Below are 144,179 nucleotides of genomic sequence, written 5' to 3'. Positions count from 1 at the left end.
CAAGCCCTGCCCTCAAGGAGCTTCCAGTCTAACTCTGGAGGATGTGCAAACAATAGTGTACAGACGTGCTCTAGACAGAATCAATTGGTGATAAGGAACAGAGGGACTGCATTAGCATCAAAAGGGAAATCTTGTAGAAGGGGGAGATTTTACCTGGGACTTGAAAGAAACAAGGAAAGCCAGGAGATAGGGAGGGAGAGCATTCCAGGCTTGGGAGACGGCTGGAGAAAAAGCAGGGAGAATGGCCTGTCTTTGAGGAACAGCCAGGAGGCAAGTGTCACTACATCACACAGTATGGGGCAGCGGGGTAAAATAGAAGAAGACTGGAAAGCTAGGAGGAGGTCAGGCTATGGGGGCTCTGAATGCCAGAGCATTTCCCATTTGAAACTCAAGAGGAGAAAGTCAGGATGAGAACCAAGGAAAAAGCCAGTGAGTCTGGCAATTAAAAGATCATTAGTGACTTTGGAGAGAGCAGCTTCAGCTGAGCCAAAAGGTCAGATTACAAGGGATTGAGAAGCCAGTGGGAAGACAGGATGGAGTCGATGAAGGGAGACTGTTTTTTCAGAAGTTGGGCTATGAAAGGAAGAGGGCTGCAGAGCTGAGTGGATGATAGGATCAAGTGAGAGTGGTTTTTGTTTTTGTTTTTAAAGGATAGCCTTTGCTGTGTCCATAGGCAAGGCTAACATTTATATGGAGCCCACTCTATGGCAGGCACTTTATAAATATTATAGTATCTCATTTGAGCCTTGCAACCACCCTGGGAGGTAGATGCTGTGATTACCCCTGTTTTACAGATGTGGAAACTAAGGCAGTCAAAAGTAAGGTGACCTAGGGTCATACAGCTAGGAAGCGCTAGGCCAGATTCGAACTCAGGTCTTCCTCATTTGAGGCCTGAACCTCTATGTACTATGCCACTTAGCTACCCCTAATGAACTAATAGGTAGGGAGATACTGAAGTCTCAAGAGAAGGAGGGAATAATTGTGGGGGGAATCTGTGTGAACAGATAGCAATGTAAAAGTGAGCGATTTGCCTGGGTGAGTAGAGCTAGCATCAAGAAGCTTTGAGACAGAGAAGAAGAGAGAAGACCCCATTGAACAGCCTGTGTTTTCTCAAAGTAGGAGTTGGGGTCACCGCTGAGGGGGTGGGATGAAGAAGGGAGATATGGGAGGCTCAAAGGATCATTTGCATGAGACTCTCCTTATTGGTGGAAATAGATTGCTTAATTCCCCATGTAAGGAGCTGGCCAAGTTGGAGAGGAGAGCCTGGTCTTCTGGCTTCCAACCTGAGAGAAAAGACAGAGGTTCCAACTGCCCCTCCCTGGTATTATCCCCAACTTTAACCCTGTCCCTATTTCCAGCTTGCTACACCAGAGCCTGGGGGGGAGGGGCAGGGGGCGGGATTTCCCCTGTAGGTGAGACATGAGGCTTTCTCTTGGTTGAGCTGGGTTATCCTGCTGCCAAAGGGAGAGTGCCTTCACTCTGTGCTGTCCCGTATATACTCTCATATATATACTTCCTCTGATTTCTGTTTGCTATTTGATTGGATAAATGGATTTATTTGCTGTTTGTGGAGCTACCATTTGGTGGGAATGGAGTCAAGCCTTGGATACATAGTTTAGAGTCCTCCATGAAGGGATAGCGATCAGGAGCACAGCTTGAACCAAAAAATTATTTCCCCAGACTAATTATTTAAGGGAGCAAATAGATATAGTTCTAGCCCAGTACTCCCTCTCTTTGAGGAGAACACAGTAGCCATCCTCCGGCCCCAACCTCCTGCTTCCTCTCTTGGTAGAAATCAAAGTCTTCCTTGGAGGAGGTGGGGGAAGGAGACTTTAGAGATACCTCTTCTTGCCTCCTGGGAGAAAAATCTAGACAGACCTTTGTGGACACACATAACCCATACAACATGGGCACAAAGCCCCAAACCACACCCACATCTCGTACAGAAGAAAAGATTTGGAATAACCACTGTGGGTAGCTCCACAGTGAATCAACTAGGGAGGAGTAAAAGGAACACTTTGATGCTGTGAGCATAGAAGCTGAGGTTACATGACATGAATTTGAAGTGAACTCGGCTTGAATGGGCGCCTTCTTTTTTTATTTAATATTTTAGTTTTCAACATTGATTTCCACAAGATTTTGAATTACAAATTTTCTCTCCATTTCTACCCCCCCCATTCCAAGATGGCATATATTCTGATTGCCTGGTTCCCCAGTCAGCCCTCCCCTCTTTCACCTCACTCCCTGCCCCCATCCCCTTTCCCCTTACTTTCCTGTAGGGCAGGATAGATTTCTCTGCCCCATTCCCTATATATCTTGTTTCCCAGCTGCATGCAAAAAACAATTTTTTTTAATTTTTTTAAGCTTCTGCTTTTAAAACTTTAAGTTCCAAATTCTCTCCTCTCTTCCCTTCCCACCCACCCTCCCTAGGAAGGCAAGCAATTCAATATAGATCACACATATATCATTATGTAAAACACTTCCACAATAATCATGTTGTGAAAGACTAACTATATTTCCCTCCATCCTGTCCTGTCCTCCTTTATTCAGTTTTCTCCCTTGACCCTGTCCCTTTTCAAAGATGTTTGCTTTTGATTACCTCCTCCCCCTATCTGCCCTCCTTTCTATCATCCCCCCTTTTTTATCCCCTTCCCATTACTTTCCTGTGGAGTAAGATACCCAATTGAGTGTGTATGTTATTCCCTCCTCAAGTTGGATCCAATGAGAGTATGATTCACTCATTCCCCTTTACCTGCCCCCTCTTCCCTTCCAACAGAACTGCTTTTTCTTGCCACTTTCAGGTGAGATAATTTACCTCATTCTATCTCTCCCTTTCTTCCTCTCTCAATATGTTCCTGTCTCACCCCTTAAATTTATTTCATTTCTTTTTTAGATATCATCCCTTCATATTCAACTCATCCTGTGCCCTTTGTCTATATTGCCTTCAACTCCCCTAATACTGAGAAAGGTCTCATGCATCACACATATCATCTTTCCATGTACGAATGTAAACATAACAACTCAACTTTAGTAAGTCCCTTATGAATTCTTTCTTGTTTACGCTTTTCATGCTTCTCTTGATTCTTGTATTTGAAAGTCAAATTTTCTATTCAACTCTGGTCTTTTCACTGAGAAAGCTTGAAAGTCCTCTGTTTTATTGAAAATCCACATTTTGCCTTGGAGCATTATACTCAGTTTTGCTCGGTAGGTGATTCTTGGTTTGAATCCTAGCTCCTTTGACCTCTGGAATACCATATTCCAAGCCCTTTGATCCCTTAATGTAGAAGCTGCTAGATCTTGTATTATCCTGATTGTGTTTCCACAATACTCAAATCGTTTCTTTCTGGCTGCTTGCAGTATTTTCTCCTTGACCTGGAAACTCTGAAATTTGGTTACAATATTCCTAGGAGTTTTCTTTTTGGGATCTTTTTCAAGAGGCAATTGGTGGATTCTTTCAATTTCTATTTTGCCCTCAGGGCAGTTTTCCTTGATAATTTCTTGAAAGATGGTGTCTAGGCTCTTTTTTTGATTGTGGCTTTCAGGTAGTCCAATAATTTTTAAATTATCTGTCCTATATCTATTCTCCAGGTCAGTGGTTTTTCCAATGAGATATTTCACACTGTCTTCCATTTTTTCATTCCTTTGGTTCCGTTTTATAATATCTTGATTTCTTATAAAGTCACTAGCTTCCACTTGCTCCAATCTAATTTTTTTTTATAAATTTCTTTATTTATTTTTAGTTTACCACACACGGTTCTACATAGTTTTGAGTTCCAGTTTTTCTCCCCTCCCTCCCCCCTCCCTCCCCAAGATGACATGGAGTCTCATATAACTGTCATGTATAACTTCGCATTGAATTAATTTATGCACTAGTCAAGTCGTGGAGAAGAATTTTGACCAATGGAATGAATCATGAGAAAGAAGAAACAGAACCAAAAAAAAAAACCCCAAAAACAAAAACAAAAGAGAAGCAAAAAAGGCGAGCATGTAGTGTGCCTCAGTCTGTATTCAAACTTCGCAGTTCTTTGTCTCAATGAAGATAGCATTCTCCATCGTGAGTCCCCTGGAGTTGTCCTTGCCCCTTAGGTTGCTGAGAAAAGCGCAGTATGTCAGGGTTGGTCCTCACGGAATCCGTATATCTGTGGCTGTGCACAACATTCTCCTGGCTCTGCTCCACTCACTCAGCATTATGTCGTGTAGGTTTTTCCAGGTTGTTATGAAGTCTGCATCATCCCCATTTCTTATGGCACAATAGTATTCCATCACCTTCATATACCACAGCTTGTTCAGCCATTCCCCAATTGATGGACATCCCTTTGATTTCCAATTCTTGGCTACCACAAAGAGAGCTGCTGTAAATATTTTTGTACATATGGGTCCTTTTCCCGCTTGTGTGATTTCTTTGGGATACAACCCTAGAAGTGGTATTGCTGGGTCAAAGGGTATGAACATTTCTATAGCCCTTTGGGCATAGTTCCAAACTGCTCTCCAAAATGGCTGGATCAGCTCACAACTCCACCAGCAATGCAACAATGTTCCAATTTCCCCACATCCTTTCCAGCATTTATCATTTTCCTGTTTTGTTATTTTAGCCAATCTGACAGGAGAGATGTGGTATCTAAGAGTTGTTTTGATTTGCATTTCTCTAATCAGTAGTGATCCAGAGCATTTTTCCATATGCCTGTAGATAGCTTTAATTTCTTCCTCTGAAAACTGCCTGTTCATATCCTTTGACCATTTCTCAATTGGGGAATGGCTTGTATTCCTATATATTTGGCTCAGCTCCCTGTATATTTTAGAGATGAGGCCTTTATCAGAGATACTAGTTGCAAAGATTTTCTCCCAATTTTCTGCTTCCCTCCTAATTCTTGTTGCATTGGCTTTTTTTGTACAAAAACATTTCAATTTGACATAATCAAAATTATCCATTTTGCATTTTGTAATGCTCTCTATCTCTTGTTGGGTCATGAATTCTTTACTTTTCCATAAATCTGATAAGTAAACTATTCCTTGCTTTCCCAATAAGATCAGGGGTGAAACAAGGATGTCCATTATCACCCCTATTATTCAATTTGGTACTCGAAACATTAGCTGTAGCAATAAGAGAAGAAAAAGAAATTGAAGGAATTAGAATAGGAAAAGAAGAAACTAAATTATCACTTTTTGCAGATGACATGATGATTTACATAGAGAATCCTAGAGAATCAAGTAAAAAACTACTTGAAATAATAAACAACTTTAGCAAAGTTGCAGGATATAAAATAAACCCACATAAATCCTCAGCATTCCTATACATTACTGACAAAGCCCAATAGCAAGAGATAGAAAGAAAAATTCCATTCAAAGTTACTGAAGGCACTATAAAATATTTGGGAGTCTATTTGCCAAGACAAACCCAGGGCCTATATGAACATAACTATGAAACACTTTTCACGCGAATAAAATCAGATCTAAATAAATGGAGAAATATCAGTTGCTTATGGTTAGGCCGAGCTAATATAATAAAAATGACAATTTTACCTAAATTAATCTATCTATTCAGTGCCATACCAATCGAACTACCAAAAAAATTTTTTACTGAGCTGGACAAAATAATAACAAAATTCATTTGGAAAAACAAGAGGTCTAGAGTATCTAGGATATTAATGAAAAGACATGCTAGAGATGGTGGCTTAGCCACACCAGATATTAAACTGTACTACACAGCAGCAGTCATCAAAACTGCCTGGTACTGGTTAAGAAACAGGGGTGTGGATCAGTGGAATAGGATAGGTACACAAGTAGGTGAAATCAACAAGTTTAGCAATCTACTCTTTGATAAACCCAAAGAGGCCAGCTTCTGGGCTAATAATTCACTATTTCACAAAAACTGTTGGGAAAATTGGAAAATGGTAGGGCAGAAACTGGGCATAGACCAATATCTTACACCATATACCAAAATAAAGTCAAAATGGGTTCATGATTTAGGAGTAAAAGTTGATACTCCAATCTAATTTTTAAGGTGGTATTTTCTTCAGTGGTCTTTTGGACCTCCTTTTCCATTTGGCTAATTCTCCCTTTCATGGCATTCTTCTCCTCATTTGCTTTTTGGAGCTCCTTTGCCATTTTGGTTAGTCTCTTTTTAAGGTGTTATTTTCTTAAGTATTTTTTTAGGTCTCCTTTGGCAAGTCATTGACTTGTTTTTCATGGTTTTCTTTCATCACTTTCATTTATCTGCCCAATTTTTCCTCTACTTCTCTTACTTGCTTTTCTAAATCTTTTTTGAGCTCTTCCATGGCCTGAGCCCTATTCATATCTTTCTTGGAGGCTTTTGATGTAGGCTCTTTGACTTTGTTGACTTCTTCTGGCTGTATGTTTTGATTTTCTTTGTCACCAAAAAAAGGAATCTAGAGTCTGAGTTTGAGTCTGAGTTCGTTTTCGCTGCTTGTTCATGTTCCCAGTCAACTACTTGACCCTTGAGATTTTTGGCAGTGTATGACTGCTTGTAGAGTAGAGAGTACTTTGCCCCAAACTTTAGGGTCCAAGCACTGCTGTTTTCAGAGCTCCACTGTCACCCCAGGCTCTGTCACAGCAGTGCTCCTCCTCCCCCAAGAACTGCCTACCGGGACCGCAATCCAGATCCAAGCAGGAAACAGCAAGAGAATCAGCCTTTGTGCCCACAAAGTGCTCCTTGCACTCCTGCTGTGATCAGCTGCTAGATTCCTCCCATCGTGTGAGCCAGGGACTCAGGAAGCAGCTGACATTGGAGCTCTTGAAGCAGCCTCAGGAGCTTCCCACTGCTGCACCACCTCCTCCACCCCCAGAACTGGCAGCTGGACTGCTCTGAACTCGATCCCGCAGTTTCCCTCTAACCTGCTCTTTGGTGTTTGTGGGTTGAGAAGTCTGGTAACTACCACAGCTCACTGTTTCATGGCCCCAAGGCCTGTTCCAACTGGCTGATTCCGGGTCTGGTCTGTCCCTGCGCGGCCCATGCTGGGCTGCCCTCTGCTCTCAGCACCCTGCGATAGACCCTTCCCGGCAACCATCCAGGCTCTCCTGGGCTGGAGACCTGTTTCCCTCTGCTATTTTGTGGGTTCCGCAGCTCTAGAATTTGTTCAGAGCCATTTTTTTATAGGTGTTTGGAGAGATTTGGGGGAGAGCTTAAGCAAGTCCCTGCTTTCCAGCAGCCATCTTAGCTATGCCCCCTGGGCGCCATCTTCTAATTTCATTCAGGCCCTCATGAGTTGAGGAGAGGAGGCAAAGCATGAGATGTGACGGGATGGCAGGATGAGTGGGAGAGAGAAGATGGTGGAATGTGGAGCTGGTTGGAGTCGGGATTGGGAAGGGAAGAAAGGGGATCCTGAGCAGGGATGGTGGCAAATAGGTTTGGGAAGAGTAAGGAACAGGGAGATGTGGGATGATGGGAGGTGAGAGTTGGATCAAAGAATTTCAGAATTCTTGATAAAAGGAATGGAATGTAGGGGTGAGAGGATCATCGATTTCGAGCTAGAAAGACCTTCAGGTCTCTCCCAACCTCCAAGTTTTGCTGATAAGGACCTGAGGTTCAGAGAAGTTAGTTGACTTGGCCAAGGTCATCCAGGTAGTAAGTAACAGAGCCATCATTTGAACCCAGGTGTCTGATGCCAAATCCAGCACTCTTCCTACTGGACCACACTGCCTCTTGATCTATGAAGACTAAAGGTGTGCCTGTCCCTGTGTGTAGGGGAGGTGGAGTAAAGGAGTACATGGGAATGGACGAGACTATGGAACTGGGAGGCCCAGATTTTAGAGGTCACATTAACATGCATGTAAATACCCAGATCCTTTTCAGGTAGACATGTGTCTTAATTACACCTTCAGCATCTTGTATTTTTTAAATTGATATTCTGAACCCACTTATTCCTAATTAATTTCACCATAATAGATTTTGCCCAGTGCTCTAGAATGCTGAGGGCAGCTAGGTGGCACAGTGGATAGAGCACGGGGCCTGAAGTCAGGAACACTCATCTTTCTGAGTTCAAATCTTATTTGACAGTTATTATCAGATGCTTATTAGCTGTGTGATCCTGGAAAAGTCACTTAACCCTGTTTGCCTCAGGTCCCCATCTATAAAATGAGCTGAAGTAGGAAATGACAAACTGCTCCAGTATGTTTGCCAAGAAAACCCCAAACGGGGTCCCAAAGAGTCAGACACAACTGAACAACAACATCAGGAACACTGAGATCTTACTAGAACCTTGTGTGTCATCCAAAATGGTGTCATCTGCAGAAAGGATAAGCACATCCTCTATACCAGGCCCACAGTCAGCTTACAGTCCTCATGTGCTTGTGGCATGCCTACCTACAAAGGATGTTTTCCCCTACATTTTCTGGGCTGCCCCAAATCCTTTGGCATGCTGCAAGCAGCCTGAGGGCCGTAAGCGCCCACTGTCTGCAGGTCGTGCAGGCCTGATACGTACTTTTGTCAGACTCGTCGATAAATGTTAAATGGCCCAGAGCCAAGGACAGATGCTTCTGTATGACACCGGAGACCACCAAGTTGACATCAAACTGTTAAAGCTTTTTGGTTCTTACCCATTAGCCAGTTATGAATCCATCCAATGGAATTATCGTCTAACTCATAGCGCTATAAGAATCACATAAGAGACTGTCCTGTGCTTTCCTAAAATCTTAGGAAAATCTGCAACATTCACCTTATATTAGGCTGGGAGCCTGGCCAGAGAAGGAAAGGAGGACAGGCTGACCTGATCCATTTTTTAGGAAGTCACCCCGTTCTCTGTGAATACCTCTGTTTTCTAGGTCTTCATCACACATCTTTCAGGAATACTGAACCAAGGTCAAGTTCATTAGCCTCTTGACAGTAGATTCCACAACTCATCTGTTCTTTAAGATGGGGCCAGCATTTGCCCTTGCCAATCCCTGAGAACCTCTCCTGTTCTCCACACTTCTCCAAAGACCCTCCATCAAAGTCCATTGGAGAGGAGGAGAAGGCTTCCTATGTGCCATGGAGAGAGCCCCCTTGAGACTGAAGAACATGAATTTGGGGCGGGCCTAGTTGGCCATTTGGTTTTCAGCAGCATCTGTTTTCTCCATTCGAGTGACCTCTTAATCACCAAATCCAGTGGCCTCTTCTCAGTCCTCATCCTTCTTGACCTCTCTGCAGCCTTTGATCCTGCTGATCCCTCTCTTCTCCTTGGTAACTTTTTCCCTAGGTTTTCAGGACATTACTCTCTCCTGGTTCTCCTCCTACCTCCCCGATTGCTCCTTCTCAGCCTCCTGTGCTAGATCTTCCTCCAGAGCTCACCTTCTAACCATGAGTGTCCCTCAGGGCTCTGTCCTGGGCCCTCTTCTCCTCTCCCTCTATATTACTTCACTTGGGGATCTCATCAGCTCCCATGGATTCATTTATCATTTGTTTGTAGAGAATTCTCATATCTATTTATCCAATTCTAACTTCTCTCCTAATTTCCAGGCTCCAATTTCTAACTGTCTATTGGGTATGTCAAACTGTCTGTCTATCTTAAACTCAGCAAGTTCAAAACTGAACTCAAAACTTATCTGGTACTGGCTAAGAAATAGAAAGGTGGATCAGCGGAACAGAATAGACATACAATACACAGCAATAAATGATGATAGTAACCTTGTGTTTGACGAATGTAAAAATTTAAGCTTTTTGGATGAGAATTCACTATTTGATAAAAATTATTGGGAAAGCTGGAAAGCAGTCTGGAAGAAATTGACTATAGGCCAAAATCTTATACCATTTGCCAAAATAAGGTCAAAATGGATACATGACCAAGATATAAAAGAAGATATCATAAGAAAATTAGAAGAACATGGAATATATTACCTACCAGACTTATAGATAAGAAAAGAATTTAGAATAAACAAGAATAAAAATATAATATATAATAAAAATAATAAAATAAATAATAAATTAATGAAAATAACAAATAAAATATAATAAAAAGAATAAACATGAGATAATAATCTATAACATTATAATATAATAAAAGAGATGAAGAGAATTGTGAGATATAAAATAAATAATTTTGATTACATTAAATTAAAAAGGTTTTGTACAAATAAAACCAATGTAGTCAAGATCAGAAGGAAAGAAGAAAATTGGGGGGAAATTTTATAAACAGTTTCTTGGATAAAGATCTCATATCTCAAATATATAGAGAACTTTGTCAAATTTGTAAGTGTATGACTCATTCCCCAGTTGATAGTCAAAGGATATGAATGTGCAGTTTTTCTGTGAAGAAATCAAAACCACATATAGTCATATGAAAGTGTTCTAAATCATTATTTATTAAAGAAATGCAAATTAGAACAACTTTGAGATATCATCACATATGTATCATATTGGCTAAAATGATAGAAGAGGAAAATAACAAATGCTGGAGTAGATGTTGAAAAATTGGGACAGAACTGTGAACTGATCCAACCATTTTGAGAGTCATCTGGGATTACACTTAGAGTCATAAAATTATGTATACCCTTTGACCCAACAATACCACCTTTAGGTCTGTCTCCCAAGGTGATCAGGGGGAAAAGAAATAGGTGTTCTACAGTGTTGATGGCAACTTTCTTTGTGGTGGCAAAGAACTGGAAATTGAGGGGATGCCCATCAACTGGGGAATGGCTGAACAAGTCATGGTATATGATTGTGAGGGAACACTACTGTGCTGTAAGAAATGATGAGCTGGTTGGCTTTAGAAAAACATGGAAAGACTTGCATGAAGTAATGAAGAGTGAAGTGAGCAGAACCAAGAGAATGTTGTATATAGTAGCAGCGATGTTGTTAGAAGAATAATTGTGAACAACCAAGTTATTCTGAGTACATGAATTCTCTCAGATCAGCTACATAGGACCCATGAAGTGAGATGCCACACACCTCCAGAGAAGGGACTATAGAGGTGTGCATAGTATGGTTTTACATATGTACATGTATGTAGTACGTTATATATCTATATATCTGTGTCAAACGGTGGTCTTCTCTAGTGCGGGGTGGGGAAGAAGAGAGATGTTAGAATTGAAATGTAACAAAAATAAATTTAATTAAAAAAAACTGAACTCATGATCTTTCCCCTCAAGCCCTACCTTCTTCTGACCTCCCCCAAGTCTCCCGAGTCTCCCAGCCCTGAATTTTGCCTTTGTGATGCCTTTCCTCTAGACCCTCTTGTTTCCTCTGGCACCGCTCTGATCTGGGCCCTCTGCACCTCATGGGCTGCAGGTTGGTCTGCTTGTGTCAAGATTCTCTTTGCTTACATCTACCCTCCGCTCTGCTGATCTTCCCCGAGCACAGGTCTGACCGTGCCACCTCCCTGGCTCACTTTCTCTTCCCTCAAGGATCAAATAAAGTTCTCCGCTGGCCTTTTAAAACCTTTCATAACCTGGCAACCTGGAGGCCACACGTGGCTTTCTAGGTCCTTGGGTTCTGCCTTTTGACTGAATCCAAGTCTTACAGAACAAATCTTTTTATTAAGGGGATTTGTTCTGTGAAGTCTAGATTCAGTCAAAGGGCCTCCTCACTTGAGGACCTAGAGGGCCACAAGTGGCCTTGAGGCCTCAGGTTCCCCACCCCTTGGCTTTCCTGTGTTTCCAGTCATCTTATCCCCTACACGTACTTTTCAATCCAGTGACACCGGCCTCCAGGCTCTCCTGGCACATAATAACTCTGTCCCAGCTCTGAGCATTTCCAGTATCCATTCGCTATTCCTGGAGCTCTCTCCTTCCTCATGCCTATCTTGTGGCTTCTCTGGCATCCTTCAGTCCCAGCTAAAATCCCACTTTTCCTGGTCCTTCTTAATGTCAGTGCCTTCTCTGTCAGATTATCTCCAATTTATCCTGTATAATATGGCTTATTTGTGCATAGCTGTTTGCATGTTGTCTCTGCCATTAGAGTGTGATTTCCTCAAGAGCAGGGACTGTATTTTCTTTTGGTGTCTGGTTTTTGTTTTTGTTTTTTTCCCTATGGCCAGCACTTAGCATAGAGCCTTACACATAATAGGTGCTTAATAAATGCTTGTTGACTGACTGACTAGAGAGGGCTGGGGTGGGTAGTAGGGATGCTTCAGGGTTGAGGACATGGACCATAGAAGGCCTGGGATCAAGGAATTCAAACACAGAGAATAGCACCTTGCTGAACTGGGAACTTGTGGGGTCAAGGCAACAAAGAGAGGAAATGAGGCCAGAACAGAGTGATGGTACTAGAATGATGTGGATAGATGGAGATGTCAGGAGACACAGTGGTTAGAAGGTAGGCAAGGTTGGGAGAAGGGAGACAGAAAGGTTCAAAGAAACTAGCTTGTTGTAGGAGAGGGAAATTTTAAGGATCAGGACCTTCAGATAAGGAGGCTAAGATCCAAGGTAGATCCCCTCCTCTGGAGCTTAAGTGGAGATGGAGGTCTGGCAAGGTGTGGAGCCTGAGGGGCTGGGTCCCCAAGGTGTTTGAGGGAGAATGGGGGGGGAACACTGAAATTGAAGTAGGAGAGAATTGGTTGGCCGTAGCCAGCTCCCAGGCCCCTTGAGAAAGGCTGGAATATGATGGGAGGGGGGACCAGACATAATGACAGCCAGGAGCTGCCTGGCTCCTCTGAATGGCAGCCATGAATTGAAAGGAAGAATGGCTGCTAAGTGATGATGCAGAAGGAGGCTTCGCAGTGGGGCTTTCTGCTGATCATCGAGTCATTCTTTCTGCTGTTCTTAGGGCATGAATTTTGTGAGAAGGTTTGTTTGTCTGCTGTGTGAGAACAAACTGGGTCAATATGGACAAGAGAGTGGCAGAATGGAGGGCAGAGTGGAAGGGGGGCAAAGAAGCTGAAGACTGGAGAGGAGTAGGGCTAACCTGAGGTGGGATAACAATTTGGGGGGAGGCTCCTGCTTAATCTGTGGGAGTTCTGAATCATAGGGATTAGAGAAACAGGAGGTAGGACTTTGCCAGCCAGGGGGCAGTGGGGTCATCTGGCACTGTAGCATCTAGCCTGTAGCCTTAATGGACACTAGGTTTTAATAAAAATGTTGGTGTAAAGGAGCCTTTGGTGATGGAGCTTTTCTCATTGCTCCCCCCTCAACCAGGTCCCTGAGATGCTCCTCCTCTCCACCCTGTCCTCATCTTACTCTAATCCCAAAGACCCTCCACCTGGGTGCCATCATGAGATAACTCTGGAGACCCACTGCGTGGCTCCTTGACCTCACTGCAGCCCACTGTTAGGAGCCTTAACTACCCCCCATCTCTCCCCACCCCTGGCCCCCCGCCATGCATCCAAGATTTCCACCTCACCCTGATCCAGCTTGGCCAGCACTCCTCCCCCATCCCTGACACACCCCGGCCTGGGCCCTTGGATTCATCTCACGTTATTTGTTAGGGTCCCTTAAACTCACACTTCCCTGATCCCTGGTCTCACCCTGACTATGCCAGCTTCAGTTCTTCTGTCTGCCCCTCAAACTCCACTTGACCTTGACTCATACTGCCCCCCTTCATTCTTCTTGGCTAGTTTAGAGCCCTGGGCCCCACCTGATACTTCTCTCCAACCCTCCTCTGGAGTAGGCAAATACCTGCTCTGGTATGTCACTGGTTAAGTCACTTCACTCTTGGCTACAGCAGCATCAGCTGTACAATTTCCTGCTCTCATGCCTCATGGGACCCTGCATTCTCTGCGGCTATGTTGGTAGAGCTCAGGCAGGTTCCTCCATGCAGGAAAGGCTACAAACATGGGCCTGATGACAACTGCATCTATTTTCTTTGGTAGGGAGTAAATGGAATTTTTTATTACTATGAAAAAAATAAATTGTGAGTTCCCAATGAGTCTATTTTCTAAGAAGCAGATTCTGAAAGTAGAGAGACTGGTCACTTGGTGAGGAATCTTTGACCATGGCATCCCATGAAACCAAGGAAAATGGAAAATGGCCCTCAGTCCCATACTACCCTCTTGTATTTCTGCAGTGATGTTGGTAGAGAAGTAGAAAGGGCAGCAGAATCCTGCAGTTTTCGGACCTTATCAAAAGGAATCCAGCTGTTGGTATTCTAAATGGGAGGTCCTTGTCCTGAGCGAATCATATCAATATTGACATTCTCTATAAACAGAAGGAGAATAAAGGAAGTGTTGATTTAATGGCAGGATGGCTAGCTGGTTCTCCTTGGAAAGGCAAATAGAGGAGATGGCAGAATTGGCCTGATTGTGTGTTCAGAGATAACAAGAGATATCATTTCATGGGCCACTTGATCATGTCATGGTGCAGTGCTCACAATAAGTATTCACAAAAACAAAACAAAACAAAACAAAACAAAACACTAGGAATATGCTTGTAACTTAGGTACCAATAATCTGTTGTGGAGGAGGAGGTGAAGAAATTCCATAAGGAACTTACTGATAGCCTCCAAATTAACATATATGTTGATACTCGGTGACTTCAATGCAAAGGCAGATGTATGTGAGGATGGCACAAAATATATTGGAAAATATGGCTCAGGAGTAAGAAATGAAGAGACCAAGCATGTGGAGACCACACAAAAGCCTTCCATTTACGAACCATTAGTACCCTGGAAAAGAGGCATGGAACAGAGTGAGCCCCAAATATCAGACAGGAAAGGATGGTTACCAATGGTACCTGCCATCCTGAATGAATCCCGGCTTGTCATTCATGTAGAAGTGACTTAACCGATGACATACAATGGTAAGTTTAGAGCAGTGTATTGGTAATTAAGGTGGGACTTTTTTTTTTTTTACTGTTTTAGAATGCTAAATAGATTAAGTGTCTTTGATCGAGCCTTACCAGGTGCAAAGCCCCAAGCCCAAACCCCTAATTACTAGGTGCTAAGCCAATGTGGGTGTGAAGCCCTCAGGGTCCTAAAGGGAGTTGCTAAGACCAGAGCCAATGGTACATGCCTAAGTTCTGGTCAATCAGATGACATTCTAGTCAATGGGGTGATGTTTAATGACTGTATAAAAAGAGAGAAAAGAATTGTTTGTTTGGGGCTCTTAGCCACTGGAAGAGTGTTGTGGGACTCTGGGCAGCTGCTCTAAGAGCCTCCCAGCCCATGAATCCAGATGTTGATGGTTTCTTGGTAACTATGAATTGTGATTTGGTCTGTTTATAATGTATGTTTGTAATTTGTTTGTATTTGCTCTGAAGTTCAGGTTGCTGGCTTTTCCTCCTGAACTACATGAGTTATATTTGTATGTGTGATTAAAGTAAGATTGTTAACCCCTTAACATTACTTTCCTTAGTAAAGCAGATCAAAAGAACCCATGCTGGCAGCATCTTTGTTGTTAGTCTTATTGGGTCTTACATTCCTATGGTAGCTGCTAGCTGAATTGTTGCTACAAGCAGAAATTTGCCTACTCTAGAGGAGGGTAGGGGAGAAGTACAAGGTGAGGCCCAGGGCCCTAAACTAGCCAAGAAGATGAAGTTCGCGCTTCTAGGATGGGGTGTTTATGAGTCAAGGTCTAGTGGAATTGGAAGTGTGGATGGAAGAAATGAAGCTGGCCTGGTCAAGGTGAGACCAGGGATCAGGGAAGGGTGAGTTTAAGGGATCCTGATGACATGGAGGAGTGCAGGGGCCGGACTTGTTAGAGCAAAGTAAAAAACATCAAATTAGAAGAGTTAATTCCCAATGACCTATTAAAATAAGCCATTGAGGTTAAGAATAGGGAATGACTAAAAAGAACAGACATGTACACAGACGTACACCATTTCCTAAGGAAATTTAAGCAATGTAAATAGATTGCCTGGGCCGCTTAAAGGAAGGGAGTGAGGCACCTCAAGGCCATCTCAGTGGAACCATGAATTGGTCTAGCTCTTCCAGGAAGCAATTTGAAACCATGCCCGAAGTTTCTCCAATGTGCCTACTCTTTGACCCAGTGATGCTGCTACCTGTACCCTCAGTGTGATTGAAGAAAGAGGACAAGAACCTGTGTGTACAAAAATAGAACTGTACACTGAAGGGTTGACCATCAGTTTGGGAATGGCTGAACACATGATAGTATGTGAATGTGATGGAATCTTCATGTGTCGAAAGAAATGATGAAAGGAACACTTCCAGAGAAGGACTTGTATGGATGTTGATGCAGAACCAGAATGATATGTGTGATAACAAGATAAATGTAAAGACAAACACCTCTGATTGATGCCATGACCAACCACAATGCCAGGGAACCTAGAACAATATATCCTGTCCTCTCCTGAAAGAGAAGTGATGTATTCAGAACTGACTTGCTCAATTAGTTTTTGCTTGACCGTGCCTATTTGGTGCAAGGGTTTTGTTTTACCTTTTTTTTCTTTAATGAGACAAAAGAAGGCAGGTGGAGGAGAGAAAATAAATGCTTGCTAATTGAAAAAATAATTTAAGTTAAATAAATCCAACGCAAAAAGGAAGAGAACTGCAAAAGACCAGAAAACACTCAGCCAGTGAAGGCTTGATCTCCTCACTAAGCTAAGAGACTTGGAAAGGCAACACCAGTTCAGAATGTCAACTCATTTATAAACTCTTTGGGGTGAAGATGGTAGAAAATCCAGTGGGCTCATGGTGAGAGCTCACAGCCTGTCCTGGTCCCTCCTGTGAAGGAACTGTAACTGACCAATTCCTTGGGAGAAACCTCAGGGTTATACAAATGTCAGGACATAAGATGAGCTACACAGACAGTGTAAGGTCATTGAAGTTAGAGCTGGAAGGGACCTGAGAATTCAGGGAGTCCAGCCCTTTCTTTTACGGATGGATAAACTGAGGCCCAGAGAGAGAGGAAGCAATTTTCCCAGAGTCACACAATTGCTGTCAGAGTCAGGATTCAAACACAAAGTTCTGTGCTCACAATTCTACCAGGTCTCATAATGGAAATCCATTAAAAAGGTGCAACGTGCCCTAGAGAGTCAGTCAATCAACATTTATTAAGCACCTATGGTGTACACTGTCCTAACCACGAGGGAACTTAGAGAAGAAGTGGCTTCTACCTGGGGCCAGGAAGGAAGGCTTTTTTTTTTTAAGCTTTCAACATTCACTTTTATGAGATTTTGAGCTCCAATTTCTTTTCTCCTTCCCCACTCCTTCGTCTCTCCCCTGCCCAAGATGGCATGCAATCTGATATAGGCTATACATGTACAATCATATTAAACATATTTCCACATCAGTCATGTCATGAAAGAAGAATCATAACACAAGGGAAAAGCCACGAGAAAGAAAAAATGAACAAAAAAAGAAAATAGTCTGCTTTGATGTGCATTCGGACTGCACAGACTGGACGTGGATAGCTAAGGAAGGCTTCTTGTGAGCCGTGATGTTTGAGTGAGCCATGAGGGAATGGGACATTTCTGAAGGGCAGAGGAAGGATTCCCCCTCCACTAAAGACCACCTCCAGTGCCTCATCAAGGTGGGGAGCTGACCCTGCATTTTCCAATATGAGGGCAGTGAAACCTGGGTTCTTACAGCTGTCAAGTCAATATAACTCCTTTCAGGTCAGTCCAGCAACCATTTGTTAAGCACTTGTCAGGTGTTGTTCTAGGCTGCCTGCCCTTGAGGGCCTTTCATTCTACTGGAGGAGAGAGGGAGCCACATGAACACAGATAAATTAAAAAAATTAATACAGGGTAAACACAAAGTAGCTTTAGAAGGATGAAATAGCCTCTGGAAGGAATCAGGGAAGACCTCCTGGCAGTGGTGGCATTTGAGCTGAGCCTTGAACAGAACTATAGATTCCAGCCTGCAAACGTGAGAAAGGAAAGCATCCTAGGCAAGGCAGGGGAACTGTGCAAGGCAGGAGGTGCAATGTAGGGGCTGGGGAAATAGGCCACTTGGGCTGGAAAGAAGAGTGTGTGAAAGGGAATAACATGAAAGACCCCTGGAAAGATAAGGTGGAGCCAAACTGTGATGGGTTTTCAGTGTCAGACAAAGAAGCTCATATTTTTTCCCCAGAGGCAGCCCCTGAAGCTTCTTGACTCAGGAAACTCCACAGTCAGATCTGAGCTTTAGAAATATCAACATGGCGGTTACATGGGTTGGAGAAGGGAGAGACTGGAGGCAGGGAGACAAATTAAGAGACTTTTGCAGTGGCTTAGGTAAGAGACAGTGAGGGTCTGAACCAGGGTAGTATCTGTGTGAGTGGGGGAAGGGAATAGGCGTGAAGGAGGTCAAGGCAAAACCAATAAAACCCATGGACTGCTCCTCAGACCTGGGGGTTGGGGGGGAAGAGTCTCCGAGGACTCCTAGGTCACACATCTGGATCACTGGAGAAGGTGGTGCCTCTGGCAGAAACAGCCAGGTTAGGAGGAAGGCTGGGATTCGGGAGAAGAGAACAAGTTTGATTCTGGACACATGGAGTTTGAGAGGTCTTTGGGACATCTGGATATAATAATAATAAAACCTGTGAGCTTGTCAATCTGGGATTTCCCTCCAGTTGTGGAGATCACAGCCGGTCCACAGCTGCCCGTGTCTTCCCACAGTTCACCACAAGGGGAGCACTCTGCGTGTTGGAGACCGTCCTGTTTCTCCAAAATCTTGAGGGAATGAGTGACAAGCTCTAGGAGACCCGTCTTCCCTGCCTCTACTCAGGTGACCAGCCTATCCTCTCCCTCTGCCACTCAGTCCTTGGGTGTTCACCTTTACTCCTGTTCTTCAGCGTGTTCTAGCCCCCTTCCGTCCTCCCCCACCCCAACCCCCATGGGCCGCTCATCTTTGGTTCTTCAGAGACAGCGGGTCCTATGTCACACGGACATACGTAACACTCGTAAAATACCGAGAATGCCCATTTCCGCAGAGCTCAGAGCTTTGCAGATCACTTTGTACAAACAGTCTCAGTGGAGCTGCACAGTGATCTGGGGAGGGGATCCTATTACATCCATTTTGCAGATGAGTCACCTGAGTTACCAAGTGGTTAAGTCACTCATGTGGCATCTGCGAAGTCCCAATATCCAGGAGGCAGTTTGTGATTTGTTGGCTCGGTCCCCTTTGGTCCTACTAAGTTCATGTCAAGGTTCATCCTGACTGCTGGGTGAGTCATTCTTCTTTAGGGCTGCCTGGGGATGGGGTAGGGCAGTGGGTTCCCCTTTCTGGGATGTCTTCAAGCAGAGGTTCAACAAGCGCTTGGGGGGGGGAGTCCCGTTAAATTGGCAATTCCTTTACAAGGAAGGGTTGGACTGGATGGTGCTGAGGCTCCTTCCAATAATCAGGCTATAGGATTCTATGATGCCTTGGGGAAGCTACAAAGTAATGTTGTATTTAGAGCTTTCAGTGAATTAATCTTCTGTTTTTCTTGGAGTCGAGACAGCTCATTTAAAATGTCACACAATAAATATTGGTTACAAGGGCTGTATTTTTCTTTTTTTAATGGGAGGAAGGAGGCAGGAAGGAAAGTAAATAGATTTTTATTCATTGAAAAAATTCATTTAAAAAAATTACACCTTAACAATTCAACCCCTGTACCTTTTGAAATATCACTGTACATGCAGAATGACCAAGAGCACCTCCTAATGAGGCCAAATTCAGGACAGAGTCCTGGGTCGGGAGCAGGGAAGGAATGAATTGCAAGCAACTGTCTCTCCAAGGGGCATCCCAGGGGACCCTGGGTCAGAAGCCCATACAGGAGCAAGCAAAAGGCACTGAATTAGAAAATTAATTAATTAATTATATTCAGCTTACATTATATTTACTCATCCATCCAGGCCAGCTAGCTAACATGGTGCCTGGGGTTAGCATCGAGACAACAGTGGGTGTGGCCACATGGCTGGGCCTTTCTGAGCCAAATGGGTGATGTACACTGAATAAATCGAGAAATTAGATCTATTTTTTCAGGTCCACGGGCCAGATGTTGGATAGGGATGAGGACTGGACCTGTGATCTCCTTGGTATGGGGAACTCTAAAGGGAGTGAACTCCCTCTACCAATGCAGGTCTGGAACTTCTCTACGTGTTATAGTCAGAGAGTTGTTAAGGGCTTTGCCCAAACCACACTCTGTGTGTGTGTGTGTGTGTATGTGTGTGTTTGTGTGTTGGGAGGGTACTCACTCTGTATATACCTCACTGTAATATCAATTAAGTTGGGACTTTTTTACTGTTTTAGAATGATAAATTAATTAAGTGTCTTTGATTGAGCCTTACTAGGTGCAAAGCCCCAGGCCCAAACCCCTACCTACTAGGTGCTAAGTCTATGTGGACATGAAGTCCTCAGGGTCCTAAGGGAAGTTGCTAAGACCAGAGCCAATGGTAGGAGCCTAAGTTCTGGTCGCTCAGATGATGTTTGATGACAGCCAAAGAGTGTATAAGAAGAGAGAACAGAGCTATTTGCTTGAGGCTCTCACTCCTGGAGAGGTGTTGGTGCAGGACTCTGGACAGCTACTCTAAGATCAAAGTCAACTGCGAGTCACATCATCATCTCTGTGATGTCATGGTCCTCTTTGAAAATGAAGGAGAAACACAACAACACAACCTAATCCAATCCAATCCAGTAAACACTTATTTTTTTTATTTTTAACTTTCTTTTTAAATTTTGAGTTTCAGATTCTCTCCCACCCTCCCACCACTCCTCACTCACTGAGAAGGCAAACAATATATCAGTTATACACGTGATATCATGCAAAGCGTATTTCTCTATTTGCCATTTTGCAAAATAAGGCAAAAAAGTGAGAAAATTATGCTTCAATTTGCCCTCAGGGCTCATGAATTCCATTTTTCCTCTGGTGGGGGACAGACAGCATTTTTCCATCACGAGTCCTTTAGAATCGCCTTGGATCATTTTATTGACCAGAGCAGCCAAGTCTGTCACAGCTGCTCACCATTACAACACGGCCATTATTGTGCACGGTGATCGTCTGCTTCTGCTCGCTGCACTTTGCATCAGTTCATATAAGCTTCCCCAGGTTTTTCTGAAACCATCCCCCTCATCATTTCTTACAGCACAGTAGTATTGCATCACCATCATAAACCACAACTTGTTCAGCCATTCCCCAATGGATGGGCATCCCCTGGATTTCTAGTTCTTTGCCACCATGAAAAAGAGTTGCTATAAATGTTTTGGTACATAGAGGTTCTTTTCCTTTTTCTTTGATCTCTTTGGGCTACACCTGGTAGTGGTATTGCTGGATCAAAGGGTATGCACAGTTTTATAGCCTTTGGGGCATAGTTCCAAATTGTTCTCCAGAATGTTTGGATCAGTTCACAACTTCACCAACAATGCATTAGTACCTATTTTCTCTCATCCCTTCTAACATTTGTCATTTCTGAGGTGGTACCTCAGAGTTGTTTTAATTTGACATTCTCTTATCGATGGGGCAGGGAGGTGGCACGGTGGATAGAGGGGTGGGCCTGGAGTCAGGAAGACAGACTCAAATTCAAATCTAGCCTCAGATACTTACTAGCTGTGTGACTCTGGGCAAGTCACCTAACCCTGTTGGACTCCGTTTCCTCATCTGTCAAATGAGCTGGAGAAGGAAATGGCAAATTGCTCTGGGATCTCTGCTGAGAAAATCCCAAACGGGATCACAAAGGGTGGGGCACAAATGAAACCACTGAACAACAGTAACAAAGACCAGTAGTGACTTAGAACACTTTTTTCTTCTTCTGAAAACTACCTGCTCATATCTTTTGACCATTTATGGCTCTTATAAATTTGACCCAGTTCTTTTTATATTTGAGAAATTCGACCTTTATCAGAGAGACTAGCAGTGCAATTTTAAATATTACTTGATTGTCTGTGGTACCTTTTAGCAAAATAGAGTTTCTCTGAGTACCTAGTTCAGTTAGGTCTAGCTTTGCTCTTGCTATGTCTGAGATCACGACTGCCACCCCTGCCCTCTTCGCTTCAGCTGAAGCTTAATGGACTCTGCTCTCACCTTTCACTTCAACTCTGTGCTTGTCCTTCTGTCCCAGGTATGTCTCTTGTAAACAACACATTGTTGGACTCTGGTTTCCAATGCATTCTGCTAACTACTTTTGCTCTAAGGGTAGTCTCATCCCATTCACGTTCACAGTTACAATCACTAATGGTCCATTTCCTTCATCCCATTTCTCTCTATTTATCCTTTTCTCTCTCTTTTTATCCTGTCCCTTCTCAAAAGCCTGACTTGCTTCCCCCAATCTGCCTTCCCCTTTATTACCCCCCCCCAAATATTTTATCCCCCTCCCCTCCTATCACTCTATTGGGTAAGATAGGTTTCTATACCCAATTGATTGTGTATGTATATTCTTTCCTCTTTGAACCAATTCTGATGAGAATGAGGTTCAAGCGTTGCCTGCCACCCCCCTCCACATTTTCCCCTTTACTATAAAAGCTCTTCCTTGCAAGCCTCCTTTATATGAGATTTGCCCCATTCTACCTCCTCCTCCCTCCTCCTCCCTTCTCCCAGCACATCCCTCTTTTTCTCCCCTTCATTTTTGTAGGGAGAGCGTTCCAACACAATCGACTCACACCCATGCCCTCTGTCTTTGCAGACTCCTTCTAACTGCCTTAATAATGATAAAGTTATTAGGGGTTATTTGTATCATCTTCCTATCTGGGAAGGTAAACGGTGTAACTTTATTGCATCCCTTATGATTACTCTTTCATGTTTACCTTTATGCTTCCTTGAATCTTCTATTTGAATGTCAAATTTTCAATTCAGCTCTGGTCTTTTCATCAGGAATGCTTGGAAGTCCTTTATTTCATTAAATATTCATTTTTTTTCTCCTGAAGGATTATACTCAGTTTTGATGGGTAGATTATTCTTGGTTGTAATCCTAGTTCCTTTTCCCTCCAGAATATCATATTCCAACCCCTCCACTCCTTTACTATAGAAATTTCTAAATCTTGTGTGATCCTGACTTTATATACTGAGATGGATGAGATGAGCAAACCAACGAAAACCCCAACAATCATAAGGAAATAACTGTTTTGGGAGATGCCCAGCAGGTGGGCCATAAAGTGGACTAAGAAATCCAAGTAAAGCCTCCAAGAAAGAACTGCCCTGGACTACAGGAGTAGCTGGAAGAAATTAAATGAGATAAAGAATGGCAAAAGAAAAACCCTCCAGCCCAAGAACTGGCTGCCCTGAGAATTAGAATGGATGAGAGGGAAAGCATGACAACAAGGAATATTAAAAGAAAGCCAAAAGATTATAGAAACAGAGGAAAATCTAAGAATGTAATATCAGGTCCAAAAGAGAGAATTTAAAAATGATCCGGTTATCTAAAAAAACACAATTGAACAAAAAAGTCTGGATACTATATTTCAAGGAAGTATAAATGAAAACTGCCTGAATTCTAAAATCTAGAGGACAAAGTGAAAACAGAATCAGGAGGTGGAGCCAAGATGTCAGAGTAGCAGGAAGAAGTGGAGCTGAGTACTCACCCATACATCCTCTACACAGATTTAGAAAACACCCCAGATCAAGTTCTGATCAAGAATTCCAATGAAAATTCACAATGAGTCATTTTCCCTGGCCTAAGTCTCATTGGGAGACAGAGAGGTCTTTTGGCACTGAGGGTGGGGCCTAGCCAGGAACTTGGAGCATTCCAGTGCAGGGACTGAAAGATCACACCCCAGGACAAGGAGAGATTTAGTATAGATATAATAAAGCAGAGGGGTCTGACCTTGTGAAGGGTGAAGGAACAGGCACCAACAGTAGCTCTACTGTGAAGCAACTGGTTCTGGGTCACAGATCCAGGGTGGACTGAGGGTGAGGGTTGGGTGTAGGCTTTCTACTGAGTAGTGAGCAAGGGGCAAGTTCAGAAGCTGGCACCAGCTGTCTTGTGTATCTCTGACCCAAAGACAGGGGCAGGCTCTTAGTTCCACCCACTAGACCAGTCTGAAGCCTGCAATGGAATGTCTAGGGCAGGAACTCCAGACCACAGTTCAGGCACTCTGAGTCAGAAGAGATTTCCAGTTGTTGATAGTGGCTGTGTTAAAAAGCAGTCTATTGGAACTGCAGCTGGGGCAAGCCCACAGGCATGTTGCTCAGTGTTTTAACAACCCAGCTAGCAGCTTCGGTGGGAGTGTAAGATCCCTCCTCCACAGCTGGCACCCAGGGGGCCGCCAGGACCCAGGAGGCCGCCGGGACGCTGGGAAAGCACAGGTTCTTTTTATCTGCTTAAACAAGGAAAGCACGGTGAAGGGGTTGACCAGCTTACTTTAATCCAGCAATCAGTTTGCATACAGACAACATTCATTTAGTTCAGGGGAAAAAACACCAGCATTCAGTTAGCATTCAGTTAGTTCAGGGGAGCATACAGACAAGTATCAAGAGACAGACCAAATACAGATTCATTGACTTACTTCAGGGGAAAAAACCAGCACCCTGAGGTTCAAAACATTCATTTAGTTCGAGGGAAAACAAACCAGCACCCCAAACCTCAAAACCAAAATACAAACAAGTTATAAATATCAACAGACAGACCCAATACAATTCATAGTTACCAACATCTGGGCTCGTCCGAGAGCAAGGGCTGGCCCAGAGTCACGCTTGCTTGCCGCTGCTCCCACACCAACCGGAAAAGGAAAGAAAGAGCTTCAAGCTGTCCTCTCCCCTCTTATAGTGTTTTTGACATCATCAAGCACCGCCTGAATGACCAGGGCCTATTGGTTCTTGACTTGGCCCCTCCCCCTAGCGTAGAGGTTAACACCTCCCCTCAGCCAGCCCCATGACTCATCACACAGGAAGTTTTCTGCTTCCTGACATGCTCTCTGGGCTTCCTGCCCCGGAAGAGCAAGCCACAGCATCCAGAGGCTCAATGAGGTAAGCTGAGTCATTCAAAGAAAACAAAGGCCATTCTGGTTACACTCAGGCACAGACCCAGGTCGGGAACTTACAGAGCTTAGACAGGAGGACAGTGATCAGACTTTGCCCTGGATCAGACGATACTGGGAGCACTGAAAACTTTCAAGTCCTCATCCTGAGGTATCACTGAAATTCTGAAATAAGACAGTACTCCCAAGAAAGCAGCAGCAAGACCAAAGAGAACATAGGCTTAGCCCAAACATCTCCTCCAGAAGGGTGGTATCCAGCCCTAACATGAAGTCTGAAGTCAAAAAGAATAAGCAAGCAAAAAAAGAATCCTACCATAAAAAGTGCATTTAGGGTTAATGAAACACTCAAACAAACTACAAACTCAGGGGGAAAAAATGACTCCAAAACCATCTCCCAAAAAAAAGCCCCAAAGAAAAACACAGTTTGGCCACAAGTTCAACTAGAAGCTCTGGAAGACATGAAACAGGAAATAAAAAGAGTTAAAATGTTTTGTTTTTCAATAAATGAAATTAGAATGAGGAGAGAATTGGAAAAGAAATTAAAACTATGGGAGAAAGAATTAGAAAGAAAATGAATAGCTTGGCATAAAGGGTACTAAGCCTTTCTTAAGCAACTAACTCCCTGAAAATTAGAAGCCATGAAGGACAAGAAATATTAAAACAAAGTTTAAAAAAAAAAAGAAGATAGTGTAAAGAGTCTCATAGCAGAAACAACTAACCTGGAAAACAGGTCAGGGAGAGATAAGCATTACTGGACTGTCTGAGAGCCATGACCAAAAAAAGAAAAAAAGCCTAGACATCATGTTTCAAAAAATCTTAAAAGAAAACTTTCCAGATATCTTAGAACCAAAGGGCAAATTAAAAATAGAAAAAAATCCACTAGTTACCTCCTGAAGAAAAAGAACAACCCAGAAAATGAAAACTCCCAGGAACAGCGTGGTCAGTATCCAAAGTTTCCAGAACAAAGAAAAAATAGTGGAAGCATCCAGAAGGAATGAATTCAAATAAACAGGTTGCCACAGTAGGGCTCATACAAGATTTACTAGACCACAATGTAAATAAAAGGAGAGTTTAGAATATGACATTCTAGAAGGCAAAAGATCTAGCTTACAGCCAAGAAAGCTGCGTAAAATCCCCCAGGGGAATAAAGGGCCTTTAATGAAATAGAAGATTTTCAAGTACTGCTGATGAAAATACTAGGTCTTCATGGAAACTTTGAAGTGTAAACACAAGAGTCAAGAGAAACATAAAAAAGTTAACGAGCGAGCAATCATAAGGGACTAAAGAAGGACAAGGTGTTTATATTCTGATATGGGAAGATAATACACATGTCCTCTCTGAACCATATCATCATCAGGGATCATAGAGGAAGTCTAATTAGACCAAAGGTCTGGGAGGGATTCTTTTGTTTTAATTGTCTTGGAATGGAAAGGGAGGGAAGATGAGTAAGAGGAAGAAGGAGAGAGGAGGGATGGGGAAAATGTCTTGTATAAGTGCAAGTGGAAATCTATACAACTAAGGGGGAAAGGGTGGAGGAGAGTGGAAGACAAACCTCACTCGTCTGAACTGGTCAAAGGAGGGAATGATATACACACAGAGAGTTAAGTGCAGAAATGCATTTCACTCAACAGGGAAATGTGGAAAGGAGAGAAGGGAGGGAGGAATGAGAGTGGAAGGACAGATTAAGGAAGGGAGCGGATCTAAGCAAAACAAACTTTAACCAAGGAGGGTGGATTTTGAAGAGAGATTTAAGAAGAAGAAGAACCTGAGAGTGGGCTCTGGGTGACAGAAAGAGACGAGGGGCAGGGAAGCCGAATATTTCTGATCAAGGTAATGAGCAACCAAGATTGCAGAAGGTCATGATGAAGCTTGCTACCTCGGGGGAGCTCAGAGTGCAAACTAACACTTTTTTTTCTTGGATACGGTCAATGGGAAAATTTATTTTGCTTGACTATACGTGTTTGTGTAGTAGGAGCTTGGTGCATGCCTAGACCACTTAAAATGGAGGGGGCATGGACCTGGTGCACGGGGAGACATTCTGAGCTGCCGCCCACTTGGTTGGGAGCAGTCTCCTTCCATTGGCTGCGTAGCCAGAACTGTGTCTTTAAACCTACCTCTATGACACCAAGAATCTTTCTTTCCTGTAGTATCTAGGGGAAGTATTCATAGCAGGGTGAACGAAGGGCTCAAGGGCCCCCTTAATGTCCTGTGGCCCTGAGACATGGGCTGTTTTGTTTGTCCTTTTCAGTTGTGGGTTCAGGGAGTGGAGCCTCTGGTCTGGGACTCCAAGCCATAGGAACCTTGGACCTAGGATTCCAGCCCAGATGTTGTTACCAGCCTAGCCAGTAAGGCCCAGGGGAATAAGTGGGCTTTTCCTGAATACAGTAAATAATATTTATCAAAATCCAAGAGCAAACACTTTATGTAATGGAGAAAACTTAGAAGTCTTTCTGATAAGAACAAGAGTAAAACGAGGATGACCATCAAAAGAAACTGAGGGAATAAGCATGGGTAAGGAGGAAACAAGTATTTCATTTTGTAGCTTATATGATGGGGTACTTCAAGAACTGTAGAGGGTTAACTAAGAATTACTTAAAATAATACAACCAACAAAACCAAGCAGAAAGAGCTAAAAAAGAGAAATTCCATTCAAAATAACTACAAAAAGTTGTATAGTATTTGAACATGTATCTTCCAAGATCTACCCAAGGATTGTAATGAATCCAACTATAAAGCACTTGCAGAAATAAAGAGAAACACTCCCGCGCAGTTTGAATCAATATAATTAAAATGACAATACGAACTAAACTGCTTTGCTTATTCAGTGCTAGACTCCTCTGCAACCTTTGACCCTGTTGATCACCCTGTCCTCCTGGATACTCTCTTCTTTGTAGGTTTTTGGGATACCGCTCTGCCTCCTTCTCCCGACATGATTGCTTTCTCAGTCTCCTCGGATGTAGCTTTTTTTTGGTCGGTATTTGTTTGCTTGTTGTGTTCCTCATTACAGCGTGAGCTCCTTGAGGGCAGGAACTCTGCTTTGTAGCACAAGGCCTAGCACATAGTAGGCGCTTAACAAATGTTTATTGCCTGACTGAGAGCAGACCCCTGGGTAGGCCTCTTCCACTACCCGCAGGGAACGGACACGCCAGTCCTTCCTCTTCCCTCAATCTATCTCCTGGCCTGGCTGTGTAGGTAGAGGAGAGAAATGCTATTCCATCAGCTCCCCCCACTGGTCCCACCAGGTCATGTCCCTCCCATCCCAGTGACCTTGAACTCCAGGCCGTCATTATACAAAACCCATTCTCTATCCCCAGCTGCCCCTCCCTTATTCCTATCCCCTCCCCCACCTCCGCCCTTATTCCCATGTCACGCTCTAAAGCTGGCCACCCTTTCTGCTGTGCTTTCTATAATACATGCTCCATAGGTAACAAACTTGCTTTCATCTTAAATCTGCTTTCCGACTCCTTCCATCTTCTGGCTCTCCCTGACACTCGGCTCCCTCTTGATGGGTGACCCAGCCTCCTTGGCCTCCCTTGCCAGCACCGGCTGCACTTTCACTCGTTGCCCCGACTCGTTGATTGAGAAGGGGGAGCTGGGATGCTATTGCTCCCCATCGCCACTTCCAGGTTCTCTCCCCACTTCCGTCCCTCAGAAACTTCTCCTCCTTTGAGGTTCATGCATGCCACATCAACCACCCCATCAGAATCCTCATCACTGTGGTCCATCGCCCTCTGGGACGTGCCCTCCATCCTTCAGTGAGTTTAGTGCCTCACCCACAGTCTTTCTCTCCTCCTCAGTCCTGCCCTCATACCTCAGCAAACGCAGCGATGCTCGCTCAAATCCTGTCCTCTCAGTTCCTGAGCTTGCTTGTTTTCCATGACCTTCTCCTTCGTCCCACCACGACTGTCCTCAGAGACGGTCAGACTGGTGCAGAAGCAGCCTGTGAGGTCTTGGTGGAAAAGTCATTCCCAAACTCCCTGGTTTCCTGAAGGAGGCGGCATTCCGATCTGGCTCGAACATGTAAGAGTGGGGCCCAGGGGTTCAATCGGTCCCTACTTCTGGGAGCATTTGTCCCAGGCTTTTGGGGAAAGTATTTTGTACTGTTAAACCTGAAAATTTGGTTGAAGGAAACAACAGAGCTAGGTGATAGAAAAATCCATGTTGTTTATTATTTTCCCTTAAAGCATAGTGAAGCTAGCTTACTTGTACGTACAAGGAGTCAGAGCACAAACTCCGGCTGCCTGAACAAAGCAATGAGAAAACTTATATACGTTATTTTAGCAGACCTAGCACGCCTGTATTACCTCATTTTCTATGACCGCCGTGTATGTTTAACCATGCTACAAGAAGAGGATTTTCCTTAATGGAATAGAGTTGTAAAGGATGTTGACAAAAGTCAGTTGAAACTACAGCCCAGCGTCTCTGCGTCTCATTACATTCCATAACATAATATATACCCGTAGAATATTAAGCAAGGTAATCTCTCTTGGGGTTAGGGTAACGTCCTTAATGATCTGGCCTGTTGACAGAGGTAAGGGTATTGCCTGAGCAAACTTTTAGAGAGAGCAAAGAAGCCCAGGTCCTGGATCTTCATCCAGTTACTCATTAATTCAGGCTCTGGGTCTGGTTGAAATTAGAAAATGATATAAAATAGTATAATATTTTTCACAGTACCAACTACTTTTTTTTATCACACCTTAGTAAATACCTGTTTCTAAAAGCTGATTGCTGACTGGCTGCTTGTCATTCGATGGATAATCAATTGAGAAAGCATACCAGAGAGGGGCTTATGAGCTATAGATAGTTCTAACCAATCACCTCCTGGTCCCTCAGGGTTCTCAGCAGAACCCTGAGGGAAGGAGTATTAGCTGCCCTCTGAGGCCCCCACCTAGCTGTGGGAGTCTGGTGAGTGGGGGTTGGGTGAAAGGTTCCAGAGCCTGTGCTCCGAAAGGTTGGCTAGGATTTCCAAGAAGACGTTGATAGAGGATATTTCCAAGGGAGAAGATGTTGAAAGAGGATATTTAAGGTTCTCAAAGTGTGACGTGTGAACCCCTGGGGGAAGGTCTCCAACACCCATTTAGGGGGTCCCTGAGACCTTTTCATGGGATCTGTGAGGTCAGAGCTATTTTCATCACAACACTAAGACTCTATTAGCTGATGAAAACACTCCTCCTTTTTTCAGCCAGGTGTGTCTGTGAGACTGGATTTTCTTCATGTACTTCAGCCTAAAAGGCGGAATGTAACAGATCGAACGCTGAAGCAAACAGACCGGAGAATCCGACTGTCTTCTCTTGAGCCAGATAGTAGAGAGATTTGCATAAAAGCCTGCAAAACGAGGCCACTCTTCTCATTAGATCTTATTTTGTTTTGGAAAAGAAGGTTGTTTTTCTTAAAAATATGTTAATATGCAGTGAGCTCATTGTTGTTATTGTGACATGAACCAGTCAACAAATGTATAAAACTATTGGGTTTAATTTCAAATATGGTGAATGTTGACAAATATAACCCACATAAACAAATGCTCTTTGAGCTCCTCGGTAATTTTTAAGTGTGTAGAGAGGTCCTGGGACAGAAGAGTTGCAGAATGGCTGTTTTAGGTATAAGCAGACCGACCCTCCTTCCTCTCTTAGCTTGTATCATGATTCCCTGGAAGCGATGAGTGGTAACAGCCCAGATGGACACTTCCCTGGATGGTATTCTCTCTAAGTCAGACTCAGGAGGAGTGTTGGGGGGGTGGGGGAGGTGAGAAGGCCTGTGTTTGGAAGGCAGAAGCCAGATGGGAGAGGGCCCTGTTATCCCCACCCTTTGTCCCTATCACTACCCCAGTAGCTCATGCATAGCCCACTGTGGGTTACAGTGACTCAGACTCGTCCTTCATCTTTGGCTGCCCAAATCTCGCTAAAGGCTTTGTGAAAGCCTCACCAGACTCCAGCGCGCAGGTCCTCTTTATCTAAGGACTTTTTTTATTCCCTTCAAACAGTTTCAGTAAATTAGTCAGGTGTGAATTCAGGGGACATCCTGTAACCTTTCCCTAGGGGGTTATTTTTGCTGAAGCGTATGTGCAGCGAATCTATCCTTTATTTTATTTTATTTGTAAAATTCTAAACTTAGTATCAGCAAAAACTAACCGAATAAGGAAGGATGATATGTAAAATCCTAAATTCTAAAGTCACTGAGTCCTTTATTTGAGACTTCACAAGTTTTCTTGGGATGAGGGAAGAGAATTTCTGCCTCTCCATTCTGAATTGCAGTATTTCAGATCTGAAATTTGGAAGATTCTTTGGAGATATCTAGATCAATCCCCTCATTTTTACATATGGGGAAACTGAGGCCCAGAGAAGGGAACAATTTAGGATTACAGATTTAGAATCGGATCTCAGAGATCATCTAGCAATCTGTCAATAGATAAGCATTCACTAAGTGCCTACTACGTGCCAAGCCAAAGATGAAAATGCTCCCCTTTAAGGAGTTTACATTCTATCAGGGAAAAACCACATGAACACATAATAGTACTTTGTCTCTATGTAAAAATGTATACACAATATACGTACAAGTAAATGCAAGGTGATTTGGCAGGAGGCGTAGCATCTGTAGGAAGGGCCACTGGACTGGAGTTTTGAAGGACGCCTGAGTCTTTAGCCAGCCACACCGAGGGAGGAGCGAAGCCTGGGGTGAGCAGCTTGACAGCAGTTTATCAGCAGATCCAAGACGGTCCATTGGGATCCACTCACCTGGGGCTAAGCCTTGTTTACAAATAAACTTGTGTCGGGGTGAATGCTTTGTACTAACTTTGGATTTGAGACAACTCTCCCCAGCTGCTGAGGCGTTACAGAAGAGACTGTTAATCTGGCTGTTGTTGAGGGAAATGTTTCTACTTGTGTTATAGCTTTATCTTCTCAGTAAATCTTCCTTTTGTTTAAAAAAAAGCTAACTGATATTAATTGGTTAAATGATTATGGAATGCTAGTCACTGGTATCAATGATATTGAGGAAGTATTAAATTGATTAAATGCTGTTGAAGAGATAACTGGTGATCCATATAACTCTAGGGGTAACTACATTAGGCTCATGTGTGATGAGGAAGCTTTTAAAAGGCCCGGGTTCATAGTAACTTTGCCCTTCGAAGGGCAGTTCTGAAATGTATGAATGGCTCATGGTTATGCCCCCAGCTTGATGTTACTAAAAGAGTGTAACACTTTCTCAGCGCTCTGTGAAAGGTAGCTGTGTGCTGCAAGAACACATTAATGGGAGAATGCATTAGGAGTGGGCTGTGATGTTTGCCTTCTGTTGAGTAAATGTTATGATTATATTTCCCCTCTTCCAAACATCCCAATTTCTGTTGAAGGCACCAACATCCTTCTAGTGTCTTAAGTTTATAACCTCAACATTATACTTGTCGTCTCCCCACCCTCCCTGAATTTCACCTCTCCCAGAAATTGCCACATCGATTTTTCTACTGTCACATCCTTCTCATCCAATCCATTCTCTCCACTCACACAGATCCCCTTAGCTCAGGCCCTTATCACTTCTTGCCTAGATTATCACAACAGCCTCTAAATTAGCCTCCCTGCCTCTGGTCTGTCCACCACTCAAAGCCATCTTACATACTGCTGCCAAAATAATTTTCTTTAAGCACAGGAAACCATGTGACCACCCCAATTACATGATCTTTGGCCTTGAGGATAAAATATAAATGCCTCTGTGTTTGGTTGAAAGCTCTCCATGATGTAGGGGGTAAGCACCGGATAACTGCTCCATCAAATCTGGATCTGACCTCTTCAGCCTCATTTGACATCAGTCTCCTTCCTGCGCTTTGTAACCCGACCGTTCGGTCCTTTCTTCTTCTGTCCGCCCCCCATGAGCCCTCACGATGACTTTACCCATTGCTTCCCGCTCTTCCTTTACATTGTAGCTCAGACGCCATCTTTTGGGTGCAATCTTTCCGGTGTCCTTGCTCCCAGATGTTCTTGTACTAACCTTGTATTTATTAATACTTATGTACTTATGCTGGATGGATTTTATATGTTTTTGCTGTTTCCCCCCAATGGAACAGAAGTTCCGTGTGAGTGGAGATGATTTCATCCTTAATATGGTTTGATTAATTGATTAATGATCATTCCTGCTTTTGCCTTATCCTTTAGTAACTGTTTCAAGCGTAAGTGTCAATGGCATAATCATGACCCATTTTCTCTAAATGGAAAGCAGCGCTGATGGGGAAGCCTGAGGGGCTATAATGGGGAATAGTAGGAATGGGTCTCCTCCATACCAGGTTACCCCTTGGATGCTGGGGGAGTGAGCAGTGGCCGTGCGTTCCCAACCATGGCCAGACCTAGCAGGGTGAGACAAGGCTGGAGGTGAGTGAACTAGCCCAGAAAGAAAGAAGTAGAGGTTTGGGTGAGGGTGCCACGTCCAGGCTACCCTCCCTTTCTCCAGATGTGGGTAACGAAGTCTCAATGTAATAAATGCCCAAGGGGTAGGTCAGCTTTCTTCTGTCCCACTCACAGAATGTGCAACAGGTGCCAAGGATTCAGAGGGTAAAGAAAACCTTGGCGATGGCTCTGACATTGTAGTGACTATCTACTTCTTTAACCCCCCAGAGACTGTCTGAGGGCTCGGACTCCCTTGGAAGGGAAACCTTTCTTGTAGCTGCTGAATCCACCATCCCTCTTTGACCACTAGGCTTCCACCGTTGACATAATTCACAGGCCCACATCTTATGCTCCTCCCTTCTAGCCATGGCTTGGCCACGTAGGTAATTCTCTCCTTTGGATGAGGCCAGATCCCGCTGAGAGATGTGGGAAATCATCTAGAGGAGGCCTCTGACTTGGTAACTCTGGCCCTTGAGCTAACTCGAGGGGCGGTCGGGGCGTCTGCCTTCTCCACTAAGGAACCTCTCTGCTATGCACAAACCAAGCAAATTCAGTCCAGGGGAGAGCCCGCCCTCAAAGGGGAGGGATTAGGTTCTCTTTCTCCTGCTTAAGTTTCGGCTCATATCTAGATTTTCCCAAGGTCGGAAGTAAGAAGGTACTCAGTGTCCAATGTAAATCATCTATGGGACGCGCATTTCTCTCCTACAAACAAAAGCGCCGTTAGCATTTGAGGCAGCGACAAGGGGAGCCTGGGCTCAGGAAGACTCATCTTCCTGGGTTCAAATCCGGTCTCAGACATTTACTGGCTGTGTGACCCTGGGCAAGTCGCTTCACCATGTTTGCCTCAGTTTCCTCATCTGTCAAATGAACTGGAGAAAGAAATGGCAAAGCTCTCCAGTGTCTTGGCCGAGAAAGCCCCCAGATGGGGCCATGAAGAGTGGGACATGACTGAAATGACCGAACGACAGCTAACATTTATATAGTGCCTACTGTGTGCCAGGCACTGTGCTGAACGCATTCTCTCGTTCGATCCTCACAACAACCCTGGGAGTATATGCTGTCATTACGCTCTTTTTACATTTGAGGAGACTGAGGCAGAGGCAGAGCTACTGTGTCTGATGCTGGATTTGAACTCCAGTCTTCCTGACTTCAAGAAGGTCCAAGCGCTGGAGGAGGATGGGGAAAGGCTTCCTGTAGGAGGTGGGATTTTAACTGGAACGGGAAGGAAGTCAGGAGGCAGAGACAAGGAGGAAGAGCATCCCAAGCATGGGGCCAGCCAGGGGAAACGCCGGGAGCTAGGAAGGTGGGGGCTTGTTCGGAGAATAACAAGGTAATCGGTGTCCCGAGATCCGAGGGTTTGCGGGGAGAGGTGGGGGAGATGAGGAAGGACTTGGAACACCAAGTGGAGGACTTTCCGATTGATTCCGGAGCCACCGAAGTCCCTTGAGCAGGGGTGGAGCGGGTGGGCTGAGATGACACCTACACTTTCAGGAAAGTGACTGGAGCGGCTGAGTGGAGGCGGAAAGCCTGGAGGCAAGAGGACCCAGCAACGGGTCATCGCCATAGTCCAGGCGTCGGGAGTTGAGGCCTTGCAGCAGGGGTGGCAATGTCAGAGGAGAAAAGGGGGCGTGTCCGAGGAATGGGGTGAAGGTAAAATCAATGGGTCTTTGAAACCCGGATTGGACGGGGGAGGGGAGCCCGGTATGTGAGAGAGTGTGAGGCATCGAGGGCTTGAAGCCGGAGGGCTGGGGAGAACGCAGTACTGTCAAAGTAACTAGCAAGTTTGGAAGGCGGCGAAAGGCTCTGGGTCTGGACATGTCGGCTTTGAGATGGCGAGTAGGCAGCTGGAGATGCAAAACTAGAGGTCAGCCGAGGGGTTAGGGTTGCACGAGTAGATGGGAGAGCCATCAGCATAGAAGACGGTTATTAAATCCATGGGGGCTGATGAGACCCCTCCCCACCCTGTCAGTGAAGGAGAATGGAGGGAGAAGAGAAGAGGGCCCGGGACAGAGCACCGTGGCACACTCACAGGTAGGACGTGAGCCTTGGACGAAAGGCTGGCAAAGGAGGCTGAGACGGAGCGGTCAGGCAGGGAGGAGGGAAGCCGGGAGAGAGGGCTGTCGGGAAAACCCATTGAAAAAAGCGTGATACAGAAGAGGGTGAGCAGCAGTGTCAAAGTGTGCAGACAGGTCCAATGGTGGGCAACGGAGAAAAAGGCCATTAGATTGGGCAGCGAAGAGGTTGTTAGCAACTTTGGGTTGGATGGTGATGCTAGGGAGTGGGCGGGGAGTCGGGGAGATTGAGGGGGCGCCGCCTGGAGGCACTTACTGTACGCGGCCTCCCGGCTACGTGGGGCCACAGGGACCTGGAGTGAGGAAGACTTGATGCTAGTGACCCCACCGCTGTGCCTCAGTGTCCTCAGCTGTAAAGATGGGAATGATAATACCAGGCTTATTGTGGGGATCAAATAAGATAATGTTTATAAGGTGCTTAGCAGTGTCTGGCACGTGGCAGCTGCTTAATAAATGCTTTCCTGCTTAGGGATTTAGCCACAAAGGGCAGAAGCCATGTAGAACAACAGTTAGAGGGGAGGAAAGGATCAAGCCAGGGGTTTTTGAGGTTGGGGGAGACACCGGCATGTGTGTAGGCAGTAGGGAGAAAGCCAGTGGTCAGGGGGAGATTGAAGTGATAGAGTGAGGGTGACAGAGGGGAGCAATCTGCTGGAGGACATGGGATTGCTTGGGCAAGTGGAGGGTAGCCTTGGTAAGGAGTAAGGCCACTTCATCATCGGAGACAGAAGTGAAAGGAGGAGAGAGGGAGAAAAGGCATCAGAGTGATGGGGGAGGTGGCAGGAGGGAGCCCCCAGGACACGGATGGCCTCGAGTTCTTCCAATAAAACATGAGGCAAAGCTCACAGTAGAGGGAGTAGGGGGGAGGGGAGCCATGGAACGTTTGAGGAGGGATGGGAAGGTTTGGAGGAGCCCCTGTGGGGAGGGTTGGAGGAAGTGAGAAGCCTTTGGGGGCTTTCTACCATCAGGACACCAGGGCTTTGGGGTATTTCTACCTTGTTAGTCCATCCAGATGTCAGGAAATGATTGTGCTTTCTGTTTTCCCTCACGTCTGGTTTTGCCCCATGTTTCTGCAAGAATGCCACCATTGCTGGGGCTGCTGACATCTTTCAGGTTGGGAGAGTACTTGTGTCTCTGACCCATGCTCAGGTGGCTGTAGGTGAGCATGTGCGATTTCCCTCTGCTCTCGTTCCAAGGCAGCCATCGCCAGGTTCTAGCAGGTAGATACTGCAGAAGCAGAAGCTTCTCCCTCCCACAGAATGCAGAAAAAACATCAAACAGGCAAAAAGCTATTTGTCTCTTTGGTAGATGGGCACAATGACGAGAGGTAGCTAACCATCTTAGGAAAGGCCCCAGCCCCTGGCAAATGCTCCTCTTAACAAGGTGCCATGGGCATCTCTCCACGGGGAGAGGTGGCAACCCCCCACTCCAGCCCCCTTCCAGTGGCCACTCAGCGTCCCCACAGTATGGTCAGAAGATCTAGCATCAAGGGGGGCACCAGGAGACATTTAAATTTAACACAAAGTGAACCCATTACAGGAGACCTCGAGATTTCCCAGCCAGAGTTACACTGGGGATAGCTGACATATCTGTTAGGTGTCCTGTTAACAGGGGGCCAATGGGCACAGCTGTACGGGACAAAGAGCAGGTAGCCTCTGATCAAGCGCCCTCACAACTCGATCTGCCAACAGCCAGGCTCAGAGCACTCCAACAACTGATGAGTGTGCAGGCACCAGGAGGTAGTGCAGGGCTGCCCACCACGCTTTTGTGGCTGGGACACGAGGAGTCCCCCCCAGAGCTGGTTTGATCTGGTGACAAGCCTCTCTCCATCTGGCTCAACTGGTCCTGAGTCCGTGGAGAAGGTCAGCCCCCCCCCTCCCCCCACCCCAGGCCACACTCCTGCCTGCCTCCTTGGCCAGTGACCATAGGGAGTGAGGTGCCTTTGGGGTCAGATGCCCTGGCTGCAGTTCTGGCCCTGCCTGGGAGCTGACAGACATCTGACCTCTGCTGCAGCCTACTGTCCTAGGGAGCAGCTCTCACAGAGACAGCTTTTTCTGCCTGGTCTTGGCACCTTCTACCAGTAGCTATCAGTTTTGCCCTCTGGGGGCCAGATAGAGTGAGCTGCCCCCCTCTAGCTCCTTGAAGACCATGAACAAGTTGTTCCCTGCTTCCCCCCACCCCACTCCTACAAGCAGGGGTCTTCAGCCCATACTCAAAGCTTTGTGCCCCCCCAAACCTTCTGGAGGCCAGGTCCCCTCCCAGTCCCTAGACGCTGTGTGTGGGTATCAGCAGAGGTAGGTGTCCCAAGGGGCCCCATAAATATTTGATTTGCTTGCTTGGTTTTCTCTCCCCTCCCCCCGCCCCCTCTTTCCTTCCTGCTTGCATCTCCTTTACTTCTCTAGCTTGTGACCAGTTTGCAGAGATCACCCTCAGAGAAGTGGGGGAGGGGGGCCTCCTAGCCTGCCTCCAGACGTCCTGCAGGGAGGGGGGCAGCTGCAACGCTTGCCACAGGGGCGGACCTCACTCAGCTGCCACCCCCCCCCCCCCCCCCCCGCTTCCTGCTGGGGTGGGGGCTGCTCGGCATTGCGGCTGTGTCTGCGGCTCTTGCTGCAGTGTGTGGAGGGGGAGGCTGACGTCAGCAGAGCTGGTGCAGGCAGGCTTGGCTCCACTTCACTGCGGCTGGCCAGGCCTGGGCGGGCACCTGGTCCTGGAGGCAGGAGGGAGAAGGAGAACCTGCCTCTCCTCCTCCCCCTCCCCCATCCCTGCTCCTACCAGAACCAGCTATGTTAAACCGGTTGCTTTCCCCTCAAACTGGAGAACCACACTTTCCCTGGGTAAGCCAGGCAGTGGTCTCCAACATCTGACTCCCTCAAGACAGCATTTTCACCCCTTCCTCCCTTGGGACAGGTGGGGGTCGGGGAAGCCAGTCCTGCAGGAGATGCCCAGCAGTTCTGCTGAACAAAACCGGCCATCACCGTGACACAGTAAGACGGTGGTGAACCCCAGCCAGAGGCCTTCAAAGGAACCACAGGATCTTCCCTTCCTCCGGGCAGATTCTACTTGGGCTTCCTCATTTGCCCAGAATCATTCCCTCTGGAGCCCCACCCTGACGCTCCTTAGCTCCCCACTTTGTCTCATTTCTTTCTCAACATGCCAATATAGCCACCACATTACAGTTCCACTGAGCCTAGAAGCCCTCAGGGAAAACCTGAGCAAAATGCCTTTCGTGCCTCAGTTTCCTCATCTGGATATGTCCTTGGGTGTCTACCACTTATTTTGAGAACTCCTTTCTAGGATTCTAGAACTACCGTATTTTGGAATAGATTAAGCCTGGAGAGACCCAGGATTCGGTGGCTCAGGGACACCTGGGCACTCTCCTGAGCACCTCTCACACAACACCGGTGCCCTCCAAGTTCCCAACTTCCGGCTCACTCCAGGTCCGACCTTGCCTTGGTCAGGGATGGTCGGGGAGCAGTCGGAAGGCCCGGGAAGATGGGTGTGGTCATGAGCGGATGCTCGGGCCCTGTCTAGGTCCCAGCATGGCAGGCCGACTTATCTTCCTCCTCCACCCAGCAGCCACATTCTCTCCTCTCCCTGACATACACATGCATACACCATGACAGGCAGAATTTTAAAAACTGGTTTTTTATTCAATCCCCCAAACAAACAAACAAAAAAAGCCCCAAGTACCCTCTACCCTCCAAGAACCCTTACCTAAATAAAATGTCCCATTAGAGTTCTTTCCATCTTAAAATTTATTACACAAATATTTCCCATCCCTATAATATCCAGAGCAAAATGGCCTTGCTCTTCTCTAAAACCGGGGGTGGAGGACTTGGAAGAAATGAGGCCAGGCCCAGCTGACGGCTCTCCTTCCTCCCCTGCCCTGCCCTCAAGAACCCCAAGGTGGTAATGGAGATGCCAAAGACTGTCTTCTTATCCCCTTTAATGCTTACATTTAATTTAAATTTTTAGCACAACATCGGAGATTGACTCTAAATCAGCAACAAAAAATAGATATTTACAATATTTCTCCGGGAAACAAAAGCACAACCAAACCCTTTAAACATAGTGACTTTAGGAGTTTTATTTATGGAGCAGTTATTTTTAATCACCAAGTGATTTTATATTATATATATATATGTATATATATATAGAGAATTTTTCTTCCTTTCCTTTGTGGTTTTCACCCCCGTGCTCAGAAAGGTGGAGGCAGGAGGCCGGGAGCCTCTCCCTGCGCTCTGGAGCCTCGGACTTCTCTGGGAGGTTGTGTCTAGGAGCAGGCTGCAAGTATTGCAACGGAAGCTCCCCTTTTGCCTCCCCGGCCCCAATGAGGAACTCAAGAACTGCCACCGCCGGCACTGAAGGGAGCGACCTTGTCCCCTCTAAAAGCCACTGCTCCCCCACCGCCCCTTCTCCTCCATTAAAATGAAAGCAAACGCCAGCAGGGGGAAGCTGGGTCCGGCTGCTGTGGCTCGCGTCCTCCCATTTATGTGCACGGGAAAAATGCTTCCATTTTTCCAAGCTGAAAATGAAAACTCTCCAATTGGCTTGGAAATTTCTCTTCAGGTTAAAATGTCCCAAAGTCAGAGGCACTCTCCCGGCACAATCCCTGCTGCGAAGGGGTCTCTCCACCTCCCCTTTTACAAAAAAGGCAAAAAGCAAACAAACAGTAAGTCTTCTTTTCAGTATTTTCCACAGGAGCAACCAAAAAAGGCAGGAAGCTTCCAATTATAAGTCATTAGCAATAATAATATTAAGCATAAAGGGTTCTGCTCAATACCCAGGGCTCTTTACAGAGAAGTTTCCCTCCGGAGGCACTCTGGAATCAAGTCCCTGACATTCCCTCTGTGTTGAGCCCCAGACTGGGGGGCCGGGGCCTGGGGGGCAGGGCTGAAGGGAGCAAGCCACCTGTCAGGTGCAGCCTGGATCATTAGCACATTTGCCAGAACAGACGCATCCCACGCTGCCACCTCCTACCCACTTCCTCCCCAGATTCATTCTTCTTTTTGGAGATTTCAGTCCAGGCCAGGAGTCAAAATCGGGGTAAGTGGCCACCACGGGAGTCCCCTCTGCCCACTAGTGCTTTGGAAAGAGCAAGGGAGCAGTTGGCATCTGGCTTGGGCTGCTGGGCCGGGCTCCTCGTCCCTTCCCTGTGCAGGGCCCGGGGTCTGGAAAGGGAACTGAAGGGTAGGTGGGAAAGAAGAGGGGAGAAGGTTGTGCTATCAACATCCTTACAGATTGGGGAGCAGAGTGCAAATTTGCGTATAACATTTCTAAGCTCTTGCCACAGGCAGCTGCTGTGGGCACCTCTCACTTCCACATTGACCCAAAAAGAAATCACCTTTTTTCTTTCTTTTTAAAGTGCAAAAAGCTCTCTGCTGCCCTAGAGAGGATCTTTGGACCGGCCTGCTCAATGCAAAAGAACGGGGGGCAGCTGACGGGCTGCAGCAGGGAGGGAGCACACACTAAGCCCAGCCCTCCCCAAAGCCTACACAAACAGGCACATGCAGACCACTCCCTTCCTCCCTGCCCCTGGTCTGGGGGGCCAGGCTGAGGGCAGGTACCCAGCGGCTGTACAGGAGGAGAGCCGAAGCGCAGTATTTCTCTAAGCTGAAGAACAAGGATTGAGTCACCAGACTATACACAAAGACAAGACCCTCGATGGCCGTTGGAAGAGCAGGGACCCGGCCTGGTCCTCATCCTCCCCCCACCCCCCCACCCCCACTCCCAGCGCTGTGGAAGCCACACGCTCCCTCCAAGCACACACACCCTGGGAAAGCCCTCTTCAGAGAAAGACAAAAAAGCATCTTGGGGGAAGAGGGGAATAAGAGGAGAGAGGCTTCAGCAAGGGGATAGTGTGGTTAGAGCTGGGCCCAGGAGTCCTCCCCGCCACCCCCAGCCCCAACATGGCTGCTCTGGGCTCTCAACAGAGTCAGCCCCGGCACGTCCACAGGGCGGCAGCCGATTAAGTGCACAGCAACGTAATGTGGACCCAGGGCAAAGTACAGGGAGACGGTGTTTGTTGAGCTATGAGCCTCAGACAGTGTCAAGCTGCACAGGGTGGGGACAGACGTGGAGGAGGTTTCAAAATTCAACAGCACCAGTGTGATTGCAGGGGCTGGCCTTCCGGTGGCCAGTGTCACCATCTGCATAAGCCGGGCAGAGCCTGACGGAGCAGACACGCCACCGAACACCCCAGGAGAAGTCTAGCCACTGAGGCAGGGCCCCTCTCTGCAGCAGTGCAAACTGCTTCCTTCCCAGGACCAATGCTCGGCCCAGGCCCTGCTGGGAGATGGAAGGAGGAGGGGCGAGGGTGGCCTAGGTGGGGCAGGGGCTTGTGCTGATTAAGTTGGCACGGCACCCCCAACTGTGAGCTTGGTCTCCAAGTGAGCACCTCAACAGCACCTCCTGTGATTTTTTTTCCTATCCCTTTTTCAACAGAGGGAGGGAAGGAATGAGGGAGGGAAGGAAGGAAGGACAGAAGGGAGCAGGTGGGTCATCCCTGTGCAGCAGGAACGGCCTCTCTGCCCCTCTCCTACTGTGCTGGAAGGGGTACAGGGATGGAGAGCAGAGGGAGTGGGAGGCCGGCCTCGAAGCCTGTGCAGAATGGGGGGAGCAGCTCTCCACAGTGGGGAGTGGGAGGGGGGGTTTCTGTTTCCTGTTCAGTCTGGGGCTGAGTGGGCTTTAGCTGATTTTCTGGATCAACTTCTCATCAGAGAGGCAGTAGAGGCTGTTGATGGACAGGTCTGAGATGAAATGCTCACAGGCCTTCCGGGTGATCTGCTTGCAGCCTCGAAGGTCAATCAAGGTGACGTTAGAGATGCGCCGTAGATACAACAGGGACTGGTCTGTCAACTTATTGCAACCTACGGACAAAGAGAGGCTATGAGGGCAGCCCTGCCCCCCACAGCAGCTGTGAGCTGAGCCAAAGCTGCCTCCATCATTTGCTCTCCCCTGCTCCCTCCCAACAAATGCCCAGCTGGGAACACTGGCCCACGAGCCCTAAGCATGGCCACCAGCTCTGCAGGTACTCAAGAAAGGGGGAACCCCTGGCCGACTGGACCCAAAAGCCATACCTGCCATATTGATTTCTGTGAGGGAGTTGCGTGTGGAAGAGCCCACGGCTGTTAGCAGATTGGAGGACTGATCTGTAAGGTGGCTGCAGTGACTGAGATCGAGTCGAGACAGAAGCGGCATGTGGCGGATGATGAGGCGGAGGGTGGCATCAGTGATGTCCAGGCCGGCCAGCCGAAAATCAGTCATATTCCGGAGCTTGCTGCGATTGTCCTGACCTGTGGAAATACGAGGGACTCGGAAACCTTAACCGTGGACTCCCCTCCTGTTTCTCTCTCGATGCCAGCAGGTTCCAGTTGAGAGGCGCTGGAGCTCTGGGCCTGGGGAACATGCTGGGCCACAACCACAAGCTCTGTCTCCCCGCATGCACTGTTACCAGGGTGTGTCCGACATCCACCCCACCCCAAAGTGTGCTGCATCCTACACCTCCAACAGAAAGCTTTCCCAGAATGTCCTCAGCTATCTTCTGTCCCAACAAGACCCTCAAAACAATGCTTTATTTGTATACAAATGTTTACTTGGGAGGACTTAAATCTGACCCATCTCTGAGCTCATCACACACACCAGTGAGTGATGCTGTGCAGATGGCGGCCAAGAGGCCCTTTCAATGGAGAGAACCTGAATCTGGGGCCCAAGAACTTGCTTTAAAAATATTGTGACAGTTGGTTTCCTTGGTAATCTTACATATTTTATACATTTAAAAACATGATTCTGAGAAGGGTCCACAGGCTTCAGGCTGTCCTGCTTGAATGCTCATCCCCCTTAAATCTGGGCCTTGCCGGCATCCTGACTGATGGTCACTACCTCCTTCCTAGGGGTTATAGGGATGGAAGCCCAAGAAGATCAATGCCTACCAGGCTTATCAGTCGGCGGGGTCAGCAAGTCTCGAATCTGAGGGTCTTTGATTCCTACGGCCCACCGAAGGTCCAGGGTCCTGAGAAGGGGGCAGCTGGAGGTGCTGAGAGCAGAGACCGCAGACCAGGAGCAGCCTGCTAGGAGGAGATCTTTCAGGCCTACAAGAGACAAGGGGTGTCTTTTGGTGTGAGGTTTCTCCTGTAGGGCCCATCAGTGTACGACTCGGCCCCAGCTCTCAGCTGGACGCCTGCTTAGGGAGAGGCCTCAGAAACAGGAAGTGACAGTGGAGATCTCTCCCAGAGCAGGAAGATAATGAAGGAGAGGCTTCGGCTTCTCTCTCTCCACTGCTCTGCCTCACACTGGAGGGCTGTGAGACTATCCCTGCCCCACCCCAGGCGGCTCACCGGGAAGCCTGTTGACAAGCCAGGTGAGCTGCTTTTTGGAGATGTTGGTCCAACTGAGGTCCAGGCTGACGGGCTGCCTCTTGATGATGCCACTCAAAGCCTGAGGGACGATGGCCTTGCACCTGCTCAAATCAATCTTCGTCCAGAGTCTCTTGTCACAGCACCTGGAAAAGGTGAAGATGACCAACCACAAACTGTTAGCCCCTGCTGCCCTCCAAAGAACACGCATCCTGCCATGCCTCTCACCGCCATGCTGCCATGAAAAAGTTCTCTCTGCCACAGACTCCTGACCTGGGATGTCAGGCAGCAGCCTGCTGGCCCCAAGGGGCTTTGGGGGTCAGTCAGGAAGGCCTCTTTTCATGCGGGTAACACAGCAAAGGGTTCCGTTTCCTAGCATGCCCGCTCACTCTGCTCCTCTGGCCACTCTAAGGGATGGGAGAAACTGGCCAGGCACGTGCACAGTGAAATCAAAGGAGCTGATTTTTTTCAGTTTTCTGTAAAGGAAAGCTTTCCTCCTCTGCATATTGAGGGGAAGTATTTGAAAACTTCTCCTGCGTCCTTCTGGGGCTGTCACTTCAACCTTCTGAGGTGCTCCTCACTGCTCATGCATTTACAAGGGCAGGCCTGCCCCAAGCCACTGCCACGGTCATGGCCACCGCCATTGCACAAGGTCGTCTCTGCTCACTCCCTCTGTAGGGAGGGGCCCAGAGGACTCCAGTCAGCTGGGGGCCCCAACCAGTCGGGGCTTGGCCTCCAAGCTGAGCTGGGAGCAGCAACAGGGAGACTGTGGAGCAGGCATGGCATGAGTAGTCCCTAGGGGGATATACAGAGGGATAACAAAACAGCTTTCTCTTCTTCCTAATGAAGCTTGGCAAAGAGGCAGGCAATGAATGTCTCAGAACCAAGGACAGGTTACTGGGGGTGGGGAAAAGAAATCAGTACCAGTTTGCCAAGAGATCATACTTTATCTCGTGGGAATAAGAAGGAAGTTTCTTTGATTCCTCATCATTTTGCCTTTAGACTCATCTAATTATTATGTTCAGATCGTTAAAAAAGAACAGAATCTTCATTTGGACGACCTTGGTTCACAGGAACTACAGCGTTACCAGAAAACCAAAGAACCTGCCTGATCTGGACAGAAAGAAATGGTAGCCCAGCAGCATAACGCAAGACTGACGTTCCCAACTAGGAATTACCAAATGTGAAATGAAAAGCTTGCTGAAGATGAGGAGGCATGAGATTAAATTTAAATTTCTCAGAGAAGATGGACACACATGTTTTCCTGCAAAGAGCCTATGAATTAAGAAAATGTGAATACTGACTGGAGCTAATCTGTCAAAGTTGGTGTTGATGAAGGAAGGCTCCCAGCTATGCGGCACTGCAGCCTTAACAGAAATTCTACAAACCTGTCCCTTCACTCAGACTTCTATTCCCAACAAAAAGAGGAATGAGACAGAGGAAGTAGAGGGGAGAAAAGCAAAAGGCCACAGGCAGGCTGAGTCCTTTCTCCCTCCTCTGACAACCCAAAGACCCAAGGAGCTATACTGCTGTTAAGACCAGCTGCCAGCAGGAACCAGACCCAGCTAACCTCTTCTATGCCTCGCCCTGAGAAACCACAGTTTTCTTATGGGATCATCCTTCCCAACAAGACCAAGAGGCTTGAACTAGAAACCAGAAAGCCGAGGAGAGGCGAAGGGAAAGAGAACTCTCCCCCACCCCATCCCACGTGCGGTACCTGCTCTCTGGACCCTCTTCTTCCATGCTCACCATTTATACCACGTCTTGCACACCCGCATACATTCACAAAGTTCTCTGCGGCTGAGGTAGCGGAAGACAGACATCCAGACCTCCCGCTGCATCCAGCTCTCGTCCCCGTCCTGCGCCCAGCCGCCCCGGCCGTTCAGTCTGGCTGCCCCGCCCTCCTCTGCACTGTCCTCCTCCTCCTCGTCCTCATCCTCGTCCTCCTCCTCTCCGGCCAGGCCTTCTTCGTCCCCCCGCTGGGGAGTGCGAGTGGGGCAGTGCTGTACCAGCACCCGGGGAGAATGGCGGAGGTTAGTGGAGGAGGCCGTGATGGCCTGCAGCTTGGGCACAATGGATGTTCCGTGCAGCTCTTTGGTGGGTCTCTGCAGTGTGACTGTGAGGTAGGACCCCCGAATTTTGGCCTTCTCTACTTCGGAGAGCTCCTTCTTGCCACTAGGATTATTCTCCTTTTCTCGCATCATCGTTCGCTCTGTGGCCTGAAGCCGCAGCAGCTGCCGCCGTTTGAAGCGCTCATCGCGGCTGGCGCTGTGGTGGTCACTTGGACCAGCTCCCGGGGAGGACCGGGTCACCATGCCTCGAGGGGACACCGGGTCATGGATGAGCTGCAGCATGGCCGTGGGTGAGTGAGGGGGTGGTGTGAGTGGCTCGTCACAGCTCCGCAGAGGCCGCAGGACTTTGGCTTGGACCACATCTTCATCGCTGTCATCCATTTTACGTTTCTGCAAAACAGGCCCGAGAAAAGGCGATTAGTGTCTGCTCCTTCCAAACTTGTATTGCATGGCCTTAAAATGAGCCTAGGAAAGATTCTCTGGGTCCCTAGGATAAGTACTCTTGGGTCTAGTGAGGGGCTGCTGCCTGCCCCTCCTCCCCAGGCCAAGGCCAATTCACATCAGAGGCCGTAGGGAGCCTCCCCCGCTAATGCAGCACCTGTCCACCTCAAGCCTGATGTTTACCTCCTTAGGCTCCAAGGGCTCCAAAAGAGCAGACACTGCATGTGGCCCCCCAGCAGTGATAGTGAGGTTGCTATTAGATGGAACTTTGCTCAGGGTTAAAACCCGAGTAGCAAGGCTTGGTCAGGCATACTCAAAAGCCTGAGCCTGGGAGTGATGGGACAGGCTCTGAGGTCCAAAGATTCCCAGAGTAAACCCATCTACCATAGCTTCTCAAGAACTCTGGCTTTTCCTGGACTACTGTCACACAGAACTGTGATGAATGCTCACACTAAAATCACAACTTTCCAGCATGGAAAAAACCCAGCTCCTCAGACCATCTTTAGGGTCTCTCCTCCCAGCCTCAAGGCCAAGGTGGTCAGAGGCGAGGGCCCATCTTCGTCACATGCACTTACAACAAAGTGTGAGAAGGCGAGATTAAAATACAGCCCACTGAAACCCATCTGATGTAACAAGAAAACTAAAAATAAAGGTTGCTAATAGTTAAATGATTTAGGTTTGACCTCAACTGCCTCCTAACTTAGCCCTCTTCCATCTTCGCTTCCATACTATGGGGCCAGTGGGGCAGACCCAAGTTCTCAGGGAGGACATTTATCTTCCTGGCCCTTTCAGGCCTGGCTGCCTAGCTCTCCTGGGTCATCACACAGCTGCCCCTGGAGAAACAGCAGCCTCTGGAAGATGGCGGAGCTCACCTACCTTGGGAGTGTTCTATAGAGGCCATACTAAGCGGGGAGACGGCCAAAATGGGAACTCACTAGACTAGAAATTCAAGGGTACACCCCAGCTGGCCACCACCCACCAAACGGAATGAGCTTTCACTCTTGAAGGCTGTGCCCCAACCATACCTGACCCCTCCCCTTTGGATTCTGAGGGAATTATCCCCTTTGGATAACCTGAGACTGCAGCTCCTGCTCTGACCATGTTCCTTCTAATTCCAGAACAAGCCCAGCTGCAGAAAAGCACTTGAATGAGGGTGGACGATGGTACAACTATTGCAACGTAACAGTTTAAAGAGGAGCATGTGTGCAGGAACTGCTCTGTAACACTGTGCATGGAAGGCTCTGGGCCACTCACCTGCACCTTCTCCGAGGTGTCCTCCTGGTAGCACTTTGGGCACTCCCAGCAATTGGGCAGCTCATCATTGAGTAGTCCTTCTCCATCCATCTGCAAACACGGGCAGGGGTCAATCCCCATCCTTTACCCCTGTCTCTTTTCCAATCATCACAAGGCTGGAAGTGACCTCACAAAATCAATATTCTGGTAAATGCTGTGAGAAAGACGTTCTCACTTTTGCTGAGCCAAGAAAGTTCTAGACACTAGTGAGGATGCAGTTAAATGAGCCCTGAGCTTTCTACAGGAGATCTGACCACCATCAACTGCTGGTTGTTTCTTAATCTGCTCAAGGGGTTGGACACGGAAGGCTTGGACCCACTTTCAATCTCGGCCTTTTCCAACGCAGCTATCCTCTTGTGGGTATGATTGGACCACAGCTGGAACGTTCTATTCAATTCTGGGTGATATCATTTAGGAAAGGCACCAACAAGCTGGACGGCGCTGTTAGTTGGTCAACCAAGATGGCGAGAGGATTTGGAGACTACATATAAGGATTGATTGGGGATATTTACCTTGGAAGAGACAAGACTTAGCGGGATTTTATGTATCTGAAGGTCTAGCCTGAGGAAGAGGAGTTATGCTTATTTTATTGGCTACAGAAGGCAGAACTAGGAGCAATGGGTAGAAGATAAAGAGTCAGACACAGCTGGGGAACCTTTAGAAACGTTCAAAAGTGAAATGGCTTGTCTGGACACGGAGCCTCCTTCACTGGACGTCTTCGAGGAGACGCCAAGTGACGGCTTGCAGAGATCATTAGAGAAGGGATTCCTGTTTAGGTACTGATGGCGGCGGAGGGGGGAGACTAGTGCTTTGGAGGTCCCTCCCACCCCCAAGGTTCTCTGCCTTAGGACACTCAAGGGTTAGGTCCCATTCTGGCTCCCTAGTTTCCTGCACCCATTTTATCTCAACATTAGAGGTGGGGTATCACTGTTCCCAGGTCCTTGTTTTCTGACCAGGAACACCATTCCAAGAGGGGAAACAGCTACCTTGGAGTTGACCTCAGTCTCTAGGGCATACGACCGAATGGCCAAAGACCCAACAGGATGTAGACAACAAGAGCCTGGAAGGCTGTCACAGCACCCATGGCGATGGTGTGCAATGAACATAGGAAGTGATTCCAGATCTTCTCTAGTTCCCACCAGTACACCAATGACCTCCACCTGAAAGGTGCCCCTCATTCCTCTGGTTTGCCCATTTCCAAGGAGTGAGGGCTTTCTCACCTGCAGGCAGCCAGGATGAACGATCTCATTGCAGATACAACATTCCATGAGCTTCTTCTCAAAGTCCTGGGTTTCCTCATTCTGATCCACCTCTCCACAGAGAGAACACGTGACCGAATGAGGTAGTCGGGGCTAAGAGAGAAGCAAAGAGAGAAACCAGGGAGAGTGCAGGCTTGCAGTTACTTAGGTTCCTCAAGGCCCCAAAGGCCAGTCTTCAGAGGGCAAGAAAAGTCAGGGGACGTCAAAAGGAAGATCTCGTGAGAGAATCACGAGACTGGGGGGTTTGGGGGTGGGGTGGGGGCAGCAGCTCAATGTCCAGTGAAAGCCTGAGTCAATGATACCCCTTTCTGATCTGCACAGACCCCCTGGGCAAGAATGGGGTGAAGAGGGGATGAGAGTGAGAAGGCAACCCCAAATGCCTTCTCTTTTGGCTTCTATCCCTTGGCAGAGATTGCCGAAGAGGGACAAAGCATCCTGGGCTCCACCTCCTCTGCAACCCACCCTGGGTACTCAGACAGTCCCTCCCCCAGAGCAAAGTGGAACACTCACTGCCAGACATTGCCGAAGGACACATGACTGCTTCATGCGACCAGGCCCCCCGAACTTCTTCATGTCCCTGCAGTAGTGGCACACACCACACTCGCCTTGGACACAGGCCTTGCATTTCCGGCATCGAACCCGCCGCCGCCGGGCTCCTGAGACGATGGGCGAGGCAGCGGGTCTTACTGGGGTCAGTCGAGGAGCAGGCTTCATGGTGTGAGGCTTTGTGATAGGAATGGTGGGAACCCTCACCTTGGGCCGCGTGGGGAATTTAAGCTGAAAAGAGAATATAGGGAGGTCAGCTGGGTCCAGGAGCTTTCCTCAGGGAAGAGAAACCAGCGAGACACTTTCTCAGATCTTTTTTCTACACCAAACTGCCTCCTTGTTAGCCTTTAAAACTCTGAGATTCACCTTCTGTAAGCTTTTCAAAGCTAACCTCATCTACTGCAGTCCCAGACCTGGGGTCAGGGAGACCCGAGGTCAAGCCCTTCCCCTGACACATGCAAGCTGTGTGACTTGGACATGACTTTGCCCCTTAAGTCACAAACTCTCTCTGCTTCAGTTTCTTCCTCTGTACACCAAGGATAGCATAAAGTACCTACCTCACACAGGGTTGTGGGGATCGATGGAGATCATGAATGCAAAGTACTTGCAACCTTAAAGGCTGGGACTGTCCTACTCCCTTCCATACCCAGAATACTTCACATTTAAGCCCTTAACATGGGCCAGGCACCCTCTAACACAGAGAGTTGGTGCTGATGGTGGTGCAGACGAAATCACTGTTGATCACAGTTCTCAGGAGTAAGACATGGGACAGGTGGGGCTAGCTGAAGGCAGGGCAGGAGGACGGTGGTGACCCAAGGTCTGGTGGGTTGTGACAGGGATATACGTGCATACGTGTACACGTTTGTATTAATTCTGTTAGCTTTTTTTAAGGGCCGAAGCCATATTCAACTTCCTCTAACTCTCTACTCTTTCTAAAATAAGACTGTTACATATAGCATGGATATGATAACCCAAAGTAACTGACCAAAGAGAATAGGAATTGATATTAGCACCTACTGTATGCTTAACAGTGTGCTAAGCACATTTACCCTACAAAAAATATCTCATTTGATCCTTATGACTGTGGAAGGTAGGTGCGATCAGAATCTCATTTTACAGGTGAGGAAACGGAGGCAAACAGGGTGAAGTGACTTGCCCAGGGTCACACAGCTAGTAAATATTTAAGGCCAGATCTGAACTTGGGTATCTCCTGACTCCAGGCTCAGCGCTCTACCCATTGGACCCCAAGCTGCTTAAGTTTACCAGGGGGCTCAGGCATCGTCATGTTCAGTATTGGCACATCAGGGGGCAGTAGGTCTGTCACACTCTGCTGTCAGGATGTGCATGTCAGCTTTATTTCCAGGGTCACGGTGAGGAGCACAAGGACCCTCACTTCAAACACATCCTGTTCCAGGCTTATGATCAGATGGGAAAAAAGGATTTTAGTAAAGTACTGTATGCCTCTGCCAAACAAAAGGCTCAAACTGTTCATAGGGAGCACATGCCTGCTTTCCTTCTTTTTCACTAAGCCAAAAAATTAAGGAAAATCTTAAGTGACAGTGACCTTATGACCATCACCACCACCACTACCACCAAAAAAAAAAAAAAGCCAATTTAAAATGGCATGATTTAGGTCTTCGTCATGTGCCTCACCCACTCTGTAAAAAACCAAAGCACCCCCCAAAAGGTTTGATGGACTCACTGAGCACACCAGGGCCAGAGTTTAAGCACCCTGGCATGGGAGTGTCCTTGGGGAAGCACCCCTGGTAAAGGCTGACTAACCTGGCCATAGAACTCGAGCAGAACTGGGGCAGGTTGTCAGGCAACAGCTCTGGCCCCCAGCCAGGAAAGCTCCTTGCTGCCTCCCAGGAAAAGCATGAAGTTGAACAGAATCTCTTACCTTGTCCCTTTTGGGCCACTGTACTATGGGGACTCCAGTGAGGGCTAACTTGGGATCACTATGGGCAAGCTCCTCTAGCAGTATCTGTGAGAAAAGGGGAGAGAAAAGCAGAGCAGCATGAACGGGGGCCAAGGCTCCACGCGGGGAGCCTCGAGGGCCAGAAGGGCGAGGGTGAGACTCCTCACTCCACTGGCATTTAGGTGCTGACCACAGAAGAAGAAAACCAGAGGCAGTGGCGTCATCGTTGAAACGCAGTCTAACGTAGTGCACAGGCAGACACTGGGCTCTCTGCCTCCCTGCTCCTTCCACAGGTCAACTCCATTGACCCAGGAATGGAATACCATGGAGCCAGTTATCTATCGGCAATCGGATTCCTCTAAGGGAAGGTGCTCCCTGATATCCTCCTACCCCCACCCCTCCTTTACAGAGACATCAGGCAGCCAATCACGGCCTCCCTTTGCTGGGGTGGGGGCGGTTGCCAATGACGACAATGACACACGAGAACGATATGTCACCACCAACAGTATCGTGACTCTTTAGGGTGCTAACCCTCGAGGATCTCAGGAGTCCTCTACACTCTTGAGAATTACTGAAGATGCCCCCTACTGCCCAAGAGCTTTAATGTGGGTTCTATTGATATTCACCATAATAGAATCAGAAATACCTTAGTAATTATTAGGATTTGACCTTGTGGACCCCTGAAAGGTTCTTAGGGACCCCCACCTTTAAAAACCACTGCTCTCAAGGTCAGAATACAGACAATCAATATTTAAAAAGAACAAAGGAAGACCAAATCACCATGTGTTCCCCTCTGCCCTGCACCAGTCCAGGGGTAAATAATTCAGGAGGCAATGTTATTATAACTGATCTAGGGCAGATTTACATGTGCCATGTTTTCAGACCTTTGAAACAAATACCGCATCGATACCCGGATATAAAAACCTTGAGACCAAGCCTTTCCAGCAGGTGAAAGAAGATCTTTGCTTTGCTGACCTCATAAGCCCAAAGGCAGTAACTGAACATTCAAGAAAGGTGGCACCCTTCTTCCCTCCCACGGCTGTACGGACCATGTTAGCCAGCGGCCTCTCTCCTGGAACCTTTAAGAATCACTCTCTAGATTTCCTGAAGCAAGGACAATCTCTCAGCTCTAGCTACCCCAGGCCCCAAAGCCCCCAGAACTGGTGCCTGGCATAACCCCTTACTCAGGAAGCTCCCAACAAATATTTCCCAGGCCAAGTCTCCAGATGCATCTTACCCTCCCCCAAACTGACTCCATTTGCAGACGTGTTTTATTTACTTCGTGTTGCTATGGCATCATATTCTGGAGCCTCCTGTTAGCACCACACAGTGTAGGGGTGAGGAGGCGGGGTGTCAGTGCCACGTGGGACAAGGCTCAGGACTAGGCTCTTAATCTCCCCAGGGTGAAAAATTAAGATGCATTCAAAATGTGGCTTGGGAATGAGGTGAGCTTCCCCTCCCCCGCCGCTCCCCGCCCAGCCTCGCCTCCCTCTGGAGACCTTCTGCACAGGCGGCTGCCCATTTCCTCTGCCTGAGCAGAACCGAGCTGTCCACAAACAGGGACTTTCCACTCTGAACAAAACAGACTGCGCTTGCTCACTCTGAGATCTGCATTTAGGTTAAGGGGACGGAGGGGAACCCGACCAACTGTTCTCCTCCAAGGGGGGGTGTGAAGGGAGGGATGGGGGTGATATGTGTGGGCAGATTTCCTTCCAAGGTCTGGTCTTTCAAAGGGGCCATTCCCACAAGCCCTCACACTCTGCTTCCCTCTGAAGCTGTGGGCAGGCTCTAGCTGAGGCCCTTCAGGGAAGGACTGTACAAAGCAGCCAACACCCTTCACTCGTTAAAGACAGACAGGCTGACATACCCCCAAAGCCCCAGACAGTGTGGGAAACCTTCAAACCAAAGTATTTTCCCTGGAAAAAAAAAAAAAAAAAAAAAGGGAGGGGAAGGAGGCCAGCAGTGAATCAGCAAAGGCCCTCAGGGTGGTGGGTGCAGCAGGGCAGGCAGGAGAAAAGCCAGGACTCCCCCACAGCACTTCCCACAGAGCAAAGGCACCACGGATGGCGCAAGGCAGGGGCCCCAGCACTGTCCTTCCCCCTCCCCGAACAAACGCCCCAGTTTCAGCCCCCCCCAAACCTGAAAAGCTTCACCGACTGCCTTGACCTTGGGGTTCTTGTCCCTCCGGAGCCGCAGCGACTCTTGGTTCAAGTTTCTCCAGCCTTTGTTTGATTGTTTGCGCTGGAAGTTGTCCTGAGCTACGTGGATTTTCTATCTCTGAAATTTCGAACGTACTGCACAAGTGCAGATGTCCCCAAAGCCCCTGGGCTACGGAAAGCCTGCTCCAAAGCCCCCCGGAGGAGCAGCAGGCAGGCGGGTGAGCTCCGTCTCCAGCCCTTCAGCTCAGCCCAGTCACGGCTTCCTGTGCCTGTGAACAATGCTACTGCGTCACTCACATGCAGCTCCCAGAAATGCTTTGCAACGGAAGATGGCAGAGGAGAGAGAGAGAGAGAGAGAGAGAGAGAGAGAGAGAGAAGAGAAGAGAAGAGAAGAGAAGAGAAGAGAAGAGAAGAGAAGAGAAGAGAAGAGAAGAGAAGAGGAGAGGAGAGAAGAGGAGAGGGAGAGAGAGAGCAGAGAAAGAGGGGAGGAGGGAAACTGGGAAAAGGGGAGTGAGAGAGGTAAGAGGAGGAGAGAGAGAAGTGGAGAGAGGGAGAGAGGAAGAGAGAGATGGGGGGGGAGAGATAGGGACAGGGACGGGGAGGAGGAGAGAGAAAGAGGAGGAGAGGAGAGAATAGAATTAGAAAGGGGCAAGAGATGGGAAGAAAGGAAAGAGAGAAAGAGGCAGGAGGAAAGAAGAGAGAGAAAAAGATAAGAGAGAGGGGAAGGGGGCTGCCGGTGGGGAGAGCAGCAAAGGCAGGAGGGCCCAGGCGTTCTGCTGCAGAGCTGGGAGGGGGCGTGTTCTCCTACCACTCTCTGCTCTGTGATTGGCCGAAACTCCTAGCCTAGGAGGCAAACTCCTCCACCAGACCCAGCAGCTCCCTCCCACCACCACTGCAATAGGAGAACCCTGGGCCAGCCCCTGGAGGGTTCGATGTGGCAGCCTTTCAAGGCGCCAGAGAAAGGACAAGGCTTTAACCCATTCTGCGGCGTGTGTACAACCCTGCCCCACATTTGTCCTTGTCTCACACGCGCACGCGCGTGCACACACACAAGCACACACCCACCCTCTTCTCTACCATGTCACCCCATATTGTTGGAGCCACTGCCTGCTCACTTCCCCCTCCTGCTGCGCCTCACCCCCTACCAAGCGACACAATAAACAGTCTTAAAATACTTTGAACTGGGCCTGTTTGTGGTGATCTGGCCTCCCTTCTTCTTGCACTCATGGCTAGCTCCGACCTTAAGCCAGAATCCTAGCCAGAGACAACCAGTGTTTGTTCTTCCTGAAGCATCCAGGCTCCAGTGCGGACCAACTTCAGTGCCCATTCTGGGGCAGATCACCTAAAATGCACACCTTTGTGCTAGAAAATAATGACATCTACAATCAACTCCTTTGGTCCCTTCCAACTCAAGCGTTCTAGGATTCTAGGCTCACCCTTCCTAACAAATCATGGTTTTCTCATTTCTATCACAGTGAGGAAACTCAATGACCCTAAGAGAGTCACTGCTGTCACCCTCAAAAGTGTCTCCACCATGTCTCTGTCCGAGAGTCTTTCCTCCCTCATCCAATCTCATTTCTCCAACTTAACCTTTTCCTGTCACCATGACACATTTCCCACTCTGCCCCAAGGGTGACAGTCTCTCTGTTCCCATAGTCCCTTGGGGAAGCCCACTCTCCAGCCATTAGGTACTTGGATGGCAGAAGATGCCCACCACCCCTGCTGCCAAGGCCCAAGTCAAAGCTTTAATGCTGTTTGTTTTGTCACTCTTGGGAAGTGCAGACTGAAATGTTAATCTGATTCCCTGTGATTCCCAGAGGATTGGTGCCCTCATATGAGGAGCTTTATTAAGGACCCATTATGTGCCAGGCATCATACCAAGGCAACAGATTCTTGAATAATTAAATGTTTGCTTCAAAAAGTACTAAATGCACTTCTAAAGCTGCCTACAACAGAGATCTGTTTCTCTCCAAAGATACTGTTGAAAGGAGTGCAATTCTATGCCAAGTGCGTATATGTACGTGCACAGGGGAGGGGAGTGTTTTCGGGGGCCCATGTTTTCGGGGGCCCATCTGTGACAGGGGCAGCCCTTTGAAGAGACTAATTTCCCAAGCTGTTTACTAAGGTAGAACACTTGGGTATGGCAGAGCCGCCAGCTTCTTCTGTTCTTCCTATTACTGTCCCTAAGCCTCTCTGGTGTACAGATCATAAGGCCCCAAGATTTAAAGAGTTCTTCTCAGTTTGTACTTAAAATATTTTTATGGGATCACAGGACAGTAGACACAGAGTGGCAAAAACCCTGGAGGTCATCTAGGCCGAATGCTTCAGATTACAAAGGAGACACAAGCCTACTTTTAAACATCAAAGTCACTCGGGGGCCTTTAACCGATCTTGAGGGCCCACGAAAGCACAACTTTCAAAATGTACTCTGAACAAAAGCACAAGTCTGAGCAAGCAGAAGTGCTCTTGGAGGCAGAGCCCAGCAGGGCACAGGGAGAGGGAAACTCCTCGAGGAGTCACGTCTAGTTCTGCCTTCTCACTAACCTCAAATACAAGATGGATAGAAAAATACTTCTGCAAATTAGTTAGAACAAACAAAGTGAAAACAGTGGGCTGGAAGGACCTGGGTTCCAATCCCATCAATCAACGGAGAGACCCCGACAAGCAGATCCCCAAGGCCCCTTCCACGATTCTGATCATTCACAGATGAAAGTAAAGGCCTAAATCAATGGGCAGCAAGCACAATGACGTACACGACATCCTAATTCCCCAAGTACCCAAGTAGGCTTCTCCTCCACCCCCAAGATGTCTGTGGCACGTGTACAATTCAGGAGGCCTCATGGCCATTCCAAATGAGTACCACCTCAAGTTACTGCCAATAAATTAGTGAAGTCTGGCTCTTAGAGGCTGGTTCATGGGGGAATAATACACTGTAATTTGCCTGTTCTACTTTGTAGGAATGGTTGAACTGGTCCGGTGTGTTCACCCTGGGTTTCACCAGAACCTAGATTTAAAGGTGGATCTGGTCTGAGCTCCCGCTTATAGAGGAGGAAACTTAAGGTCCAGAGAAGGAAAGTCAGGTAGGCAGCAGGTCCCAGAACCAAAAGGAAGGAAGAAAGGAAGGAAGGAAGGAAACACGCATTCATTAAGCACCTGCTGTGTGCTAGGCCATGTCTCATTTGACCAGAACATAAACCTTGGGCCACCCCCCACAGCATCTCCATGTGTGACCTTTCAGGGACTGCAGTGAAGTCCCCAATGCCAGAAGGGGGACAGAGCAGAAGCCCCAACTGGGCACTAAGTCTGTTCCACAGGATCCGACACTTCTGCAGCCTTTTATTTGTCAAACATAAACAACATTTTCATACCTCTGTTAGATTTAAATGCTAGTGGGAACTTGACACCCAGTAAGAGCCAGATCTGGATGTTGGGGCACAACTGTTGGGTCACAATGAGACTATCTCTAGAGAGAGGAATCAAAGAGGGTGCGCCAAGGTCACGACTGTCACTGAGGAGCCCCTAATTCTGAGCCCCCTTCAAAGGGCTTCCCCACTTTCTACTGTTTACTCCCCACCATTTTAAGCCCTGATCTTCTGACACCTGTGCTTGCCACGTGACAGAAACCAGCACCTGGGAATTCTTCATCCAGCCTTCCATCCTTCCTACACTGAGAGGTAGCATATCCCCTGCTGATTTCCTAGGATGCCTTTTCCTGGTTTTTTGTGAACCATGGTCACACATCTCTGCATGGCCTACCTTGGATCTCAACCTAACCTTATTTTGTTTCTATGACTCTTAACCCCTTTGGGCATATTAGGTAAAAGAAGACGTAGTCATGATTTAGAGCTGGAAAGGGGACTTTGAGAACAAGTGGTCCCACTCCCTTACTTGGCAGATGAGGAAACTGAGGCCCAGAGAGATTTTACGATAGGCCTCAACACTAGCTTTTCAGGGACTAGCAATGATGATACATGACCATGCTGATGAACCACTCAAGGGATTTTACTGACTTTAAAAAATAAAACAAAACCCAATAAAATATGTCATGAACCATTCATTCTCTTCTTCCAGGAGATTATAAAATTGGTTTTCCTTTGCTCATAATTTATTTCAATAGATCTCTTTAACATTCTAAGGGAGGGCAGTGACTGTGCAAGAAAAGTTTATTTGAATCCACAGAATCTAAGAGTTAAGAAACTTAATGGTAGCCAGACCCAAAGGGCCTGTGAGACAGGAATTGAGAAATTTTACAAAGAAGTTTAAAGAACACTCTCTGAAGGTTACCTGGGCACACACAATGTCCACACTGTCAGCAGAAGCCAATGTGGTCATGTCTTAGCCAGCACAGCTGGGCTGAGAACATAGGACGAGGGATTGCCTTTGAGGCACTAGCTAGCTGTGGGTCCTATGGCGAGTTAATGCTCCTCTCTGGGCCTAAGTTTTCTCCTTTGCCTCCGGGACCCTCCTCCCTCCCAACTCCATGATATGATTACTGCATGGACCAAACGCCTTCAAATTATACAGTGACCCACCATGAGAATGCACTGACTTCCTAAGGTTTAGGTCTGATCATGTGATTCCCCTATTCACTCAATTCTAATGGCTCCCTATTCTGGTCAGTATCAAACACAAAATCTTCTGCTTGGCTCTGAAAGCTCTTCACCACCTGGGCTGCTCCCACCCCACGAGACTTCTTCCTTCTTACTCCCCAGTGACTCTGGCCTCCCTGCTGGTCCTTAAACAAGACACTCCATCTTCTGACTGTGTCCTTTTGCCTGGAATATTCTTCTTCCTCATCTCCACCCCCTGGACTCCTGCCAGTCTCAGTTCAAATCTCCCCTTTCCTGGCCCCTCTCAATGCCAGGGCCTTCCCTCTAAGACTGCCTCCAATTTAGCCGGCATAGATCTTCTGTGGACTCAGGTGTTTCTGTGCTGTGTGCTCTCACTCTGATGGGAATCCTTTGAGGGCCTGGGTTGCTTGTGCCTTTCTTTGGATCCCCAGGACTTAGTCTGGTGCCTGGTACACAGTCAGTGCTTAGTAAGTGTTGGCTGGCTTGGTGGCTGCCCCAAGAAGTGATGAACACAATGAACAGTAAAGAGGGTTTAGAATCTTGGTAAAAGATGGTTCAGTCGGGTATAGTAATGAAACTAGGAACTGACCTCAAATGAATCCTCCCACAACTCAAGCTGTGTGGAATTCTGGAGGCTCTTTTCCCACGTCAGGATAACATTCTGCATTCCTCACCTCTCTAATGCTGAGCTGACCTAGCTTACAGGTGATTCGAGGAAGGTGCTCACTAACAGCATGGCACTGGGGCCCCTTCTGATCCCCAGGCCCTTCTACATGTCCACATGCTTCCCCTCCTGAAATGAGGACCTTGCACTTCTGACCTCAACTTCTCCCATACTTCTTTCTCTGTCTGCTCAGCTTGTCTTCTACCTTCTCCTCAATTTCACCCATTGGTTATGAAATGAAATTATATTCTAGTCTTCAATGGAGGGAGAGACAGATGCCATCCCTAAGCTGGGAAGTATCCTCTCTGAGACTGCAGAAGAAAGGAGGCCTCTTAGCTCCATGTAGATGGCCAAAAGAAAAGTGAATCCGAAACGGGAGATGGAAGAGTACTAATTAGGAAAATTTAATCCACCTTGATTTAGTTCAATCCGTAACTATTTCTTATAAGTTCTTACACAAGCTGAAAAGATCTACAGGATATTTACCACACTTATTAGAAACTGGAAATAAATCCCTAAAGATTTCTTTTCCTTTCTAGTTATTCATATCTTCATATTATCTTCTGGAATAACTTTTAAAAATTTCTTTGGCCTTTGATGTTCATATAATGAAAGTATTTACTAAAATTTTTTTTAAAAAAAGACTGAGTTTCAGATTACTCATATATTCCTAGGAAATTTTCCTTTTTTTGGGAGACAGATGTAAATGAGGACATGTGTGATAGGCCAAAGGATTCCAGATACAGAAGACTATACCAAATATACCATGTAAGGAACCTTGCTACTGTATTAAGATGGGTTATAATTTACTATAACCTTGTTCACTGGAAAATATCAACAGATACTCAAGTTTAAGAATAGGTAAGATTAGAAGTAATCAAGCGAGATTTGTTCTTCATGGCAACCCAAGAAAATGTAGAACGATCCTTTCAATAGGCTGGAGAAGATGTCAAGAGTCCTTCAGAGAATCCAAAGGACTCAGGAGGTAGGGAGGCGAACAGACACTACAAAGGAATGAAATAAAGGTTCTAGAAATGTTTCGCAGGATGAATGAGGGCCTGTTTTAGTAGGGTAGCTTAAATCTGAGTCTCCAGAAAGGGCCCAAGGTCCTTTTATCAGTGTGAGAAGAGTCTAAGGTTAATGAAGAGGAGTGAAAGTTATCCCTTGCTGGTTTTCAAGCGTGACATAAGCACTGTCTAATCCCAAGACAGACAGTGCTCTAACCAGCAATAACACACTAGGGAGAAAGGCCTGCTGGCTCAGGTGAGGCTCAGCTAAAGTTCCAAGTGGCAATCTGGACACTTCTGTTACCTTTCTCTGTTTGCTAGAAGAGCACACCCAGTGGTCACAGGTGCCACACATGTGGCTTAAGTCTAGTATAGCCCTTTATTTCTTGATAAAATTCTCAACAGCTAAATTGTACCAGCAGAGTCCACTTTTTAGTGATAAACATGTCACACAGTTTCTAGGAAAAGGAGTAACTTTTTAACTTTAACCTGAAATCCAATCTATTTCTCTTAATGGCTACTGTTTTTCAAATAGCTTCTTTGAAATGAAATCTAACAGATTTCAAATAAAAACTTCCTTTACTGAGCATGCAATCTTTTTGTTGACCAAGGTCGATGAAGCAGGGATAGACAGACTAAGCCTTGCCTAAATCTCACCAAAGTCTGCCTGGTACTCTGATACCACATCAGCAAGATCTGAAAGTACTTGTACAAGATGGCACGAGTCAGGAATCCATAGAAAGATGCTACAAATAACAGTATCAGAGAAAACTGCCCCTATACCACACCTCCCATCACTCTCCTCCCCCCTCCTCCAGCCCAGAAGCTGGGCACCACCACTGGCCCTTCCTTGGATGTCGGTCCACTCAGCCTGTTGTCCCGTGCGGAACAGGGGCCTCACCTTGACATCAGCAATGAGAGCGTCTTCGTCTTCGATCCCCGTTGGGACACATTTCTTGTGTAACGGCAGTGACTCTAGCTTATCGACAAGGCACCGGAGACCTTCCAGCTCAAAATGAGTTAGGTGAATCTGCTTGTCCTTCCGGGGGCTACACTGAGGATCCCACACTTGACCGTTGTGGGAGCTCCGGCCAGATTCTGAAGATGAGTCCACCGACAAGGTTCTCTTCAGCCCTGGCAGGTTCCTACAGGTTTTGCCCAGCCCATCATAATCCACATTGACTCCGTTGGCCATGGGGCTGGTGAGGATGGAGCGTCGGCTGCTCAGGCGCCTCGGCTCCTTCTCTGAAGCCTCCTCATCTACGCTTCCAGATTCCAAACCATTTAACTCCAAATCTGCAGAGGCAGAGAAGAAAACAGAATAAGAACACAAGATAGTGCTTTAGGGGATCCCATGTAAAAGTTAACATGGGAGAGACATTGAGGTTACGATGGCCTAAAGGCTTGCATTTTGAGACAAAGTGAGTTCAGTAGGTCAGTCTATATTAAAGCTGAATCTCTCTTTTCAGAATTCCACGGCATGTGGCTTGGAAGGGACGCCAAGGTCTGCTACAGCCCTGGACCTGAGCAGGAATGTGCTGCATCCTGTCCTAAACAAACACTGCTTGGGCCTCTGGGTGAGGGAGACCTTCCTCCCTCCCCATTTCCTCTGCCTTCACGCCCCTCAGCCACACAGGGAGGATCCCACACTGGATCAGGCCACTACAAGGGTTCCACTGCCTTCAGTAGGAATTCGACTATATCCATACCAGACCACTGCCCTCCTGGCCTTCCGCCTCACCCAGGGCTTCTCCTCCTAAAGCTAATCTTCACCCTTCCCTTCAGCCCCCAGTACTTTCTCAGACCATTTACTTCTGTTCTGACTTCACTTTTGCTCCTCTCCAAACTGAACCTAATAGTCATTTCAGGTCTCTGTTGTCCTCAGCTTCTGAACTCCTCATCCCCCTGTACTGCTGCTACCCTTCTTTGTCCAAACTTCAGCTTCCTTCTGTACGTGACAAGCCAGTGAATGAACCTGGGAAAGTCTCACTGTGCTGGATGTTTACATTATAAATTCATTTATCCAACCTCAACTGAGCTCTCCCAGCAGCAACTCAATCATTTGACTCTTCCCTAATTCCCTCTCATTTCCCACAGGAGCCATCCCAAACTTTCTGGTGATCTATTCCTTATCAACCTATCGGTGGCATCTGTGGCCCTTCTTCTCAGACATACTTGCCTCTCTGGGTTTGCCTTCAACCTATCTAACTGCTGCTTCTCAGTCTCCACTGCTGGCTTGTAATCCACAGCCTGTCTCCCAACCATGGGGATCCATCCAAGGTTCTGTCTGGTCCTTCTTTGTTTCCCTTCCTCTAATCTCTTTCTTCGTAACAGTAAGATATGACGATGATCAGCTCCCATAGAGAGGGCCAACCACCACCTCTGTAAAGACAACTCTCAGACTGGCATAGCTGTCCCTACTCTCTCCCCCAAACTTCGGTCCCACAGCCCCTATTATTTATTGGACATTTCAAACACTATGTCAGGGAGAGATCTTAGACTTGACCCATCTAAAACTTGACTCACCATCTTTCTCCCTAAATCTGAATCCTCTTCCCAACTTACCTGCTTCTGTTGATGCCACCAGTCTCCCTTCCACTGTAATCTTGGCATTGTCCTTGACCCCTGACGCTCCCTTTACTGTGTGAATCCAATCAGCGGACCAATCTCTCCATGTCTACTCTCCCATTTCTCACCTCCACTCCCTTCTCTTCATGCACACAGTTAACACCCTAATAGTGTCTCTCATCACTTCTCCCCAGACCAAGGGCTTCCCCACTGGTGTCCCAGCCTCGAGGCTCCCCTTCTTCCACCTGACCCCTGCCCTGAGGCTCAGTTCTGACCATGGGACTCTACTACTCAACCAACTCTAGTGGCTTCCCATTGCCTCCAGCACAAAATGTAAACTGTTTACTTTTTTAAAGCCCTTTGTGGCTTGCTGCCAACCTGTCTGTGTACTGTATTCTGTAACAGACAAACTGTCCTTCTCTCTGAGCCTCACCCTCTCTCTACCATCTCTGTGACTTTCGCCAGTGTCCCCCATGCCTACAGCGTACCTCATCACCTCCACCTCAGAGGGTCACTCTCTTCCTCTAGGGTGTAGTCCAGGCACCTCTTTCAGTGTGAAACCTTTCCTGATCCTCAGCCCTACATATGCTTGTGCCCTCCCTCCTTCCCATACAAGCTTGTATTTATTCTATATGACACATACATGTTTAGTAACATAAAATTAATTAAAAAGTTTGCAGTTTTACTGGTCGATTTGTGCATTTTATTATAAGTTAATAAATATGAAGAAGTCTTAGTCCAAAGCCTTAGTGCAGCCTCAAGGTAATAAAGCTCTAATATTTAAGATACATAGGGAACTGGTTCAAATTTATAAGAATAAGGGCCATTCTCCAATTGATAAGTGGCTACAGGACATAAACAGCTGTCTTAGGAAGAAGAAAGCTGAAGCATCAAACATTATTTCAAACTATTAAGGCTTAAAACCACACTAAGACTTTTGGACACTACACACACAACACACACACACACACACACACACACACACACACACACACACACACACACACACACATATATAATATGCATAATGTACATGTATTATATGCATAACATATTAAAATACAAGACAGTTTAGGAGTAATATTTATCAACTTGTAAAGTTACTATGTATGTGTACACATACATAATAAAATGTGTGTATAATATAGCATTGTGATACATATGTCTTATTATATATATGCACACATTTTTCTGAATAATTTTTATTTCTTCCCATTTACATGTAAAAACAAATTTTAAAATTCATTTTTTAAAATCTGGAGTTCCAAATTCTCCGTTCTCCTCCCCTGGAGGGGAAACCATCTCACATAGGTCATACATGATATGCTCATATTCACTCACTTTATACTGTAGATACTCTTACATGTATCAGGGTGTCTGTTTGTTGTGAGCAGGAATTATTTCTGTTTTTGTACTTCGATTCCCAGTGCCTTGCACATAGCAGGTGCTTAATAAATACTTGCTAACTGACTGACCTCCATGAACAAGGAAAAGAAAGCACTAAGCGCCTCTCCACGGCAGCCTGTGGACCTTTTGTCTCCCAGAAATGCTTTTAGCTTCCACTGGGGGTTCGTAGTTCTGCCTCTGGGGCCAAATAAACCAAAAAACCAATTTTAACCCCCCCACCCCCACCCCCACCTGTAGAGAGCTACTGTGCTCCTCCTACAAGCTCTGAGTCCTGCAAGGTGCAGCTTTCAGGCTTTGCTCACCACGGCCGGACTTCTCACTGGCCAAGGCAAACTCAACAAGCCTCTCAACAGGCAGAAGGAGCGTCAGGGAGTTTCTAGTGGCCTTGTGGCTGCGTCGACTTGCAGTGAACTATACTCTGCTCAGATTCACCTCATCTTTTCCATGCAAACTGTTGCAAGTGGGGCTAGATGCCCAGATGTGGTGTAGTGGGTAGAACACCAGGCCTGGAGCCAGGGAGACCTGCGTGAAAATCCAGTCTCACCCATTAACTGAGTGACCCTGGACAAATCATTTATCCTCTATTTGCCTCAGTTTCCTCACCTGTAAAATGGGGATAATAAAGAGTACCCACCGCCCAGCATTGTGGTGAGGATCAAAAGGTTGTTTGCTAGCTTTCACTGAGTTTGAAAATCAACATCATGAGATTGAGATTTTACAACTGTCCCTATTAAATGTCGTCTTGGACCCTTCATGAGAGAGAACCTTCCAGACTTGGATGTCCCATAATCCTTTGGGATTCGTTCAACAGCCTGTGTCTCTCTATATTGTCCAAGGGACTACAATGACAAAATTGTCAAATGCCTTGTTACAAATCCGGGAATACTGTTTTCGATGTATATTCCACTGCCTGGATCTCCTGGTTTTATAAACCTGATCAAAAATAGAAAACATAATTTGGAATCTTTTTCTTGATTAACATATACTGGCTCTTAATGATTACCAACTCTCTTTTGAAATGCTCATAGACTATTCCCTCTTACATCCTAGAATTCTGTCACCAAGTAAAGCTCACTGGTCCATAATGTGAAGAATTTCCCTTCTTCAATCTGAAACACTGGAATTCTTGGTTGCCCTGCAGGCCTGTGGTACTGTGCCCACTTCTCCAGGCTATCGCCGGCGGCCCAAGGTCTTCAGCAGTCCTTGGGATGCATTTTGTCTGGCGCCAGTAAACAGTTCCTGGAAGGTTGCTGGCAGCTCCTTCTCTTGTGATAGCCCTCTATCAGTCATTTCTGTCCTACCTTTCAGAGTCTGAAAACTCACTTCTAGATAGGACACTGAGGAAATGTTTCTCTACAGCAAATAAAAGTTCCCAAGGAAATGAAGAGGATTTCTGGTGAAATTCTAGCACACCCCACTACACAGATATTTATTTGCTTTTCCCTTGCCCCGCTCATGCTCCTAGATCTGCTTTTCTCTTCTCCATGGCTCCTTCTGCTTTCCTCTTGCCACTCAGGGCTGCCAGTACCACCCATGACCACCGCTGAGCCTTGCTAGTGGCAGTGAGTGATGCCAAAGCTGCCTGTGTGCCTAGAAGCAGTTATTAAGTACCTACCTTGTACCAGGAAGCGTGTCACGTGTTGGGGGTGCAAATACGATCAGTGGGACAGTCCCTGCCCATAAGTACGAGGCAGGAAAATCTGAGGAAAGCTAACTCTTTTGGTAATAAATAACTGATCCATAATTGTGAAACATGAGAGAAAGGATGAGCCAAAGACTAAAAGAAATAACCCAGACTTGGTATATGAATTCTATAACAGGACATGGAAGCTCTTGGAAGTCAGAAGGAAGTGAAGAATTTTGATGAGGGATGGATGCTTTGTAAGGAATTGTGTAGACACTACAAGATAGCGTGGCAGAGATGAGGTGCCCTGAGTGCAAGTCCTGCCCTTGGCACAGACAGGCCTTGGGACCTTGGAGAAGCCTTGAAAGTTCTCAGCATCCTGAGAAATGAGATGACAGGCTGCACAGTGGCAGGCCACCTGCATTCACAGGGAGTTCCCCAAAAACGTAGGAAAATGCCAAGACAACATGTCTGTAGGGTGGAAATTCCACAGGAAACACAAAGGTGCTTTGGATATTACAGTGTTAATGTCTCTTTCTTTTGAGACACTGAAGAGTCTAGCAAATGCATTCTTTAGGCAATGGAACAGACTCAACATTCACCTACGAAAACATCCACAGGGAACAAAACAGGCCCCACCTTCCACCTTTCTAATAAGGCTGGGGCTGAGCAACAAAGCCTCCAGGATGGCAAGCCAGGACAAAGAAGTGTGTGCAGCTACTCTGGAGAGCCTGGAAGTGCTCCCAAGAGCCCACACTGGGAAGGAGCAGAGAGGGGCCATCCTCCTTACCATAGGACACGTTCTGGTGCTCATTGGAATCAGGCCAGAAATACAACTCCACGAAGTGGAGTCTTCTGAATTCCCCACTCCCTAAAGACTACAAGGGGAGGAAATGATTTGGTTTCAAAGAATGGAGAAGAGAAAGTCAAGTCAAGTACTCACCCATGCTGAGGGATTCTTTCTGGAAATCCTTGGTCAGGTGGGAGCGGCTGGTGATGCAGTAGACATAGCGCTCTAACACGTACCAACACATCTCATAGTAGAATGGATAACGGAACTTATTTGGGACCTACATGGGGACAGGGCAATAAGCAGAATAAACTGATACTTCAATTCCAAAGAAACCAATCATTCTGAGTAATATAATTAGCCATGGTTCCATCACTTTTCTCCCCTGAAAAAAATGAAAGGTTTGGCCTAGGTGGACTAACCACCTTCCAGCTAAATTCTACAATCCCACGGAAGATGTGGCTTGGTCATCCTAGGGAAGTCAGCCTTATTGAGAAAACAATCACCACAGAAACCTGGTGCTCAGAAAGGCAACTCAGAACTCATAAGGGAAATAGGCTGTTAATTCCTGACTTAGTCAAGTGGAGAATTAAAAAAAGAAATCTAATAAAAAATTTTCTGGATTTGGATTATAGGGCAAATCTATTAGACAAAGACAGCTATCCAATTCAGAAAATTGTTCTGGGACCCAATCCCTTAAGAGAAGAGAACCCTCAGGATAAGATCTGTTCTTTGAGAAGTGGCATGTAAGCTTCTTGAGGGGCAGGGATCTGTCTGGATGACATGAAAGTCCTGAGCCTGGCCCATGGTACCCTGCACACAGCAGGTGCCTTAGGGTAGTAGGCGCCAGGTGTTGAATGGCACTGAACCCTGAAGCAGAAAAGGGTGATAGGGCAGGGCCAACTTGTCGTGTCAGATGTGGATCTCTGCTGTAACAAGCTACCTGTATGTGCACAAACACCAGTGATCTCTGGCTGTAATCAACCATGGCTTTCTCCCTGACTCCCCAAGAAGACTGGCCTGCTCTAACTAAACAATCCAACCAGTAACCAGAATGAGGAGGAGTGCATGCCATCTGTGAAAGGAAGCCACCAGCTGTGTGAGGACCTGTACCCCACTGAGACTGCTTCCTGCTGTCCTGTGCAATAGAGAATTCAACCACGTATTGGAGAAGCTGTTTTGAATCTAGATGTCCCAAGAATTTCCAAATCTCCTTCTGGGTTGAATGGAGAACTCTGTAAGCACAGGTAAAGCAAGGAGCCAGGTAGCCTTTTCCAGGCAGTTGAGGTGATCCCTGGACAAAGAGGGATCAATCCAGGACTGTGCAGCCCTCAGAGGAAAGTCATGCTCTAAAGCGCCGTTCCCTTTACTGCTCTGAGGCTAAGAGCCTTCCCAGATCCTATCCCTTCCCTTTTAGATCACATGTCTTTAGCTTTGGTAAAAAGACAGGAATGAACAGGAAATCAGGAAGGGAGGTTTGTCTTTCTCTACTGGTTAAAGTGACAGTTTCCAAAATCCATTAATTCTTGGACTTTGTTTGAGGGGTCTTAGGAATGTGGGTAATAATATAGGAAGAAAGGAGAGGACATGAGCATTGAACATTCAAGTTTTTAAGTTGGTGCTCAAGAGAATGATTTAGGATTGACCTGCCCCATCATGCTGGTTCACTGACACTGTCAAATACCGAACAGCAGTGACAAAAACTGCCTGACAAAACTGCATGGAAATTTGTGACCTATAAAGAAAGAGTAACTCCTGTTCTCCAGTTAGGGACTTCCAAGGATCGCAGCCTCAACTCCAGTGGAGTGAGAAGTAAAGTGGTGCCTAAAAGAGCCCTAATGGCTGAGCTGCTCAGGCCGCCAGCTTCTGGACAGAGTCGGGACATTTCGATTCTATTTTCTCCTTTTCAAAGACCTTTTATGGAGAGTTAGCTGCTTTCTCATAAGCTTCACAAAGCAGATTCACATCCACTCAAGCCATGGTGAAGTGCCTACTAAGGACAAGGCACAGTTCTTAGCAGAGGGGACTAGAAGACAAAACCCAGACGGGGATGGTCCTCGAAGAGCTGCCAGGAGCAGACGAGCACACTTTGCTCATTCCTGGTCCATAGACTACCTGCCTCGGCTGTGCCGGGAGGAGCCGACTGCTTATGCAGAGATGGTCCCGTGTGGCAGGGTGTTGGACAGGGATTTCTGTTTACAGATTCTAGGACTGGACCAATGCTCATGAACCTGTCCAGTCAATTAGAAAGTATACTTGAAAACTTCCAAGACTCAAAGAAGGTTCTTGGCTTTACGTACTGTAAGGAAAAATTGCCTTTCCTCAACTGCAACGCTACAGAAAGATGGAGAAGTGACTCCTCTCTGTCGGCCAATTTACAATCCAGGAAGCTACAAATTACTGGAGCCTTGATAGAAAGGAAACACAGAGAAGAAATCTACCCTGGTTTAGGCCTTTGGTTATAGGATCATAGGGTCCAAATTAGAGCTCGAAAGGACCTTAGGTCATCTAGTCCAACTCCTCATTTTAAAGAGGGGGAAACTGAGGCCCAGAGAATGAAAGGGAATTATGATCTAACTTCATTTCTACTATGAAATAAACTACACATTTTCTATTGCCAATCACTGTCCTCCACAGCTGCACCTCCACATTTTTACTTTTTGTAATTTCTTTCATCATGACTTAACTGGATTACTGCTACTTAACTTCAAGAACATCTGCAACTTGAATTCTTCAAATAAAGCAATTCCTATTATGTCTGAATCCTACAAGGAACTGGATATTCCTTAACAACATCGGTGCTTCAAGAACGCAATGATTTTGTTTCTATGTTCAGGATGAACCCAAGGTCTGCCTATTCACTTTTAGCATTCCATTTATTTGGACTCTTAATGTCAGCACAAATTTGTCAGCGAATATGATACAAATGGAGATAATGGATTAAGAGGTACGGAACTGGTGAAGTGGTTAATGAAGACAATAGCCACACAAATGCAAGGATGTCAAACCCTACTGGGTCAAACTATTAGGACAACGAAGGTAACTTTGTAAAAATTCAAATACTGTTTACCAGCAGTTTATATAAAAATGACAGATTCAGAGGAAAAGAAAATGGTCTAAAAGTGGCCCAAAGATTCCTAGCCGTTCACTGCTAGTAAGGGATGAGAAACCCAGGACCTCAGAAAAAAGCAAGGACACACGGGTCTGGCTAAAAAGCTTAACTTCTTTGCTTTTTCCAAGGTGCTAAGAAACAAACTAAAGACCTGAGAGTAAAAGGTTCACAAATCTTTAGTCACTGCTACTTACCCGTGTCCGATCTTCAATGTTGTAGATTTTGAGCTGCATGGGGATGTTAAAACTGTGCAAAAAGTTGCCCCCGAACACTAATGTGTCTGTGGGGGTGTACACTGCATGAATCCAGCCTAAAGAGGTAGGAGAACCAACAATGTCTCAAGTTAGAGAAGGATTCTCTTGGAGAAGAAGTGACAAGCTCTCCCCCCAATCCTAGCCTGCTCCTCTTCACTGTGATTCTCTGGCCTTCCTCCTGGGTGAGTCCTACTCCATTTTACCACTTCTTTGGAGGGGTGGTAGAAAAGGAGAACCACCCTTCTCCAATCCCCACTCCCTCCAACTACCTTGCTCAGGAGGGCCAATGCCATGGAAATGTTCTGAACACCTGGCCCAAACTTTGCCAATACCCAAGCTCAGAACTCATGACCACCTGCCTGGAAACCTTTAATAGCTCCCTTCGAGGTTTGTCCCTTCCTTGCCCTCCTTTCTCTCCCCATAAAATGCCTGTCACACACTTCCTGAAGAATCTTTCTGTCCAAAAAGACCTGGCCAAGTCACTCCTCTGCTCAAAAGGCTTCCCAGGCTCCCGAAGGCCTATCCTGAGTCCAGTCCAGACTCTACTACCTGAAGACAGAGCCCCATCTGCCCCATCTCCTCTCCTCACACAATCCACAAACCAGCCAGATGGGAAGGCTGAGCCTCCTACACACATCCACATGAGGCTCTTCCACCTTGATGAACCTCTTCAGGCAGTTTCTGCCGACTACAAGGCCCTTCCCCAGCCCATCTTCCCCTGAACCACCTCTGCCCATGCTTTAAAGCCCAATTAAAGGACTGCCTCCTCCAGAAAGTCTTCTTCTTCTTCCCCTGGTTTGCAAGAAGTTCCTGCTTCAAACTTCAAGCATCAATTTGTTTTCTAATTCTCTAGTATACTTATCAAGTCATATTGGGAGTGAGGAATGGAAAAACATTTATTAAGTGCTTACTATGTGCTTTATGACAGGCTTATACTCTAAGGCCTTAAACCCTGGCTCTCTAGAATTCCAGAGTAAAAATGATGAGCATTTCCACACCCCTTGGCCCAGTGGGCTCGTTACTGGCAGTCTGCCCTAAGGAGATTACTAGTAGGAAAGACAGACACAGCTGTGCAAAAAGACTGGAAGTGGATGCTCATAGAATGGGGAATGGTAAATGTATCTAGTGGAATCTAACTGTGCTCTAAGACATGATGACGGGCATGGTTTCAGAGAAACCTAGGAAGACTCATAGGAATCAATGCAGAGTAAAATGGTACAGGCAGGAGAACAATTTATACAATAACAACGTCATAAAGACAAGCAACTCTGAAAGTCTTCAGGACTATGATCAACACAATGAACAACCACAATTTCAGAGGATTCATGATGAAATGTGGACTCGCCTCCTGACAGAGGTGACAGACTGTGACTTCTATTTTGGGGGCACAGCTAAGGAAGCTGGGAATTTGTTTTGCTTGACAATGTTCAGTTATTACAAGTGTTTTTTGCTTTTCCTTTCTTTTTCAATGGAAAGAGGGAGAGAAGGAGAGAAGGTGGAGTTTTTAAGACCAAAAAAATAAAATGAGAACCACTTAAAAATGAATTATGATATGCTAATGAAATATAATTACTGCACCATAGGAAACAATGAATACGAAGAATTAAAAGAAACATGGGAAGATTTAAAAGGAAGGATGCAGAATCAAGAGGGCAAAACCAAATTCACATTAGCTACACTGACTACTGCCATGTAGTTAAAAGAGAACAGCAGAAAGAATGAATTGTGCACACATCACAAACAAGATCAAGAGAAGGCTTAGAGACAGGTCAATGAAGCTAAATAACCACTTATGGGAATGTGTTGAATGTAGTGTGCCAGTGGAAGTCTATCCACTTTCAGGAGCCTCACTACCTACATCACATGCTTGTGCATAGTCAACGTTGCCTCAGTGATCTCTGGGTTCAAGGGAAGGCGAGGGCAGCTCTCCCTTCTCTACTTACCCGAGGGGATGACAAAAGTGTATCCCTGCTTGAGCTCGATGCGCTGGCATTCTGACACACGGTCACCCAGGAAGATGTCTCCCTGTTTCCCTGACAGCAGCCAGTTCTCATACAGTTCCAGGTTTTGGGCCGTAGGTGGTATGAGCCAGAAGACCTGGGAGGGAAAAACTTCAGTCTGTGAACAGTCGTTGATAGGATCCTCGATAAACTAACTCCCTATATGAAGTAATGGTAGCTTGGGCTCAAGACCTTAATTTTATAACATGCGGCTTTTCAACCCAAGACTGCTCTTTCCTGCCAGACCCATGCATGGCACTCTCTACTTCACTTCTACCAGAAGACAGATTGAGGTCATAGGCCTTCAATCTCATGACTGGATCTGAGAGCTAGAGCTGGAAGGGCCCTCCAAGGCTATTAATCAAACCCCCTCATTTTATAGACAGGCAAACTAAAGACCAGGAGGTGAAGTGACTTGGCCAGTGTTCCCTCGGGAGGAGGCACCAGAGAACTGGACTCAGGTCCCTGGCCTCTCCCCTTTGCTTGTCTTAATCAGCATGCTATGCCACAGGAAGATGCCAGGCCCTAGGATCACTGTAGGCGATTGCCAATCTTTGAAAAACAGACAAAAGAACAGCAGACTGGGTCAAATTTCGGAATGGATGTCTCTACAGCCCAGAGGTGAACCTGAATATAAATTTATTGCATTTATCAATTGCTTTTAGCTCACAGTGTAAGAGAGGTTCCTTGAGGGTAGAGACTCCCATTTATCTCTCTGCCCCAGTGCTTAACATACTCTTTTTCTCAATAACTTACATTCTTAAGACAGCTGGGGCATGGGGTAGCTAGGTGGTGCAATGAACAGAGCACCAGTCCTGGAGTCACAAGGACTTGAATTCAAATCCAGCCTCAGATACTTACTAGCTGTGTGACCCTAGGCAAGTCACTTAACCCTGAGAAAGAGAGAGAAGAGAAAGAGAGGGGAGAGAGGAGGGAGGGAGAGAGGAAGGGGGGGAAGAGAGATAAAGGGGAGAGAAGAGGGAGGGAGAGAGGAGAGGGGGTAAGAGAGTGAGGGGAGGGGGAGAGGCAGAAGGAGAGGGGGAGAGAGGGAGAAGCGGGGGGGGGGGGGCGGGGGGGGGGGTGGGAAGAGAGAGCACAAGCACTAGGGCACAAAGAGGTTAAGGGACTGGCTCAGAATGTACAGGCAGGACCTGAATCTAGGCCTTGCTGACTTGAGTCTGGCCCCTTGCCCACTCTGTCACCTGGACTCTCACCTTGCACAAAGCAGGTGTTCAATGTTAGCTGAATTATGGCAACAGACACAACTGTGTCTTCTCCTACTTCATCATGTCTCCACCCAGAATGGTTTGGAAATTTCCTTGCAGATGCTACTAAGGAATCTCACTGTACAAGAAAAACTTGCTCTCTCATCCACAGTCTTTGGCCTTCCGTCTTCCTGGGCTTGGGGTGGAGAACACCCCAGCAAAGCTGGGGCTCCAGAACCCTTCCAAGGTGGATAGCCTTGTGTGTGCCGTTGCCTAAAGGAATTCAGTCCTCACCAAACTCTAGCCAAAGATTCTTATGATAGCATTCTCTCCACCAAAATGGTTATGCTGGGCATTTATTTTCTAGAATGACTCAAATGTGCCACCATTCAGGCTAACCGACACAATCCTTAACCTTCAATCCCAACACAAAGATCTCACCATAGATGGCACTGTACCTTTCCCCCTTGGTGTATGTGGTACCACACAGAGGTGCCACCGAAGTCCACGTGAAAGTCTGTGTAGCAGCCCCGGACGCTCATGAGACAGTACCTGGCCCCAAAGGAGGAGACACATCAGGACAATGAAAGACGTAACAGCTCATAAAGCCAATATGTCATTAAACTTTGCCAAAGGCATCCTCTATAAAGCATGTAGGCTGAAGGCACCAAAGTCTCCATCTGAATGAAGAACATACACTTACAAATCTAATTTTCCAAAGAGAAGTTTGAATTTTCAGTTCAACAAGCAGATAAGAAAAACCCAAGCATCAGGAAAAGAATAGTAAGCTTGGACACAGGTGAATGTATGAAAGGGGGGTGATCCTGGAAAATATTGAGGAAATGCTGTGATCTTCCTTTTGAGAGTTTCAACTGTCCTACAAAGTTCTAACAGAAAAATTAAACCTATAGGACTCAAGAACATAAAAATTCCCAAAGAGGTTTTGCTGGGAGGGAATAAGAAAGACTTTACCCACGTAAGAAGCAGTTGTTCCTGGCGCCTCCTGCCTCCTCTCCCCCTTCCCTAATTGCCTTGTATTTATTTTGAGTACACACTCACACGCATGAGCGCGCGCGCACACGCGCGCGCGCGCACACACACACACACACACACAATATTTCTCTCAACAGAACACAAGCTTCTTGATGGGGACTGTGACCTTTCTGTCTGCCTTTCTAGAGCCCAGCATACAGCAGATGCTCAATAAATGCTTATTGATTACTGACTCCCTTTCCTCAGTTTAGTCCCCGCCCCGATGTCCTTGATCACAATAGCTGGAGGAGTTCCTGATGATAACACCATCCTCTTCTTCATGATGGGGTGCTTGTGCTTGGACCCTAATTCTAACAGCCTCTGCTTGGGTGCCTGTGTCAGAATCCCAATTCCAAAACACATCCAGTTCTCAAAACATATTCTCTCTCAGGCAGTCTCTCTCCAGCTAAAGGGCAGCATGTCCCAACTTACCTCTGCTTCTTCCTTAGTACACTGAGTCATAACCATATTTACTATTTACTGACCTTTCTAACATGTATCCCAGACATAGTATTTTGTCTAACAAGACACTAGATGAAAAACTATAGAGAGATTCCCCTTTAGCCCCGACCGATAGTGAACTCAGTGACATTTCACAGTAAAAACTACACCCCTAGTAACCCCCCCCCCCCCCCGTGGGCTATTTCCAAGGGAACTCTGGATAATACACCTGCACAGTAGATACTAAATGTGCATGTTCCTTTAAGAACCAACCATTCCTTAACCACACCTTAACCACTCCCCAATCCCACCCCAAAACACCTAATTGACAGGTTTCACCCCTAAATCTTGTACTTAAACTTTCCCTGTAGTCCTGTATGGTTGCAGGCTCCCTAAGAACCCTTGCCCGCTGTAAAGCATAATAAATCTTTGCCTCCTTAACTTCAAAAACGCTTGGGTCTGCGAATTCATTCTAGGCGGCCTCACCCTGGAAACTTTGGTTTGGGATCCCTGTATCCCTGGGCTTCTTTTCCCCCTCAACATTTATGTCCATCCTTATCACTCCATGTTCTCATTTTGAGTGGGGAGAAAGTTGAGTCTGTATATGACTCAACTGCTAGACAGAGATCTTTCTTATCTACATATTTTTAGATAAGATATTCCTTGAAATTTTAAATCCTCCTTTCCCCAAATAATGGAATTCTTCTTTGCTTATCTTGTTCCACCTCCAATCATCCGCACACATAATCTGGGGGATGTTGTTTCACTTACTTCTGCACTTTGGGGTACTGCATCTCCAGGATGGCATTGGTGGACTCTGTCTGGCTTTCTTTCAAGTGCCTTGGCCACATGTTGTCTACCCAATCAATAAAGTCCACCTAGGAGAAGCAGGGAAACTTAGGTTAATGTTCACACTGATTTTCACCCTTTCCTCCCAACAATGCTGGGATGGAAGCAGTAATTTAGAGAGAGACTAAGGGACTTGCCTGTGGCCATGAAGCTAGATCTGGAGTTAAGGCCAAAGGAAATAGGGATTCTCTCAACCCACTGATAATACCCTTGACCCAACACTTCATCATTATAGACACAAATAAGTAAAATGGAGGTCAATCAGCAAGTACCAAAGAGCTAACTATTAAATGCTAATAAAGACGAATCCTTCCATCAACGTGATCACAAACACCAAGGACTGAAACAAAACCTTCTATGAAGGGATGCGAAAACTTTGTAGGCCACTCTTTTCTCCTATTATCTGATACCCTTTTGCTTTGAAAACACAAAAAACAGCTCTGCAGAGTGTGTGTGCTTGGCACAGCTGTGAAGGGTGCCAAGGGCTTGGCTGAGGTAAAAAGCACAGGAAAGCCTAATGGTCAAAGTCACTGAGAGCTGTTCAGACAAACCCAAAGGTAAAATTCAAAATACCGAACAGACAGCTGAAGTTTCACAGTATAAATTCAGCATAAAATGAAAAAATAGGGCCAGTTCTATCTCTGCCACAAGCTAAGTGTGTCGGGCTGGCCAAGTCCAAATTTCTCTGGGCTTCAAGGTCTTCATCTGTACAAATGGGAGTAGAAAGAGCCTGGTATAAGAATGAGCAGGCTGGTCTCAGAGTCAGGCAAAGAGCTCCCTGGGTCCAAGGCCTGCCTATGACACATACTGACTGTGTGGCCATGACCATGTCACTTAACCCATTGGTGTCCCCACCCAACTCTCTAACATCATTAATCAAATCCTACTCAAGCTCCACAGGCTCTTCCAATTTATTTTATCTTGTTATCCGCTGGGCTTTGGGAATCATTTTGTCACATAGAATTTTTATTAGAATGATATTTGCGATATTAGGAATATACTTTTATCCTGAAAAAGATTGGAAAATACCCAAGTTTTCAAATGCAATCACATTTGTACTGTAGCCCTCCCTAAACAGAAACATACCTGCTAGGCATGCTAGGTTGCTAAGTTGGAACAGCACAGACTGACTCTTCATACAAGGCCCACGAATCCAACCCATCACTAACCTGAGTCTGAAAACACACCTGACTGGGCAGGAGCGTATTAAATGGTTTCACAATTTTGTGCTGCACAGAACACTAGATCTGATGGCATAGGGTTGGAGACAAATGGTACAGCGTGGCAAGTACCAACTGTGTGACCCATTATGCTGCCAGGTACCATCTCTGTGCATATGGGGGGATATCCCAACAGACCAATCCCAGAGAATCAGACAGACTAAAAGCACCCATGCAGAAGACACTGTCAAGGATATTAAGGTCACGAAGAACAGGACAGTCGCTGCAGGACTACAGAAGGAAAAACAACACTGTTCTCACTTTGCAAAAAGGAAAGTGTTTGGCATCTGTCTACAAACTGCAGGCAATGAGTCTGACTTTAATTCCTGCAAAATTTGAGGCCCGTATCCTTAAAGAGCTGGTTAGTGATCACCTAGAAAAGGTCACGATAATCCCAAAGAGCCAGCGGGACTTACCAAGGACAGGCCTCCCACACCTGGTTTCCTATTTTGATAGATCATTGAATGCTCTAGACACAGTTTACCTAGATTTGTTTAAAAAGCATCTTGTGCTTTTCTAGTGAGAAAGAGGTGGACTCAATGATGGCACAACTGGATGGAATGGCCAGATCCAAGGAGTTTGGGGTGAACATGGCAGCAAGTCTCCAAGGAATCATTTGGCCCTGGGCTATGTTGCTTTTTTGTCAGTGACCTGGATAAAAGTTTATCAAATGTGCCCACTTGGGAGGGACAGCTAACTCTGTGGATGGCAGAGGGAGGACACAAGAAGGTTCTGACTGGTCAGAACCCTGGGCCGAATCCACAAAGATGAAGTTCAACAGGGATGAAAAGAAAGTCTGCCACTTGGGCTGGAAAAAATAAAAACCAACCCAACCTTCACAAGATAGCAGACTGTCTGAAGAGAGTAGTGTGTGTCTGAGTGAACTACAAAGTCAATTAGTAAACCATGGGAAGTGATAGAAGAAAGCTGCATTAAGAGAGGCAAAGCTTACAGGAGAAGGGGGTGGGTGACACAGGAGAGGGGACAGTGTCCCTGTCTCTATCCTGGTCTCAAGCAGTCTGGGCCCTACATGCATATGTGGGGGCCCCAGCTCACAAAGGCCGTTGATAAGCTGGAGAACATATAGGCAAATGACACTGGGAAGGGTCTTGGATCCCCACCAAGGATCAGTGGAAGGAGCATGGCTGTTCACTATGAGGAAGAGAAGATTCAGGGACACATGTCTTCAAGTGTTTGAAAAGCTAACCTGGGAACAGGTAGTACTGGCTTTCATTCTACTTGGTCCTAAATGGCAGATCCAGAAGCACTGAAGCTAACTGAGACAATGTTACGAAAAACTTCCTGATAATGAGAACTGTCCAAAAAATGAAACAGGTGGGCTCAGGAGACAGTGAGTCCCCCGTCATTTGAGGATTCCAAGGAAAAGCTGGATGGCCACTGGCTGGATATTAGAATAGATGCCTGCTGAGGTCCCACTCATTTCTTAAATTCTGTGCTTCTGTATTTTATTGTTACGGATAAAATAATTTCTGTTTCAGGTAGCCAATGGCATTTATTGAGAACCCGCTGTGGGTAAAGTATTACATTATGCCCCCAATTCTTTTTTCCTCAAAACTCAGTTTCTCTTCTTTGGTAATTCCTTATTTGCATCAAACCCTGGAACGTTTTACTGGATGCTCTCTGAACTGCAATTGTAAGGCCCTGAAGAAGCAGGGGAGAACAGCATCTTCAAGACTATTCCAAGGAAATGACCAGACAACACTGTTACTTCTCTCTATAGAACCGTGCCATTCCTTCCTTTTCAGGTCCCTTCATTTCCTATCACTGGAGGGGAGGGAGGATTGCCACCAAAGGTTTATACCTTTTTCCTGGGGTAAATAATTAGAAGGAACTATTTCTGGAGGTTAAACTAGGCACCTCATAACAAGGGGGGTGTGAGACTAGCATGGGCAGGTCAACAAACAACTTCTTTCATCTGGGACCTCTGACTTTTGGGGGAGGTGGTTCAATTAATAGCACTTTCCAGCAATTAACAATTTGAAAGTTGTATTATAATTCCCCACATTAATACAATTTAATTTTCTCTCTCTCTCTCTCTCTCTCTTTTTTTTTTTTTTGCCATTTTCAGTCATACCAACTGGAAGAGAACCAGAAAAAGAAGGAGCTCTGTTCCACAACAGTGGACCACCCTTGCTCCTCTATGCTTTTGGGTCTTTTCAAACAAAGGCTGAACAACTTTTTGTCAAATGTATTGTCTAGAAACATCTTTCTTAGGTTGGAGATGGACTATATGGCCTCTGCAGTTCCTTCCAACCTTGAAAATCTGTGAGTCAGGGACTCCACAGTCACTTTCTGAAACTCCCAGTACAACAGGCATCCAGATTTCACTGCCCTGACAGGGGCTAAGAAAAAGAACACATTTCTGGGTTTAGACTTCATAAGCCATGTCACCATTTCACAACGCATGGGGCCCATAGCCCATCCAAGAAAATTCCAGTTCTCTTCCTGGGCTAGTCAACATGTGGCACTGCCAGTTCTCCTTTAAGCCCCAGTGAGCTTTCATGATTGTCTTAGAAAAATGTGAAGTTAGGGAACTCCTGGAGTGATGCCTGTGTTAGCTATAAGGGGAATAATTTCCCCAATGACTTCCATTACAAATGTGGGAATGTTTCCATACCTCCTGCAGTTCCTGTCCTGCCCCAAGAGCAAGGGAAAAGCCAAAGGCCAACAAAGAGCAGATTGAAATGATACCTTCAGGAACCTTGGACCCTTGCAGTCAAGTTTCTGATTTTTCAATTCTACAACCTCAATTTCTGGTTAATGTATCTCTTAAAGTGGTGGCATCTGGGTTCTCTGCTACCAACTCTTACTCCTGGTAACCCTTTCTCCTGGATCGAGGATGACTCAATTAAAAAGACAAACAAAAACTAAGCTCCATGCTTTGGATATTGCTCTAGTATCACCAGAAGCCCATAAAGTACCTTGGCAACTCTGTCTGCCCCAAAGGAAAGATGGGAGAAGATGACATCAGCCTCCCCGACTCCTCTGCAAAAGTGCAAGTTTGATAGGATTGCATAGGATTGGAACATGCAAATACGTTTACATTTCTTAAATGTACTGATAACTGGGTGAACAATTATTATTTTACATGACAGAAAGTATAAGTAATTTGAAGGGAGATTAGAGAATAAGTATGATGTGGAATCAGATTTAAAAGTGACAAACTCTCCAAACGGTACCAGTTCAAGGTGGAGTTTGTGCCACAGCTAAGTTTTAGTTCAATGTCTACAAAATAAAAAAAGAAATTCTGGGTCCAAAAATGAATAAGCACAGTCAAAACGGAATCTGATCTCCTCTAGGAAATAGCTCTTTCTAGTGTCTTTCTGGGAGCTGTCGGTCATCAGCTCTGAGCAAGTCATAGTTAAACCAAACATTTCTCACCAGGTCTTCCCTATCTTTTCACTACTTTCTTTTTAAGCAACTGGCCTCCTTAACTTAGAGCTAAAGAAGTCTTCTATCATTCCTAACACATCTCAGAAGATTTTTTTAAAAAAACTTCCTCAACTACAGGATGAACTCAAGGGGAACACTCTTCCATTTCCGAGGCCTGTAGTAGCCTCAGTGTGGATGGGTGCCCTTGTCTTGAGTAGAGGTGCCAGCTTCCAAGGCTTCGATCTTAAAGCATTAACATCTCCAGGGTAAAGCTTTCTGTCCTTTCCAGCACATTCATGAAAAAGCTATGAATTCTGCAAAAATGAGCAACCTTCTTACCAATGCCACTTGTTGGAAGAGAAAGAGTTAGATTAGAAAAATTACCGTGGTAGGCCTCTGCACCATGTTCTCCAATCTGGTGTGGCTGAATTCCAGGCTGATGACATTATAGAGTTTCTCACGCTCTTCCTCTGGAGTCTCATAATAGCGGGTCCACTGGGCCATAGTCATTTCGATGCCCTTCTGGGTGTTCACATCCATGACATCCACCATTCGACGGCTCCCTGTCATGAAAAGCTTATTTTTGGTGTGTGTGCTAAGGAACCAGTATAATCTGTCATATAATAATACACCAAATCTCCTTTCTAGTGTACTAAACATTATGTGAATAATTCTTGCCAACTCCTTTAAGGGCAACCAAAGGGAGGGAGAGGTATGACAAGTAGCCCAGTGCTCTCTAAGTGTGTGATTGATTAGGTGAGAGTCTAATGACTTCACAATGAGAAATCAGCCCTGATTCCCAGCTTGCAGAACTCGTACTTATGGTAAAATGAAAAGCAAGCTCCATCTGTTCTACCTTTCATTATAATCTCTTTTCCAATTCAACCAATGAAAGTTTACAATGCAGAATTAATTCAACAAACCCATCTTTGTTAGGCATTCTTAATATACGAGGTAACTTTCTGAGCCTCAGTTTTCTCAGCTCTAAAATGGCAGTAACAGCAGTTCCTAAGTCAGGGATGTTGTAAGGATCAAATGAGATGTCTATAATGCACTTTGCAAATCTTAAACTATTTACTATATAGAAATGGAAACTATAACTACAACTATTCTTGAAGACCCAAAGATGAATTAGACAAGGAGAGCACCCTCAATGAACTTATCATCTAGGAGAAGAGAGAAAGCAAACTGTTAACTGCCACAGGAATGATATAAACAAAGTTCTCAGGAGTGAGAGAGAAAGAGCCAAAGTGAGTGAGCTAGAGGAGAGACAGAGACAGACAGAAAGAAAAGAGGCACGGAACCTACATCTGCCTCTAGGAATCAGGAAAGATTTCATGGCCGAAATAGCATTCAGTGAGTGACATGGCATGGAACTTAAAGAGAGAAGACAGACAATATCCACGGGGACCAGACAACATGACTACAGTACAGTTGTTAGAGTAGAATACAAGTATGAATAAAATATAAATTAATATAAACTTATGTTAAAGGAAAAAGTTAAATTTCCTGTATGTTAGCAAAAATGAGTACCACTAAAAGTCTGGAAATACTGACTACATATCAATTAAATATGCATTTAAGATCCTTGAACATTGAGGTAGTATATGGTTGGCTATCATTAGCAGAGGGGCATGGCTCCCTGCTTTCTAGGGAAATACCAAGTATTCTTGGGATGATAGCTGGAGGACTCCATTAGGGACTGAGAGGAGGGAACGAATGAACCACCCTAAGGGCCTGTGGTGAGAACAGATACAATTATGGCCATGACTCCATTTTGCACAGAGCATTCTGACCATCGTTAGCAGTCCTGGCATCCTGATGGTGAGTGCTCAAAAACTGTGCAGTCACCTGCTGAATCTCTCACCAGACAGCTATGTGGACTCTATCACTGCTCTATTAAGTTTCATCTGTGGAAAAAGCCCCACCCCCCCAACCCCTCACAGGTCATGGTGTTGAGGCAACTACTTTATGGAGTTTTCAAGGAGATGCTCCTACCGGCACAGCAAGCAGATCTGAGGGGCTGGGCAAGGGGGTAAAGATAAAGCGAAGTAGATGAGCACAATGGATTCAATAAACTTAGGAAAGTATCCTCAATGGGGATTCTCGATGGGCCAAGAAAGGCAGGCCTGGGGACCAATTCGAGACTGAAGGGACAGTGACCAAGGGGCAAATGCTTTGTCTGTAGGTGTGCAGCCCTGCAGGACTCACCGTGGATGGGGGAGCATGGGGGAAGACCCTAAGCCCTAAGGAGGGTGGCATAGTGTGCACCAAGTCATCCCTCTGTGGTCTACAAAACAGACAACCAGGTGGAGCACTGGAAAGGACCCTCTGGTGGCCAGAAGAAGGCCCTGCAGCTGATCATCTCCAAAGAAAAAAGGTCAAGCCCATCTAGACACAGCAAACGTAGCAGAATTCTCTAAGGGAGAATGCTGGAGGAACTGTTATAGCCAATTCTGGCAAATTTGAAATTTCTAGTTAAATAAGGGATAAGCAGAAACTGCTTTTATAGTCAACTCTTTCTGAAAATATTTGTGAAAGGTGACTAGCCTTAGTGAACAGAATTAAATTTGTATTGCTTCTGGGTCATCTTGGATCCTAAACACAGAGCAGGCCCTTAAGTGTTTGATGAGTCAATGATCACCCTCTGAAGAACTGACTAGGATAGGTTTAGCAAGACTTTTAAAAAACAATTAAAATAAATCCTTTGAAATCTGCTCATCTGTTGTTAGGATTTGTCTCTTTCATAAAAGAACTAAGTAATAAATTCTGAGGAAAGCTCTTTTTAAAGAAGATCTAGTTGTGGATGACTTGTATTGGTCTCTAGGACTCAGTTCGGCAAGCATTCATTAGCTCTTGGATGCCAAGCACTAATGCCAAGTGCCCAACATAGGGAGGCAAAACCACCCCAGTCTCTGCTCTCAAGGTACTTAGATTCTTTTGTGGAAAATACTATGTTTATACAGAAGTGAATGAAAGTACGGAGCAATCTTCGATGGGAATCAGCACGTGAGCTCAGGCTGGAAGCAAGCTCAGGATTCTAAGAGGCAGAAGTGAGAAGGGATCCCTATTCTGCAGATAGGGAGGAAAGTCAGAGCCTAGACTGTGGCCACAGGAGATAGTGACAATTAGTTTCCATTTTAAAAGAAATATATTGAAAAGCTCTAATCTGGTTAGGAATAATTCCTTGGCTAAAATCCAACATCTGAAATAGTTACTCTCCTTCTCTAATAAGTTGTTCTGGAAGATCACAGAGTGACAGGAACAAAATGGGCTCAAGAGAAAATGGGCTCGAATGCCCAGCTCGAGTGTGTACTACCTGCCAGGCAAGATGCTCAGAGATCTCCTTACTGACTTGTCTGAACTGTGACTGTTCAGCTTCTCCAAGTGTCCACCCCAAGCTCATGCCCAGCACCATGCCCCTCCTACACAGACCTAGAAGCCCAGACAGACACTTACCCACACACATTTTCACATCATTCACAGTGAAGTCCGGGTCTGGCATCCTAGGAAATAAACACCAGAGTAAGGGCAAAAGGAGCAAAGAAAGCCCCAAGCCAGTGGGGCTCCATGATCCACCTCCCGCAAGCAGACACCCCCATCTTTAAATAGAAATTTGACAAGGCTCCTCTCTGCTCTTTGATCACCTGTCTGATTCTCTACTCAGAGTTATTAGGAGACTTAGCTGCCCCCAGGAGCACAAGACCAACATTTTTCAACGTGTCCATCCGTTCTGCCAGCCCACTTACTTTATTCCAAGTCCATCAGAATTCTTGAAAATCAGAGGGTCTCTCAAGCCACCCCGCTGGATATATTCTACATTAAAATCTGTCACCAAAGGAAAACAAGCATTAGAAAGACCCAGGTTTCACCCAGAAATTCAAAACTCAATTTTCAAAATATAATTTGTGCAAAGATTTGGTGATAGTACAACTGTCCCTAACTGACTACTCTCTACCCTGTCCTCAATATAAATAAAATACCATTAATTCTGTTCATTATAATAAATACTATTTCACCCCCTCCCTCTAACTATTTGTCAAAGAGCAAAGCTGAGTGGCACATGAAGAGTCTCAGAGATGAACTATGTCAGGAGGATATAAAAGGGCTTTCATTGCACTATTAATCCAATCCAAGGAAAAAGAGTCCTTCAGGAAAAGCTCCTTCTTCAGCTGCCCCAAGAAAAGCTGATACTAATAACCTTGAGGATGCCTGACTGTGGGACCCACAACTACAGAAAAGCACCAAAGGACAGTTCTCAGACTCTCCACACAGGGCATATCTCAACAAACACTTGTTAAACACCTACTATGTGCACCAAGTCATTCGCAGCTAGGAGGTGCCTTCCCTGACCTACCTGGACCTCCTTGGTGCCACCCTCCCATCCTCCCTCCTTTATTCTTGGCTCCATAATGAGCTGGCTCCAATAACCCCCAAGGCCAACCCTTTAATACAACCTCCACCCCAGCCATAAATCAGCAGTTCCTCAATCATCTTGTCACAATTTTCCAATCATTCCCTATCCACTGGTTCCTTCCTTGTTGTCTTCCAATATACCCAACTCTCCCTCATTATTACCTTAAACACCTAGACATGGCTGGTTATACTGACTGACTTCACTGCCTCTCTTCTTACTTCTCAATCCTTTGCAAGCCAGTTCCCAGCCTCATCACTCAAGTGCAACTGCTCCCTTCAAGGCTACCAATGACCTTTTAATTGACAAGTCCAGCAGCTTCTTCTCAGTCCTCATCCTTCTTGATCTCTCGGCAGCCTTAGAGACTTCTGCTCACCTCTGTCTTCACTAGGCTTTCATGTCAAAACCTTGGGGCAACTCTTTCCCCTTTTATTCAGCGGCCAAAGTGATCTTCCCAAAGAGCAGATCTGACCATGCCGCGCTCTTTTTCTCAGCCTCACATCTTCTCCCAAATCACGCAGCATATCCTCTGTTTCCTCCTAAACTGGCCCCTTCCTATATTTCCAACTTTCTTATACTTGGGTCCCTCCACACGCTCTACAATCCAGCTACAATTGTTCCTTTAACGGCACTCTATCTCCCCTCTCCATACCATTCCTTCCTTATTTCTGTGTCTTCAATGCCCTGGCTTCCTTTAAGACAGAGCTCAAATTCCATCTTCTAGAAAAGGTCTTTCTTAGCATACAACCCTTCTCTTCCCCAGCTGCAAGAGCCCACCCCTCCCCCGTGAGATTACCTTCTACCTACTGTCTACATCTGGTATGTACCAAGTTACTTCCATGTCCTCTCCCCTATGAGATGGTGAGCAACTCTAAGGCCAGACTCTTTTTGCCCTTCTCTGTATCCCCAGTGATTAGCATAGTGCCTAACACAGAGCAAATACTCAAAGAAATAAATTCTTGTTGACTGACTGGTCTGGTATTCTCTCTGACAACTCCCTCTCAAGAGACTCTCCTTTGTTAGAGCCTTATCATGCCCCTTTTCTATGCTCTCTGCTCCCACAGCTATATGCATCCCATCACCTATATGCAGATGGCTCCCAGATTTATAGAAACATATTCCTCATCTCGCTTCTGAGGTCCAGCGAGGCATCACAAAATGTCCATTGGACTATTCAGACCAGATGTCTCAGGGACATCTTAACCTTATCATTACCCTACCCTCTAGACCACACCTATTATCTAAACTTCCTTATTTTTGGCAAAGACATCATTATTTTTCCAATGTTCCAGGTTCACAACATTGGCTATAAATCATATACACACACACACACACGCACACACATTTTCTGTCCAGACTATAAGTTCCCCGAGGGCAAGGGCTTTAATTCTTGTCTCTGTCTAGTGCAGTACCTAGCTCACAGTAAGCATTTAATATGTATCTGTTGATTGACTGAAGAGCATTGTGTTAGGGCCTAAGATATAAAGTTTATGTAGACAGAGCTTTGATAAGCAAGTGAGGATGGAGTAAATAATACCAACCTTTTCCTTCCATAAAGGTGACAAAGCTAGCATTGTATTTGTTGGTGTGGAGTTTTTCATCCAGGTCAAAAGTCCTTTTTCCTTCAATTTCATCATCAGAAATGCCATCATCTTCATAGCGCCTTCGCATGGTGCCACGCTGTAAGAACAAGGAGATGGCACTTGTTAGGAGCTGCAATTTGTAGGTTCTCCCCCCAGAAGGTAACAGTATTTTTCAATAGTGCTAGAGACCTATCTCAGCCTTGTTACTAACTGGCAATCATCCATTAATTCTCCTACTTAATGTAGACTTATTCCTTCCTTAAAGGAGAGCATATCTTAACTGCTAAAGTAAGACAACTGGAATCGGGCTGATGCCAACTTCTTGAATTAACAGACAGGATCACAAAGTTTATAGGAATAGCAATTTTTATAGACCAGGGCTAACAAAGGTTTTACTGTCAGGTCTATCACTGGCAATAGCTGAATTTATGAGTATTTTCAAGCAATAACACTTAATATAATGTTTCTGTTACTCATAAAAAATCCTTTGTCAGCCTTACATTAAAAGCTTCAAGAACTGTGTAATCCTGAGTACAGGTTCAAATATCTGCCAGGCAGTTTAGGAGCTGAAACATAGGCCTGGCCAGCTCTCAACCATTCAAACTGGTGGTAATCTTCGAAGTAGAGTGTGGTATACAGGAAAAAAAAATATTAGACCCAAGAAGAGCAACACGGCTGACAGCTCACTTAACGGCTGCCCACCTCTGTGGCCCGTATTCCCCTTCCTGCACCCTGTACTGACTGCATTGGCCACCACCCCAAGTGGGCGGTCATTCTTGGACTAACTGCTTGTAGGCCCAGTCACCCCTGCAGCAATTGCCAAGTTCCTCTCTGTACCCCAACTCATCTTCCCCACCTTCCCACAGGCACCTGAGAAGGCTGAGGTAGGCAGAGCAGTGACCAAAGGAGAGGAAGCAGAAGGAGGAGTTAGTCCAGCAAGAGAGGAGAGCAGGCTTCTTGGGGCTCTGATCTGCAACCAGGCATGCCCTCCCTCAATCCACTGGACAACATGGATACAAATCGAGACACCCATCTACCACCTGCCTGGTGGCTGCCTCTCTCCTCTCCAGAACAGCCATACTTTGGATCTGGAACTTGACTTCCACAGACTACCTCCATCCCTATGGATTCTTTTTAACTGCTTTATCATAAAGTGGTAAACCAAGATAAAAAAAAAAAAGAAGCATATTTAATTGCATTGCTGACTTAAAAAGTACTGAAAATGTTTAATAAAAACAAAAAAGGTTTTTGTATTAATAAAAATTATTTTAAATGGTTTATTTTATATAATTTTTATTTCTGTAGTTTTTATTTATATGTTTATTCATATGCATATTATATATTTATGTATATATTATTTATAATCTAATTTATTTTATATAATAATGTTATATAATTATCTCAACATTTTAATTTCTGAATGTTTTATCACGTACAAAATATAATTAGTACAACAGTATATCTATATAATATATATCGATACACATGCATAGGTAAGTATGCCTAAAAAATTGATGGAATGTGTGTTCAAAAAAGGTTTGAGACCACTGAGCTAAATAAAAGGAGTAAAGTGATGTACAGTCAAATCAACAAGCATTTATCAAGCACCTACTATGTGCCAGGCATGTTACTAAGTACTGAGAATATAAAGGAAGGAAAGAAAGAGTCTCTGCTCTCAAGGAGGTCACAGGAGAGAATGTACTAAGTTAGGGCTCCAGCCATTCTTGAAACCAATTTGGAACTAAGCCCCAAAGTTATTAAATGGTGCATAATCTTTGCAAAAACCAGTAGTAGGCTTCAACCTCAAAGAGATCAGAAAAAGAAGAAAAGGACTCGTATGTACAAAAATAGTTCTAGCAGCTTTTTTTGGTAGCAAAGAACTGGAAACTAGCAGCTTGCCTGACAATTGGGGAATGAGTGAATCCTACTGTGCTATAAGACAACAAAGGGGACAGGAGAAACCTGAGAAGACTTTTATGAGATAATGAAGAGTGAAGCGAACAGAACCGGGAGAAGAATTTATACAGAAACAACAGTATTTTAAAGACAAATAATTTCGAAGAATTAAGAACTAATCAAGGCAGTGGTCTAGAGGACCAATGATGAAATATCCACCTGCTGAGCCAGAGGTGACAGATTAAAAGTGCAGAATAAGACATGCATATTTGTATATGGACAATGTTTGTCTGACTATACACATCATTAGGGTTGATCTCTTCCTTCTCAATGTGTTGTGGAAGCGGGTTGGGGGAAAGGAGGTGTTGTAATTTAGTATATTCAAAAGAATGTTCAAAAGAATGTTCAAAGATGATTCAAAAAAGCAGAAATTCCCCCAAATGTTTTATACCAATGGCAATACCACTGGGATGATTAGATAGCTTTCAAAAAGTGACTACCCTGAAGGGACCGATATAGTCATGTTGAGGGGAAGATCTTTTCACTATTGCAAAAAGTGCTGTTTTAAATATTTTGTTGCATACAGAGATTTTCTTCTCATCAATGACCTCCTTGGAGTATATGCCTAGAAATGTAATGTCTAGATCAGAGAGTATAGACATTTTAGTCATTTTATTTGCATAATTACAAACTGCTTTCCATGATGGTTGTATTGATTTGTACCTTCCCACAACCCCTTCAACACCGTCATCACTGTCAATGTGCAGGGCAGAAGGTAAAACCTCACAAGTGTTTTAATTTCTGTTTCTCTTGCTGGTGATTTGGAGCATTCTTTCTTATTGCTGTATTAGTTTGTAATTTTTTTTGGTTCTTATTTATAATTTTTGAATCTATATTCATTAAAGATATGAATGTACAGACTTCCTATGTTTTATCCTTCCCTGGTTTAGGAATTAGGACTGTATTTGTCTCATAAAAAGAATTTGGTAGAGTACTTTCTCAATTTTTGAGAATAACTTACACAATACTGCTAATAATTGTTCTTTAAAGTTGGATAGAATTATCCTATAAATCTACCAAGCCAAGGAGATTCTTCCCTTGTATTTCAAAACATTTACATCAAAAATCTTTGTAGCAGCAAAGAACTGGAAACAAAGTAGACGTCCACTGACTGGGGAATAGCTAAATAAATTGTGGTCCATGTATGTAAGAGAATATTATCGGGCTGTAAGAAACCATGACTGTGACGAATAGAGGAGCATGGAAAGATCTACATGAATTGATGAAGAATGAAGCAGAGCCAAGAAGACACTATATGGAAAGAACAAGGATAAAACAAGCAAAAGTAAATATTGCGAAATTATAAAGAACAAATATAAGACCCTCCCATTCCACTCCTTCAAGGGTGGGCTACATTGTCCATATTTTCAGACTTTTTCAATGTAGTAATTAGTTTTTTATCTGATTTTCCGCATGTATTTTGTTATATAGAATGGCTCTCTGTTATGGGGAAAAAGTAAGAGTGCGTGGATTATACATACTTTTGAGAACATCTGGATTAGAAAAATAAATATCTATAAAGTTTATGCTCTAATCACCACGATTAATAAAAGTTTATGTAGACCTATAGAGTACGACAGTATATTCTAAAAGGACAGGCAATTTCTTTTCTTTTTGGGGTGGGGTGGGGTTGGGGCAAATGTTCCCAGACATTTAAGAGAGATGATGATTACTCGTAACTCTGCATATCTCATATTTTTTAAAAGGTAGCACAGTCTAGTGGCTGAAGAAATCAATCAGCAATCCAACCCTTCGGAGCACCCATTGGGCCCAAGGTATGGCTAGGGTAGGGATTACATGGTGGGAGGATAGATGGGGGAGCGGGGGCTGTGAGGAGAGGAGAGGAAGCATTTAAACCCTGTTGAAGAAGCTGAGTGGGAGCCAAGGGATCGGGACTAAAGCCTTGGATCAGTTACTCAGATCTTAAACTATTCCCCCCCCCCTTTCTCTCTCCCCCAGGGATACATGGAGAAAATGCTTATCCACACAGGATAAAATCGGGAGGACACAAATATTGTTTTCCTGCAAATCTGGGAGGGGCAGATAACAAGTTAAATGATAGTCAAGATCAAAAAGGATCAAGATTAAATGTATCTGCTAATTATAAGGCACTTTGCTAAACAAATGGGTCACAAAGACAAAAAAATTGACAACAGTCCTTGCCCTCAAGGAGCTCACATCCTTTCACTGAGTTATACCTTATAAATAGGTAAGTAAACACAAGATCAGGAGCAGCTAAGCAGCACCATGAAAGAAGGCTGAGCCTGGAATCAGGAAGGCCTGAATTCAAATCTGGCTCAGACACTTCCTAGTTCTGTGACCCTGAGCAAGTCACTTCACCCCGTTTGCCTCAGTTTCCTCAACTGTAAAATAAGCTGGAGAAGGAAATGGCAAACCAGTCCAGTGTCTTTGTCAAGAAAACCCCAATGGGGTCGCACAGTCAGACATGACTGAAATGACTAAACAACATCAAATATGAGATCATTTGAGGAAGGAGAGAACATTCAGTAGCTAGGACAATCAGGAATGGTTTTCTGTCCATGAAAGTGATACAAGTGAGAACAGTGGTAGAAGAAGAAATGTGGAGTTTGAAGAATGGCAAGTTGGCTGTAAGGTAAAACATACCAAAGGAAATTATGCAGAAAGACAGGCTGCAGCTCTGTTGTGAAGGGCTTTAAATACCAGGCACCTTTGAGGCAGTGCTGAGTCACCGAAGATACCACTGAAGATGTCACTACCATGGCAAGACCCATGTCTGAGGGTCACCTATGCGGCAGTTGTGTAGAGATGAATTAGAGAGGAGAGAGGGGATAAACGTAAAGTCCTATATTTGGTTTTTTAAAAAAAATCAACTGTATAAACACAGGTTGGATGAAGGAGGGCTGGCCATAAACGTGCATGAAAAAGACAGGGGAGGAGGGAAGTTTGCTGGATTCTAAGATGGAAATGATTGCGATAGGGCAACCAAAAGAGACAGTGCTATTTTAGACTTTATTAAGAGATGCCTAATATCAAACTTTTATTAAGTGCCTAGTGAGTACAGAGTAATGGGTGAGGAAATAGGGAAAAGTGAGTTTGATAAAGTTTACACCAGCTTATTATCAAGGTGCTTAAAATTCAATAGGGGAATAAGACAGAAACCATACAACATTTCCGCTGTGAGTACATCAGAGTTACTATGCAAAATGACTCCGGTAAGTCAGGTCTCAGTCATTAACATGCAGGAGACTTACTGGAAAAGAAGCATTTGAGTTGAGTTTTCAAGAATGACGACATTATAATGAAGGTGGAACAGTCAGAACCAATCCAAGGCAACAATCATTGATGCAGTGCTTACCCTGTGCCTTCAGAAACAGAGGCTGAGCACACACTTGTGCGTTGGGGTGGATGAGGGGGAGAGGAACAATGGTCCAGTTTTAAATAGAGGCTATTCTACCAGTCAGAGATGATAAAGCAGGAAAGGCAGGGTGGGGCCAAGCAAGAAGCAGCCTTCAGTGGCCTGGCCATACCAGATCTGGAGCAGCAATCATCAAAGCAATCTGGTACTGGCTAAGAGACAGAGTTGTGGATCAGTGGAATAGGTTAGGTACAGAAGACGCTGGAATAAATGACCACAGTATTCTATTTAAACTCCAGCTTCTGGGATAAGAACTCACTATTTGACAAAAACTGCTGGGAAAACTAGAAAATAGTATGGCAGAAACTGGGCACAGACCAACATTTTATACCATATACCAAGATAAGGTCAAAATGCGTACAGGATTTAGACATAAAGGGTGATACCATAAGCAAATTAGGAGAGCAAGGAATAGTTTACCTGTCAGATCTATGGAGAAGGAAAGAATCTGTGACCAAACAAGGGATAGAGGACATTATGAAATGAAAAATTTCAAAATTTCAAAAATTTTGGTTACATTAAATTGAAAGATTTTTGCACAAACAAAACCAATGCAACCAAAATTAGAAGGAAAGCAGAAAGCTGAGAAACAATCTTTACAGCAAGTGTCTCCAATAAAGTCCTTGTTTCTCAAATATTTAGAGAAGTGAGTCAAATTTATAAGAATACAAGTCATTCCCCAATTGATAAATGGTCAAGAAATTAAAGCTATCTATAGTCATATGAAAAAATACTCTAAATCACTACTGTTTAGGGAAATGCAAATTAAAACAACTCTGAGGTACCACCTTACACTTATTTGATTGGCTAATACGACAGAACAGGAAAATGATAAATGTTGGAGATGTGGGAAAACTGGAATACCAGTACATTGTTAGTGGAGTTGTGAATTGATCCAACTGTTCTGGACAGCAATTTGGAATTATGTGCAAAGGGCTATAAAACTGTGCATACCCTTTGATCTAGCAATGCTACTACTAGGTCTGTTTTCCAAAGAGATCATAAAAAGAGAAAAGGACCCACATGTACAAAAATATTTATAGCAGCTCTTTTTGTGGTGGCAAAGAACTGGAAATTGAGGGGATGCCCATCCATTGGGGAATGGCTGAACAAGTTGTGGTATAGGAATGTAATGGAATGCTATTGTGCCGTAAGAAATGATGAGCAGGTGGATTTTAAAAAAACCTGGAAAGACTTACATGAACTGATGCTGAGTGAAGTGAGCAGAACCAGGAGAACATTATACACAGTAACAGCAACACTGTGTGATGACTAACTTTGATAGACTTAGCTCTTCTCAGCGATACAAGGATCCTGGACAATTCCAAAGGACTCATGATGGAAAATACTGTCCACAGCCAGAGAGAGAACTATGAAGTCTGAATGCAAACTGAAATATACTATATTCACTTTTTTTTGTGTGTGTGTGTGTGTGGCTTTTCCCTTTTGTTCTGTTTCTTCTTTTGTGGAAATATGTTTACATGACTGTACATGTATAACCTGTATCAGATTGCTTGCCATCTTGGGGAGGGGAAATGGGAGGGATGGAGGGAGAAAACATTTGGAACTCAAAATCTTATAAAAGATGAATGTTGAAAACTATCTTTACATGCAATTAGAAAAAAAAAATATTATTTACAAAAAAAAAAGAACCAAAGAAAGAAAAAAAAAGGCAGCCTTGAATGCTAGGCAGAGGAGAATCTGAACTCTGCTTGGCAGGCTGCAGCAAGGCCTCCCTATGGGATTCCTTGTCACATCCCCTGACTTGGGCTGTCCCACCTCTTCTCCCATTCCCTTCAGGCCTCAAAAACCTGCCTTCACTACTGAGGACCTGGCTTCATATTCTGCTGAGACTGCCAGGGACACCTGCTTGATGGAGGCACTCCTAAGTCCCTCTTGAGATCCTCTGCCATCCATGCTCCATAGCCTCTGATGAAGAAATGGTCCCCTGCTTGTTTCCCAAGGCTAAGACCTCTCTCCATGTGCCCTTCCCATCCCTCCAGCAAACTGTTCCCCACAATTATTCTCTCCCTAATCTTCCCTCTTTCTCCATTCACTGGCTACACACAAACCAAAATCTCCTGGACCTAAAAAACAAAATAAAAAAGAAAAATTTTAAAAGATGCTCTTCAATCCAGTGATACCAGCCTCCTGGCTGCTGCCAGAGGGAGGCTCCATCTCTGGCTTCCTCCTGGCTGTCCCCCATACAGGGAAGGCTCTCCTTCCTCATCTCCACCTACTGGCTTCCTTTAAGTTCCAATTAAAATCTCACCGTCTACAGGAAGCCTTCCCCATCCCCTCTTCCTTCTGGCACCTTCCCTCTTTTAATTAATTCCTATTTATCCTGCATATAGCTTGATTTACACATACATGTTTGCTCGTCGTCTCCTCCATCAGATTGTAAGCTCTTTGAGGGCAGGGACTATCTTTTACCTCTTTCTGTATTTCCGGTGCTTAGCACAGTGCCTGGGCACATAGCAGGAGCTTAATAAATGCTGACTGACTGAAAAACCAAAATCCTCAGGACCTTTTATGATGAAGCTTCTAGGAAAAAAAAAAAAACCATTTCCTCTACTTCCTCTCCTCTCACTTCCAAAACTCTGCAATCTGGCTTCTGGACTCATCAGAGAAGTGAAAACTACAATTACTAATGAATGATCTCTAAATCATCAAAGCTGAGGGGCTTTAAAAAAATCCTCATCCCACTTAACCTCTGTGCGACATTTAACACTGTTGATTACCCTTTCCCTTAGAGGACACTCTATCCTCTCTGGGTTTTGGGGACCCTCTAGTTCTCTCTTGTTTTCCTCCTACCTGTTTGACCATGCCTCAGTTTCCTCCTCTGGCCCATCAGCTATATCACTCCTTCCAGCTAGGAATGAACCCCAAGGCTTTGTCCTGGGCCCTCTTTCCCCTAATGACCTCATCGTCTCCCATAGGCTTAATTGTCTACAAACCCAGACCTAGTTTTTTGTGACCTCCATTCCCACATTACTAACTGCCTACTCCACTTCTTCTAAGTAGATGTCTCATAGATACCTCCAACTCAATATACCCAAAATGAAACTCATCTTTCTCTCCAAAGTCATATCTCTTCCTAACTCTATACTCATTTCAATCTCATCTCCAATCGAATCTAATCTCATTCTAATCTCCCAGGCCTGCAACACTGGGGTAACCCCTTCGCTATCTCAAATCATTGCCAAGCCTCATTTCCTCTCCAGTGTCTCTCCAATATGCTTCTTTTTCTCTTCTCACACCTCACAAAAGACAGCATGACTTGAACCTTGGAGTCCGTCTCCTGGCTGGGTGACCCTGGCAGAGCAGTTGGAGAGCTGTCAACATAGGCAGGAAGAGCTTCAGTCCTAGGTGTTTCTCTATTTCAGGACCTCGACTCTCATGAAACTATGGTGAAGGCCTCTTCTCCAATCCACCCTCTGGCTCAGCTGCCCAAGGGATCATGTGAAAGCACAGAATAGCCCATGTCACTCACCCCTTGGCCTCCTCCCCCTTTACAACTGACTCCAATCTCACCATGTCCAATCAAAGAGGCCTTTTCGTTTCTCCTCCTATGGATGACACTCTACCACCCATCTCTTGGCCTTTGGGCACTAGCTCCCTTTCTACCTCTTAAAACCCCGAGTTTCCTTCAAAGTTCAGGAGACTTTTCTTGAGCTGCCCCACCGCTGCCTTCCCCTCCAAAATTACTTCATATGTATATATTTGTTCTGTATACCAGGGCTGTCCAAAATACGGCCTGCCTATGAGCATAGAAATTTACATAGATGTTTTAGTAAACTGAGCTACCACAGAGCTCTCACTAAAATGGCAAATCAAAATATGTTGTCTATTGTTTCAATAAAAACCTAAGGTTGAGCAGCCCTGCTCTATACCATTAGCTGGGTACATACTATCTCACCTACTGGTGGATAAGCTTCTTGAGGGGGAATTTTCTTTTTTTCTTTGGAATCAAATAAACATTGCAGTGGTTGGCTGGGGCAAGGAGCCACTGAAGAGCTTAAGGGCAGGAGTGACTGGACCACCTCATATAACCCGATGCATAAAAACCCAGCTATTTTGATAGAAGCATAAAAGATGGCTTGAATGAAGAATGGAGGCAAGATGGAAAGATGAAGGAAGAGGCTCCTACAATAATTCCGATATAGATGCCAAGAAAGAAGAGCAAGGAGAGTAAGAACAAGGGTGATGGCAGCGCAGGCAAGAGGAGACAGATGTAAGATGTATCACTGGAGGAACAAGCAAGCCTTAGTAGCTTAATGAAGGGAAGATGAGGAAGAAGAGTCTAAGTTAACACCAAAGTTAGAACTATGGGAAACCAGGCAAATGGATATTTAACTTGGAGATGAAATGACTCAGGGACACAATAGCTGTCTTCGAATATCTGAAAGAAGGATTAGGTTTAGTCTGTTTGGCCAAAAAGGGCAAGATTAGGAGGAATGAGTGAAAGTTAAAAGGCAAGTATAGCCTTGTTATTTGAGAAATCATTCCTGCAAAGGGATCCCCACGTGGAATGGGGTACCTCGGGAGGAGGAGGGGTTCCCCTCACTGCAATGGCCAAAGAAAGCCTGGATGAACACTTGTTGGGCACAGGATACTAGAGACTCTCTTCGTCAGGTGATGGGTAGGACTACAGGGCTTTTCCAACGCTGAAATTCATGAATCTGTGGGTAAAGGCACAGAGACATTCCCATGGCCCTAAAGGGGGAAAGATGGATTCAAGAGATGTTAAAGAAATGGCCTTCCTAAGGCCAGAGTAACACTGAATATGAAATGAGAAAGAATACACAAAGACAAAAGATAACATCCAGGGAAACCAAGGTGGGGCAGGTTTAACCAGTATTGAGCTTGCCAAGCTTTCAAGACACCCATTCTTAGCAAAGGACCTGGCATACCTTCCTTCCCAGGCAGAGATGTCCTATAGGTCACTGGAAACAAGGCTAGAGATACAGATTTGAGAGTCATTTATATCAAGGAAGTTTGAAGAGTAAGAGGGTGGAGGGAGATCCTATGTCCAAAATGAGGGAGGTGATGGCTGTATTATATCCTGCCCTGGTCAGACTACTGTGCTCAGTTCTAGGCACCATATCTTAGTGAGGATCTTCACAAATTACATTTTATATTTAATTATTTTTCCCCAGTTACATGTAAAAACAACTCTTAACATTCATTTTTAAAACTCTGAGTTCCAAATTCTCTCCCTCCCTCCCCCATTGAGAAGGCAAACCATTCGATCTAAGTTATACATGTGAGACCTTCAGAAATTACAATGCACCCAGAGGGGGGACAAAAAGGATGGGAAGAGGTCTGGAAGCATTACCATTTGAGAAGCAGTTGAAAAACTGTGATTGATTAGCCTACAGAAAAGAAAACTCGGGACGGGGAGACATGACAGTAATCTTCAAGCAGCCCAAGGGCCGACTGTGATGTAGAAGTATTAGATTTGCTATTTTGTTTCGTCCGGCTGCAGACAGCCCAGGGAGGAGTGACAGACAGAAGCTAAAGAAAAGCAGACTTTGTCAAAGTGCTGCAAGCTGGAGTTTCCTGAGAAGTAATGAATTCCTCATTAGCAAAAGTCTTTGAGAAGAGGCTGAATATTCTCTTAAGTGTGTTAGAGAGGAGATTCTTGCTCTGAACTAGAAAATGTGGCAGCCCTTCCAATTCTTCTTTAGTGAAAGAACTGTAGCATCTTCAGAAATTCTATTAATCCAACATGACAATATATCAGTCACTAGTCTATCATTTTAAATAACTGCTTCCAAAAAATGGGTTAGTAGAAAGGCTCTGTACACTTTTGTCCTGATTTGAACTTGGCATGTGGACATGAGAGAAGTTAGGTGGCAGACTGGATAGAGCTGGGCCTGGAGTCAGGAGGACTTGAGTTCAAATCTGGCCTCAGATACTTCCTAGCAGTGTGACCCTGAGCAAGTCACTTAATCCGGTTTGCCTCAGTTTCTTCATCTGTAAAATGAGCTGGAGATGGAAATGGTGAACCACTTCAGTATTTCTGCCAAAAAACCCCAAATCCCAAATGGGGTCACGAAGAGTTGGACATGACTAAAAATGACTGAACAACAGCCTATACCAACGAAGCTGCAAGATCAGTTTAAAACAAAATCCTCCGTGTCCAGCACAGTCACTGAGGCACGGGATGCACTGAAGAAATTTTTACTGATTGAATGAGAGGGAACATTTCTGTTTAACCTCACCTGATTCCAATCACCCCATTGCTGTGACCAGACTGAGCAGTTACTAGAGTTTGGATTCTGTTGATTTGTATTTGTTTCTAAATTTCTCTGTAAATATTTACCATTCTCGTCAACTGGACTGCAATCTACCCAAGCACTTTACTCTTCCCTGCCCCTGGGATAAAACTCATGCCCAGAATAATTACCAAGTAAACATAACTGGTGACCAGTAAAGCCCAGTAAAGCCTGTTTTGCTAGTTCTCTATTCTGAAATTACCCTTAAAGAAGTTTGCATGATTTTGTCAATGAACATTGTTTAGGCCTCTGCAGAGAGACCCCCAACCATCTAGTTCAGGGCCAAGATCAAAGTACTCTGCTGTTTGGGATGTAGACAACGCTGGGCCAGGTTAAGAGGACACGAAGCATCCCTGGAGCAAGTGAGGTCAACTGGTTAGATGAGAGTCCAAATATAGAAATGCTTCAGCAAACAGGAGCGGGAGCGTGTCAGCACAGTCTCACTGAGCAACTTGTGCTTCCCAAATGGAGACTTCAAATCCAAGAAAGAATGTGCTGCAGTAGCCTGTCACTGGACACCAACAGCAATTCTCAAGGTGGATAGCTGGCAGCGTGCGCCACGATGTGCGCTCTGCCACAGCAAGAACACCAACACCCATAAGCGAATTTCGACACTGACACTTACCAGCTGTGGCCCCTGGCGAGCAGTTCACTTCTCTAACCCTCAGTTTCCTGATCTGTAAAAGGAGGATGGTGATGTTGGCACGGTCCACCCCACAAGGCTCTTACTGCTTTTTCAACTTTAAAATGCAAATTTTTATTGTTCACCCTTCAATAGAAGGAGGTGGTAGAGAAAATATATTTTATATTCATTCATTCAATTAGCATTTTAGGCACCTACTGTGTGCTAGGTGCCCAGGATATGAAGACAAAAAAAGGTCCTTGTTCTCAGAGAACTTCTCTTCTAATGGCTAATGAGATTCACGAGGCCAATATACGCCAGAGACTGGTGGGTTTGTAGAAAACCCCTGGATTATTGGAAGACTAGTGAGTTTCCCTCCCAGCTAATCAGCCAGGTGAATGAACTGAGTGAAATTAATTATTTATAATTTTTCCCTTTTGTGTGAACTGCTGTGAATTCTGAATGTTCTTCTCCATTCACAATCTAAGTGTTCATCTGAACTGAATCTAATGAGGATTTAGGACTGAGAACACAAACTGATCTTGTGGGGTGCTTTACAGCATTTAACAAACCATGAGGGGTCTTTACCACTTCAACTGCACATTATAGGCAGTGGATAGGCAAAGAAAAGGCAGCCTTGGTAGGATTTAGACAGATGAAAGCAATCTAATAAAATACACAAGCCTGGATGTTTGCAATCCTATTCTAATTAGTTATGATTTGGTGGTAAAAACTGTTAAAATCTCTATCGTATTTTGCAACCTAACAGTGGTTCGTGCTATTCATGGTCTATCAACTATACCTTAAAAATAAGTAAACATACCAAACATTTAAAGAACAATTATAATTTAAAAATTGGTGAAGAAAAGATTCTACCAAATTCCTTCTGTGACACAAAAACGGTTTTGATAGCTAAGCTAGGAAAAGTCAAAAAAGAGAAAGAAAATTATAGACCAATATCCCTAATGAATACTGATGCAAAATTTTTAAATAAAATATTAGCAAGGCAACTGCTACAATATATCACAAACATCATAAACTATCATCAGGCTAGATTTATACCAGGAATGCAGGGTTTAATTCAACATTAGGAAAACTATAAATATAACTGACTATACTAATAACAAAAAAAATCATACAATTATTTCAACAGATGCAGAAAAAAAGCTTTTGACAAAAATAGAACACCGACTCCTGTTAAAAACACCAGAATGCATAGGAATAAAAGCTTTCCTTAAAATGGTATGTAGCATCTATCCAAAACGAAGAGCAAGGGGGAAAAGCAAGAAGCCTTTCTAATAAAATCAGGTGTGAAGTAAAGATGTTCATTATCCCCATTCCTATTTCATATTAGATGGGTGACTAGGTGGTGCAGTGGGTAGAGCACCGGACTTAGAGTCAGGCAGAATCATCGTCCTGAGTTCAAATCTGGCCTCAGACACTTATTAGCTGTGTGATCCTGAGCAATCATTTAACTTTGTTTGCCTCAACTTCTTCATCGGTCAAATGAGATGGAGAACATTTGGTGAACCACTCTAGTGTCTCTGCCAAGAAAATCCCAAATGGGGTCACGGAGAGTCAGACATAACAAAGACAACAAGTGTACTAGAATGCTAATTACGGGGGCAGCTAGGTAGTGTGGTGTCAGGAGGACCTGAGGTCAAATGTGACCTCAGACACACTGCCCTGCTTGCCCCCATCCAAATAAAAAAAAAAAAAAAAGAAATGCTAATTACAGCAATAAGACAAAAAAAAATTGAAGAAATAAGCATAAGCAAAGAAGAAAAACTTGCAGATGACACGGTTTACTAAGAGAACCCTAGAGAGTCATTTAAAAAAAACTTAACTGGAACAATTAAGAATTTTAGCAAAGTTGCAAGATATAAAACAAACCCATATAAATCATCTGCATTTCTTCATATTACCAACAAAACCTAGCAGAAAGAGACAGAAAGAGAAATTTCATTTAAAATAACTACAGATGATAGAAAATATTTGAGAGTCTACGTGCCAAAGAAATGTCATTGAACACAATTGAACAAATGAACACAATTATAAAACACTATTTATACAAATAAGACACAGCTGAATAATTAGATAAATATTAATTACCGGATCACAAGCTATGCTATAAAACTGTAAGAAAGACAATATGGTACTGGGTAAGAAATAGAGATTGGCCAATGGAACAGGTTAGGTAAACAATACACAGAGGCAAATGAGCACACTAAGCTAGTGTTTAATAAACTCAAAGATAACAGCTATCAGGGTGAGAACTCATTATTTGACAATCACTGTTGGGAAAATTGGAAAATGGTTCTGACAGAAACTAGGTGTACACCAAGATAAACTCCAAATGGGGACACATAAAGGGTGACATCATAAACAATTAGAGGAGCAAGAAATAGGATAGGAGAGGAGTTCCTGATCAAACAAGAGATAGGGAGATTCAAAGGAGATAAAATGGATAATTTTGTTTTTGTACAAACAAAACCAATGCATATAAAATTAGAAGAGAAGCAGGGAATTGGAGGGGAGGGGAATCTTTGTAGCAAGTTTCTTTGATAAAGGTTTTACTTCTAATGACACTTGAGTCAAATTTACAAGAAAAAGAGCCATTCCCCAAACAATAAATGATCAAAGCATATGAAGAGCCAGTTTTCAGAGGAAGAAATCTAAGCTATCAATAGCCAAATGAAAAAATGCTCTAAATAATAAATGAGAAAAAAGCAAATTAAAACAACTCTGAGGTACCATTTTGTACCTATCAGATTGGTTAAATTGATTTTTAAAAAAAGGAAAATGAGAAATGCTGAAGGGGATGTGGAAAAACAGGTATACTAACGCATTGTTGTTGTAACTGTGAATTGGACCAATCCTTCTAGAAAGCAATTTGGAACTATCCCCAAAAAACTATTAAACCAAACTCTGCATACCCTATAACCCAGCAATACCACAAATAGGTCTAAACACCAAAGGACCCATATGTACAAAAATATTTATAGCAGTTCTTTTTGTAGTGGCAAAGAATTGGAAACTGGGGAATGACCAAAGAAACTATGGTATATGAATATAAAGGAATATTGCTGTGCTATAAGAAATGATGAAAGGGATACTTTCAGAAAAACACAGAAAGACTTGTATGAACTGATACAGAGTGTAGTAGGCAGAACCAGAACAACTCATACGATAAAACGCTAACTTTGAAAGACTCAGTAATTCTGATCAACACAATGACCACCCAAAACTCTAAAGTACTCCTGTCAAAACATAATATCCACTTCAAAAACAGAGCTGATGGACAGAAGGCATACTGAAGCACATCTTCTTTTTGGACATGGAGAATGCAGGAATTTGTTTAAAATGACACTACATACTTGTGATGGGTTTTGTTTTCTTGCCTCCTCAATGAGTGAGGAATGGGACAGGAGAAGAGAGAGAGAACTCAGAACTAAAAAAAAGTTGAATAAAAATATTTTAAAAATGGATGATGAAACTAAGATGGGGGAATCTTGAGTGCAGAGGAAAGGTTTTGCTTCCTAGTTGTCTTTCTTTCATCTCCCACCCATCTGCCATTATGCCCTGGGAACCTCTTCAGCTTGCAAAATCACTCAGCCCAGGAACACCCTGGATGTGCCCTTGTCCTGGGGCCCCTTCCTCTGACTGGAGGGCAGAGAACCCCTTCCAGAACCTCCAATTTTTCATTCTCCAGAAAGTTGCATTCCTCCAGACTTATCTATAATACCCTGGTACCTGGATACCATTCCCATTCCCTGTGCTTTTCAGTTTCTTCTTATGAGCTGTCTCCTCTTTTAGACCATGAGTTCCTCAAAGGCAGGGACTGTCTTTTACTTTTCTTTGTATCCCCAGCATTTAGCATAGTGCCTGGCAGCACACAGTATACTCTTAATACATTTTACAATTTACCGACCGACTCTTGACTTTGTACAAGGGAATGCAGGATAGTTGATCAGTTTTGGGGGTTATAACTATGTTGTAAAAAGCTGAAAGCAAAAAAGTGGAGGAAAACCAAGCAAAACATAACTATTTTGTCTGATGGAGCTTTGACTATGTAACCTCAAAGGTCACTTTCAGCGCTTAAAATTCTACAATTCAATGGCAGGGTCTCATTTACTACAGTAAGCCGGGATGTCTGTCTTTGCACATTCTGCTGTGTGTATTTTTTTAAGATCCTAGTTCTGGAGGTGCAAGGGATCTCACAGGCCAGCTAGGTCCTGGTTCTGTATTTTAATGAGGAAGCTGAGGTCCAATGTCACACGTGAAAGTCAGTAAGAGAAACAAGATTTGAACTCAGGTCCTTGGGCTTTTTCTACAACACCATGATTACCTCCTATCTGTTCACCTTAAATTAAAAGAAGAATTGTTTTGTTCCCCTGTAGAGACTTCTCTTCCCACCACAAAGAAGGGTAAAATTAAGAGATCTTTCCATCTAATTTACAGAGACCAGGCAACATCATGTAGCTCTTCAAGCCTCCCTTTCCAACCCTAAGTACCAGCAACAGCCAGGAGGCATGAAGAGAACATACCTGCAACCCAAGAGCCAATGGAAGCCTGTCTTGGGCATGCATCACCATGGCAACAATGAGCCCCTTCCCAGTGGCCCTGAGCTTCAAGCGACAGCTTGAATTTCAGGCTAACAAATTCTCTCGGTCCCCAAATATGGGGGGAACCCATCTAGTCTGACCATGACCATACTGGACATCCTAACTCGTTTAACCTGCACTCTGTACTCGTGCTAGTCTCAGGGGATGACGAAAAGGATGAGTCGCTGAACCATCAGCTTTTTCTGTACAGTTAGCTTTAAAACAAAAGCAGAAAATTACAAGAAAACAACTCAGTACCTGAGTTTCAATCTCGGAACTCATAAGACAAACACGAGATCTGGAGCACTCTCCTCAATGCCACTTCCTGGCTCCCCTGGCTTCCTTCAGGTCCCATCTTCCACAGGAAGCCCCTCCCCTCAATTCATTATTCCCTACTGATCCTTCCATAGCTTGTTTGTGTATCTGTTTGCATGTAGTTTTCCCCATTAGACTGGAAGCTCCTCAAGGGCAGGAACTGTCTTGGGCCTCATTTTACAGTAGGTGCTTAATAAATGCTGATCGACCGATTGTGCGATCCCATTCTCTCACTTTACAGATGAGGCTGTTGAGGCCCAGAGAAGGGAAGAAACCTGCCCCAAAGCTGTGACCCCAAGGCAGACGTTCCTGGTCCTGCGGTACAATGACAGCACAAGTTTCTACTTGCTCTTCCCCATGTGGGCCATGGTCTCCGATGTTTTGTGCTTCCCACCACAAGACCCTGTGACCTTGGGGACATTGACTGGAGGGCAGAAAATGCTGGTCGTCCCATTGGGCTAGCCTAACTCTGTAGACAAGGAAATTGAGGCACCAGTCAGAGGGGGCTGTGCTTATCCCCAGGTCAGCACTCTATCAACTACACAGTACTGTCACATGATGAACACTTCCAGCAGCAGGGCCCAGATGCAGCCTGGGCAGCCATCTCATTTTTTCTTTTGCTTTTTTTTTTGTTTGTTTTTGGCAGGGCAATTGGGGTTAAGTGACTTGCCCAAGGTCACACAGGTAGTACACGTGTCAAGTGTCTGAGGCTGAATATGAACTGAATATGAACTCAGGTCCTCCAGACTCCAGGGCTGGTGCTCTACTCACCTAGCTGCCCCACCCCCTTTTTTTTGCTTTTCAAGAGACACATACTTTTATTAGCACTTCTTGTTTTCTCAATCCTTTACAGCCAGAAATCCAACAAATCCCAGGATTTCAGATTTGGGAAGAATGTCAGAGAGCATCTAGACTAATTTATACTAGAGAAGGAATTCCCTCATCCGTAATGGTGCCAAACTCACCTGGAAATGGATCTCTGCTGGAGGCACGCTGACTCAGAAATCACAAACTATCATCATCTAGGTTCACTGTATTTTTATTGATTCTGCTTAACATTTCCCAATGACACTATCTGGTCTGGGCTTTGCTGACACCCTAAGACGCCTCTCCTAAGATATCGGCCTTCAGTGACGGACACCTCCTACTCCCACCAACACTCCCTTGTGAGACAGTTAAAATTGCCAGGAATTTTTTCTTACAAAATCTACCTCCCTTCAAGTATTCCACGCAAACATGTTACGCTTCAGTGATTCGGGGACGTCAAAGACGGTAAAAACCAGTCCTTCAACGAAGCCTTCAAATATCTCCTATGTTAAAATCAATCAGTTATACACACAAGAAAACCTGCCTTTCATATTATAACTATAGCAGAATTTCCCAGTCTTTTTCAAGATCCAACCACTCAACCAAAATCTGATTTTGCAGCATCTTTTTTTTCCCCTCACAAGAGTGTTTGTACAGGATATACTTATTTTGAAAATTAAGTTAAAATTTTTGTTTAGGGTGTCGAGAACTTTTTGATACCTTATCCCTTGGTGTATATAACTAAAGATGGACATCTTAGAGTATAATAAAACCAAGATTAAACCAGAAGTACCATGGGAAAAGGGTCTCTTTTTTGCACCCCCTGTAAGAGGAATAGCTGACCTTTATATGGCACTTTACGATTTTCCAAGTATAAGAATATCTCATCCCAATCCACAACTACCCTGTGGCCAAGGCATCATTACCCACCAGTTGACAAGGAAGAAGAAAACTCAGAGGTAGAAAATGGCTCTCCTGTGGTCCCACAGAGAGTTAAGATTCATATTCAAGTTTTTAGAACTCTTACCTAGCAGGCCTACATAGTATCTCTTCCAAACAGAAGGAAGCAGAGAGAAATAAGATAGCTTTGAAAGTTACATGCTGAATTTATTTTACTAAAAAGGAAAGCAAGATATACATAATATAAACTCAGTTTGACGTACAATCCTCTCGAGTCTATTTTGTATATGTTTGTTTCATTCAGCTTTTAAGTTCAGAATCTACTTTTTAATTTTTAAAAAGAATGTTTCAATCTCCATACGTCACTATGGGATACTTCATCATTCTAAATAAGAAAAGCAACTCTATAGGCCTTTATTGTATTAAGTATAGCTTCCAAGTTAATTAGTGACCTTCTTTTCATCAGCTTAAGAAGGTTTAACTTCAGTGTCTTCCCAGAGAACGTCACTGGATTTCCCAGGATAATTACACTTCTCTTAAATTTGGCATTACTTCAAAGACTAGTTTTCCTGACAGGTTTTCCAAATTAGCCAGTTTTAACCTATAAGGATGTATCCAACAGGTTTAGACTTGAAAGGGAAGTTACATTTTAGGGACTATAGATTAAAAAAGACCAAACAAACCATGAAAACTACAAAGATGCCAGGCACAAGCTGAATCAATCGGTACTATCAAAGTACATGATATATTCCAATGTGGTGCACAATCCTGGTCCCTTCTCTACAGCCAAGAAAAAAAAAATCATTTCAAAGAAAAGCTGGTAAAAGGGCTCAGTCAGTTACTTAGGAAAACATGGAGAACAATCGTTTATGTTTTAGGACCTCAAAATACCCAACTAAAGAATGGGCTGCTGTCAATGAAAATGAGATCACCAGACCACTTTTAGGATCTCTGATCTTTCCTGGGCTAGACCTTTTAGAATTAAAATGAGCCAGGATTCAGGAAACAGAAGGAGCTCAGATCAACAGTAACAGCTACCATTTCTACGGCACTTTAAGTTAACAAGATGCTTTACATACATCATCTTCTTTGATCCTCCCAGTGACAGCTACTGTTATTATCGTTCCCATTTCGCACATGGGGAAACTGAGGCAGAGAGGGTAAAGTGACTTACTGGCCAGTAAGCATCTGAGGCAGGATTCCAACTCAGGTTTTCCTGACTCCAGCTCCAGTGTTCTGCGCCCTAAGCTGCCCAGCTGGCTCAGGTACCAGGAACATAACAGTAGGATTTCCCTTGTAACTTTCATAGCATCTTGTACCCTAAATGTGGGGCAGCTAGGGGGCACTACAGTGAGTACAGTGCCCAGGCCTGGGGTCAGGAAGACTGATCTTCCTCAGTTCAAATCTGGCCTCAGATACTTCCTAGCTGTGTGACCCTGTTTGCTTCACTTTCCTCATCTGTAAAATGAGCTGGAGAAGGAAATGGCAAACCACTGCAGTACCTTTGTCAAGAGGACCCCAAACGGGGTCACGGAGAATCAGCCACGACTAAAGATGACTGAACAACAACAGCTCTAAATCACATCGTCTACTTTGCGCTGCTCAATTGGTCAGTCAATGAACATTTATGGGGCATCTACTACGGATGTGCCAGGCGCTGCGAAGAGAAAGACAGAAATGAAAGTTTCCATCCTGGAGAAGATGATTTAGTGGAGGAGAAAACATGAATATTAAAGTAATCCGGCCTATACACAAAGGAAATCCTAGGCAGCTTAGGGAAGGAGGAGCCGTTAGCCGTGGGGAGACAGACAGAAATCAAGAAGGGCTCTGGGCAGAAGGTGAGGTCTGAGCCAAATCTTGCAAGATATGAGGGATTCTATGGCAGGTAAAAGAGAAGAGAAAGTACATTCACAGCATAGGGGACAGCTAGCACAAAGGTAAAGGCAGAGGAGATGGAATGTCGTTTTGGAGGAACGAGATGACCAGTCTGATGCAAGCTCTCCTAATTATTCTAAGAAAAACAATGCATTCTAATTCTAAGATACCACCTCCACAGTGACAGAAGCCTGTTCAATTCTGAGTCTCTAAAGATAAGCTAAGATGGCTAAGTATACTTATATGCTTGAGAAAAAAGGGAACCTTTCCCCCAAGATGGCGCCGAAGGTGAAGAAGGAAGCCGTTGTTCCCCCCAAGACAGAGGCCAAGTCCAAGGCCTTGAAGACCAAGAAGGCGGTGTTGAAGGGTGTCCACAGCCACAAAAAGAAGAAGATCCGAACATCCCCCACCTTTCGGCGACCCAAGACACTAAGACTTCGAAGGCAGCCCAAATACCCTCGGAAAAGTGCCCCTCGGAGAAACAAGCTGGATCACTATGCCATCATTAAGTTCCCCTTGACCACTGAGTCTGCTATGAAGAAGATTGAGGACAACAACACCCTAGTCTTCATTGTGGACGTCAAAGACAACAAGCATCAGATAAAGCAGGCGGTAAAGAAGCTGTATGACATCGATGTGGCCAAGGTCAACACACTGATCCGGCCTGATGGAGAGAAGAAGGCCTATGTCCGACTTGCTCCAGACTACGATGCTTTAGATGTTGCCAACAAAATTGGAATCATCCCACTCCACCTACAATAAAAAGTTTTCCACTAAAAAAAAAAAAAAAGAAAAAAAAGAAAAAAGGGAGACAGTGGTGGAACCATTCTGGAAAGCAATTTGGAATCTTGCCCCAAAGTCACTGAGGCGGGGCATCTGATCTGACCCAGCAATACTAGGTCTACAGCCCAAAGATACCTGATAAAGAGGACTAAGCACTTATACATACAGATATTTTATAGAAATTTTTTTTAAGCAAAGAACTGGAAGTGAAGAGGGACCCCACTGATTTGGGCACAGATAAAACAATTCTGTTATACTGATGTAATGGAATATCCTAAGAAGGGACAAAAGGGGCAATTTCCAAGAAATACTGACAGGCTTGTGTGAACTGATCCAGAGCAAAGAGAACACCAGAGGAATGATTTATTCAGTAAGAACATTGTAAGGAAAAACAACTTTGAAAGACATAAATGCAATAAGCAACCATGACTCTAGGTGACTGAGAAGGCCTGCTGCTCACCTCCTGACCAAGGAGAGATGCACTCAAGGTGCATAATGACATACTTTTGGGACAGTAGTATGGATTTGTTTGCTTGACGATGCTTATCTATTAAAAGGACTGTTTTTCTTTTTTTTTCCTCTTCATTGTGGGTGAAGAATTTGAAGGGAAGTTAGTGCTAGTTTGCCAAAAGAAAAAGAAAAAAAGGTATTGCAGCTTTTTCTAAAAATATGCTAAGAGCACAAAAGTTCTAAAGAAAACACAGAAAAACAAGACAGCTTTGAAAGTGGCATGCAGAATTTATTATATACTTTAAGAGAAGAACAGCTATACCTGGGGATTTGCAGCTACACATACAATCTTCTTTCTGTTTTACTTTGTATATGGATATGTTCATTTTGGGGGAGATGTTCATTAAGTTCATAATTCAACCCAAACCAAAATACACCAGCCTTTGTCCAAATCTTTGTCAACAGTGATTTGAAACCAGTTGCTCCTGTAGAATGGCTCGGTATTGTTCTCAAAGAGGAAGAACATCTTTATCCTAGACGCAAAATATCTTTGGAATACGCCTTCTATAAAACCTACTGGCTTTGAAAGGGCTTCTGAGTTCTAGATCTTCACTTGCTTTTCCTACTTTTCTCTGCACCCCTCAGTGAAAGCCAAGGCACTGGCAAGGCGCTGCTCCACCCATTAGCCTGCTGTTTGTTTTACAATGAAGGAAAAACTCGAAGTCAAACTTTGGCTATCAACCTGCAATCCTCCCACTGACTGGAGCAAGAGAAAACTAAATGTGATGCTGTGTGCAGAGCACTTCCTTTTTCCCCAAGGATGTTCACTGACAGGCTGCGCGCATTATACTATTTCTTTTTCTGATCAGTCAAGCCCAGCACTGGGCTCAAGGTCCTGGTGAAAAACAACAGCTCTAAAATGATGCCATCTTTGCTCTCAAGGACCTTCTATTCCAATGGGCTGCAATGGAGCCTATCCCAGATACCCTTGAGAACATAGAGGGCATGACTATGGGTGAAGGACAGATGCAAAGTGCTCTGGGACAATCTGAGAGGGGCCCAGAGGAGTAAGAATAAGGAAAGGTTTCATGGACCAGGTGGCACCCTGCTGAGCTCAAATGCTCGAGGGAGGCATCCCTAGCAGGATGGGATGATTTCAAGTGATGGCTTCAAACAGCTGGGAGCACTAGCTTCCAGTTATATGTAGTAAAGGAGTCCTCAGCACCCAAGGGGGCTCGATCCTCTCACCTTCTAACAAGAACAATAACTCCATTTTAAAGTATGTAAGGTGGGGCAGCTAGGTGTCGCAGCAAATAAAGCACCGGCCCTGGAATCAGGAGGACCTGAGTTCAAATCCGGCCTCAGACACTTGACACATGAACTAGCTGTGTGACCTTGGACAAGTCACTTAACCCCAAATGCCCTGCCCCCCCCCAAAACAAACCAACAATAAAGTATGTAAGGCACTTGCCTCACAATTCCAAAAGCAGTTAGAGCTTTATATCATGCCCATTTATAACTGAGGCTCTGAGAGGTTAAGGGATTGCCCTAGGCTATCACTGCCCCCAAGTTTTTGATGTAGAATTCAAGCCTGAGTATCTGGGCTTTCAAGTCTCAAATTCTTCCCACTAAGCTCAGTGCCAACGTACCTGGAGAAATTGAAAACAAGCATGAGGCAAGATGTGGCAGTGACCTGGAGAAAAAAGCCAGGTAGTCTTTGGGCTCCATTTCTTGGGGATCAGTGAAAAGAAAATCTTTGACTCCTTCATCTATGTTCTCTCTCACATCATTATGGCACATGACAGGACCTTTCTGTAGTATCCGAAAAGTCAACACTAACTGGATGATTGAAATTTAGAAATACGGTTAGGAGTTACTTTAAAACCAGGCTGTAAACAGCAAAATGATGATTTCTCCCTCCTTTAATTCTTCCTGTCCCCTAGGTATAAAAGGGGAAAACCAAAACATTCCCATCCATTAAAACTCTGATCAAGTCTCTTCAACCTTGAGCACCAACTCCCTCCTAAAACACACTAATACTGTTGCCTTCCTAGCTCTACCAATAGCTTAACTTGATTTTCATTCAGTCGAGGAAGCATCCCCGAGATTCAGATCCTCCCTCCACAGGGCCTGTTCACTGCCTGATTCATTTTTACCCAAAGACCACAGATGCCCAGAGTCCCTGTATCTTCTATAAACTGAGAGGATTCTAAATCTTCACTGTGCTTCCTCTAGGTTTGTCCATGTGATACATGCCAGATTCACTTCTTAGAAAGGCAGTTATTGATAAATGTCAAGAAACATATTCCCCAAAGAGTCAAAGTCCCTTTAAAAAGAATAAGAGCTGACATTTATACAGCACCTACTATGTGCCAGGCATTGTGCTAAGTACTTGATAATTATCTCATTTAATCCTCACAACATAACATAGGTGCTATTATTATCTTCATTTTACAGATGAGGAAACTGAGGCAAATACAGGTTAAGTGATTTGCCCAAGGTCACACAACTCATACCTTGAGGCTGGATCTGAACTCAGGACTGCCTGACTCCAGGCCTAGCCCTCTATCCACTGTGCCACCCAGCTGCACCTTCACAAAACAGATAGTACTGGACACACAGCAGGCACTCAACAAATGCTCGGTGACTGCCTGATACTCTAGAAGAAGAAGAGAATGAACCTTTACTCCAAAAGGGCAAGTTTTCATCCTGTCAGTCAATAGGAAAGGTACAGAACTAAGTGAGGCACCTTTCAGGAAGTTGAGTTCATTTGAAAACTAGCCAATTAATAGTATCTGCCTAGGAAACATGCCATATGATCTCCTCTTTGGTTTGTTTGGTGAGTGTAGGAAGACTGAAGCAGAAGTCGTCACGCCCTCTCTTATTTCCAACTCTGTTCCATTTAGTCTCTCTTTAGTGGGTTCTCTCCCAACTTTAAGGCTACATTTTATATATTTTCATAGCTACCCAGGCCTACCTTCCATCCAATGTGTTTTTTTGGAAAATGTCAAAACCAGAGCTTAGAGATGGCACATTTTTTCACAGAATTTTAGAGCCTGTACTTTGACAGGCACTAGAAGATGGGGCTTCAGAAAAGCGCCCTAAGATGACAAGGAATCGAGATGAAGATGTGGTCATTTACACTTATTACTGTATTCTGGCTCTAAAACTCTTCCCCTGAGCTTTCAGGCACCTCTCATTTACATCAACCAGAAAAGTGGGGGAAGCTATCCCTACCTTTGCCTAAATGCAAATGGGTACATTAAAATAACTCATTAAAATTAATGCAGATTCACTGACTAACAAGGCAAAGAACAAGAGGTATGTACTTCATAAGGCAGTTATATTTAAACCCTCTGAGAAAAAAATGGAAAATATAAGTAAATTTTCAGCTAAGTTCTCTTGTAATTTAGGATAAGGATTGTATATGTTTGGTCCTTCACTGCTTTGCACACAACAAACACTCACTAAATGCTCATTCGTTCATTCCTTTACTCACTCAGCACTTGGCTGGGAAATTCTCCAGCTCCTCCAAAAGGAAGAAGCTCCTCTTTCAGTAAATGTCCAGTATCATGCCCGTCAGTGTAGTAGGGAACTCCGATGGTGGTTCCTAGTGCAACCCACAGCCCCAGGAACCTCTTCATGCACATCTGCCTCACAACACCGATCCCCCTCAGCCACCACTGGTGGATATGTCGACATATCAAAAGAAGATTCTGGGCAGGTCCTGGCCTGAGTGAAAAGAGCTCGGAATTCTACTGTGACTGTTTTAAGGGAGGCCCATGTTATTAGCAGGGGCAGAGAAAGAGAGCCAGGAAAGGACCACAGCTGGTGTGTTCAGGAGGGACAGACAATGGGGGAAAAGAGGGCTGGCAAATACAGGCTCAGATGCTTGTCCTTGTAAAGAGAACACAAGGGCATTTTCTCTGTTCATTCTGATCTCTTCTGCCTTTCCTGTACTGCAAGGGCACATCTCATGGTCCTCTCAAGAAAAGTTTGAAATCAAAGTGAGAACTTTACCCATCAAAAAAAACCAAGTGAGACACAGTAAGTACAGAACTGAAGAGAGATTTTAAGTGACACATAGGGCTCTTACGTAGCTCTGGCCCCTCACAGACAATGGCCCACACCAGGAACTCAAGAGGCCTTCCTGCCTGTTTTTTTTGGTCCTCCAAGCCTGCCCTCACACCCAGTCTAGCTCACCAGCTCCATTAGCTGTCTGCTGCTTAGGCCTCCATCCTCTTGACCCCTCTTCAGTATCTGGTCCACTTGCCTGAGCCCCTCCTAAATTTTGTGACAGTGCTGTCACGGCAGCTAGGTGGCACAGAGGAGAGAGGGTTTGGCCAGGAGTCAGGAAGACCTGAGTACAAATAAGAACTCAGACAGTTACTAGCTAGGTGACCCTGGGCAAATCACACAAGCTCTGTCAGCCTCAGCTTCCTCATCGGCAAAATGGGGATAATACTTCCCAAGATTACAAACTCAGCTTCTAGTGGACAACAGTTCTGACTAAAGTATCATTTACAAGGTCTAGACCATCACAGCAGGCATTTGGTTTAACCCATGCCTCTAAATGCCAGCCTCCCAAGAGACCTACAGTATGTGTACTACTGTATTTCACATACCTAGAGCAATGTGTAAACAGTTTTTAGTCACGTCCAAATAGATGACAACTGTACACTTATTGTGCACCTTAAGAGCCCACAAATACCATCAGCAGCATGAAGTCAGAAGTTAGCCAACTATTCAAAACGACTAGATGACAGTTGCTGACTTTAATGGTCCTGTAATCTTATTGGAGGAATCTAATTATAGAATCGAAATTTTCTGGAAAACAAACCAGCAAAAAAACACCCTTTTGATCTGCAGCAATCAACTCATTTTACAGACGAGGAAACTGGGGCCCATAGGTGCTATCCACATAAAAGAGTCCAAAAAACAGAACAGAAGGTACACAGGAGGTAAGGTTAGAAGAAGAGCCAAGGCCTGATTGTGCAAGGTCTTTAAAATCAAGTCCAGTAACTTCCCAGAGGTTACTGCTCAAGGTAAGAGAATAGAAACAATATTTCTGGACAGCCAGCATGGGAGCCATGTGCAGGACGGATCATCAGGATCATCAGGAGGGAGTCTGAAAGGCCTCAGAGTTCACAAATCTAACTGCTGGACTGGAGGCCAGACGGGACCTTCCTATGGTAATTATCTAGCACATCCATGGGTGCTAATAGGTCAGGAGGCTCTAACTCACCACCTGCCACTAACTTTGTGCCAACAGGCATTTCACTAGCAGGCTGCGAACAATTCAAGGAGTGAACCTGCATGCACATCTCCACAGACTTCCTAGACTGGAGATGGGAAAAGCTGCCAGTGTGAAGGAGGGCCAGAACTGTGGTCATTGTCAACAGGATGGGAAAGGGGCTCACTTCAGGTGGGGGGGATCGAGAAAGAACCAACCCAGAGAGAGACAGAGCAATGGGTAAAGGAGGAGGAGTTGTTAGAGCCTGAGTACCATGTGGCCAAGGAAAAGATCTAGTTGCTTTGGTTCTCCCCTCATCTCGCAGACCACTAGTAATAAATGGGAAGGTGAAGGGGAAATTGGGAAGGGAATACAGCACAAGAGGGGAGAATTAAAAACTTGCATTCATTCTAGTCTTTCTCATGTGCAAAAGTGTGCTGGAGCGGGAGAGGATAATGTAGCAAAAACACAATCCCTATGCCCATAGAGCTTATATTTTAGTAGCTTTTATCAAGCTTCATTAGAATAAATATAATAATGAATATTTTATTTTTTAATGAATTTGTAAATAAATATTTTATTTTTTAAACTGCAATTCATAGAGGGAATAGCAAAGTATATTCTGCAAAGAAATTGCTAAGATGAATGCAAACATAATTTAGACTTTAAAAAAAGCTTCTACGCCCACCTAAAATCATCATGGGGAAAGTTCTATCATGGATAAAATTACTTACAGAAAGGGAACCAGAGATGGAGGTAAATCAACACCTTTCTTATTAGTACAGTGTAATAATAGGGTCACACACACCTCCAAATCAATGTTTGGACTAATCTTACTCACAAAGAAACTCCCTCCATCCTAGACGAGTCACTTAGGTGCCTCAGAGTTGCCTAGGGCATATGAAAATTAAAAGACCTGCCCAAGGTCATCTGACATATGGTAGAGCAACTGAGCTCAGGTCTTGCCTGCCTAGGCCAGCACTTTACCCTCTGCACCTCCCAAGTGGTACAACTATTAGCCCTCAAATTCTAAAAAACCAGAAGGCCTGGCACAGAGCCTTCTTGGAAGGATTTCTCCTAAGTATTGACAAAAAACACCTCGAGTAAGAGGGGAAAGGAAGACTCCTCTCAAAGCAAGCGGAATATGAAGCCATGGGATTGCCCTGCTCACTGGTCAGAAAAGAGACCAGTGGATTTTTGATGCCCTGTACATTTTCTAAGCCTCAATCAACTACAGACATCTGTATTAACTGTTGCCATTTAGTCATTTTAGTTGTGACCGACTCTCTGTGACCCCATTTGGGGTTTTCTTGGCAAATATACCAGAGTGGTTTGCATTTCCTTCTCCAGCTCACTTTATAGGCAAACAGGGTGAAGCGACTTGCCCAGGGTCCCACAGCTAGTTAGTGTTTGAGCCCGGATTTGAACTCAGGAAGACTCATCTTCCTTGATTCCAGGCCCAGGCACTTTATCTACTGTGGTGCTGCCTGGCTGCCCTCTATACCAGCCAAAGGTTTACAAAGAGGCTTTACAGGTCGACAATGCAGGCATTATTTCTCGCATTTTACAAATCATTAAATAGGCTTCAAAGATAAGTGACTTGGGCAGGATCCTGCAGGTCCTCATCCCTGCATGCCACACCTGGTGCCTCTTTTGCTATACCGTAAGGAAGACAATGATGAAGAAAGGAGAGCTTCTCGGTACTCTGAGGGGGACAGAGGAAGGGACAAAAGGCATTTTTGTCATTCTAACTGGTAGACTATCATAAATTTCTAACACTGCAATTTTGTGCAAAACAATTTTTATTCACTAGATTTCAATTCCACTTTAAAGCCACCATCAACATTTATGAAGTGCCTACCACTGATGACAGAGACAAAAAAAAATAAAGCTGTCCCTGCTTTCTCTGAAGTAGGTCTCCTTTCTGCTCCGTGGCCACTGCTGGAGGGCATGGGAACACAGGCCCCATTGAGGCTGCAAAGAGAACTGGACCTCTTAGCAGCTGGAGAACCTTCGGTTCTGTCACTTAGAAAATGAGATAACATTGGCCTATGATAGGCCCACCTCAGGGCTATGGTGAAATAACAGGCAGAAAGTACTTGGTTACTCTATAAATACTTTTTCCAGGTTGTAACTATTCAAAGGTTCCCCAAAACGTCCTAGAGCACTTTGGCCAGCTTCCTTCCCATCCCGCTGGGCTAGCCTAAGACTCTTTGTCCACAGGGCCGTGATTCCCTGTCTGATGGAAGTGCCCAGTGGGCAGGCATCCCACATGCCCCAATACAGTAAGGGGCTAAATCAACGCTGCTGGAAACAATGACCTGACATATTGCAAAGCACAGCCCCTCTGGCATCCTCGGTAATTAGGAGTGCCTCCATTCGAATTCCTGAGAAAGGGTCTTGCTCTCCTCCTCTTCCTCCACCACCTCCACCACCACCACCACCACCACCACCACCACCACCTCCACGACGACGACCACCACCACCACCACCTCCACCACTTTCCTTGCACAGAACAAGTTGCCCATTCAAATACTAGTGGAACTGAATTTCTAACAGATTTGCTAAGAAAAACACAAAAGACTAAGGAGCTCAGGAGATGATACAAAGCGGTGGTACCAAATGCAAATGGAAATGGAAGTCACTACATCTGACAACATAAGGATCCCTGCAGGCAGTAAGTAAACTGGCTTAGTTTTAAAATGTACGATTATCCACGTTTTATTCTATTTTTCTTTTTTTGTAAACTATTTCCTGATACATGTTAATCTGGTTCCACACCCTGGAGTGTAGTGGGCCTCATGTTTGACACACCTCTGATTAAATGCAGAGAATGTCAAATCAGTCAATTTGTACTTTCCTCAATTTGGCACAGGGGTGAGATGCTTGGGAGTCAAAGGACTGGCGTCCAAATCCCACCTCGGTCTCTTGGCCAAGTTTATTAAGCTCTGTAGGCCTGTTTATACGTGTGCAAAATGGAGGGAGTGAGGAAATTGGCCTAGGTCTCTCTTGGCTTTAAAACATAGGTCTCACAGATTCTCAGATCTGCAATTTGAGGAGAAGGAGTAGAGTAGAAGACTCCTAAGCTTCCATCAAGCCTCCCTTCTCATGGAGCCACCTACATGATCCCCCACAGCTCCTTTCTCACCTCACCTTATACTTCTCTGGAAAAAACAAGTCCACAAAGCAAGGCCACTCCTCCACTGTTCCTCCCTTGCTGGTCCACACTGGCTCTGGAGAGCGCCTTTCATCCCTTTCAATTCTCTTTTCTCTCTCCTTCATTTTCAGCCTCTCCCTATCCACCGGTTCTTTCCAGGCTGCCCCATTCTTACAACCCCCTTCCTTGATCCTATTATACCTTCAAACGACCACGCTCTATATCTCCTCCATTTCACAATCAAATTCCTAGAAAAAGCTCTCTGTATAAACTGCTTCCTTATACTTGCTATCTGGCTTTCAACCTCATCTTTTAACTGACACTGCTTTCTTTAAGGTTACTGAATAACTCTTTTTTAAAAATCTACTGACACCTTTTGTTTTTAGATCATCTGCATTTTCCAAGAGAATAATTCTTAATGGGGGTGGGGAGGAACATGCAATTCAACAAACCTCATCAATATATCAAAAGGTCTGACAATATAGCCACTGTTCTACATCCATAGTCTCTAATCACCTTTGCAAAGGAGGAGAGAAGAAATGCTTTTTCCACTGTATTCTTTGGGGACACACTTGGTCATCATAACTTTGCAGCATTAAATTTCTACTGTCTACTATCTCTTTTGCCAAATCCAATGGCATTTTTTAATCCCCATCCTTCGTGACCTTTTATCAACATCTGACACTGATGACCATCCTCTCCCTCCAGGGTTTCCATGACCGCTCTCTCCAGATTCTCCTATTGTCTTCTTGGTTGCTCCAACAGTCTTTGCTGTCCCATCCCTAAGTGTGAGGAGATCCCCCCACACTGGTCCAAGGCCCTCTTCTCCATTTACCCCACCCACCCACACCTTTCTCTCTCTCTCACAGGGACCTTAGAAGTTTCTATGGGTTCATCTCCTACTTTGACCCTAAGTGTGTCCTCCCTCCCTCCACATCTCTCTCCTTCCATACCTCCACAGGGATCTCAGAAGCTTCTCATGAAATCTAGCTATATGTCACTGCTGGATTGGGAACAAAGGACCTAGATTGGATGCCAGATCTGCCACCTGTGATCTTGGGCAGGTCAGTAAGCTCACTCTGCTGGGTCTCAGTTTCCAGGAACTAGAAGGTGGTCCAGCTCTGCGGCTCTGATGCTGCCATGTCCAACTAGATGACCCATAAGCATCTCAAAGTCAACATGTTTCCAACAGACTCTTCACTCACCATTTCTCCTACCTCCTCTATTTGTTAAGGATTCTCATCACCCATTTTTGAAACCCAGGAGTCATCCTTGATTCTTTCTTCTTCCTCACCCCTTATAGCCAATTAGCTGAAAATTCTGATCTGTTTTATTTCCTTAATTCCACACCCAGCCCCTTCTCTCCCTCCCCACATGCACCTCCAGTCTGAACTGCTGTGCTTACATCCAATTCTCTCTCTTCTTTGATCTACAGTGGCCAAAGATTGGACCTTGTCACTACCTTGCCTGCCTCTCGTGAAAAAGCCAAGCTCTTTTGTCTGGCATCTAAAATCCTTTACAATCAGGGTCTGACCTTCAGATTTATCAGACCTCACTTTTCTTTACACACTTTAGGTCCCAGCCATTGAAATGTACCTTGGCTGGGACCTAGACTCTGGAGCTCATAGACTGGACAATAGGTCTCTGCCCTCCTAGCACAGAGTGAATGTAAATACTAAATAGTAACTATTTCTCTTTTGGCCAGGAACCCCTCCCAGTTTGATTTTTTTTTTCAGTTTTGATTAAAGGGGCCATCCCTTGATTAACTTCTTAAAGAGGTCTATTCACTGAATGGGTGTCACCTTGCTCAAAGTGAGAACCTGAAAAGGCCTTATCCTAAAAGGGCCAGGGTCTGGGCCATCTCCAGCCATCCTGGTGAATATCAAACCAGTGGACCCAGATGGCTCTGGAGGAGAAAGTGAGGATGGTGACCTTGCACAGCCCTCCCTCACTCAAATCAAAGTCAACTTTGAGTCATGGCATCATTCCCTGATGTCACGGTCCTCTTCGAAAACGAAGGACGAACACAACAACCTAGGTCCCAGCCATACTGGTCTCCTTGCTTTGCCCAGGCTTTCTTTGTGCCTCCTCCTCTCCACCTTACTGCAGCCAGTTTACTTGGAAATTTGCTTCAAGGGCCGTTTCCTCCAGGAAGCTGCTCCTGACCCGCCTGGGTCACTAGTTGCCTAGATTACTTTGCATCTATTCTGCATTTGCTTATACAAGTATATGTTATTTCTCCCTAAAAGATTACATGCTACTTCAAAGGCAGGGATTCGCTCTGTAAATCCCCTATCACCTAGCAGAGGTCCTGGCACACAGCAGGAGCTTAATAAATGCTTGTTGCAAGCAGGAAGCTGGAAACAATGTTTTTCAGCCAGTGCCTCTGATAAGGGCCTCATTTCTAAAAATATATAGAGAACTCAGTTGAATTTCTAAGAATACAAGTCATTCCCCAATTGATAAATGATCAAAGGGCATGAACTGGCAGTTTTCTGAGGAAGAAATTAAAGCTATCTAAATAATCTATTTATATATGTTATGTATTATTTTACATATAAAAATATATCTTATATATATGTTATATAGTATGTGTGTATATATATATATATATATATATATATATATATATATATATATATATATACACACGAAAAAATGCTAAATCACTACTGTTTAGAGAAATGCAAATCAAAACAACTCTGAGGTACCACATCTCTCCTGTCAGATTTGCTAACATGACAAAACAGGAAAATGATACATGTTGGAGAAGATGTGAGAAAATTGGAACACTAATGCATTCATTATTGGTGGAGTGGTGAACTGATCCAACCGTTTTGGAGAGCAATTTAGAACTATGCCCAAAGGGCTATAAAACTGTCCATACCCTTTGACTTCTACGGCTGTATGCCAAAGAGATCATAAAAAAGGGAGAAGGACCCACATGTACAAAAATATTTAGAGCAGCTCTTTTTCTGGTGGCAAAGAGCTGGAAATTGAGGGGATGTCCATCAACGGGGGAATGGCTTGTGGCATACAAATGTAATGTAATATTACTGTGCCATAAAAAATGATGAGCAGGCAGACTTCAGAAAAACCTGGAAAGACTTATATGAACTGATGCTGAGTAAGGTGAGCAGAACCAGGAGAATATCATCCACACTAACAGCCACAGTGTGTGATGACCGATTTGGATAGACTTGGCTCTTCTCAGCAATGCAAGGTTCTAAGATAACTCCAAAAGACTCATGATAGAAAAAGCGATTCACATCCAGAGAACAATTACAGAGTCTGAATGAAGACTGAAGCAAACTATTTGCTCTCTCTTTTTTTTGTTTTTGTTTTTCTGTGTTGTTTCTTTTCTCGTGGTTCATTCCATTGGTTATAGTTCTTCTTTGCAACTTGACTATTGTGAAAATATGTTTAGCGTGAAGGTATATGTAGAGCCTATATCAGATTGCATGCTGTCTTGGGTAGGTAGGGGGGGAATTTGAAACTCAAAAACTTGAGGAACTGAATGTTGTAGACCAAAACTAAAAATTTATTTATTTATTTATTTTTAAAAAAGAAAGGAATCATGATGGAAAACACTATCCACATCCAGAGAAAGAAATCTGGAGCCTGAATGCAGATGGAAGCATATATTTGTTCTCTTTTTCTTTCTTGTGGTTCCTCCCATTGGTTCTAATCTTCTTTACATCATGACTAATGTGAAAATATGTTTAATATGAACGCATATGTAGAGCCTATATGAGACTGCACACTGTCTTGGGGAGGAGGGAGAGAATTTAAAACTCAAAATCTTATGGAAGTGAATGTTGAAAACTAAAAATTAATTATTAAAAAAACACAAATGCTTGTTGCTAGGTTCCTATGAATTTGGGTTCTCAAAGAAATCTGTTATTTGTTTAGCTAAGAAAATTTTAATCCCAGGGAAAAGGGCCTATGAGTGGCATGTTTTAAGAGTTCCATGATTTAATAACTCTGCATATTCTATGCCTGCATCCTAAAGGCAGCTCGCCACAGTGGATGGAGCACTGGACCTCATATCAGAAGGACCGGAGTTCAAATCCAGGTGATCCTGGGTAAGTCACTTCACCTCTGCCTCCATTCCCTCAGCTATCAGATGGGGATAACACTTACCCCCCAGAGTGGTTGGGAGGATCAAAACACTACACAAAAATGATTCCCAGGAAACCAGTCACTGCCCTGCAGAGTGGGGCTGCTGAGGAAGGGGGATGATTTCAGACATCTCCAGTTATAATCACAGGGTCACACCAAAGAAGGGTTGGAGAACATCCATCTGATGCTATCTATGCCCATTAACTAGGCGCTACACTGGGCCCTCCTCTTGTTCTCAATGATCTCACTTAGTGACCATACGTGTTCCCATGGCTTCAATCATTATCTCTATGCAGATGATTCCCAGAGCCAGTCTCTCTCCTGAGCTCCAGTCCCATGTTATTATTGAGTCATTTCGGCCACATCAGACCCTTCATGACCTCATTTGGGGTTTTCTTGGCAAAGATACTAGAGTGGCTTGCCGCTTCCTTCTCCAGCTCATTTTACAGATGAGTAAACTGAGGCCAACAGGGTCAAATGACTTGCCCAGGGTTGTAGAGCTTTTGAACTCAGGGAGATGAGTCTTTCTGACTCCAGGCCCACTACTCTATTTGCTTTGTGCACCTAGCTGCCTAATCCCACATTACCAACTGCTTTTTAAGCATAGTAAAGTGGATGTCCAGTAGTCATCTCAAATTCAGTATTTCCAAAACAAACTAATCTTCCCCCCCCCCCACCCCAAACCTTCCACTCTTTTGAACTTCACAATTATTGTCAAGGACACCACCAGGAATCCTCCAAGTCGCCCATGCCCACAACCTCAGTGTCAAACTATAATCTTCATTCTCACTCATCCCATGTAACTAATCGGTTGCCAAATCTTGTTTTCACCTTCCCAACATCCCTTGTGTATATCCTACTCTCTTTACTCACAAGAGCTACCACCTTAGTTCAGATCCTCATCTCTAAGACCAACATCCTTCTTCTAATTGGCTTCTTGCCTCAAGTCTCTGGCCACTGCAATCCTCCACTTAACTGGCAGAGTGATTTTTCTAGGGCACAAGTCTGACACCAACTCAATAAACTCCAGTGACTCCTTCATTCCCTCCAGAATCAAACAGGAAGCCTTCTGCCATCTAAGTTCCTTCACAAGCTGGCCCATTCCTCCAACTCATTCTCCTCCAGATACTCTACAATCCTCTGCCCTGGCCTATTTGCATTTCTTCCTTGTACAAGACACTCTTCCCCACTTCTATGCCCCTGGAATGGCTGTGCCAAGTCTGGAATGCTTTCCCACCTCATCTGTTCCTTGGCCTCCCTCAGGACTCAGCTCAAATTCTGCCTTCAGCAAGAGGCCTTTCCAGGCCTCCAAGCCACTAGAGCCTTCTCCTCTGAGGTTAACTTGCAACACTGTACAGATCTGTTACTTGTCCCTAGTTGTTGTCTCCTGTACTGGAATGTGAACTCCGTAAGGGATGGGACTATTTTTGCCTTCCTTCATATCCCCATGCCTGGAACATGGGAAATGCTTAAAATACAATATGGCTGTTGACTGACTGCAAAAAGCTTCAATTTCCTGGTTCAAAGCACAAAGAGAAGGTCTGATAGATACTTCTGAGAACAACAGACTGTGTGTAAAGCATAACCATCTGAAGCAAAAAAACATAACTGGTATATGTCCTAAGACTAGTATGCCATCCATTTTTATCCTTTAGTAAATCTCTTAATCTGAGTCTTCAGAATGACTGGCAAAAACTTGGAGCTATGCGCACAAAGTTTCTAAATTAGGCACACTCTTTGACCTAGAAATACCAGGCCTATAGGTCCATAACCCAAAGAGATCCAAAAGGAAAGAAAAGTTTGCATTATGTCCAAAAATATTTAAGGCAGCTTTTTGTGATGGCAAAACCAAGGAGATAGACACCCACAGATTAGGGAACGGATGAACAAGTTATGGCACATGAATAAATGGAATATTATTATGCTGTAGGAAATGAAGAAAAAGATGGTTTCAGAGAAACCTGGTAGAAAGACTACTCTATACCAGGATTTCCCACAACACAGGTTTCTCCCATGCCTCTCCTGTTTGCCCCCTACCCCCACCTCCTGATTAATTTTCCCTCCCATCACAAGAAACTAATTGGCCCCTACTTCCCTTGGAACAGCTTCCTGGTAGCCTCTGGCTAGAACCTTGCCTCATATTTTACAGAATAATTCAAGGCCATTCCTCGTGAGTTCCCTCCTCCTCATCTCCCATCATTCAGAAGGCTTCTGCCCCTCTCTCCTCCTTTGCTCCTCACGTGATGAGGTGGCCTGACTCCTGCCAAGGCAAGCTCAGGTGACCCCATACCAGCCCACCCCCTCCAGCAGCTTGGCCCCTCTGTCATCCCCATCTTTCACTTATTTTCAGTCTCTGCCTATTGGCTCCTTCCTTGCTACCTACAAACATGCCCATGTCTTCAACAAACGTCAAAAAACTCATGTGAGCCTTCCATCCCAGGTAACTATGTTCTATGTCTCGACTGTCCTTATTGCAGCCAAACTCCTTTCAAAGGCTGTCTGGGATAGGTGCCTCCCCTTCCTCTCCTTTCACTCATTTCTTAACCCCTGACATGACTTTCAGCCTCATTATTCCACTGAAATTGCTCTCTCCAAAGTGCCTGACGATCCCTTAGCGGTCCAATCCAGCAGTCTCTTCTCTCATTTCTCACTCTCCTTGGCCTCAGACATCACCAATGCCCCTCTCCTCCTTGAGACTCTCTTCTCACTAGTTTTTCAGGAGCTCCCCCCCCTTCTCCTCCCAACTCTCTGACCGCTCCTTCTCAGTCTCTTTTGCTGGATCTTCATCCAGCTGTTCCTGCAGGTGTCCCTCAGGGGTGTCCTGGGCCCTCTTCTCTTCTCCCTCTAGAATACTTCACTTGGTGATCTGGTGATTTGTATCAGCTCCTATGGATTTAATGACCCTCTCTATACTGACCATTCTCAAATCTACCTATTCTGACTTAACCTCTTTGATGACTTCCAATCTCATCCCCAACTATCCTTTGGATATCTCGAACTGGATGTCCAGTAGACATCTTAAACTCAACACGTCCAAAACACAATTCATTATCTCTCCCGCCCCTCCTGTCCCTATTACCGTAAAGGGCAATACCATCTTCCCAGTCCCTCAGGCTCCCAACCCAGGAGTACCCCTGACTTCTCACTCTCTCACTCCCTCATATTCTAAGGCCTGTCACTCTCACATCTGCACTATCTCTCAGATACACCCCCTTCTCTCCCCTGATACTGTTTCCACTCTGGTGTGGGCCTCATCCCCTCAGCCTTCTGGTGGCTCTGCCTCCCTCAAGTTTCTCCCCATTCCAATCTACCCTCTACTTAGCCACCAAAACACCCCCTCTGATGATATCATACCCCTATCACCCCCCCCACCCCCTCAATCAACTCCAGGGGCTCCCTATTGCCTCTGGGATCAAATACAAAATGCTCTGTTTGGCATTCCAAGCCTTTCAGCACTGCCTCCTCCTCCCTTTCCAGTCTTCTTACACCTCACTCCCTGCCATACATTCTTCCCTCCAATGACACTGGCTTTCTGGCTATCCCATGAACAAGAAACTCCCATCTCTGAGTTCCCAGTATTTCCCCTGGCTGGGATGCTCTCCCTCCTCAGGGCCTGGAATGCTCTCCTTCCTCATTGCTGCCTACTGACCTTCCTTTAAGTCCTAACTAAAACCCTATCTTCTATAGGAAGCCTTTCCCAACCCCACTTAACTCCAGTGCCTTCCTTCTGTTATTTCCGACTTAACCTCTATATAACTTTTTTGCACACGTTTATCTGAATGTTGCCTCCCCCCTTTAGATTGTAAGCTCCTTGAGGGTAGGTAAATGCTGTCTTTTGCCTCTTCTTGTATCCCCAGTGCTTAGCCTAGTGTTTGGCACATAGTAGGCACTTACTGACTGACTAGCTCCCTGGTCACCTAAGGGCATTAAAAAATTATACCCACATGGAGCCTAGGCCCCTTCAACTTAGGATGTCTGAAGACCAGAGGAGCCACCAACCCAACTCTGCTGACCAGACAGGTTTCCATCCAGAGATATGGGGTCCACATCTATAGAAGCAAATGCCCCTGTAACTCTGCTGCATATGCTTACTGTAGTTAGGGCTAAGTAAACCTTTTATTAAGTAAGCCATGATTCACAAGTACTTTACTTCACCCCAACTTCAATTAACAGAGTACCAGCGACAGGCCAGACTGTGAGCAGAATCAGGAGAATAATGTATACCAGAACATCAACACTGTAAAAACAAACAATTCTGAAAGACTAAGAACTCTGCTCAATGCAGTGATCAACTAGGAATAGAAAGGACTGAGTATGAAGAAATGTGCTCACCGTCTAACGAGAAGGAATGAATTAATACACAGAACGAGACACATTCTTGAACATGGCCAATGTGGGAATTTGTTTTTCTTGAGTATACTTGTTACAAGGGTTTGCTTTGATTTTTTTTGGGGGGGGAAGGTGCCAGGAGAGAGGAAAGGAGCAGGAGGAAGAAAAAAAGAAATGTTTGATAACTGAAAAGAAAATAATTTTTAAAAAATGACTAGTGACCTATTTTCTCAAGCACTAACATACCTCCCTTCAGATATCATCAAACATCCTTGATGAGGGCACAAAGGGAAGAGGTAGGCTTTTTACAAACTATGTTCTACAACAGGTCATATCTTTATGGTCCACAGTTGACTGAAGGGTAAAAACAGAATGCCCACTATGATGACTGTGTATTAATTATAAATATCTGACTTAAGAGGTGGCAAGGTGCAATGGAAAGAAAACTGGCCTCAAAGTCAGGAGACAGGGGTCCCAGCTCTGCTTGAGCCACATGAAGTTGGTCAAGTCCCCTCACTTCTCACTGCCTTTGGCAACTCTAACACATCTAAATGGTAGAGGACTTTCCTCATCTGGGAGTTTTCTATAACAATGAAATCCCAAGTCCAGTCAGTACTTCTCCCTTTCTCTGGAATCAATAGGGAAAGATGCTGCTTTGAACGTTTCCTCTAACAAGGGATCCTCTCCATGCAAAATCTTTAAAAAATTCCTTGAAAGATGTAGCAGAGATAACAGTCAGATAATCCTCTTGTGGCATAAAATAGGAAGAAATACACTTGACCAAGGTGTTTGCCACCCTCCTGGAGGCTGTCTAGTACAAGTTCAATCAAATAGCCAGTAAATATTTATTAAGCTCCTAGTATGTGCCAGGCACTAAACTAAGAGCTGGGGATAGAAATATGAAGAGGGAAAAAAAAAAGAGTGCCCCTGCCCTCAAGGAGCTTACAGCTGAATGGGGGAAGACAACACACAAAAGGAAACTGAAGAGGGGGAGGGGGAGGTCTCTGACAGGCAGGGACATGGTAGGAAAGTCAGAGATATCTCAAACTAGCGAGAAATGAGGGGATCTGACCTTGGCTCCCTTCTTAAATTTTTGGGTCCAAATCAAGGAGGAAATAATCGTGGCAAGTAACACAGTGCTGACTACATCAAGCCCCCAAACCCTGCCATGCCTACCACACAGTATCTAAGATTACTCAAAAGAGTTTGGCGGAATTATCCACACAGAAAAACCAAGTGGGTGAAGAATGCCTGCCATCCAGACTGTAGTATACAGCAGGATGAAATGGACAACCTAAAATTGAGGACTGCTTAGGTCATCAAGCTGACTTTATCCCTTAGTGATCATCTAGCCTCTCCCTGAAGACTTCAAGTTCAATTAAACCTCAATGCAATAAGCATTTATTTAAAAACCACTCAGTACTGGGCACTACGTTAGGTACTACTGGCCATAAAAATTAAAAGTCTCTGTCCTTAAAGAGTTTACATTCTAGCAATTTGGGAGAGCAAGGAATAGTTTATCTATCAGATTTATGGGAAAGGAAAGAATTCATGACCCAGCAAGAGATGGAGAGCATTACAAAATGCAAAATGGATAATTTTGATTATGTGAAATTAAAAAGTTTTTGCATAAAAAAACCCAACACAACCAAGATTAGGAGGGAAGCTGAAAATTGGGAGAAAATCTTTACAACCAGTATCTCTGATAAAGGCCTCATCTCTAAATTATACAGGGAACTGAGCCAAATTTATAGGAATACAAGTCATTCTTCAAATGAGAAATGGTCAAAGGATATGAACAGGCAGTTTTCAGAGGCAGAAACTAAGGATATCTATAGGCATATGAAAAAATGCTCTAAATCACTATTGATAAGAGAAATGCAAATCAAAACAACTCTTAGGAACCACATCTCTCCTGTCAGATTGGTTAACATGAAAAAACAGGAAAATGATAAATGTTGGAGAGAATGTGGGAAAATTGGAACATTGTTACATTGTTGGTGGAGCTGTGAACTGATCCAGCCATTCTGGACAGCAATTTGGAACCATGCCCAAAGGCCAAAAAAATGTGCCATACTCTTTGACCCAGCAATACCACTTCTAGGGTTGTATCCCAAAGAGACCACATCAAGTGGGAAAGGGACCTGTATGTACAAAAATATTTATAGCAGCTCTTTTTGTGGTGGCAAAGAATTGGAAATCAAGGAGATGCCCATCAATTGGGGAATGGCTAAACAAGCTGTTGTATATGAATGTAATGGAATATTATTGTGCCATAAGAAATGGGGAAAATACAGACTTCATAATAGCCTGGAAAGACCTACATGATATAATGCTGAGTGGGTGGAGCAGAACCAGGATATATTGCTTCTGTGATGACTAACCCTGACAGACTTGGCTCTTCTCAGCAATACAAAGTTCAAAGACAACACCAAAGGACTCACGATGGAGAGAGCTATCGACATCCAGAGAAAGAACTATGGAGTCTGAATGCAGATTGAGGCAAACTATTTTCTCTCCTTTTTTTTTTCTTTTTTTCTCTTTTTTTTTGGTTTTGTTTCTTCTTTCTCCTGATTCATTCCATTGGTTATAATTCTTCTTTACAACCTGACTATTGTGTAAATAAGTTTAATGTGAAGTTATACACAGAATATATATCGGATGCCATGCCATCTTGGGGAGGAGGGGGAAGAAAATCTGGAACTCAAAATCATGTGGAACTGAGTGTTGTAAACTAAAAATAAAAAATCTTAATTTAAAAAAAAAGAGTTTACATTCTACAAGAGGGGAAACATGTACAAAGATAAAGAAATACAAAATACATAAATGAGATACAAAGTAATTAATGGGGAAGGGGTGGAAAACACTAACAAGTGGGATTCCTGTGGAACAGCAATTCCCAGCCTGGGGTGAATGAGGTTTGTTTTTCTTAAAAATAATTTGATGACATGTGATTGAGGGAAAAAATATTTTTAAAAAAACAGAAATAACTCGATAAACATTTCAATACATTTGGTTATAGTTTTTCAATATAGTTGTAATCCTTATATATATATACATCCTAAAAAGGGTCCATAGACTTCAGACTGTCAAAGGGGTCCAAGACACAAAAATGTTTAAGAACCCCTGCTGTAGAAGGTAGAATTTGAACAGGGCCTTGAACTGAGCTAGGGATTCCAAGAGGCAGAGGGGATAAGGGAGGATGCTTCAAACTTGGGGGATAGCCTCAGAAAAAGCATTGGAAATGGAGATGAGATGGCATTTATGGGGAATGGCAAGTAGGTCAGTTTGGCTAGACTACAGTGTGTAAGGAGTAAAGTTTGGCCTGATGGAGTAATAAAATCATTCAGGTAAAATAGATTGGAGCCAGTCTGCATATGGCTTTAAATGCTTAAAGAAGTTTATTTTATGCTAGATCCAAAAGGGCATCACTGAAGCTTCAAGAGCAGGGGAGTGATCTCATCAGTCCTGTGCTTTAGAGATATCCATTTGGTAGCTGTGTGGAACCTGGATTGCAGAGAGAGTAAAATTAGCAGATTATTGCAATAACCCAGGGCAGAAAGGATGAGGGCCTGTGTGGCCATAGGAATGCGGAGGTCAAAGTCAGATGTTGGAGGGAGAATGAAATTAATACCAGGCAAATAACTGGATTTAGGGGATGAAAAAAGAACAACTCTACCTAGGATGTCTGGAAGAAAGGTGGTATCCCATGACAAGCAAAGAAGTCACAAAGAGGTGTCGCTTTCAAGGGGAAGATAATGACTTCCATTGTGAACATGGTAAGAATTCCATGGGACATCCAGGTGGGGCTAAAAAGCAGGAGGAACTTCATAGAGGCCTGCTGTGTCTATTTGGGAGTCACCTTCACAGGGATGATACTGACCCATGAGAATGAACAAGCTCATAATGGAGAGATTTTATGAGAGGGCAGAGCAAATATGCCCCAGGACAAAGCCCACTTTGTGGGATGGATGGGGCACGATGAGTCAGCCCGAGAAGGAGAATTTTGCCGTGGAAGCCAAGGCGAAAGTAATAGAGAGGTCAAATCAAATGAAGACTGAAAAACAGTCCCTGGGTATAGCAATAAGGGAGCCCTGGTAACCTCACTACTGAGGCAGCCCATTTCACTTTTGCGGAAGCTGAAGAGTTAAAAAGTTTTCCCTTATACTGAGCCAGAATCCAACGATCTGTAACACCACCTACTCGTCCTAGTTCTGCCTTCGAGGACCATGGCACACCAACCTTAGCCTTCCTCCACATGGTAAACCATCAGAAGACAGCTATCATGTCCTCCAAAAGCTTTTTCTGCAGACAAAATAACCTCAGTTTATGTAACCGATAGTCATGTGGCAAGGTTCTGAAGCTCCTTACCATGCTGCCCATGCTCCAATTCCTCATTGAGCTTCCTAAAGTATAATGTGAAGAGTTGAGCCCAATGTTCCCGATGTGATGGGACCAAGACAAGAGTACAGAAAGCCTGCTGCCACCTCTCACTATCTCTAGCTGACATGTCACACAGTCGACTCATATCGATCTTCCAGGCCATAAACCACCCCCAAGTCTTTTTCACATGAGCCACTGATTAGACTAATCTTTCCTATCCTGGATTTGTGCACTTGGGGTTTCCCCCCCTTAACCCAACCATAAGTCTTTACTTTTATCCTTCTACATTCAAATTTTATCTTGTCATTGTCCCCTCCCTCGCCCCATTCCAAATTGTTCAAGCTCGCCAAGACCTTTTTAGATCCCGATTCTGTCATGAACAGAGTTCTCTCTTCTTGTGTGGTGTCACCTACAACATTGATAAGCAAGCTATGAGCCAAGCATATTCATCTAAGTCATTGGTAAAAATTTTGGACCTAACTGTGAGGACAGAGCTCTCTAAGGAGATGATACAAGTCAAAATCAAATACTGATATCAGCTGCTCAGTTTTATCAGTTATCTCTAAGACATCAAATAATTACTTCAAGCCCTTTAAATTAGAGTTGGGGACTCTTCTTATTTGAGAAGAGAAAGGAGGCTCTCTGTGGTGCTGCTGGAGGAATTCACTTTTCTAAATATACAGATCAAATCCAGGTCAAGTCAAATCAACTGATATTCTTTACGCCCCTTCTATGTGCAAGGTACTGTGAAAGATACAAAGAGATCAAGAGACTTACAAGGTGCCTGCTTTAAGCAGGTAATTGATGGTCTAACTGAAAGGGCCCAGATATAAGAAATGACATGTCGGAAGTGTCTGTAAGTTCTCTACCAGAATTCTGAGGAAGGCTGAGCCCAACTGGCACTGCCTATCTCACAGAGTGACTGTGAGGAAAAGCATCACCCAAATGGAAGCAGTATTGCCTGCATCTACTCTGTGCCAGATGTTGGGCATATGAGTAAGAAAATCAAAATGCTTCCTGGCCTCAAGAAGCATATATTCTACTGGGAGAGAGATATGTACACAAGGAAGCAAAAACAAAGTAATTTGAAGAGGAAAAGCATGATGGTGCAGACATGAGGGAATGAGATCCAAGAAGGCCTCCTGTTGGAAGTGGTACTTGAGCTATAGTTTGGAGAAGGCTGGGTACTCAAGAGGGAATACAAGCCAGTCAGACAAGGGGTACATTTAAATAAAGGTATGGAAGCTAGATCTAGAATGTCACAAACTGGGAAACTGCAGGTCAGGCTGAAGAAAGACAGTATGAAGTGGAATAATAAAGAAACTGGACTGGCAGGTAGGTGGGAGTCACCATGGAGGGCTTTTTAAATACGGCTATGTAGTTTGTATTTTATCCTAAAAGCAATAGGAAACTATTGCAAATTTTACTCCTATCAAGTTGGTGGTGAGATCCCTGAAGGCAAAGCCTATTTCATTTCTGTCTGAATCCTCTAGACTAGACAAGCATGGTTCCTTGTACACAGGCCATACTTAATGAGTGCTTATTAAATGGAAAAGACAAAACAACCTCCTTCTAGGTTGACCAACCTGCCAGTAACCACCACTCACTGGGTCTAACTCCAAGCCCCCTTCTTTCTGTACTACTGTTTAATCCCCATCTCTCCATGTGGTGCATGCAGACGCTGAGAGAGACATTTTCAGGCCTTTGCTGAAATCTAAGTGTACCAAATCTAAATCATTTCCCTAGGCTGCCAGCTAAGGGGCCAGTCAAAGTTAGACTATTTTGAAGGAGCCCATCATCTTAATATGACATCTTGATGCAGCACCAGGACCACCACTTCCTTATACTCACCAAAGCACCCCTTCAACAATGGTCTAGAATCGTGCCAGGAATTGATGGCACATTTGTTAGCTCGTCACAGAAAGAAACCATCTTCTATCCCTTTTTGAAACAGGCATTTCCCTAGCTCTAGTGAGAGAACTCCTTTGCCATTATCCTCAATCCCTCAGAGATCAGCAGGGCTTGCTTCCCTCCTAGGAGCCCCTTTTTCCACGTGGGCCCAGTGGGTAGGAACACAACCACAGCCACGTTCCCTTGCTTGTTCACTGCCCATTTCCTCACTTAATTTGTTAACTCTCAATTCCCTGATAAACACTTCTTTCTCGTCCTTTCTGATCCTTCTCCTTGGTGAAGAAAACAGGCAAAGCACTAAACAGCCCCTCAAAGCCTGTGTCTCATCCACTGCAAGCATGCTTTCCTTTCCATCTCCTCTTCTTGTCACCAAAAACAAACAACCCTCCCCCCCACCCCACTAAATAAATAAATAAATAAGTCCCTACCCTGACCCCCACCCCTGTTGCCTTGAGCACCTATCCTAAACCTCAGCTCAGGGCTCTGGGCTGGCTCATGTCTTTAGTTACCTCTCTATGCTTTTATCTTCCAGACCAGTCTCCCTACAATCTCAGCTTCAACAGTTCCTTCTATGACCACAATTTCTTGAAATACCTCCTCCCTTTTCTTCCTCACTACAATCATTTCGAGCATTAGAATTTTGTTCCTAAGAAGCTTCCATTACTCTTGGGCAGAGTTCCCTTGTAGAACCTCAGACTATGGAATTCTGCCTATGCTTTAGCTGAACTCAGAGAGCCATTCTCCCTCAATCCAGAGGAGCCAAGCTGCTCAATCCCTCTTTAGCCAACCTCATCAGAGCATTCACCCGTAAATATAAGCTCCCCGTAAATACAAAATCTATTTTCTAATACATGGCACCTTTAATGCAGAAAAACCACCTCCACTAACATCCCTAAAACAGATCACTTGACTAAGAGATGATGCTTTGTTGTAAGAATCTGCAAGGAAATAATTCGATTCAAAAAAATGGATACTTTTCCTTGCTTAAGGAAAGACAATCATTGTTCATCTGTATCTATTTCTTTACTAGTCAATTCTCCTCTGGCACCAGAAAAATAAGCACTCAAAAGTTTGGTATTCACAAATTCTATTGCAAACACAACCCTTCTTGGTAAGGAACATTTGCCACAATCTATAGCAATGATAAATTCAGCCAAGAGACCACCAAAACTGTTCTTTAATTATTATGGTTCCTACTTCTCCCAAGAGCTAAAGAGACAAGTCAAAATCTGCTTTGCCAAATAGAGTCTGTGCTCTTTGGCCACAGCTGGAGTAGTCCATAAACAGAATAAGTAACAATAGCTGACATTTACACAGGACTCTCCAGACATTGTATTTACAGTATCTCATTTGATCCTTACAATAACCTTGTGGTAGTGTCACAGGTATTATTTGCTCCATTTTACGGAGGGAAAAACTGAGGCTCAGAGTGTTTAGGTGTCTTTTCTGGTGTCACAGTAGAGCTAAGAAGCCTCACAGGAAGGATCTGGCCCTGGATCTCTCCTGATTCCAAGTCCAGCTCTCCCTCTTTCCACCACACTGCTCCTCCCAACCTGGTACCAAGTTCTTAGAATGTCTATTTTTTTTTTTTACTAGCAAGTTTTCAACAGTAAAAGGAAAGGCAGGTAAAAGAAGATTTCAAACACCACAAAAAAGGCTGTGGATCAGTTATCTAGTTCTGATGCTGAAGAGAGAGGGAACAGAACCTACTTAGAGAGATTCCTTTCCAAATGAAGATGCTAAATATTTGCTATAGAAATAGGCACTTGATTTCCGAAAAGATTTTTTTGCAGGAAAATATTAATGAAAATATGAATTACAGCCCCATATTACATGGTGACCCTCTGACTACAACATGAATAGTATATAATTCTAAAGGATGAATCTTGGTCTGCCAAAAGAAAGGAGAAAACACCCCTGCCTCCCTTCTGAGGAACTAGGGGTCTTGAATACTGCCAGAGTCAGCTGATGTGTTGGTTAGTCTCACTGAACCGCTTTTTTGGTATTTCCTTTTTTTATTCTTTGTTGCAAGGGATGGCTCAGGGGATAGGGGAAAAAGGGGGGGGGGGGGCGGGGAGTGCTTTTGGAAAGGAAAGTAAAACAAAAACAAAAAAATGTCAATAGAATGAAAACCTTTTTTAGAAAAGCCATATCACACAGTGATCACTGGTCAAATGAAGCAAACCTGTCATACCTACTTCCTTCCTTTCATATTCCATGACCAGTAACCGCAAAATAAGGAATTCTATACTTTTATCAACTTTAAAAATCATATATTGGTCAAAAGATGCTCACAATTTTTTTACAAGGACTTTCCTTTTTAAGTCACTGAAGGATGGAAGGAAAACTTCTATAACTTTCATCCCCAAAGTTTACACTCCATCTCCTGCTTCAAGCTTGTTCCCAGGCCATTCCCCCAAGCCTTCTTGCCCCTGGAATTCCCTTGAATACTTCACTTTTCTTCCCCACAAGCCTTCCTTCCAGGATGACTCTCTACGAGAGGCCTTTTTGGATTCCCCCTAATTGGTAAAGAGCTTGCTTCCCCCTCAATTCATTTGGTATTTACTTATTTGTACATGTTGTACCCAGCCCCGCCACCCAGGAAATATTCTCCTTAAGTCAAGGATAGCTTTTCATTTTGGTCCTTGTATCCCAGCACCATGGTTCACACATGGCAGGCACTTAAAAAATGTTTGTGAAGTTCTAGATTTGACCTAGAGTCCATGAGTCTATAAAGCTGGATATTACATTTATACTGGGCTAACAATACCACTCTACTTGGAAAAAAGTATCTACTGACCAATACAAGTTTCTTGACCAATGCTGATTTTGTAGGAAATATAATCTCCATGGATTGAGCTCAACACTGGACAGAACATATCCTTAGCTTCACTAAAAAGATCGGCAGCATCTATTTATTCAGATAGGTCAATTTCCAACAGCAGAAGTCATATAGCATGAATCACCTGTAAATTCATCTTAATAGTTTTGCCTTTCAAAAACAGATGATAAAGAGTAATTCCTGAACTTGCATGAACTGATATAGAGTGAAGCAAGCAATACAATAGCAACACTGTAAAGACAACTTTGAAACACTTCACAACTCTGATCAACTCAGTAACAAGCTACAATTGCAGAGGGCTGTTACCCACCTCTGCACAGAGAGATGATGGATTCAAGAATGCAGAATGAGACCTATAGTTTTTAGACATGATCAATTTGAGAACACATTTTGATTAACTATAAATATTTGTTATGAGGGTTGTGTTTTTCCTTTTTCCCAATGGGAGTGGGTGTGGGAGAAGGAAGAACCCAGGATTGAAAAAAAAGTCTTTTGTTAATTGAAAAAAAATTGTTAAAAATAATTCAAGGTATCTTTTATCCACCGGTAAAGCTGGAAGTTCCTTGTAGATTATATTTTCCTCTCTAACACAGATAAAGAATGCAAAAGATTTAAGGATGTTCCTTCCTAAATATGGCTAGAATGACACATTAACAACCCCAAACAAATGCTGTAGGAAGAGATGTAAATGTAGCAGCAGAGTCCTCTCTCTAAACCAAGATTCATCAGAGCAAGACTGCATCTTTCCCTATGAGAGGTCAACTTCTGGACAGCGGGGTCTGTGTGTCCTAACTATCTGTCTCTTCAGAGCCTGGCACAGAATCTTGACTAGATAGGTTCTAGATAAATGCCTTTTAAATTGACTTGTACTTACCAAATGACCACTTATCAATTTGATAATGAATGTTTAAACAGTAGTTTTCTTGTATGTCTTAACTAGTATAAACATTATTCATAACCACACAGGAGACACCTTTTAAGAGGTCACAGAATGGATGCAGAATTATCCCTCCCCACCCCATTCCCCAAGCAAAAGTAGTGCTTTTAAATTTGCATGTAAGTTATTTAGCTGCAATCTTCACAGCTGTTCTGATGGCATAGCTATAATCTACTAAAGTCTAGCTATTTATAATGATTTTCCTAAGAAAAAAGTCAAGTGTTCTCTTTCTTATCAGAAAGAGTGTCTAGTCAAACTGTGACCATTCAGTCCTCAGACCAAAGAGCCTTAAAATACCTTTCTTCCTCACAGAGAAGTCACCTAAGAGTCCGGACCTGCTGTCCAGTCACTGAGCTTGGAAACAAAGAGGGGCTATTCTGCTGTGTTAGAGAAGGAAAGCACTGACCAGTCTCTGGCTATAACGGATTCTTTCTTCCTCGGGTTCCATCTCTCAGAGCTCTTCTGTTGAGATGACCGTCAAGAAAACCTCTCCTGAGCTGTCTTCTTTCTCCTCAGGAAGCAGAAGGCAACACTAAAGGAGGATAACAATATAATCCCGGATCAGAATTCATCCTTACGCTTGTTCTTTTCTCATACCCCACAGCCTATTTGGGGACACCATGTAACCATGGGGCATGATAAGCCCAAAAACCCCCACCAAGAAAGCTGGCTCTTTCCCCAAAGGTTTTGGACTTCTGTGTTTTTACCCAAGGGGTTCCAGGCAATGAGCACAATTAGTTCTAACACAAAGTTGTCTATGGCCTGGGCAAGTGAGTTGGTTTCACTTCCTTCTGTAAATGGAACAACCCTTGCCTCTACCCACAGGGCAATCCAAATGAGCAAGGCTCTTCCCTTGAGGTCAGCATCAGCATAAAATCCCAGGACTGAATGAGACTTTCAACTCCACTTTCATCTCTGGAGGTCTCCACGAGTGAAGTGTACACTGAACTAATCCTTATTCGAACAGTAGTTTTAAATAGTTTCTTCTAAGGAGAGCCTAAAAAGACACCAATACACACACACTAACTTCATAGCAAAAGACTGAGAAGTTAGGGTGATGACATCGGTGGTGGTCGTGTTGTGGTTGTTTTAATGGGGGGGAGACAGTGTCTCCCCGAGCACCTCCAGTAACTCAATACCTGCTCAGCCTTCCTAAATCATCTTTTCCCTCAAAACACAACAAAACCCTAAAAGTGAGAAGCAGAGGACGCAAAGTGGAGACAGACATTTCATCAGCCCCTACAAAAGAGAGATGCTAACAAGTACACCGTGACGACTACATTTGTGGATAGCACAGTCGAATGAACCATTCATAAAAACCAGACAAACTAAGTAAGACCCTGGCTACAGCAGTCAGTTCAGCTTAACAAAGTGTCTAAATGAAATACACTTGTGGATCGTAATATGGCTTCCGTAGGTAGTAATACGGGTGGTTTTTTTTTCTTTCTTCTTCTTTTTCTTCTTCTTTTCGCCCCCAGCCCCCAGCCATCCTTCTAGACCCGCCGGCGGGACCCTGGGGACCCAGCCGGGTAGAGCCGCGTCGTCCCCGCCAAGCGTCCCGTTCCCGGCCGTGTCCCGAAGGCAGGAGAGGGGGCAGCGTCCGAAGAAGGACTCGGCTTTGGAGGAGGCCGGGCCGGAGAGGAGCAGCCGCCGCCGCCGCCGCCAGCCTCGCTCCTCGGGTCTCCTACGGGGGAAGCGAGTCGAGGATTCCGGGTGGGAAAGAGAAAATGCAAACTTTGCACGGGGGTCCGGCTCGGCCCAGCCGCCAACTTCCCAGGGCCGGAGGGCAGGGCCGGCTGGACTGACGGACGGACAGGACGGTAAGGGGGAGGAAGGAAGGAGGAGGCGGGGGGGGGGTGGTTGTCTCACCGGGGATCTCGCCGCTCAGTCCGGGTCCGAGCGATCGGGGCTCCGGCGTCTTCGGCCGCTGGCCGACGATGGCGAGCCGGGCCCGGGCCCGCGACGGGAGTCGGCGGCCCCCGGGAGGGCTCGGCCCGTGAGCGGCGGGGCCGTCAGGCGGAGGGGCTGGGGCGCGGGCGGCGGGGGCAGGAGCCCGAGCCGGGGCCCATCCGCCGGGCGCGAGCGGGCGGGCGAGCGGGCGGGCCCCTTGCCGGCCTCCCCGCCGGCCCGGCGCCCGAGCCGGGGGGTGGGGGGGGAGGACCCGGGCGGGCCGGGCCGAGGGGCCGAGCCCTCCCGGGGGCGGCGGGCGGCCGGACGGAGGCGGCCCGGCGGGTAGGGAGGGAGGGACGCGGCCCGGCCCGGCGGCTTCACGGAGCTGTGGCGGCGGGCGGCCCGGCCCCGCTCGGCTCGGGCTGCGCAGCGGCAGCGGCGGCGTCCGCGGAGAGGCTCGGCTCAGCGCGCCTCGGCTCGGCTCGGCACGGCCGGGCTCGGGCTGCGCCGCCGCCGAGAGGGGTGTTGTTTCCCTCACACAGGAGGAGCCGCTGGAGCAGCCGCCGCCATTTTGAACCCGTCAGACTCTCACATACACACAGCGCCTCGCAGGCCCAGCGCGCACGCGCGGCCTCCTCCACACACCCCCCCCCCCCCTCCTCCCCTCCCGTCACCGTCAACCCCCTCCCCCAACTCTTTCCCCTCCGCTCCCCCACGGTGAGCGCGCACGCGCCAAAGCCGGCCCCAGCACTGAAGCCCCACCTCCGGCGCGCGCACGCGCAGACGCGTCCCCTCCACCTCCCTCCCTCCCACATCGGCAGCACCCCCCCATCCCCCGCGACCCCCTCCCTTCTGCGCCCCGTGACTGACGCAGATCCCCCTCACCTCTGCGCCAGCTCCTCCTCCTCCTCCTCCTCCTCCTCCTCCTCCTCTCCCCTTTCAGAGCGCTCGAGCCAGTCTCGCTCTTCGCGCCTGCGCACGGGGCAGGATTCTTCCTTCGAGAGCGCGCGCACCTCCCCCCGCCCTCTCTTTTCCACCACCCCCCTCAGAAAGGGGAAAAAGGAAAAAAAAAGAAAGAAAAAAAAAGCCCCGCGCACACCCAGACACACTCCTCCAAGCAGACGCATTGCGCGCGCCCGGCCCCGCCCCGCCCCGCGCGCCCGCTCGACCGCGCGCCCCTCCCCTGCGGGCCGCGGAGCCGCGCGCTGGGGGAGAAAAAGCGCCCCCCGCCCCCCCTGCGGGGCACGAGGCGCCCCCCCCCCCCCCCCGGGCCGACCCCCGGCCCGGCCCCGGCCCCCGGCCCGGCCTGGTCAACCGCCGTGGGGCCGAGCGGGGCCGGCCCCCCGCCGCTTCATCACTCAGTCAGTGCCGCAGCCCAGCCGCAGCCTCCGCCGCAGAGGGCTGGGCCAGACAGAGGAGCGGGCGGGAGGCGATCAGAGCCGCGGATGCTGCAGCAGCGGGCGGTGGCTGGAGCCGACCGGCGGGGCTGGGGCCAGGGCTGGAGCCGGGCAGGGGCCGGGCTGGCAGGGCAGAGAGAGCGGAGCTGGGCAGGGTTGGGCTGGGCTGGGCAGGGGTCCGGACAGGGACCCGACCCGGACCGCTATTCCCCCGGCAGGCCGTTGGGGGCCCCGGCTGCCCCCTCCTCTCCTGCCGACTGGGACTGCAGGGGGACCAGGCTGGCAGGACCCGCTTGGGGGCTGCAGGGCTGCTGCAGGGGCTGCTCTGTCCAGGTCCTGGGTCCCAGTCCAGATCCCCACCCCACCCACCCCACCCCCATGCCAGGCGTCTGGGCCGCCGACTTTGCCGCAATGCGGGGTGGGCAGCGCTAGGTGCGCAATGGGGCCGTGCCGCAGTGCGGCATGCCCACCCTGCCCAGGCCACCAGGGCCACCTCCGCCCAGGGGGGGAGGGGCACTGCCCTCTGCCAACCGGCGTCCCCCCTCTCCCAGGTCCGGTCGGACCACCAGTTCCCGTTGTGCGGCAGGCGGGGGTCCGCAGATGGCTGACCCCGACCTTGCCTCGCCTTGCCAGCCCGGCCAGTGTTTCAGCCGCTGCGGTGCTGCCGCATCAGCCTCCCGTGCTCATCCTGGTCCTCTTGGTCCTCGTCCATCCCTCCGTCGAGCTGTCCAGGCAGGTGGCTGGCGGCCGGCAGGCAGCCCCGAGCCCGAGCTGTGTCCAGGGGAGCCATGGCGGATGCTATGTTGCTGCAGTCTGCTGCGCCTGCCTGCGGCACTGCGGCACTGCGGCAAAGCGCGTCCACACCCCATTCGAATTAGCCCGGGAAGCTGGCCCCGGCATCCCTTTCCTTCTCAGCTATGTTCATGTTTCCGCTAGTGCCGATGGCCTCTGCCGCAGTCCCGGCGGATGGATGGACTGGCGCCCCAGCAGAGCCGATGTCAGTGCGAGAGATGCAGAGATGAGCCCAACCAGCTGTCCCCGCTGCTTCCAGAAAAGGGTGTGCATCTCAGGGTGAGTTTACACACGCGCGGTCCAGCCGGGCGGGTTTACACACGCGCCGCAGCCAGTGTGACCTTAACGTAAGTGACAGACTAGCCCAATACCAGGGTCAGATTTCCTGCCGTCTCTGCCGTAAGACCTGGCCTATTCCATTCTTCCACCCAAATAGGGTACGGTGGAAGATCCCTGAGGATCCGCCTACCCATTTTTCCCCTCCTCCTTCGCCATCAGACTAGGGGGTGGGGGGTGGGGGGCTGCTGGAAGAACCCAGGACGCCAAGTCCCGCTACTGCATTGGTGGCTGCGGCAATGCGGCACTGTGGCTGTGCGGCGGCGGCGGCGGCGGCAGCAAGCGGCGAGCTAGCAGAGGAGACAAACATTGTTACCATTTAGGCTTCCTCTTTTGTTACCATTTAGACTCCTTTATCAGCTCCAGAGGATAGGAAAAAAGAAATCACCAGCATAGAGCCTTGAGCCCAAGGGTTCGCGCTCCAAAGATTGTCTTTGGAGCAGCCACTTGGGCAAGCCAAGGCTGGTCAGCCCACGGTCCCCTAAGTCGGACTGCCGCAATTGCTCACCAGACTCTCTACTCCGCGATCTGCTGCGATCTGTGATCCGCAGTCTGTGATCTGTGATCCGCGATCCGTGATCCACGATCCGTGATCCGCAGTCCGTAAGTGACTGCCTGCCTCCGTAGCCACCGCGAGGTAGCTACGGGTCTGGTGTTGGCACATTGTGGATTGGCCCTTCCTGGGGCATCAGAGGAAGCTGCAGATCTGCGGAGGGTTCTGACACCCGCTATCAGCAGCCGCAGTGCCCTGGACCAGGCTCCTTGGGCATGCTCGGAGCTGGGCTCCCATTCCCCTGCTTGGTCTCTTCCCTGGTTTTATTTTTTTTTCACTGGCACCCTCTCTGGGGCCAGACTCCAACCGAGCAACTTGCGAATCCCTCAGAAACCTTCCCAGCCCCTTGAGGAAGATTTTGGAGGGACTGCAATAATAACGCTTCGTATTTTACTAAAGCTGTGCTTACAGTGCAGAGTCCTGGAAGGCGCTGTTTAAATGGAAGGGTATGATTATTGGTCACGTGAGGTTTTTCTGCAGGCAACCCAAGGCGGTTCCCTGATATGGGAAACAGCATCCCATGGGCCATCCGAGGGCCATCCTTGGGCCATTGGCCAGCATGAGAGGCAGCATTAGGTTCATGCTAAAATTGAGAAAACTGAGTTAGGGGAATGGACCTGTATAGTCCCAGGTGGGAAGGAATTCAACCATTCCTAGTCCAGTGGTCTGCCATGCTATTAGGTCTTGGTTACCTACAGAACGCAGATTTTCTTTAATCTTTTATTTTCCCCAAGAAAGACCCTTTGGGGAGTGACCTGAAGGCAGGCAGGCCAGTTGCAGGCCTGCTCCAGACAAACTGTGACTCCGGGCCCACCTTCCCAAGTATCTAAAGCTGTAAATGACAATGGAGACCGAGTTTCATTCCCTGGGAAGAAATACCTTGTAGATATTCAGTCATAAGGTCGGACCAAAGTGGATGGAAGCCAGTGCAGACGCTCTTAAGTATCTGACCACAGTATTGTAAACAACACAAATTTTGTCAGCCCTCCGTTGTTTTTTCACTTAGCCTCTCTTCCACCCAAACAACTGTCAAACAGAATTAGACATTTTTCTTTACTTCTGACCTATTGGGAGTCCACCTGCAAGCTGAATTAGCTGTTTTCACAGTACCGTTTGGCTACTGCCACGAAAACCCAGATCATTGGGATGGGACTAATTTTCAAATTTTAATTTTTCCAAAAATCAAAATCTTTAAAACCTTAGAATTCTGTGAAATCTCACCCACATTCCGAATTTGCCTGTCTCCTCGATGCCTGCATACTCCCACCCAAATAGCAGCTTAAAAAAATAAGTGAGGAAGACATTTTGTTAATAGCAGAAAGAATGAAATTGTGGGGCCTTTGCCGTTGGCTCTTTCCAAAGTGGAAGGAACAATAATATGCCTTTGTGCCTCACCATTAAAGCTCCTAGATTCTGCCTTCTTTTAGTTTTTTCTCCCCCCAGGAGATGGAAGCCACCAGCTACCCACAGGAAAGAGTTGGGGGGAGGGCTTCATTCTCCAGTTGGAAGGATACAAAGTGTTGTGTGAAAACAGGATTTTAGGGAACCTGGGATATCTCGGAGAATAGACTCCCAAGTCTCAAACTCGAAGGACCTCAGATAGCCCCACGCCCTCATTTTTTCGACTTGTGGAAGGTCACACAGAGTAGTTAGCCTCGTGGGTGGGATTTGGACAAAGCGGCCAGCCTTCTTTCTGATGAGGAGTCTCTGTTTCCAGCTCATTTGGTGCTTGAAAAGCTGGTGCTTTATGTGGCTGGGCCTGCACTCGAACCCTGAGCAGCACAATAGGACTCTGAGAGCCTAAGCTCTTTTAACCCCAGAAAGGTATGCTGGGCAGGGGGCCAAATGGGGGAAGAGCTTAAGGACACCTCTGAGCACCCCATTGGGAGGATGTGAATGGAGAGGCAGCCATCACAGTCAGGCATTGGGGGTAGTCTGCATGTTGACAGGATGCCCTCTGCCAGCCCCATCCGTGAGATCCCACATCTGTTTGAGTTGGGACATGTAGAAAGACGAGTGTTTTTGCAGATGGATGTGAGTCCATTTTTTCCCAGGGGGCTTAGTATTCTGCAACAAGTCTATCAAACACAACCAGAGATGAGGAATTGTTAACTGTGGTCTAGAGAAAGAAATAGCAACCTCAGAGCCAGACAGGGCCTAGGCTCGGATCTGGCTTCAGCTACAGCTGGTTGTTCAACTGTTGGCAAGTCTTCCAAGCTAGCCAAGCCTTGATATACACACCTGTAAACAGAGGCTAACAAGGCATGTATTGTTGACATTGCAGAGTTGTTGTGAGAAGGTACCTAAGGGCCTAGATGTGTCAACTGTAATAATTACATAACCCTGGTGACCTTCTGAGGGCATGTGGCAAATCTAGGCATTATCAGGGCAAAAAGGAATATTGGTGATTGAGGAAATACATTAGTGCCATGTTTGTATTTATACTGTCAATTGTGAAAACATGTTTAATTTGGCTTCTTTCATTAGTTATTATTAACTGCTTCAAGCTGGTAAGAGTTGAATTTCATGACTGTGTGAATGACTTCTCTTACAAGGCTTTAGGTCCTGTCATAAAAAAAAATGATCAGTGTTGGGAATCCATTAACCCCCCCAGTATCTACTGAGCATGGGATTGATGGCCCAAACCCTACTAGGTACTCTGTGGGATCCCAGCCAGTGACCCCCTTATGTTCTTAGTGGGGAAGCAGAATGGAGGAAGAGAGGCCCAATGGGAAAAGTCCTAACCTGGGGGCAAGAAGCCTGGCCTTCAAACCTTGGCTCCACCCTCTGCTGCCTTTGCCTCATCTCCTCCCTCTCCCATTGAGACCCAGAGAGCTCTACCAAGTGACCTGCCCCATAGGGCAGAGCTCTGGGAGCATGGTCCTGTGTTCATAGCACACAGGTTCCCAGGCATCTTCTAGGACAGTCTCTGTCCTTCCCAAAAACAGGCATCTCCAGAGGAAATCAGTAACCGCCTAGCCAAAGCAGTCCAGTGGAAGGAACACTAACTCTGGATTCAAAAGGCCTGAGTTCAAGTTCTGACTCTACCAGTTGCTGCCTTTGTGACCTCTGAGCCTCCTCTATGCTGGGTGGGGAGGAGGCAATCTTTCCTGTGACATTATGACCCTGTTAAGATTCCTGTGCTCCATAGGCCTGGGCCCTCAGATTTCTTTGGTGGGTGAGGCCTCCCTCACCTTCTCTGATCCTTTTAGTCAAAGCATTGATTGCCTGGGGTCCTTGAGATGTAAAGCAGCTTGTCTAGAGCCCCCAGCCAGAAAGGTATGTCAGAGACACATCTTGAATCCCAGTCTCCCTGGCTCTGTGGTTGGCTCCCTGTGCACCATGCCTTTGGCTGCCAGGCTGGCTGATAATAGAAATACAAGGAGTATTTTCTGTGCCCTATGCCCCAGGAGAAAAAAAGAGAGAAAACATTGCTACACCTTCACCTAGGATAGTGTGTTCTATGAGATCCAGGCTCAGGAGAAGAGAGAATACCCTGCCAATCCCAGCCTTCTCCTCCCCAGGGCCTCCTTCTCCAGAAGTCCTTTGGCCTTTGTCTCTGGCTGCACCAAGGCAGTACCGTAGTGGCCTTTGGAAGAAGGAAATGAATGAAGCTAAGGAGGAACAGGCCACTAGGAGGCCTGCTTCCCAGCAGGAACTGGCTGGGCTAGGCCTTGGAGGTGAGGAAGGATCGACATGGCAGGACATCTGCTGGCTTGGTGGGAGTCATAGGAAGATCATAGGGTTTGAAGAACTTTGGCTGCCAGGCGGTGGCTCTGGCTGGGGCTCTGTAGGCAGTAAGGAGCTTCTGAAAGGGCTTAGGGCGGGGCTAGGTCCAAATTTTAAGGATATTGCTCTCATAGTAGCAAAAGATAGGCTTGAGAGAGTGAGGAAAATGGAGATAAGTCGAGTGGTGAGGAGCTATTGGCTCAGGGAGGCTAAGAGGGGCACCTTATTGGATGTGAAGAGGGAGGGAAGAGAAGAGACCAAAGCATCTCTCTGCAGCTTCTCCTTGGATATGGGGTGTTGATGCTAGCTTGAAGCCTTGCTGGGGCAGTGTCTTCATGAGGCCACTGTTAATTCGGTTTGATAAGAGTTTGATTTAGGCTCTGCCATTTACCAGTTGTGTGACCTAGGGCCTCAGTTTCTCCAACTGTCCAAGGAAGGGATTGGCCCAGATGACCTCTGAGTTCCAGGTTACCATCTGGGGGGAGTTCATTCCCTTTTCCAAGTGATCCCTCCATTGATTTGGATACTTTTCCTGTCAGAAGGCCTCCCCTTAGCCTTGGCACTGGGCTTTTTGTGATCCTGGGACTTAGAAGGCACTAAGGCCCTTCCTCCAAATGGGGAGAAACCATAAATACTTGGAAGTTTAGAGGGCAGTTCAGAATGGGCAGATGAAGTCTTGTAGAATACTGTCTTATAAACGATATTCCTGAAGTCTGGAAGCAGAGACCTGGCCTCAGATGGAGTCCAGATGGAGCCAAAGTCTAGGAGTGTGTTGTGGGGAACAACTGCCAGATGGAGCAGGGGTGCTCCCGGGGTTGCTCCCAGGATGCCTGGGGGAGTGTGTTCCCGGGATGCCTGGCCCCATTCTTGCCCCTCCACATCCCAGGAGCCTGGAAGCCTGGGGTCCTCGCTGGCAGGCCAGCAATTTGGCTCACTTACTGTTTCTCTTCAGTTTGGGGTTTGGAATCAGAGCTCTAAGCCCTCGTAAAGAGGCCGAGCTCTCTTTGTACTGTCTGTTATTTCTGAGTGTCATCTCTGAACCCTTGTTTTTCCATCACATCAGGCCCAAGCCCATTTTGATAGCATAGTATGAGCTTAATTTAGTCTCTCTAGTCATTTGTTTGTCCAAGTGTCTTTTTCATTATATTGTGCATTCTACTGGAAGTGTGCAATTTAAAACCAATATCTTTGTTTTCTAAAACTGTTTGCTAAATATTTAAACTCTGAAACTTGTTAGGTCTTTGCTTTGTCAAGGTCTATTTTCACTCTCCTG

The 144,179-nt window shown here is 45.4% G+C and overlaps 1 protein-coding gene across 2 annotated transcripts; it reads right to left on the bottom strand.

Annotated features, from left to right (window-relative positions):
* Positions 1-40,857: 40,857 nt before the first annotated feature.
* KDM2A (lysine demethylase 2A) lies at positions 40,858-139,195 on the bottom strand. 2 transcript variants are annotated; one of them, XM_036762206.1, is made up of 21 exons: positions 139,133-139,195; positions 134,616-134,741; positions 85,264-85,402; positions 83,058-83,136; positions 82,768-82,814; positions 79,693-79,871; positions 74,618-74,724; positions 72,832-72,925; positions 71,112-71,265; positions 69,109-69,224; positions 65,956-66,082; positions 60,315-60,709; positions 50,995-51,078; positions 49,059-49,325; positions 48,510-48,641; positions 47,251-47,340; positions 45,233-45,945; positions 43,466-43,629; positions 43,061-43,219; positions 42,209-42,424; positions 40,858-41,998 (listed from the first exon to the last, which is right to left on the bottom strand). In XM_036762206.1, the coding sequence occupies exons 2-21, from the start codon at positions 134,655-134,657 to the stop codon at positions 41,817-41,819; spliced, it is 3,486 nt and encodes a 1,161-aa protein (XP_036618101.1). In that variant the 5' UTR covers positions 134,658-134,741; positions 139,133-139,195; the 3' UTR covers positions 40,858-41,816. The 2 variants fall into 2 exon arrangements, with proteins under 2 accessions (XP_036618101.1, XP_036618100.1); XM_036762205.1 differs by lacking the exon at positions 139,133-139,195 and adding an exon at positions 136,079-136,177.
* Positions 139,196-144,179: the final 4,984 nt, after the last annotated feature.

Source organism: Trichosurus vulpecula, chromosome 6, assembly GCF_011100635.1.
Source record: "Trichosurus vulpecula isolate mTriVul1 chromosome 6, mTriVul1.pri, whole genome shotgun sequence".
NCBI lineage: Eukaryota > Metazoa > Chordata > Mammalia > Diprotodontia > Phalangeridae > Trichosurus > Trichosurus vulpecula.
The sequence above is the reverse complement of the archived record's forward strand: the minus strand, read 5'-3'. Positions and strand labels throughout refer to the sequence as shown.

Bases quoted from the DNA above. Each gene is read 5' to 3' on its own strand.
- KDM2A (XM_036762206.1), bottom strand. From the start codon at position 134,657: ATGGAACCCGAGGAAGAAAGAATCCGTTATAGCCAGAGACTG. The intron at 60,710-65,955 runs GTGAGTACTTGA...CTGCCTCTGCAG, and splicing joins GAAAGAATCCCTCAGCATGG to ATTTGGAGTTAAATGGTTTG. The intron at 41,999-42,208 runs GTATGGCTTTTG...CTTTGTCCGTAG, and splicing joins CACAGAAATCAATATGGCAG to GTTGCAATAAGTTGACAGAC.